The sequence below is a fragment of the Quercus lobata genome, chromosome 4 (genome assembly GCF_001633185.2).
Source record: "Quercus lobata isolate SW786 chromosome 4, ValleyOak3.0 Primary Assembly, whole genome shotgun sequence".
Taxonomy (NCBI): domain Eukaryota; kingdom Viridiplantae; phylum Streptophyta; class Magnoliopsida; order Fagales; family Fagaceae; genus Quercus; species Quercus lobata.
The window spans coordinates 44,272,378-44,416,556 of NC_044907.1; the positions used below are offsets into that span (position 1 = coordinate 44,272,378).

Genomic DNA, 144,179 nt, shown 5'->3' on the forward strand with positions numbered 1-144,179 from the left:
TTGCTTCTACCTTCTTCTCTCAAGACTTACAAACTTGGCTTGAATCCAACTGCAGAACCGGGTCTAAGGTCTGCTCCTTCTCTATTCCGTGGTATATTCTTTTTTCTTTTGGTATTTGGTCTATTTGGAATCACCGAAACAAGGTTATCTTCCAAAACCGTACTCCCTCTTCTTCCCTGCATCAGGAAGTCATCCAAAGGGCTATGGAATTTTTCTTTTGTGCCCAAGGTAGCAGCCTTCATAAGCCGAAGTTGACCAAGTTGATTAGATGGGAAAGACCCTATAGGGGTTGGTATAAGTTGAACACGGACGGTTCTGCAGTTGGGAATCCTGGGGTTGCTGGGGGAGGCGGCGTGCTTAGGGATGATGCAGGTGTGTGGGTTAAAGGCTTTGCCGATGCAGGTGTGTGGGTTAAAGGCTTTGCCAGACAAATTGGTCTTACTACCAGCTTTTTAGCAGAACTTTGGGCTCTAAGGGATGGCCTTGTCATGTGTTCAAAGCTGCATATTAATGCTCTAGAAATAGACTTGGATGCCAAAGTCATCGCTGATCTGATGAATGACTCAGGGTCTTCCTCTGCTTCCAATTCCGCTATAGTGGCTGATTGCAGGCTTTTGATCTCCCGTTTTCCTCAAGTCAAAGTGAAGCACTGCTATCGAGAATCAAACTCAGTTGCAGATGCTCTTGCCCGTCAAGGACCCAAGCTTGCCTCTGATTTTTTGTATTTCTCTTCCCCTCCCCCCTGGTTGTTTAACTGTTATGTTTCAGACCTCTATGGTCTCTTTCATTCCAGGCTTTGCCCTGGCCCAGTTGTTTCTGCTTCTCTTTTTTAGTTTATTGCATTCTCCAGTTTACCAAAAAATATATATATATATATATATATATAGTGGACTCTTTTTTCTTTTTGATTAATATATAGAAGACCCTGACTTCACGAGAAATGCATGCCTAGCGTCACATCATTTCCACGTGACAGGTGGCAATGTGAATAATTGTGCCATAGCATATCTGGACTAAGCCGATTATATATATATATATATATATATATATATATATGAGTTTTACATATTGAAAGATATTGGAGGAGTTTTAAAACTAATAAAAAAGTAATTTTATTTTGTAAGAAATTAGTGAATAGAAGTAAGAACTTAAATCAATGTAAAAGTAGTAGTTTATTAAAAGCATTAAAATATTTTAACGTAGAAGTAGAAATTTAATATTTTTGTCAATTTACTATTTTAATCCCATTTTTAAGTTTTAGGTAGGAGTATTTTTTACAGTAAAAAAATAACTAACTTTTTTTTACCAATTTACTATTTTAACCCCATTTTTAAGTTGTTGGTTAATTAATTTAGGGGTATTTTTGACCAAAAAAAATAACTAAGAGGCTGTTTGGATGAATTTTTTTATTACTCAATTTCTGTCACTCAATTTCTATTACTCATAACTCATCACTTATCACTTTAATTTTTCACACCCGTTTGGCACCATCACTCACTTTCCATTACTCAATATTTTTCACACTATTTGTGAGTCCCATAACAGTCACTCGGTGCAAATTTTTTTTTTTTTTTTTTTAAGTACCCAAACTCACCGAACCCAGTAAAAAAGAAAAAAAAGAAAAGAAAGAAAGAACTGAAGAAACCCAGAAAAAACCCAGCCAAAAAAAGAACCCTGTGAAAGAACAAAAAAAAAGATAGAAAGAATTGAACCTAAAACCAAGCCAAAAAAGAACCCAGTTAAAAAAAAAAAAAAAAAAAAAAAAAAAAAAAGAACTGAACCCAATGAAGAATGTGAAGAGGCCAATAGTGTGAAAGGAAAAAGAAAAAGAAAAACAATAACAACATGAACGCACACACCGAACCAGAAAATAAAAAATATGGTCAAAAGTTACGACTTTGGCTGACAGTAGGTCCCTCTATGTTGTGTTATTTATGGAAATGCTATTGAGTTATGAGTTATGGAAACTAAAAACAGCTAAAATGTAATTTTAGTTTCCATAACTCATAACTCAAAAATCAGAGTTTTTTTTTTGAGAAAGCAAAAATCAGAGAAATTGAGTGATGGAAACAGAGTTATCGTGTACCAAACAGATATTGAGTTATGGATCCCATCATTTTTGATTTATGAGTTATGGAAACTAAGAATTGAGTTACGGAAACAGGTCATCCAAACAGTCTCTAATTTTTTTAATTCTCTTAATATATACAAATAAAAATATATATATAATATATATATATATATATATATATATAAAAGACCTTGACTTCACGAGAAATGCATGCCGAGCGTCACATCATCCCCCACATGACAGGTGGCAATGTGAATAAATGTGTCATACCATGTCTGGACTAAGTGGATTGCCTTTTGGCCCAAAAAAATCTAAAAATAGATAGGGTGAGAGCCACAATAGAGCACTCACAGCAGTGGTGCTATATAGCTATAATGCTATTTTTTAGCTTCAAATAGCAAAAATTCTTCACGCAGCAGAGGAGCTAAATCTAAAAAATTTAGCTCCTCAGCTACAGTGCACATCTATCTTTAGATGTGCACTGTAGCTCACATCTAAAAAAAAAAATATTTTTTTATTACACTCTCTCTCCTCTCTCACCTTAAAATATTCAATGCATTTTCTCTCTGTCTATCTCTCTCCGGCTTCTCCTCTTTCTTCTTTCCTCCTCAAATTTTTTTTTCTCTCTTCACCGGTCTCTCATCTCCCTCATCCTTCAGTTCGCCGGTCTCTCCAGCTCGCCGGTCTATCCATCTCGCCGGTCTCCGTCGTCCTCAGCTCGCCGGTCAATTTCTTTTCTCTCTAGCTCGCCGGCCTTCCTCATCTCCCTCATCCCTCATCTCTCTAGCTCGACTGCCCAGCGCCGACCGAAGCCCAGCCTAGCGCCGACCACTCCTCACACTGGGCTGGGCTGAGTTTCGGTGGATTTTTGTACTCGTGCTCATTCCTTTTGCGCCGATCGAAGCCCATTCCTTTTGTGGTCATTGTGGGATTTTTTTTTTTTTTTTTTTGCTGTGGACTGCCGGTAGTGGTGGTGGTGGTGGTGGTGATGGTGTTGGTGTTGGAGTTTTCCAATCTATTGTGGGCAAGTGGGCTTGTGTTTGTGTTTGTGGCAGTGGGCTTGTGCTCGTTGTGGTTTTTTTCTTTTTCTTTTTTGCTGTGGACTGCCGGTAGTGCTGGTGGTGGTGTTGGTGTTTTCCGATCTGTTGTGGGCAAGTGGGCTTGTGTTTGTGTTTGTGGCAGTGGGCTTGTGCTCGTTGTGGGTTTTTTTTTTTTTTTTTTTGCTGTGGACTGCCGCCGGTGGTGGTGGTGGTGGTGGTGGTGGTTGTGCCTGTGGTTGACGGTACACGTTACAGGTGGTTGAGATTGGTAGTGTAATATTTTGTTGGTAGTAAAATATATTATTTTATTGTAGTGGTTATAATATTTTATTGTGATGTTTATATTATTTTATTATGTTGAAAGCTAAAATAGATCCACTGCTGCAGTATATGTGTAGGTAAAATAGATAAAGTAACTTTTAGTGGAGCTAAATTGCTAAAAATTTAGCTCCACTGCTGTGGATGCTCTAATCAAAACTCTAATATTTGCGCAAAAACTATAATGTGGACTCACAAAAAAGTTAACTTTATCCCTTGACCAAAAAGGTTATAGTGGAACCCTCAAAACTTGTTAAAGCCAGTTAAGCATTAAAAAAAAATAATAAAAAAAATAAAAAAGGTCCTCTATATATGATGAGGACAGTTATTATTATGTTGGAGAATTTAAATTAGCATACCATACTTTTATTTTTAGAAGAAAAGAAGATTATTGATTTTTTGGTTAAGAGTTAGTGATCCTTATTACACTTGTTATCTGTGAAAATGAAAAATAAGGATGGTTAATCTCTAATGAATAGAGTGACATTTATTATTTAAATTATTTCAAATTGATTAAATTTATACATGTTTCATAATTTTTCAAAATATCAGTATACTTTAACGGTGTAACTCTAATTTATTTAACAAAAAAAATTTATTCTAAAACGTTCAAAGAATATTATTTCTAATTAATATGAATTAAAAAATAGTTCACAAATTACAACTTACAAATTGACTAAATGAAAAGACAATCATAATATTTTTGCACTAATGCAAAAATAAATTTGATTTATGTTATATATAAGAAAATAAGATATTTTATATCAAATTAGCATGTTACAAACATACTATATATATATATATATAGAGAGAGAGAGAGAGAGAGATAATATAAAATAAAAAGTCAAATAGCTAAACTTATGGCTCCACCTGTTGGGAATTTCACCCAACCAAGGAGTGATAAAGAAAGGACAAAATGAACACAACATGTAAATAGAAATTATGATATAATTGACTTGGAGACACAATTAAATATTATGCTTATACAATATTTATCCACATACTCAAGTTGCTAAAGGATTTCTACAAATTTGTCCATAGTATATAACCAAGTTATTGGGTTTTAAAAATAATAATTTTAGAAAATATTCATGAAATTTCTTTTGTTTCTTAAAAACTACTTTTGGAAGGGAAAAAATAGTTATCAAGTGAATGACAACTCGAGTCTCTTCTTTTTTTCTTTTTTTCTTTTTCCACCAAACAGTGTTAATGTCAGAGAATCTCAATCCACCAAACATTGTGTTCTGTTAATTTCAAAGAGAGAGAGAGAGAGGGAGAAAGTAAACTGGCATAACTTTTGAGTAGAAAACTGTAGTTGTGGAAATTTCCAACCAATTCTTTGCCCTCACCAAACACTCTCATAGAGGGAGAGGACAAACAAGTTTGGTGTGATGTAAGAAATTTCCAACTCTTCTTTTGACGTTCGAGGAGCAAATTGCAGATCACGCGCATGTAGGAAATTTCCTAGAAACCTTCGTTACTTTTTGGCATTGTGTTTCAGTGTTCAGAACTTTGCAACATAAAAGAGGACAAACAACTTCTTATCATATTGCTTTATGACCATTTTTTTTTTTTCCTTTTTGGTAAATATTGTGACCCATTCTTCTTTTTATATTGTTTTTCACCAGCTTTTTTAAGTGTATTTTACACTCCTTTTTGATCGGCTAGAAGAGCATTAGCATTAAACAATGTAAAATCCTCCTACGCCATTTTACCTATTTTACCAATTTATTTTACAACTTACATTATAATTCAATTTTTATTTTTACACATAACCTAATAAAATAATATAAACTACTTAATAAAATAATGAAAAGTAGTCTTCTCCCACTCTCTTTTTCTCTTCACACACAACCACACAATTTTTTTTTTTTTTTTAAATTCCTTTACAACTTATGATTTATGAACAGTAAAGTTGCATTTTATTTATAAATTGCACTTTTTTTTTATGTTTACAAATCCGAATAGAATGAGTTTTGGATTATAAAATAGCAATAGGGGGTGTTTACACTCATTACTAGTGCTCTAAAGATTTTTATTTTACGTTATTTTTTGACAGCTATAACGGTTTACATCAATTTAATAAAGATTTAAATGCATCTTATCTATTTTTAACTATTTTTCTTAGGGCAGAGTCCAAGACAGAAGTGGCCTTTGACTTGCGGCCAATGACCCTCACCCAATTTTTTAAAAAAATATTATAATATATACTAGATATTAATTTTAATATTTTTATTCTATAAAATTACACTTTATCTTTTTAATAATATCATTAATTCTTTTTAAAATTACACTTTGTCTTTTTAGTAATATTATTAATTCTTTTAAAAGTTATCAGAAATTTATTATATTTCTTGAAAAATTGTGTAAATTAATTATATAAAATTGTGAAATTTTTTCAATAAATTTTGTACATTGTTTGAAATTTTTGTAAATAATTAGAAAATTTGTAAGTTATATGAACATAATTTTGTACCTTCTTTGTATATTATTTTAAGTATTATATAATGTGTGTGTGTGTGATTTTTTAATGGACTTTACTATTTTTATTTCTTCCCTAATAATTCTAAGACCACACCATTTTCCACAATTATATAATATAGCTAATCGTGAGTGATAGAAAAAAAAAAATGGATTAATATGAAAGTAACAAGTACTAAATCGTTGTTTACTACATAAAATAGTCATGAAAAAATGTGTGATAAAAGTTGTGGTGTTGTTGTGTTAGAACTTTTCTTTCTTCTCTTGAATTGTTCATGCAAGTTGTGAAATGTGACATGGATTTTTTTTTTTTTTTTTTTAAAGAGGGAAGTGAAATGAAATGTTTTGAAAATTGCTTATTTTTTGTAGTTTATTTGTATAATGTGAAACAAAAAATTAAAAATAAGTTTATATTTTTTGTAAAACTTATTGTTATACTTTATTATTTAAAATAAAATAGAGATAAAAAAAAAAAAAAAAAAAAAAAAAAAAAAAGGTACAAGAATTACAAATAGTGAATAATTTAAGCAAAAAAAAACTAGCTTATGATCGGTTACCAAACCCCCTCGAGCGTTGTGTTCCGACTAGAAAACATTAACATATGCATGGAAAAATAATAGTGGATTGCGCATAACATTAATCGTCTTACCATACACACTAACACACCCGAAATATTAATAAATAAAAACATCGGCTTCCGCGTGATTCCACATAGGGTTTGCAAAAAGGAGAGAACGTGTTTCACAGTTTGACTATAATGGTGAATTAGGCATAGGCCATCATTAATCGTCTTCCCCATACACACCAACACACCCGAAATAATAATAAAAAGACATCAGCTTCCGCGTGATTCCACATTGGGTTTGCAAAAAGGAAAGAACGTGTTTCACATATAGTCATATGGACACGATGATAGCTGTATCAAAATATTTTTCTTTTCTTTTGTCTCCATGAAAAATGGCGTCCATTTTCATTGCATTTGTTGACTTTTGCTGAATCGTGCTGAGACCCGTAATACGCTTTCTCACTGACCATTCAGTCAAGCAAGCCATTTTGGACCAAAACATTGTCCGTTGTGTTTTGAGAAATGCCGTTCTTTAAGGACAAACCTTTTTTTTTTTTTTTTTTTTTTTTTTTCTTCTGAGGTAAGAACTAAGAAGTGACGTTGAACTGGCCATACCAGAACTGGGGACGGGGAAAACTTTAGGTTTTATATTTAAATGCTTCAGTTTCATACATAAACAAATAATTAAATGATAAATCTCCTCTCAAAAAAAAAAAAAAAAAAAAAAAATTTAATGATAAATCTAAATCGCACTAGGAGGAATGGGAATGAAGTTATTTTATTGGATGTCTAGATAGCCGACATGGTGATTATCATGAATATACAAAATGTCTCAAAGATCTAGTATTAATGAGCAAGTTGCTGTAATTTCTGTATCTCCACTTTTGGTTCAATAATGCCCTTCTTCGGAAACAAAAGAAAAAAAAAATGGCAAGTTGCTGTAACATCATGATCATTATGAAAAATACTTTAGTATTTTCTGAGTATAATAAAATGGTGCTCTCTCTTTTAACATTCATAATATATCATACCATGAATTTAACAAATAAATCTCATTTTTAATGTGAGAAAATAGAGTACTATTTACGATACTTTGGTATGTCTAAGAATTATTCAGATTTTATAGATAGACAGCGTGGCTATGTAATCATTTCTTAAAGAGACACACGAACCCGCAGTCTCACAAAGGGACTTAAAGGCAGCAATTTTCGAAGATAGAACCATCGAATCCTATATATAAGTAATAAATTTGTTTTTGGATCAAATTTGTCGTTTGCATGCATGTCAAAGTGGTGAAATTGAATCTTAATTTGATAATTTTGTTTCAAGTAAAATGCTATCTTTCACTACTGTTTTTATACACCCGGGATGAAAACGATAGTGGCGGTGAGATCTCAGTATCTTACTATGAATATAAGGTTTTTAAATTTATTAGGAGAGAATGAAGAAACGAATTAAAATCCACCATTTTAATGGTTCCTTCTAGACTACTAAAATTTCAATAACATCTTTCTATCAATATTTATTATTAACCCCAATCAAACTACTAGAGTGGTGTTAATGTATCATAGAGCTAATCAACGCCTTCTAGGAGAGCATACTCAGGGATAGATAGAGCTTCAGAATATTTACAAAGCTTTTTTTTAATACAGAATTCCTTCTTTTTCCTTTTTCCTTTTTAAGTTGTTTAAGATATTAGTTGGACTACTCTAACGATGCTATACAAACAAACACACAAATGACCTATATATTGTGCTTCATACAAAACTCACAGGACTAGAGCCATCATGAAAGAACCCCAGATGCTAGATTATACCATATGGAAACTGATATAGATAAAAGATAGACCGACCCTTTATTGTTGACGGAATCTACTGAACCGTCCGCCTCCATTTAATGATTGATGGTGTGCAGGGGTTATAGGGAGTCACTAAAGGCACCCAAAGGTTGACGGATCATAAAACTGAAGGGAGACATAAGCTGATGGGATGAAGACTAAAGGTATAATATAAGCTGACGGCACTAGTCAAAGAATGCTTGTTGATCACGTTTGCGTATATAAGGAAATGACTTGCCCTTCACGTTTTGAGAAACTTAAGAGGGATTCTTATGTGGAAAAGATCCCGCAAAATACACCCAAGAAGACTCCTATAAAAAAAAGACTTCTACTCCAAGGAAAAGGGATCAACCCCTACTACTATAAAAACCCAAGCACCCTCACGAACCAAGGTACGCATGATTTACTCTCTCTAGCACTCTAGAGTTGTGAGAATAGTTTTGACTTGACTTTCGGAGGGTATTTGGCCGGCAACACACCAGTGCTCTCTGTTAGGTCTTCTTTTTTTACTGTGCAAGTGCTGTTTTAGGCGTACAGGAACTGTGTAGCTTATTGTTGATTTTTTCAGCATCATTAGTTGGCGCCGTCTGTGGGGAACGTATAGTGTCAAGTCATATTACTGCTTCCCGAACAAAAGTTGCATGGTGCTCACCCGCTCAATGGCAACCGCTAACGACATTCAAGAAGAGGAACCACCCACGACCGCCCTCGAGAAGCAAGTTAAGACTCTCGCTGTAGCCGTGGAATGCCTCACCAGGCAAAATCGTGACCTGGAAGAGCAACTACGACAGAAAAATGCAACACCGAACAACCAAGGAGCTGATCAAAAAGGAACCAGCACTGACAGAAGAAACCAAGAGGGACCCCAGGCCAGTAACGCCCCGAGCAAATCAGAGCGACAAAACATGAGCCTCCTTTCCCTCGCAGATACGGCTCCGCCGCCTATTATCGTAGAGATGTAGGCGATGAAAGAACAAATGGAGGTTATGATGAACGCTCTCAAGGGGCGAGTGTCCAGTGATCTTGACGACCTTGTCAACCGAACTGAATTAACATTCACCGCCCCTGTCAACTCCTTCCCCTTACCGAGTAAGTTCCACATGCTACAGATAGATAGTTATGACGGGATCAGGGACCCTCTGGACCACCTAGAGACCTTTAAGACCCTGATGCACCTTCAAGGGGTAGCAGACACGATCATGTGCAGGGCCTTCCCTACAACATTGTAGGGCGCAACGAGAATTTGGTTCAGTTGGCTAACACCGAACTCCATCAGCACCTTCAAAGAACTTAGCGCTGAATTTACCGCACACTTTATCGGAGGCTATTGGTACAAGAAGTCTACGGCTTGCTTGATGAGTATCAAACAGCGAGAGGATGAAACATTGAGGGCTTACATATCTCACTTCAATAAGGAGGCACTCTCGATTGACGAAGCCGACGATAAAATACTTGTCGCAGCATTCACGAATGGGCTGAAGAAGGGTAAGTTTCTGTTGTCCCCGTACAAAAACGACCCGAAGACCATGCCGAAAGTACTTTACCGAGCCATAAAGTATATGAACACCGAAGACGCGCTGTTGGCCCGAGAAGAGAGGCCAAAGAAAAGAGAGAGGCAGGAAGACACTCGGTAGGACCAAGGCTGAAAGAAAGCAAGGGCAGGAGACCAAAGGGATAAGAGGCACCCTAAGCTCCTGGGGGGAAGATTCACGAGCTTTACTCCATTGACAGCCCCGATAGATCAAGTCCTTATGCAAATTAAGGACGAGGAGGCTCTAACGTTCCCTAGAAAGCTGAAGAGTGATCCCAACAAACGTTCTAGGGATAAGTATTTCCGCTTCCACCGTGACCATGGTCACGATACAGCTGATTGCTATGACCTGAAGCAGCAGATTGAGGCCCTTATCAGACAAGGAAAACGGCAGAAGTTCGTTAGCAAGGAGAAAACGGATCCACCCTCGATGGGATAATGAGCAACCAAGGCTCCCAATAGGGGACATAAGTATGATCATAGGAGGAACGGCTGCCGCTGGGTCATCCAGAAATGCCTGCAAAACCTACCTTTAAATCGTACAAAATGTCCAGCTGATGGGGGCCGTGCTGAAGATAGCACGAAGAAAAGGCTCCATAATCGGGTTCTCAAAAGAGGATGCGCAACGCCTTCATCGTCCACATGATGATGCGCTCGTCGTCAGTTTACGGGTAGAAGACTACAACATGCATCATGTGTTGGTCGACAACGGCAGTTCAGCAAATATTTTATACTACCCGGCGTTCCAGCAGATGAGGATCGACAGGGAGCGATTGATTCCAACAAATACCCTGCTTGTAGGCTTCGGATGGAGCCGGGTATTCCCCCTGGGCGTGGTCACATTGTCCGTAATGGTAGGCGATTACCCTCAGCAGATAACCAAGGGCGTAACATTCTTGGTGGTCGATTGCTCGTCTGCCTACAACACTATCCTCGGACGACTCACGCTCAATTCATGGAAGGCAGTAACTTCAACTTACCACCTAATGATTAAGTTCCCTACCAACTACGGAGTAGGGGAGCTTCGCAGAAGTCAGGTGGCCACGCGGGAATACTACGTAGCCATGATGGAGATGGAGGATTAGGTTCAAGTCTTGAATATAGAAAAGCACCGGACAGTGACGGAGCCAGTAGAGAAGCTAGAAGAGATACTCCTTGACAATTCCGATCCTGGTCAAACGACCAAAATTGGAACACTCGCTAACCCCATAATCCGTCAAGAGCTCATAACCTTCCTCAGAGGCAATCAAGATGTATTCGCCTAGAGTCATGAAGATATGCCAAGAATACACCCTTCAGTCATCGTGCACAGGTTGAATGTATTGCCCACCTTTCCACCTGTTCGACAGAAGAAGAGAGTGTTCACCCCCAAACGAGATCGGGCTATAGCAGAAGAAGTCCGCAAACTACAAGAAGCAAGCCTCATTAGGGAAGTACACTATCTCGATTGGCTAGCAAATGTGGTGATGGTCAAAAAATCTAGCGGAAAGTAGCGGATATGTGTGGACTTCACTGACCTTAACAAAGCTTGCTCCAAAGATAGCTATCCCCTCCCAAGGGTCGACATCCTTATAGACTCTACGGCCCGACACTAGTTGCTGAGCTTCATGGATGCTTTCTCGGGGTACAACCAAATCTGAATGCACGAAACTAATCAGGAGAAAACTTTGTTCGTGACCAGTCAAGGCCTCTTTTGTTACAAAGTGATGCCCTTCAGCCTGAAGAACGTGGGCACAATGTACCAGAGACTTATGAACAAAATGTTCACGCAGCAAATTGGGAGGAATGTCCAGGTCTACGTTGACAACATGCTAGTAAAAAGCCGAAGGGAGGAAGATCATCTGGAAGATCTCAAAGAAACATTCAACACCCTTCGTTCCTATAACATGAGGCTCAATCCAGGAAAATATGCCTTCGGAGTGACGGTGGGAAAATTCCTAGGATTTATGGTTTTTCAAAGGGGAATTGAGGCAAACTCGGACAAGATCCGAGCCATTATAGAGATGACACCACTAAGAAATGTGAAGGAGGTGCAAAGCCTCAATGAGAAAATAGCAGCATTGAATAGGTTCGTGTCAAGGGTGACGGACAGATGTTTACCCTTCTTCTGCACGCTGAAGAGGTCGTTCGAGTGGACTGCTGAGTGCCAGCAAGCATTCGAGGAGTTGAAGGCCTATCTCTCCTCCCCACCATTGTTGAGCCTATCACAGCCAGGAGAAGAGCTTTTTCTCTATCTAGCCATCTCCCCCGCAGCGCTGCCTTAGTCAGAGAAGAAGAAAAAGTACAAAAGCCTGTATACTACGCAAGTCGAGTGCTTCGCGATGCCGAAGAAAGATACCTGCCAATGGAGAAACTTGCCATTGCGTTGGTTACGGCAGCCCGCAAGCTCAAACTATACTTTCAAGCCCATACGGTGAATGTTCTGACTAACAACCCCTTGCGACGGGCGATGAGTAATCCTGAGGCCGCGGGTTGATTGGTGCTACGGGCTATAGAGTATCCAGTACCACCCACGAACTACCATTAAAGGACAGATCGTCGCAGACTTCATAGCAGAATTCTCTCATGACGAAGACAAGGGGGTAGAAGAGTCCCCTTATTAGAGCATATATACGGACGGGTAATCCAACAAACAAGTTGGAGGCATCGGCATTGTGGTACTATCACCCGAAGGAGATATAGTTGAATGCATGGTCTGTCTCGACTTCCCCGCTACCAACAATGAGTCAGAATATGAAGCATTAATAGCGGGGCTTGACCTCGCCAAAGCGGCAGGAACTGCGAGGGTAGTCATATACTGCGACTTTCAGGTCATTACTAACCAAATAAATGGAGACTACGAATGCAAGGGCGAAAGGATGAAGAGGTACCTCAATTAAGTAAGGGCAAGAGTAGATGACCTAGAAGCCAAAATTGTCCAGATCCCTAAAGGAGAAAATGAGCAGGCCGATCGCCTCGCAAAGGCAGTTTCAGTAGAACATATGGACATCCCTGGTAATGTACTCTCTTTTGTTCAGCTTTCGTCACTAATAGATTCCAGCAACAAGCAGGAAATAGGCTCTGATAGTAGCTGTACCGCACCGTTAATTTCATACTTAAAAAACAGGGTCTTATCGATGGAAAGGAGGCTGCAAGAAAGCTGAAGGTCCAGGCGGCAAGGTTCGTCTTAATAAAAGACGTCCTGTACAAAAAATTCTTCTCCCGTCCATATCTGAGATGCTTGGGTACAGAAGAAGCTGACTACGTTATGAGGGAAGTACACGAAGGAATCTATGGAAACTATTCAGGGTCAAGGTCATTGGTGCATAAGCTCATGCGAGCAGGTTACTATTGGCCCACCATGCAGAAGGACGCCGAGGCTTATGTGAAAACCTGTAACAAGTGTCAAAAGTTTAGCAATATTATTAGACAACCAACCGAAGAACTAACCCCGATGACAGCCCTGTGGCTGTTCGCACAATGGGGGTTAAATATTATGGGACCATTCCCTACAGCAGTACGACAGCAGAAGTTCCTGGTAGTAGGCATTGACTACTTTACAAAATGAGTGGAAGCTGAAGCTTTAGCCACCATTACGGAGAAGAACGTATGAAGATTTGTCTGGAGATGCATCATATGTAGGTTTGGCATTCCTAGAGTCTTTGTCTTGGACAACGGGAGGCAATTTGACAACAACTCCTTCTGAGATTTTTGCTTGTAGTTAGGAATAAAGAACCACTACTCCTCCCCCGCCCATCCTCAAGCTAATGGCCAAGTCGAAGTCATAAATCGATCCTTGTTGAAGATCATCAAGACTCGGCTTGAAGGGGTAAAGGGTATATGGCCTGAAGAATTGCCAAGCGTACTATGGGCATATAGGACGACGGCAAGGACACCCACAGGAGAAATACCGTTCTAGCTAACATACGGAAGCGAAGCAGTCATCCTGGCCAAAGTTGGGCTCACAAGTTATAGGGTGCACAACCATGACAAGAACAAAAACGATGAGGCAATGCGACTATAGCTAGACCTAGTGGATGAGATCAGGGCGGTGGCAGAACAAAGGCTCGCAAGTTACCAAGACCGCATGGCCAAACACTATAACTCTCGGATTCGACACAGAGATTTTCAAGTCGGAGATCTCGTTCTTAGAAAAGTCATGGGCGCAGCTAGGGACCCTTCCCAAGGGAAGTTCGACCCTAATTAGGAAGGACCTTATCGAGTTACGGCGTGGCAGAGGAAAGACACTTACCACTTGGAGACGTTAGACGAACAGAAGCTGCCGCATCCATGGAACACCGAGCACTTACGAAAGTATTACCAGTAGAAGTGGCAACACAAAGACCAACCTTTTTTTATTTTACATTTCAGTAAATTTTAGTCTTACTCCTTAGTTTTATCATTTACTTTAGTTTTTGCAACAATACCTCTTTTTATTTTAAGCCCAAACGGCAGGATTTCATTTTGGAACTACTTTTATTTACAAATGCATGGCAATAAGAGAAGTTTATTCAAAATTGCTGAAGTATCTATTTTAGAAAGCTACAGTTTAAAGTTCACAAAAGTGGACAACTAAGTTCACAAAAGTGAAAAACAAAAGTAACCGACAAAGCCCATGACAAACTAAAAGCTAAAACTGAAAAACTGACGGTCTCACCAAACGAATTGGGCCATTATAGAACCAACAGACTTACATTAAGTCCATAAGATGACTGGAAATTAGAAAATTGACGGCCATATTAAAATAAGTAAAGTAATAAAAACGGTGCAATTAACAGGCGAAGTTACAAAGCCAACGGGCTCCAGGCGATGGAACAAGTACTTGGATAATGCAACCAAGCTGATGGACCTTGAAAAATGATGAATAAGGTCGAAAATCCAAGAGGAAACCCGTGAAACTAACGAAATAAGAAGGATATACACATTAGTCACCAAAAAGCTATACCTACGGAGTCTTCCAAGCAGTTCAAAAAACTGACGGGTTCCTAAAACAGACGGGAATGTTTACCAGGACTTCGTATGGCTCTATCACTGATTAAAAGATATGAAAGCAACGGAAATAACATAAATACAACTGTATACAACCAAAAGCCCGAGAGAACCAAATGAGCACTTAAACAATTGTTTGCAAAATAATTAAAATACATCGATTGTTTGCAAAATAATTGAAATACAAGGTTGAAGTACAAATAAAGAAAACTAAGGAGCAGGAGCGTCAGCAGGATTCCCGTCAGCTTACTGATTATCAACATCTACAAACGCAGCTGGAGTGTTGGAAGTAGGAGTAGGAGGATTTGCAACAGGCTGGGCTAGGACAACGACGCCGTCAGACTCTGGAGTAGGATTAGGTTGAGAGGAGCCGTCATCTCCATCATCCATGGTAATTCCAGACAAGTCCAACTCTGGGAAGGTTGACGTGGCCTGCTTAAGGCAATCATCAAATCCAATTCCATAATACTCGGCACAGGAGTCAATAAACGATTGCGTCACTTTAAAGTCTAGAACCGCGTCAGCCCCGGCCGTCTACACCCTTTGGCCTAGCCCCGTCACCTCCTCCTGGAGCTTATCATTCTGACAGGTAGCCTCCACCAGCTTCTCTCTGACTTCCTTCAGCTCCTAGTTCAGCGTACGGACGACATCCTTGTATTGCCCCTGTTCATTCATCAGATTTGCGTTATGCTTTCGAACCCGGGTGACGACTCCCTCCTTCGCAATGCAACGGTCTTGAAGGGCCTTGACATGCACTAATGCTTAAAAAAAAAAAAAAAAAACATAGCCATCAGTCAAAGCTTATCAAAGCAAAATAAAATCAGTTCAGCCAAATGGTAGCAAGCATACCCTGGTGAGATCAAAAAGGGCTGATGCCCCTAAATCTTCCGTCCCCAACAGATCACAAGGCTCTATATCCATCGGTTTTATGAAGGACCTAAACTCCCCGATGGCATAATCCTTGTGGGTCAAGAGATGGCAGAGGCCCTCGCTGAGGGGACCCAAGGAGGTCATTGCCCCTTTGCCCACACCATGGCTCGGCTTAAGAGGTGATTTCTCCTTTGCAGCACCGTCCCCAGGAGTGACGGTGGCCTTTTTAGAAGGATGGCCATCACTCCCGTTGGGCTTCCTCTTTGACTGCTTAGTGACGACCTTAGGGGTTGACGAGGTCTCGGCCCCGGCCTCCTTTGCCCTTTTTTCCTCCTTCTGACGGGTTGTAATAACCCTTATCCTCTGTTTAGCAGATTCTATCTCTACAATACAAAAAAAAAAAAAAAAAAAGTTAGAACAAGAGATGAAGGAGTAAATTGATGGAGCCAATAAGAAATCTACTCACGTCAACGTGAAAATTTGTCCAACTTTCGAGCTTCAGCTGACGGCTCTGGACCCCCACAGTACAAATGAATAGTGTCAAGGGTGATCAAATCCTTACACTTACGTTCTTCCAAAGGGATTTCCAGAACCCGACGGATGAACTCCTCCTGTTCGTCGGTTATGTGGGGACGAGTATGAGCTGAAAAGGAAAAAGAGAAGTGTTAGTAGCGTCACTTCAAAAACAAAAGGAACATGGTTGACGGGATTAGCCTGAATCCTTGACAAAAGCTCAAGTGTTGTCAAAATAACCACGGGGCATGGTCGCCCATTCCTCCTGACGGCAAACCTAATCCGTCCCTTCAACAAAAAAATATCTACTTTTCCAGTTCCTATTGGAATCTGGCATATCTGATACCAGCCTCAAACTTTTCTCCCGAGCATTAAAATGGTATGTCCCTTTAGACAAGGCAATATGATGGGGCCTGTAGTAGTAAAAAAATTCATTTAAGGTAAGCTGACGGTGTCCTCCACTTAGATGGCCCCACAAGATTTCAACTCCAATGAAAATCCTCCAAGCATTTGGGGCAATTTGAGTGACGGACAGGCCCAAGAAGTCAGCAAGCTGACAGTGTAGGGCCGTCAACGGTAATCTCAGGCCTGCAGCAAACATGGTATCATACATGCCAACGTCAGCGGTTCTCCCTGAGTAACAACTCTCATTCTCTCTAGGGAGACGGGTCGGGATATGGTCTGGGATTTGGTAACGAGTGCGCAGCTCCCTAAAAATCTTATCATTCATCCTAGGTAAAAATTTGTTGACGGCCCAATCCTCAGTGAGAATGAAAGGACGGTTATCTCTGAGACCCTCTGAGGTCCCTCCACTAGATCCCTCATCTCTGTTAACATTTATGTCATCCCCGTCATTTCCGTCCTTTCCTTTTTCCTCTTATACTTCATCCTTCTCTCCCTTAGAGTAACTCTCATCACCGTCAGGAGATCGGGCTGACGTCTCTCTCTTTGACGAAGGCGAGAAGTCCTCTGACTCATCACCAGAACCAAAGGCCTCGACATAGCCCGCTCCTTTGTGGACTGACGACTCTTCACATGACGCATCACTTGACATCTGACTACCTACAAGTGACGGATCGAATCTAAGTACCTAAGCTGACGTCCTCATTAATGAATTAGGCAAAAATGAAAAAGAAGAGGAGATGAAACTTACTGGTAAGATGACCTTTTGGAGAAGAACGGCTTTAAGGATAGCGACGGATAAGCTGACAGAGGTAAAGGTTGAGTTGACGAAAATAAGGGCGATGGTCTCTCTTTCAAAGATCAGCAAGAATGAAATAGATAAAAATGAGGAGAAAGTGCTGCTTATATATGGGATAGAAAGGCACGGAAGACGAAGCGACGCCCTCGTCAGAAACAAAGCCAATAAGAACATGCCACCTGTCCAAAGCATTAAGTGCACGACGGCTCGAGGAGACCCATGTAAATAATTTTCCCGCCTCTTTAAAAATATAACAATCGATAAAAACATTAACTTCATAACCCGTCAGTATAAAAAATGACAGAGATATGGAATATGAGGCAACTGATATAGATAAAAGATAGACCGACGCTTTATTGTTGACGGAATCTACTGAACCGTCAGCCTCCATTTAATGATTAACGGCGCGTAAGGATTATAGGGAGTCACCAAAGGCACCCAAAGGTTGACAGATCATAAAACTGAAGGGAGACATAGGCTAACGGGATGAAGACTGAAGGTATAATATAAGCTGACGGCACTAGTCAAAGAATGCTTGCTAACCACGTTTGCGTATATAAGGATATGATTTTCCCTCCACGTTTTGAGAAATCTAAGAGGGATTACTATATGAAAAAGATCTCGCAAAATACGCCCAAGAAGACTCCTACAAGGAAAAGACTTCTACTCCAAGGAAAATGGGTCAACCCCTACTACTATAAAAACCCAAGCACCCTCACGAACTAATGTACGCATAATTTACCCTCTCTAGCACTCTAGAGTTATGAGAATAGTTTTGACTTGACCTTCGGAGGGTATTTGGCCGGCACCACACCGGTGCTCTCTGTTAGGTCTTCTTTTTTTACTGTGCAGGTGCTGTTTTGGGCGTACGGGGACTGTGTAGGTTATTGGTGATTTTTTCAGCATCATCAGAAATTATAATTTTTTTTTCATTTTTTGAGGAATCGGTAAGAAAAGTTATAAGTTTATTTGGTGAAAGAAATTTTTTATTTTTTCTTAAGTCATAATGTTTTTAGAGCATCCGTAGTAGATGTTGCAAAAATTATGCCATTTTATCACATCAAAGACCTACTTTATTATTTTACCACATCATTTTATAACATCTCATTTATCAGATGTTTTATCATTCAATTCTATACATTAAAATAATATTTACTACATATTAAAATAATATATTATCACATTCTCATTATCATCCACAACAGCCACAACATCAAAGTTCAATAAAATAATAATTTTTGGTTTACCACATCTGTTTGTACCATTGCAAATTTGCAATGCTACAAACACAAATGGTATAATTTTACAACGTTTGCAATATCTGATGGAGAGCTGATTTTCCTGTTTGGTGTGAGATATGTGCCAAATATTTAGTATTTGGCACATATCCCACATCTACTGTGGTGCTCTTACTTTATATACTATACACGCGGTTTCTATAATGGGAAACAGCCGTAGAAGCATCACCTACTTTCATATGGGAAACAGCTGTAAAAGTGTCACCAACTTCTCTTATTGTTTTTTTTATAATAAATACATAACCTACTTTCCCCCGAGGAATTACGATATTTTCTCCTTCCCACATCACCTCCCTTTGTTAAAACTTAAAAGGAATTAAATAATCCCATGCAATAATTCAAAAAAAACAAAACACACATACACTTTTTTTTTTTTTTTATAATAATCAAAACACGCATAAACATTACACAAACAAATGTAGAAGAAAATAAACCAACTATACAAGAACATATAAATTTACTACTCGTTTGTTTTGTAGTAAAGTATTTATTGAAAAAAAATTATTTGTTTGTATGTAAAATGTGGTTAAGGTTGTAAAATACTTTTTCTTGATCCTAAAATCATTTATAAAAAGTTGTAAAATGTTTTATCTTTAAAAATTTAGTAAAAAATTACAAAAACACACAATAATTCCCTCTCCTCTCATTTGGTGGCTAGGATGTTGGTCCGGTGGTTGGAGACACTGTCTCAGTGGTAGTCATTGGAACTAGAGACACTATCCTTGTAGTAGTCATCAGAGCTACTATTTCGACTATCAGTTTTTGCAGTTTGGTCATCGAACCTCAACACCAGTGACTTCAATGGCTGAGCCATCGATTTTGATAGTTTATTTGAAAAAATTTACATGTCACACCAAACACCTAAAAAAGTTTTAGATATAAAATATTTTACATTTGAATATATTATACTTCAAAATATACGGTTAAAAACCCTTCACATTAGAGGAAAAATCATGCAAATCCAACTTCTTATCCAAAACTTAAAGGTCACAATTAATCAAGAAAATACAAGAACACATCTCACGCACCAATCTCCTTCCTTCTTCAATTCCAATTTTCCAACATAACCCATAAAATCTCTTTCTAAGAACCAACTTAAGAGCATTCAAATGGCGCCGTTGAACCACTTGCAATGAGCATTTATTTATTTATTTTTTCCTTTTTTTAGGATTAACAAAATTTAAGGCATAGCGTGGGAGGCTCAACAAATGTTCTGTCACTGCGATTGCTTACGCCAAAGCAACGGGTTACCAATTTTCACCGTGCATGTTAATGAATAAACATTATGGGTACGTTTGTAGGGATGGAGCTAGGGGGTGCCTAAGAGGACCATGGCCCCCTAGCATTTCAAAAATCCCATTAACGTTAGGTTTATTTTGGAATTTGACCCAGTCAAATTGAACTTGGCTCCCTTAAAAATATCCTTGGCCTCATGAAACAAGGAAAGGAACTCAAATAACAACAAAAATTAAACAACCTGCACATGTAGGCTCAAACTTTTTGTTAGGATCAATTGTTTTTGTTAGGATCATGTGTTTTGATATTGTCAGTTATACCAAATTATTTGTCTTTTACAGGGCCGGCTCAACAGCATATGTAAGAGATGCAACTGTCTAAGGCCCCCAAATAAAAGAAGGCCCTACTTGTAAAAAAAAATTTTATATATAATATATTTATTTATATTTTTTAGTTAAAAAAAATTTTAAGCATTTTTATTGGTCAATAAAATGCATTAAAAAGGCCCCATTATATCCTAAAATGTAAAAGATTAAAAAGGAAAAAAAAAGTCAAATTTCAACTAACACAATTAAATTTTAGGAGACAAATATATTAACTCATTCTTGAAATATGCTAAAATTAAAATTAATAGCAGACAAATTCATTAATAATATAACGTAATTGTCTTGAAATATGCTAAAATAGAGATTATAAAGGTCAAAAACAAAGGAAAAACCTCTCAACTCTCTGCCTCTTCATCTATATTTAATATTCTTACGGTTTTACCTTTCTTTTCTTCATCTTCATCTTAATTTTTGATCTTTTTTCATCAACTCAGTCAGCCCCTCTAGCTTAAAATTTTTCTTTGTTGATTCTTACATATCAGTATCACTCTATCAGGCACCAGCCGGCAGTCACAGAAGGTATTTTTTTGCTTCAGTTTTTTCTTCCCCTCTTTCTCTTTCTCTTTCTCTTTGTCTTTCCGAAAATAAAGACTCCAGAGTCATCTATTTCTTTAACTTATATTATATATATTTTTAGTTTGTTTCACCCATTCACTGCACTGCACAACTGAACTGTTTGAGGGGATGGGACACGTTTTTTTGTTCCGTCCGTCTGTGGACTTTTATCTACTTTAAAACTTAGCCATAAAAATTGGAGGAAAAAGCTGATCCGGCTGGATGGTTGATGGTTCTCAATTTTTTTTTAATAGGAGCACTGTGGTCAGTGGTATGTCACGTCACGTGACAAACCACTGACCACAGCACAGTTTTATTTTTTTGGGTTAAAGACCAAAGTTATTCACTTTGGTCCAACGGTTTCTCAACTTTTTATTTTTATTTTTTATCTTACACTTTATTTGTTATTATAAATTATTATGTCAATTAATAATTTGATGTATATTATATTAACTCATTTGTATTATAATGACACTAATTTATTAACTCATGTATTAAATTAATTTTTATTTATATAGGTTTAAACTTTCAAGTGGTCACGGTTCTAGAAAAATTGCAATAACCAGGTTCTCTTTTATTAGAAAATTTTTTTTTGAGACACATTTATTAGAAAATTTATAACTAAAGAAAAATATTTTTAAATTCGGCCAAATTTTACAATGAAATGAAAATAGTAAAGTGCATGGAAACAAAATACATACATAATATGTGTGATACTACATTAAAAAAAAAAAAAAAAAAAAACGAGTACGCGCAACAAAAGCTAAAAACAAAAGAGGAGTACACGTATCACAAAGTATCTCAAAGCCAGTTCTGGCAACCGAGACTGTCCATAATTGCTTGTAGGACCGGAGGTACCTGCCAAAATCATTAACTTTTGTAAGTAGGAGAGGATATAAAGTATTAAAGTTGAGGTGACTTTTCTTTACTGGTATCCGTCAATGTAGTAAATGCCTCTTTTATAAAGGCCTGTTCATCCAAGTCTTGGTCAATGTAGTTAGTGTCCCTTCATCCATAAGCGAGATCTACAGAATTTCAAGCAAGCCGTTCTTACATTAGGAACTACTTGTTCTAAGGCATAAGTGGTGTGGAAGTATCTAATCATTTCTTTCAAGTTACTCTGCATAGTGAAATTTACGGGCAGCTGCGTTTATTTGGAAGACAGCCAGTCTCGCTGCTTGTAAGTAATTGCATCTTTTTATTATCAAAATTTCACTTGCATCAATGGCTGCAGTGTGGTTAAGTTTTTATTTTATTGTGATCAATTTTATAAAGTAAAATGCGACTATTCTCTAAAGTTTTATACACCAATCATTGTCAAGTTTTCAATGTTCTGAAGAAGAATGTGATGCATATATTATCTCATTAAAAGATTTGTTTGTTCATCAGGTGAGTAACGATACAAGTATTCATTTGCTGATGATGATAATAATAATAATAAAAATAAAAGTATTCACAAAAATAAAAAATAACACGATTAAGTATAAAGAGTGAGAAGAAAATAATTAAAACCCACTACTTTTATGGTTCATATTTTATGAATCTTAAATTTATGAAGATGGTGAATCTTCATTTTTAAGTTTGTAACTATGAAGCCTTCAAATTTCTCACCCAAAAAAAAAAAAAAAAAAAAAATACAGAAACTATGAAGCTTTCAAATGCAAAAACGTTATAATAAATTGGGCTTGTATTCTGTTAGTTGAAAAAAAAAGGGCTCAAATATTGGCCTTTCATGGCCCAGAGTATCAGCGTAAGAAATAAACCACAAGAATATATTTCTAAGACAATATTTCTCAATCTAAAGAAGAAATATATCTCAATTGGCAAAACTAGATCGATCTTAGATACCCAGGAAGTCGTGTCTATCCTTCTTAGATTTGTGCCTTTCAAGCCTTCATTTGTTGAAACCGACTCCACAGGCCTTCATTTCTCAATTTATCTCACATGCTTTCCACCGGTTATGGTCCGATTCCATGCGCCTCTCAGATCCTCACGCGCAACATCGTGAGGATCTGGGAGTCGCATGGGGTCGGCGTCGTAAAATTAATTTATCAATTTTAACAAAATAATAAAAAAAGAACAGAAAAATCTTGGAATTCAGATGCGGGTTCATCTTCATGTAGAACAACAAGTGTACACGTTGCCCAAAAAAGACTAAAGTTGTTGTTGTTTTTTTTATTTTTATTTTTTTTATTTATTATTTATATATATGTATATATATATACACAACTAAAATTGTTGTTGTAGTAAACCCAAAAAAGACTAAAATGTTTGGAAGAAACAGACAACAATTTTAGTTCCCCCGATTTTAAGTGTGCCTCATTGAGTCATTGTTATATTTGTACTCGTTCAACCGGATTTGATTACCTCAGTGTAATCCTAATGCCATGTAGGTACACTGACAGAAAAAAGATGGAAACAAGATTTGCCTCAAGTGCAGCTGTAAGTGAAGTTCTAAACATAGACAATTACTTGGTTTGGAGCGTTCAAGTGAGAACTTATTTGATGGCTCAAGATCTTTGGGAAATTGTTGAAGCAAAGGACGGACGTCCTAAACCAGAAAATGATGAAGCTGCTTCTAAGGCTTGGACCAGGAAGAATGCCATGGCTTTGCATGTGATACAGATTTCCTCCGGGCCACGCATATGTTTGCTGATTAGTCTGATAACTTCGGCCAAAGATGCTTGGGATACTTTGGCAGCAATATGCAGAATCCCCAAAAGTATATATTATGGTATCTCTCTCTCTCTCTCTCTCTCTCTCAACTGCACATGCTCAAACATTTTATGCGTGAATTAAAATAGGCCTAGGGTCGGGAAGATATGATAAACTTGCACACAAACAAATAATTATAATAATAAAAGACTGAACAGTTGCTCTCGAGAAGGAAGAAAGAAATAAAAATGAAATACAGAATCATCGATCACGCTATTCCTCTCTCTCTGTCTTACATCTCGTTGTCACCAACTGTATAAACTTAAGACACCAGCAGGCAGCAGTACCTACGGATCCAAGGCCGAGGGTTGAACAGAAGTAGAGGCCTTATGGCAGAGGATAATGATGATGGCCAAATCTATGATTGGAGCTGTTATGATTTTAGAATCCCACATGTAAGCTTAACTGTATGTATATAAGCTTTTGGACTCCCTTGCATTGCAAGCTAGTTTTCACAAGTGAGTTTTACTCATAGGTTTGTTCAAGGAGCTCACCTTTTCCATGGTAAGGAGACTTCTCCATGAATTTTAAACCACCGTACCTCTATATTTCTTTTGATAAACCATCTTCATTATAATTTAAAAGACAACAACTCAAGGAGCAAAACCTTGAAAGTAATTAAAGCATTTAATTGAAATATTACCTATTAAACTTTAAAGAACAAAAATGCCCTTCATCCTATTATTTATGTCTCTTTAATCCTTCCAATTTTTCCCATAACTCTCCTACGAAACTAACTGTGATTGACTGCTTGTCACTTTCTCATGAACTTATCAACTCTTTTCTACCCGTTCTTCTATTTGACAAATTTTTGTTACATGGCATTCTCAAGTTGATATTGCATTAAAAATTGGTTCATGCGATTTGACCACAGAAGAGCATATCTTTCTAAAAATTATGGAATAAATTGTAATTAAGGTGGTACTAGTGATAACCTAGATCATAATCCTTTTTTGTGATGCTCCATGTCTATATTTTGAATGCAAGAGATGAATAGAAATTCTTTATTTCACTCTAGTGCTCTAATATATAACTATATCAGCTGTTGTATGGCATACGTTTGATTATGTTATTTATTTTTATTTTTTCATTTTTAAACCCTGCTTATTTTATATAAAAAAGAAAAAAAATTTAATAAATTATAATTGATAAAGCATAAAATGGAATGATCAAAATGAGATAAATATTTTTTTTGAGCAAAGACTTTCTAACACGTGGCTAGTCAATAACTAATAAACATTAACACTTCAAAACTCTTTTAAAGAATACGACTGGTTTTTCTAAAAACACCTGATCAAAATTGATTCATAGTCCTGCGTTGGTTGCACACTTAAAAATCAGCTCGAAAATATTTTTTCCATTGAGGCTGTTTTGACTTTTGAGAGCTCTCTCTCTCTCTCTCTCTAAAAAGAAAAGAAAAGAAAAGAAAACTATTGGAGCATGTGTGTCTATTAAGTTTTCCACTGATAAAATTAGCTAACTTTTTTCATTTAAAAAAAAAAAAGATTTCCTATTTGACCAAGCACCCACTTTTACATTGACCAAAATTTTCTCTTTACTAAACAAGGAGGGCCTTGAATGAGGTGCAAAGGCCCAAGCACGGGTGTAAGGTCCACAGAGGGCCCAAGCATGGGTGCGAATTAGAAGATCTTGAATAAGCTAACTATGGAGCCCGAAAAAGAGTGGGCACAAAGGTCCACAGAAGAATGGGATGGCCATGAAAGGCCAAACCTGCCTGTGAAAAAACCTGAAAGAGAAGGAGATAGAACCAAGCGGTTACATAGGAACAATCATAACTCATTACAAAGATTCTTCATATTTCTGGGTCAATATGTGTATGCGTGGAGAAGGTTGTGTACGCATTTTTGTGAGCATGCGTACGCACCTTCAACCATGCGTGCGCATTTTTACTAAGAAACACGAATCCATAATCATTCACATGTTCATATATATATATATATATATATATATCAATCCGACTATTTATTCAAAGCAAGATCAAGAACACAACAAATAAAAAATCTATTCCTAAACATGCATTGGATCTAACAAGAACAAGAAAATACAAACAAAGCATATATATTGATTCATATAACTATTAATATATTCATATTTTCAAAACAAACATAGCACAACATATCAAATCCAACTAAACCAAATCCTAATTCTACGCATGCATAAGTACTCAAATCTACATAAGAATAACAAACCATAGAGCAAAGCATGTTTAATGTTCATAGATAGGGCATAAGGAATAAAAACAAGTTTTTGCCTTAAGACTACTAGAGGGAGGTTTCGAAAAACTGATAAACGTACATAGTGTGGTGGTGTGTAGAAAATTACGAGAGAAGAGGGTTTTTCGAAGACTTATAGTGAAAATGATTCACTCTCTAGCTAGAGTTTTAGTTGTAGGCATAAGATTGTATTTATATAATAAAAACTAGCGTTTTTGGGGTTATTCAAAGGGTTGTAGGGTTTTCTAAGGGACTCGAGGTTGCCCTCTAAAGATTGGAGTGATTGGAGAGCTAAAAAAGGAAGTTTTAGTGACCTGGAAATTGAGTATGTGTGCGCATGGCCTTGGGTGCACGCGCATACTTCCGGAGTCATACGTGCATACTCACTGTCAGAGATATATTAGCCCATTAGTATAAGCCCAAGCCTAATTCTACTTTATGTGCAAGCCAAGTCTCCTACTTGTACTAGAAGTCTATTAGTTTAGGGTTTAGTCTACTATATATATATACATATATATATATATATATATGTTATAATTCATTTTAACACAGGATTTGTATTACACTATAATATATTATTGATGTAGCCCTTTAGGGTTTCCTCCGTGGATATAGGCAGTTAGGCTGAACCACGTAACCCTCGTGTGTTATTGTGTTTTATACTTTATGCTTTCGCTTTCGCATCTATACTAGCATATTCAACATGGTGTATCAATGCTAATATTTAACATGGTATCAGAGCCACCTTCTTATAGTCATGGTTTTCCGTCCTTACAGTATATTTAAGAGCAATCTTTGTCTTTCTCGGTGTTTTTTTTTTTCCGCTGCGTTCATCTTCTTTGGCTTCTCACTGCTGCCGTCAAAACTCTCCGGTATAGTCAAGCCACTGTTTGAAGTCGCATCAACACTGCAAGACCATTGCCTTCCTTAAACTACCGTTATAGAACCAAACTTCATTTAAGGAATCTTCTCATCTTTATCAAATCTCAAGATTTCATCAAGCTTCCATCTTGAGTTTGAAAGGGAGTGTCAGATATATATTAGCCCATTAGTATAAGCCCAAGCCTAATTCTACTTTGTGTGCAAGTCAAGTCTCCTACTTGTACTAGAAGTCTATTAGTTTAAGGTTTAGTTTACTATATATACATATGTTATAATTCATTTTAACACAGGATTTGTATTACACTATAATATATTATTGATGTAGCCCTTTAGGGTTTCCTCCGTGGATGTAGGCAGTTAAGCTGAACCACGTAACCCTCATGTGTTATTGTGTTTTATACTTTATGCTTTCGCTTCCGCATCTATACTAGCATATTCAACATGGTGTATCAATGCTAATATTTAACACTCACCAAGAACCCTAATTTTGATGCCCCACCTTCAAATGGCTATAACTCACTAATTTTAAATCCAAAATACACAAAATTTCCGTTCAAATTGAAGCCTAGGATGTCTACTTGCCAATGAAACGAACTTAAAAAGGTTTTGGTTTCAAAAGTTATTATCAAAATGATGAGCAAATGTCATTTTTTAGCATCGTTTTCAAAGCAATTTGCAGCACTTTTAAGTTGGGATTACAAATGAACTATCAAGATAATTTCAATTATCCTTTGTTAACATATCAAGCTCATCATTGGGGGGAGACTAAAGGTTTTTAACCGGTACAAAATGAGGTGTCTACACCTAACTAAAGAAGCATTTATACCATTTGTGAATAAATGATTTAGGACTTGTTGAGTCACTTTCACAACCCAAAAGCTTCACAGTGTCACTCTCACGATTCTACAAAGGGAGCAATACCCACTAATCTTGGCAATCGCATGATCTGTTTAAGGAAGGATCTTCTATTAAGGGAAGGGGCCAAGATACTTTCAAGGGTTGATTTACTAGGAGAACAAATCAAGAACGAAAGAAGCAAGAGATCGTGTAGTTGCAACTACCTTAAGGAAGTGAAAGGGGATGAAAAGAGAAGTCTACTGTTCCAACAGTAACTTCAGAATCTAACGGTAATAATAGACAAAATGACGACGTTTAGTTTAATGTTAAACGGCATCGTTTTGGTCCATGTGTTTCTATTTAAAAACAATTACTAAGACGACACCGTTTTGATCAAGAATAGAAACATTGATTCAATTTTCCAAGAATGACATCATTTTCGGACCAAGATCCTCTTGATTTTGTTCTTCATCTACGAAAAACTCAATCTTTCTTCTTCAGCTAGATTAGATATTTTTCCAGATATTTTGTCTTGTTTATACAACTGTACTACATTGATGTTCTTGTTAAGAGTTTGTTATAGAGTTTGTTAGGATAGAAGCTTCTAGAGTTAGTTGCTTAATCTATGTAATCTCTATAAATAGAGCTCTCTGTTTATATATTCATTTAATGTGCTTGAAATACAAGTTTAGAGAACTATTTAGATATACTCTCTCTCCTTTTTGTTCTTCCGCCATTGTTGTTTTCTTTTCAAGCTCACACTCCATGGTATCAGAGTCACAATCTATGGCTTCCACAACATCCACCAATACTACACCGCCTACAAACCACACAATTGTTCAACCACAATTACCTTTGATACTACTCTCTAATATGTCCAACTTAATGTCAATCAAGCTTGATTACACCAATTACATTCCATGGAAGCACCAGTTGACTACTATACTGGAGGCTTATTCTTTGATTGAACATATTGATGGTACTATCACAACAATGTCAATTTCTACTTGATCGAGGAAACTCAACTGCAATTGTGAATCTAGAATTTCAAGCTTGGATAATTAAAGATAAGGCTTTTCTCTCTTTGATCAATTCAACACTCTCTCCGCAGGTTTTCCCACTTGTTATTGGAATTACAAACTTAAGAGAAGTTTGAAACACTAGAGCAAAGGTTCACTTCATCTTTAGGAGCCAATATCTTGAATCTTAAACTTGAGTTACAAAGCCTTGAGAAATGAAATGAAGCTTCAAATAGTTTCCTATAAAAGATCAAGATTGCTCAAGACAAGCTTCTTGCTTTGGAGCTATTGTTGACAATGAAGAGTTACTTTGCATTGTTCTTCGAGGTTTTCCCAAAGAATTTGCACACTTATGTTTTGCAATTTGAAATAGAAGTGATCCAATCACTTATGAGCAACTTTCTATTATATTGCATAGTGATGAACAAACTATGACAGAGAACTCAGAAACATTACCTCACTCTAGCAATGTTTGCTTCCAATAGCAAACCTAATGGCAATACTCAATCTCAGACTCATACTCGTGGATTTAATAAAGGATGAGGTAGAAATGGTTTTAATAGAGGAAGAGGTGGAGAAAGATATAATAATGATGGTGAACAACATTATTTTTCTTAACCTCATTAGAACTATTCCCTTCAAAATTATCCAAATCAGACTTCATCTTAGTTTGGTGGTCAAAATTATAAGAGTGATCATCCAATTTGTCAAATATGTGGCAAATCTGGTCATCAAGCTCGACTGCTACCATAGGATAGATTTGTTTATCAAGGCAGAATTCCTCAAACAAAATTGGTTGCAATGGCAACAATATCAAATGCAGCAATCACCAACAATCAAGATCCTTGGTTAGCTGATTTAGGCACTTCTGACCATCTGACAGCAAATCTCAACAACCTTTCTATCCAATCATAGTACAAAGGACTAGATCAAGTCCCTGTAGGAAATGGCCAAACCCTTCCCATCGATCACATAAGTAATGCTTCTCTTCATACCAAATATCATAAATTCTTGCTTAGAAATGTTTTTCATGTTCCCAGGATTGCTTTAAACTTACCATCTGTGCACAAATTCTATTTTCATAATAATTGTTCTTATCATTTTGATGCCAATGAACTTAAAATCCAAGATATTCCTACAAGGAGAATCCTCTATAAGGGCTTGAGTGAAAATGGTGCCTATTCCATCTACTCAAAAATTATTCCATCTACTCAAAAATTTTCTCAAAACATCCTTTGTCCACACATGCATCATCTCCACAGCTTCACACCTTTTATGCTTTTCATGTACAAAAACAAATAAGTGGGTGCTATGACACCACAGATTAGGGCACCCTAGCGATAAAGTTCTTAACATTGCTTTTTCTTCTATTGATCATTTTGTTGTATTGAATAATTTTGATACTGTAATCCACTACAGACATTGTCTAAGTGGTAAAATGCATAACTCCCATTTAATAAATCAGAATTTCATTCTACAAAGCCTCTTAAATTGATACATAGTGATGTATATGGCCTCGCTCCTATCTCTTCTATTAATCATTTTAGATACTACCTTGTTCTCATTGATGATTACATAAAATTTACTTTGGTCTATCTCCTCAAATACAAATCTGATGTTTTTGACATCTTCAAATACTTTAAAGCCACAGTTAAAATCAACTTAATTGTACAATAAAGATCTTAAGAACTGATGGTGAAGGTGAATTCACCTTAAATGGTTTCAATCATTTATATTCTACTCATGGCATTATCCATCAGTTGTCCTGTCCTCACACACCCCAACAAAAAGGAGTAGCTGAAAGAAAGCATAGACATCTGATTGAATGCTCTCTCACTATGCTCTCACATCAAAATTAACCTTGTCCTATTGGTCATATGCTGTTTCAAAGGCCACACATATCATCAATAGACTATCTACTACTGTGTTACACAACAAGTTTCCATGGGAATTGCTATTTCACTCTAAACCTGACCTTCATCACTTTAGAACTTTTGGTTACACTTGTTTTCCCTTGCCGAGAATTTACAATATACACAAACTCCAACCTCACACTAAAACTTGCATTTTTCTTGGCTATCCTGCATACTTTAAAGGCTACATATGATTAGTGCCGATTTCTCTTCGAATTTACATTTCCAAACATGTCTTGTTTAATGAAATTGAGTTTTTTTTTTTTTTTTTTTTTACCCATTGGTTCTTCCACTGGTCCATTTGCATCTTCACCTTCTCCCATATCTCACTGGTTATCTTTTCTTTATCATCTATAATCTCCTAAAATTTCCCCATCTCAGCCACCTAACCAATCACATCCTTCAGCCTCTATATCTAACCTTACTCCTAATCCTACTACTGAACCTATACCTACATCTACAGTCACTGAACCAAGACTAGATTCTATAGAACTCTCCTCAATACCCACTACACCAAGACCAGCTTCTGTATGACCCTCAATCTCTCTTATAGAAATACCACAAGCTATCTCTCAAATTCAAATTCCTCCTTCAACCTCAAACACGCACTCTATGACAACTAGGTCTAAAGATGGGATCTTTAAGCCTAAAGCTCTTACTACCAAGATTACAAAACTTGCCAAGCTTCCGTCAACTATCAAGGTGGATTATACTCCTACTAAGCCTCCATCCTACAAGGTTGCTACTCAATATCCACAATGGTGCATAGCAATGGATGAAGAATTTGATGCTCTCAAGGGACAAGGGACTTGGTCTTTATTTCCTTCCTTTCCATTTAAAAATGTAGTTGGCTGCAAATGGGTCTTCAAATTGAAGCATAATGGTGATGGTAGCTTTAGTAGATATAAAGCCAGATTAGTTGCCAAAGGGTTTCATCAATAATATAGTGTTGATTTTGAAGAGACTTTTAGTCTTGTAATCAAGCCCCCAATTGTTAGAATCATTCTCTCCTTTGCTGTCTAATTCAACTGGCCTTTAAGACAATTGGATGTTCGAAATGCATTTCTTCATGGTTTTCTTAGGGAAGAAGTCAATATTGTCCAGGCTCCTGGATATGTTGATCCTACTTATCCACATCATGTTTGCAGACTTTGGAAGTTTCTCTATGGCCTAAAGCAAGCACCTAGAGCCTAGTTTGATAGGTTCTTTACTCAACTTCTTCACATGGGGTTTCATACTGCTCTTGCAGATTCCTTATTGTTCATCTTCAAACAAGGCAAGGTCTTGGTCTACCTCTTAATCTATGTTGATGACATTGTTCTTACCAGCAATAGTCCCACTTTTTTGAATTCTCTTATCAAGCAGCTAAGTTAGGCTTTTGAACTTAAAGATCTTGGTGAGCTTCACTATTTTCTTAGGCTTCACATTACCAGAACTTCCAAAGGCTTATTTGTTAATCAAGCCAAATATGCTCGCTTCTAAATCAGCTACAACCCCTTGTGCTCCTAATTTAAGATTGGTTCCTATGGAGGGTATTGCTCTTGCTAATCCTTGTGAATATTGAAATTTAGTGGGTTCATTGCATTATCTTACAATCACATGCCCTGATCTTTGTTTTGCTGTGCATCAAGTGTGTCAATTCATGTCCACTCCTTCTGTGCTCATCTAGTTATTGCCAAACATATTCTGAGATACATTAATGGCACCCCCAATTTTGGGATTTTTCTTCAACGTGGTCCTTTCTCCCTCTTTGCATTTTCAGACTTCGATTGGGTTGGAGACCCCTTTGACTGTCAGTCTACGATTGGGTATTTGGTTTACCTTGGTTATAACCCTACTATTGAGAGTGCTAAGAAAAAATATGTTGTCTCTAGATCGTCCAGTGAATTTGAATATGGGGTGTTGGCAATTACTGCTGCTGACCTCTATCGGCTTCATCAAATTTTGAAAGATTTGGGAATATTTCTTTCCTATCCACCAAGCTCTGGTGTGATAATGTCTCTGCTCTGGCTATTGCCTCTAATCTTGTTTTTCATGCTCGTACCAAGCATGTAGAACTGGATTATCATTTTGTTCGTGAACATGTTCTTCGGAGAGATCTTTAGGTTAAGTATATTGCCACAGTAGATCAGTTAGCTGATGTGTTTACCAAGAGCCTCTCCACCTTTCGGTTTCACTTCCTTCATTCCAAAATCATGGTTTCCATTGACCCCATGCTTTTGAGGGGGGATGAAAGAGGAAAAGCAGAGAAGTCTACTATTCCAACAGTAACTTTAGAATGTAACGATAATATTAAACAAAATGATGAGGTTTAGTTTAATGACAAATGGTGTTGTTTTGGTCTAATTGTTTCTATTTAAAAAAAATTACTGAAGATGACGCCATTTTGATCAATAATAGAAACATTGATTTAGTTTTCCAAGAACGACATCATTTTTGGTCTAAGATCCTCTTGATCAGCTTTGTTCTTCCTTTATGAAAAATTGTCTTTCTTCAGCTAGATTAGATATTTTTTCAGTTATTTTGTCTTGTTAATACTACTATACTACACTGATATTCTTGTTAAGAGTTTGTTAGGATAGAAGCTTCTAGAGTTAGTTGCTTAGTCTATGTAAGCTCTATAAATAGAGCTCTCTGTTTATGTATTTATTCAGTGTTCTTGAAATACAAATTTAGGGAACTATTTAGATACTCTCTTTTTTTGTTCTTCTGTTGTTGTTTTCTTTTCAAGCTCACATTTCTTCTGGAAGAATGGCAGAACCAAGAAAGGGACGAGATAGTAATTTCTACTCTTAAAGCACGGGTTTAAAAGGAGGTGGCCAAGCAAGAAGGGATGAGGCAATACACAAGCAAGAAAGAAGCAATTTCACTCACTCAAGTAGCAATCTTAGCTTAGAACCAACATTAGAGGATTTTTTTTTTTTTTTTTTTTTTGGTAAATATGGAAATATTATTAACTAAGAAACACTGGCAGAAGCACCAGTTATACAAAGTCTAGCATGATAAACGCCCATCATATCATCATACAGGTGCTGCAAAATAACAGGGGGAGGGGAGACAAAAACTAAAGGCAACTCTGCAAAAGCCGATCCCAGCTTGGCTAAAGCATCGGCAAAAAATTTGCTTCCCTGAAGCAATGCGATAATTTAACTTGAGGCAGACGCAGTAGTAATTCCCTGAAATCATCAACAAGACCAGACAAATCTCCATTAGCATTGACATTGCTAGAAACTAAGGAAATTACTACAGTTGCATCAAGTTCAATCTCCATAGCAGAAATTCCCTTTTCTAAAAACATTCCCAGACCTTCCCTCAAAGCCCACAACTCCGCAGCGATACTAGAGTTAACACGAATGGACTTTGTAAAACCCACAACCCACTATCCGGCTATCTCTAAGTAAACCACCACACCCTGCCAGCCCACTCGAGTTGACAACCGAACCATCCGTATTGAGCTTATGCCAACTAGCAGCTGACTTTAGCCATTGGACCTGTCTTAAAAGTCTATCCTTCCCTATGTTAGGCCCCAACACACAATACATGAGCTCACGAGTTTGCATTTCCACCATTTGTACCAGATTTGGGTTAAGGGATTGTTGCTTGAAAGCCTTTTTATTCCTTTGCAGCCACAAATTCCACAAGCCTAGCAGAAAAAAATTGCACCAATCATAATCCTTACCATTGGCCTTTGAAGAGTCTAAGGCATTCTTTTTTATCCATACCATAAGATCATTCGAAAAGGACTGTTTTAGACTATCAGGACAGCTAGAATGCTCCCAAAAGTATTTTGCTATTCGGCAATCCCTCAAAACATGAATAATACTCTCCTCCAATTCTTTGCAACTGTCATAGTCTCCCAAACTGCCAATACCACGATGAGTCAAAATGGCTTTCACCGGTAAGCTCATGTGCAAGCATTTCCACAGAAAAATTTTAATCTTGGGCAAAGTATGGATCTTCCAAATCCATTTGCCATGAAAATCCAGTATTTCAAGGTTCTCATCAATTGCCAGTAGGTAAGCATTTCTGGAGTCGAACTCCCCATTTAAGCTGGAGACCCAACTCCTGTTATCCTCCCGCATAACATATCTTCTAAGTGGGATGGCTTTTACAGCATTTAGAATGTGGTTAGGGAAGACAAAGGAGAGGTTAGTCAAATCCTAGCCATTATTTGTAGTCACCTCCCTAATGCACACCTCACTTTCTCCTTGGTTTTAAGGACCTTCAATGAGGGACCTGATTGAGCCAATATTCAACCACTTATCATTCTAGAAGCTTAGTGGGCTATTGCAACCCACTATCCAGTTAGAGCCTTTCTCACAAATGCTTCTTCCAATCTTCACTGCATTCCAAGCTCTAGTATGAGCCTTTGGCTTTCTAGCAAGCCCAGACATGTACTTTTTCCTCAACACATCAGCCCATCCTCCACCTTTTGAGTTCTCCATTCGCCAACACAGTTTAGCAACTAGTGTTAGATTTCTTCCTCTAGTTTCTTGAATGCCCAAACCCCCTCTGCACTTTGGTTTAGTAACTTTTCCCCAGCCAACCATATGCAGTTTTTTATGATCTTTCGTCGATCCCCACACAAAATTCTTGCTAACCTTATCAAGATTATTTAGAATTCGGATAGGAAGCATGCACGCTTGCATCACATAGGCACGTACCTTAACCACTATGTGAATTTCCTGTTCAATTTTTGCTAATTGCGTAACTTCAACATTATCAGACTTCCAAAGCACCCAGATACCACCAGAGTTCCCAATAGTGTCAGCATGTAATGCTCCATCAAAAGGGAGCCTATTTGTAATATCCTTTACCCTCTCTCTACCAACATGTGTTTCCATGACAATCACAATTGAGGGGGAGTGGGTGTCTATCAAATTCTTTAGAGTGATGTGAAAACGAGGGTTCAATGCCCCACTACAATTCCAAAGAATAATATTCATTGGGACAGAATCAGGGGTAGCCTGCACTACTTTATTCAGATTTTGAGCTTCCACCTTACTCAGCAATCTCCATCCCAACTCCCTTAGAGGCCTCTTGGAGAATTCCACTCCCTGTGCAAGAAGCACCATGTGTTCTAGTACTCCCATCTGAGTCTCTCTTGATGAAATTAGAAGATTTGACCCCCTTGTTGCTACTTCGGCCTGAATCAGACTCTTGGAAATTATGTTTCCCCGGTAACTCACTACTCCCAATTTGGACATCCAAATTATCCTTACCTCGTCCTCTTCCTCTATATTCATGTCTTTCAAGCTTAGCTCTAAAGATTGCGGTGACAACGCTTTCCACCTAAAAATTTGAGCTTCCCCTTTTGTCGATCTGTCTGATGGAAATATCCACTAGGGGCAAGCCCATTCCAATCACGCCGGGTCTGTCACTGGAAACAACCCTTTCATTTTTCTTTCTGGTGTTAAGAGGGAAGATGTGTTGCTAAGCTTGCATCTCGTCTAGATCGTACCATCCCCAGATCAATGTGGGACTTTCTTTTATTTGTGCCAGCATGCTTGTGTCAGCATGCTTGGAGATACCACCATGATTTTTCCCTTTCGAAAAATTGTCCATTCTTGCTTTCTTTGGCCTTCCACCCCTGCCATCTTCCTTCTCACTACTCATCGTGCCCAGAAAGGTGTTTGAACAAAAGCACCTCTATTTCCCAAATCAAAATCGACAGAAGTACTAAGCGAAATAATGTGCTTGGGGTTGAACTCAATGCCAAAAGCAAAAATATAAGGGCTATCAGAATTATGAAAAGGTGTTTCTTGAGTTGACTGGAGCTTCGGATTTGTTGGAAGAGACGTTTGCTTTTTCCTTTCTCTAATTGATGATGGGTTATGTGACACCTTATGACCCACCTCCATACTATCTACGTTAGACCCATGCCTATTACTGAAGGTTGGCTTGTCACATGACTTGTAAACCTGCCTATTAAAAGCCTCAAAATTCCTAGAATACCCCTTGCCTGGACCCACACCCACTCCTTGATTGAGTTTTCGATGCCCCTCAGACTTAGCTACTACTTTCTTCCTCTTAACAAGCAACCAAGGGCCATACACTTCCTGCCCATCACCTTTCAAATCAGAATCCACCTTTCCCGCCTCTTTTGAAATGTCACCAACCTCACCACTAGTTTCAGCTTGATCGGCAGAATCATTAGACTTCTCCATCATCGCAGCTGGAGTCCTTTCTTGAATTGTAAAAGGGCAATATTCCCGTCGGTGTCCCACCCGACCACAGGAGAAGCATAGGGTGCTAAAACCCTCCTCATATAGGACTTCTTGGACAACCCCTTCAAGGAGAATGGATGTGGTCAGCAGCTTGTCCAAGTTAACTTGGATGCAAATTCTGGCAAACCAGCCCCTCGCCTCTGATGCCGTATTAGAGTCCACCCTCAGGATCGGTCCAATGGCATTGCCAATTTCCCTTAGCACCCCAAGGTCATAATATTCAAATGGAAGCTCCGGTAGCCTAATCCACATGGCCACCATGTTATACACTGCGTTAGTTGGCTTGAAGTTCGGTTCCCACGCTCTAACCGTCAAGAAATGTCCGCCGATAAACCACGGACCTCCCTTAATAACGTTCTCATAATCCTGAACCAGCCCGAACCTCATGAGGAAGAAATCATGACCCAAGTCGACACAGTCAAGCCTCCCCGCTGGCTTCCATAAACTCACTACCTTCAAGTTAAGATAATGAAATCCCCCAGTCCGTCCAAAAACCTTAATGATCAGTGCATGGTTCCCTCTAGACCTAATGGATTTTCTCTTGTTCGGAGTTAGGTTGTTAGCCACCATGCCATTTACCAATTCACCCATTTTCACCGAAGGTGTGGACAGGTCCAACTCGTGACTATCTAGTTTGAAAGCCTGTGCAAAGGCTCCTGGCATCTCACCGACGAGCTTATCCCTGTAGGAAGGAGGAGAGCCAAACTCTGAGGATCCCTATGCATCCTTAGCCTTCTTGGTGCTCTGTTGGAGCTCAGCTTCTTCTTCCTTGGACTTTCCTGCTTGAGAGAACTCACTCCATGTCTCTGTCTTGGCAAGACAACATTAGAGGCATTAACACTTTAGCATAAAAGAGGAGGGATACTTTTTGTAATCTAGATATTTGGAAGCCACATTAATACGGCGTCCCAAATCTCACAAGTTTTATGGAGCTCTAAGTCCAATATATAGGACTGTGAGAGATGGAGCACAAGGCTTTGTGGTTCAACCCTCTTTTAGGAAACCTGTAACAATTTTATGGCTAGAAATAATCTGACGTTGCCCTATGTTCCTTCATATATTTTTTGGTTGTTGGATTTAATTTGCTTGTACAAAGGTTGGTTCAGTAAAACGGCCTCACTTGATAACGGTGGGACCAGGCCCAGCTCTTTATTCTCCTAGCATCTCTGTATTGACTCTAGTAGGCCCTCGATTCGATATTGGACCTGGGCTTGGCTGAGCCATAAAAAAAAGTGCACTACAAACAATAGCGATACTCTACAAATGTACTCCCAACATGGCTTTCATCTACACACACGCATGAATACATGATCAACCACCCAATTACTCATGTTGTAAAGTGGAAGTGCTGATACCAAATTTGTTGCAATAGTGGAAGCTCAATTACCAATTTTTATTGAAAAAAGCCATTACATAGCGCTACCACACAAGATTGATGATGGAACATGGACTTCATAGAAAAATCTCCGAATAAAAAAATCGAAAAGACAGTTTCAAAGAAAAATATAAACAAACACAGGAAAATAGAGGATTTATATTGTTTTTGGCTTAAATCCACGAGTACTGACAAGAAGAAATTCATTGGCAAATTTAAAGAATATAAAATGGTGTAGAGACACTTAGGGGCGTAGCCAGAAATTTTAGTTTAGAGGGGTTGGATTACATATTCATACATAAATACATTTACATAGCTACATTTTACTAACATTAAATTATCCTCTATTTTTTTTTTCATTCAACATTTTTGGTCTAAATCAAGCACTGAAAAACAATTGGAAACTTAACAAGAGAAAATTGCTTTTTAAGTATTGTTACTCCCTAACATCACATATTCTTAGAGTAGTTTTTATTTTATTTTTTATCACTTAATGTTTTGTGACTAACTAATTAAGTATTGACAAACAATTTGAAACTTAACAAAAACAACAAAAAGACCTAGTCCCAAATAAAATAAGATAACTCTAAGAGAAATTTTTTTATTATTAAAAACTTACTTTTTGAACTCAACAACCAAAACTACCAATTAAGAGAGGAAAAAAGTAAAAATTTGAAATTAACAACTATTTTTGTTACAAGGTGGATAGTTTGTTGTTCTTATCAACTATTTTTTGGAACCCAAAAATTAGTTGCTCAATTTTTTTTTTGCAGGGGCTAGCTCTTATTTTTTGGAGGAGCCAAATATTAATTTTTTAAGGTCTAATATTTTAAACAATTGCAAACTATGCATACATTATTATGAAGTTTTAAAAAAATTTTGGGTGGGGGGGGGGGGGGCATGGCTACTCCCATTGCTAAGTGTAGCTCCACCCCTGGAGACACTTTCACAAAACCCAAATCCCAATACAAAATCGTGCATGGACACTCATACCCATTTACATCGTCTCCCTTTTTTCACTCCCATATTTTTGTTGTTTACACCACATCGTCGTTGTTTTCACAGCTTGTAGCGAATAAAGTTTCTCTTTTCACAACTTGCTTCGTCATTGGGTTTAATGTGTTTCCACTTTTGGGATGTTAATTGGATTAAGCATCAATGCTGGTAGTCCCCTTGTTTTGTTGGCCAAAACAAAAGACAAACTTAATAGATCCACAAAGTGGTCAGCAGATGGGTTGGGGGATGAAGTGAATCTTGGTCTAAAGAGTGTTTGGGGTTCAAATGATTTTTTGTTTGGATTCTGAGAAAGTGATGACAATATTCTAGAATGATTTTACTTTATTTTAAAATTTTAATATTTAAAGCAAATTTTGATTTAAATATATTTGATATTTTAACAAATTCTTTAATTTAATTTAATTTTTTTATTTTTTATTCCATGTGGCAATATGCAGGTCATCTAAAGTGGCATAAAAATAATTTTTTATTTGGGTTGTTAGTCACGTTAACATTTTTCATTCATTATTTAATAGTGGGGATCATTTTGATACAATACTAAAAAAATTAGGGGCCAAATTAACATATTTGAAAGGTCAAGGATTAAAAGGACGTGCAGCCTAAAGATTAGGGACATATACGTAATTTACCTATAATAATAATAAATTGTAAATAGGTGTTGTGGGGGATGGATATAACGATAAGAAGATACTATCAAACTAATACATCCTAGTTAATAAACATGCAATAGTAGGGGCATTATCTTCCACCCAATCACCCATTACATGGCTTGTTCATACAACTCAGCATCTTGGGCTAAACCTCTTTCTGGTCTATTGGCACGATTAGAATAGGGAACATAATATATATTGCGAAAAGCATTGGATGGCACTTAAAGGTCACATTTCTATTGTTTATAGAAAGAAGAATGCTAATCATGAACTAATAAGTTTTAAATTACCAATTGTCTCAAAAACTCAAATTGTTAGGAAATTGTGAGTTTAATCACTTAATTATAATTTTAACACTCCCTTTTATGTTAGGGTTTTATGCCTTAAAATCCAATTTATTGGCATGTTATAAGTAATTAATTTGTTTAATTATATGAGACTATTTGTAAATGAACTAATTAGACATTATCATAATTCTTGAGATGCATTAAATGTAATTTAGTTACGAAAGATATAAATCACAAGTTTTTTATAAACTCAAAATATATTTTGTAGTCGATGATAAAAATTGAGCATTTATTTATAAAGACTATAACACATCAACTAATTTTAATTATATGTCTTCTTTCTGGTACAGAGGACTTGGTTTCATCAAAACCAAGATGACTACCTCTTTTATTATTTTTTTATTTTTTATTTTTTAAACTCAATTTTGTCTGGATTGAGTTGGCAACCACTAATGTTTAATAAAAAGCACATCAGACTTCAATTTTTTAGATATACAAATAAATAATAAAATAATATATAAGTACTTGGACCTTCCAGCCACTAAAACAGTTGTCCAACAGTACCCTCTCTCACCAGGTTTTATTTCTACTTTTAAGTTTTATAACATTATTTTATTCCTATTTCCTACATATAATTTTAATTTAAAAAGGTCTCTTTTTGACTCTTACTTCATATTCTCCGAACCTCTTTTCTCTCTTTTCTTTTTTGTTTTTGTCTTTCTTCTTTTTTTCTACTCCTTTCTTACTTAGAGCAGCTCTCCTCGTTCTTTTCTTTCCCTTGCAGCTCCCTTTATACGTTTTTCCCCTCTACTCTCTAATAGCAACTCTCCTCTTTTTATTTTTATTCCTATACCCTTTCTCTTCTCTCTCTCTCTCTCTCTCTTTTTTTTTTTTTTTTTGGGGCTCTATTGGATTCAACACAAAAACTGGTTTTATAGACTAAATCCTATGCATTAGGAACAAAGTAAGAGAGGCTTGATTATAATTTTTAGTACATTAATATATATGATTTAAGCTCTATATATGTAAAAAAAAAAACTATATTTAATATTTAGCGTCTTGCTTCACTTGGGCTAGTGCCTTTTTGGCGCCTTGTCGCCTTGGGCGATACAATGCCTTAGCACCTCAAGGTCCTAACGCCTTTGACTACCTTGGGGTAACCACACGTATTGTTGAATGAACATACATTCTTCAGATGGAATCTATAATCTCTTTCTATAGAGACACAAAATATCTTTTGAAATAAGTTTAATAAGAATTGGTTATTTAGGGGCTGTCACTTTGGTGAAGAGTTACTAATGTTCATATTTTATGAAATTAGATTTTATAAATATGAATAGCTAAAAGATTAAACTGAATACTCAATGAACAAAATAGTTGTTTACAAAGTTACAGTTTATTGTGACTTTGTTCACTATGAATATTTCATGGAGAGGTCAAATGATATCATATTAGAGTATTGAGATATAATTTATTAATAAGGTTTAGAGTGCAATTATATTTCTATAGTGGTACTTGTTATATAATTAATAGTAATTTTAGGCTTGTCAAGAGTTGACAAATAAGTTTGAGGTCCATTGGAGTTAGAGCCTTATTAGTCCCTTTGCTCTTATCCCAAGCCACACATTTAAGCTCAATTGGGTTGGCCCAAAAGGCTAACCCAATTAGATAATCATTTTTTTATTTAATAAAAGTTATTAAATAAAGTAACTACCAAGGTAGTTAAAAACGTACATATGATTGAAAGAAGATAAAATAGTTTTTCTCTATAGGATTTTGGAATACACTTTTCCAAAGGAAAATTAATGTACGTAAGAATTGATTGAAAGGCCACTCATCTTGGGTACCATGTGGAATTGGGATGAAGATTGAAAGTATTCTCAAGTCCTGCTTTTGGATTTTACTGTACCAAGATACACTTTCTCTTGTTTGTTCTAGAATTCAAGGTTACATATTATTTCTCATGACTGAAGTAGATACTTATGTTGCTTTCGTTGTGGGTTTTGTATGAGATGTAAAACCAGTTTTTCCAACATCTTACTTGTGGGCTCAAACTCCCTTATAATAGGTGAGGCCTAATATATCAAATTTTTAACATTTTAAATGACAGGTAGAGTAAAGATAGTGATCGAACTTAGAATCTCCTATTTTGATACTATATTAAATTACCGATTATTCTAAAAGTTTAAGCTATTAGGAAATTGTGAGTTCAATCACTTCATCATAATTTTAATAATAAGAACCCCATCAAAATAAAGATTGATGCAACAATAAATAAATCAATGATATAAAAACAAGTGAAACAAGGGTTGACATTGAAGGGGTATTTTAGGAGTTTTAATAAAAGTTTCATTAAACCAAAATTTATTCCCTCTAATACCTCCCAATTTGAGGGAACAAGAATTTGAGATTATGAGGGAAATGGGAGGAATGAACTTTTCATAGTTTCCATTAAAGCTTCCAAATAAGGGAAGAAAATGAATATTCTAAAACTATTTTTTTCATTCATTTCCACTTTATTATATTCCATATTTCCATTCACTGTTTCCAAATGAGATATTAAATGTTTTTGACACATCTTATCTCTCAATTATTGAACTAAAAAAAATATGTATCATATGTGAAAATTATTTATTTAATTGCTACTGTTCTTTCAGCTTCCGATGAAGAAAGTTATATGACTTGGACCATTCGGATGAAAAGATATTTTATGAATAACAATCTTTGGGAGATTGTTGAAGCAACCACCGAACCTCCTATGCCTGAAGGTGATGAAATTGCTTTTAAGGCTTGGAGCCAGAAGAATGCATTGGCTTTGTTTTTGATCAGAGAATCGTGCGGCTCGAACATATTTCCTCGGATAGGGAATATTAGTGAGGCCAAAAAGGCTTGGGATACTTTGGCAGAAGAATTCAGCTGTTATAATTATACGGACTCTTACTCAGGTAGCTGTCTTCATTCTCTGGAAAATTAACATGCTCATTGCTCAAACATTCTAAAATAAGGTTAAAGTCTACAAGACGCGGTTAAAATTATTATTTTTTAGTTAAAAAAAAAAATTGAGAGTACCAAAAAACAAAAAATTGACGTTCTTGGTGGCCCAAATTGCTTCAAGGAGAGAGCGCTAGGCCGACCTATGCGGCTACGTGTAGTCCTCGTGTGCACCACTTTGCCGCCATGTTGTTTGTCTAAAATTTCTTTTTGTTTTAAATTTATTTCTAAATGTAAGGAAGAAAAAGATTATAAATATCCTAAGAGCATTCACCTGAAGAATGCTAAAAAAAAAAAAAAAATAGCATTTAACAACTTAAAATACTATATTTATTTTAACACCCCACTTTATGTTACACTCATTCGAATTTATTTTTTTACCACTTCATTAAAATATTCATTCTTTATTCATTTTTTTAATTAATGATCTATTTTTTTTCCCTTCTTTCTTACTCATCCTTTCTGTCTCTCTCTATTCTTGGAAGCAATATGAACAACCGGACAAAATTGACAAATGCCCTTTTCGGGCAAAAAAAGCAGCATTTTGCCTCATTTTCCAAACTAATTAGGGAAATGTCTCTCTTTTAAAACTCAATCTTCTCAAAATCGAGTTAAAAAAAAAATTCTGGAATCATATAGTGTCGTTTTAAGGACCTATAGTGGCGTTTTGGAACTCGAGCACCATGAACTCGAGTTCCATGCAAGTTTTTTTATTTATTTTTACCTATAACTTGAGTTCATGGAGCTCGAGTTTCAATACGCCACTAGAGGCTCCTTAAAATGTCACTATAGGCTCTTTAAAATGCTACTATAGGGCTTAACTCGATTTTGAGAAAATCGAATTTCAAAAGAGGGGTATTTCTCTAATTAGTTTGGAAAAGAGGACAAAATGCTACTTTTTTGGCCTGAAAAGGGCAAAGGCCATCTTTGTCCATGAACAAACATTTACACCACCACCCACCAAAAACTCACCACAACCCACCACACAAATCCAAACCCCCCACCAAAAATACACCATCCATACCACAATTACCACAAACCCACCACCCACAAACCTCAATTACCCACCAAAGACCCACCACTCATACCAGAACCACCACAAACCACCACATAAACCCAACCACCCACCAAAAGCCCACCACCCATACCACAACCACCATAAATCCCACCACCCACCAACTGAACCACCGCATATCCCACCAAAAACTATTGTTGCCACCTACTCTCACAACCCAGCCACTTCCTCTTCCACCACCATCACAAAACCCAGTTCCTTTCTCTTCCACCGCCATTAAAAAAAAAAGAAAAAAAAAAAAAAGCCAACCTTCCTCTTCCACCATGAGTGACGGCGGTGGCGATGGAGCCATGAAGAAGAGATGGCGATGAAGCTTGGGCTTGGGTTTAGGTTTAGACGGAGAAGGAAGGGATTGGGCGAGAGGGAGATGGGGAGGGACTAGAGCCACTATACATGGCCTTAGAATCAAAGAAATAAATCAATTAAATAAAAGAAATAGTGGTTAGTTAATGTGAGAAAGTAATAAAATAATATTTTTTATGTATAACTTCTGGCTATAGTGAGGTGTTAGAAATGGCAACTTACTATAGTTGGATGTTAAAAATAAATAGCTTTAGCAACTTTGTTGCAGTGAAATTTTTAGTGTGTGAGGTGTTAAAAATGTTAAAAATAGTTTTTAACACTTTTATTGTGAATGCTCTAAGCACACTCACATTAATGAATGCAAAATTGCAAGAGGTCATTTTTGCATATTTAACCCAAAAAATCACTCACATCAATTTAGTTAAATTTGTGTAAAATAGGATTAGAGCTACAGTAACCATGTAAATGTATGTGGTTACTGTTGTTGTATAAATTGATGAAGAAATAATAATAAATAAAAGAGAGAAATATGATTTGGGTAAATAATAATAAAATTGACAAAAAATAATATTTTTAATAAAATGTAATGTAAAATATATTATCTAATGTTAGGTTTTTTGAATAGTAATTATGTAAAATAGAAAATGTATGTTTTTATACTAAAATAAACATGAATTTTGGCACGAGCTGACGCAAATGCTTTAATATCATTAAGAGCAAAGGATTTGAGAGTGTAAATTCATGAAGAAGTGTCCCTTGTCGTGTGCATTGCACATAGCTCACTTAGTCCCACTTAACTTAAGTAATCAAGTGAGTCATATACATCACACGTGACGAGACATGTCATCTTCTTATTGAAGGTTGAAAGCTAAACTTTAAACATGTTTGAAGCCAAATATTTTTCATAAAATTTAGGGTATACAAATAATCAAAATACGAAAAAAAGATATTAGAGAGTTTGTTAAAGTTGGTTTTTTTTTTTCTTTTTCAACTTTGCTATTGATACAACTTTATTTATAACTTACTAAGGTGGTAATTTGTGAGTGGTAAGAAATCACTTTCACATGGATCAACGAAATTTATTTTTTACTACTCACAACTTGTCATTTCAACAAGTTATATATAAAAAATTTTTCATACAAATTGTATCACCAGATTTATTCTTTATTATCTATATAAAGAAAAAAAAATTATTCTTTATTTTTTTTATGTGAAAAATGAAGAATAAGTTTGTAACCCACACTCGAATTTGCTTAACTTGAACTATTTGTCTGCTCTACTTTTCAACATAGAAATTACAAATTTTCAAAATATTTAAATTCTCATTATTTATGAAGCCATTTTTATTTAAGTTGTCAAAGTTATGTAGTGAATGGATTGTAATTGAGAGTGAAAAAAATTATCTAAATATAAGACATTAATAACTATTGCATAATAAAATCTTCAAATTTCAAGATTTTTTTTTTTTAACTTAAAAAAAAAAAAACGCAAGTTTCTAGATTAGATAATAAATAATATTCGATTAATTCAAATTTGGCATTCATTTTTTTTTTTTGAGAGAGTTTCAACTTATGGTGTCCACTCTTGATGATGCCTTTTTATCATTAAATCAAGACACTAGTTAATTTTTGGTGTAGATGGAGATTGAATCCCAGATATCTTTTAATGTCTCAAAATTGCCTTATCTCTCTCTCTCTCTCTCTTCATCCATTATTTTTATTTTTGAGAAACAAAAACACATACACATAAGGGAGAGGAATGGATTCTAACACAAAGGTATACTACAAACTCCACTCAAAAGTTATGGTAAATTTAAAGTGAAAGTTCAAATATGTGTATAAACACCCTTGAACGTTTAGACTCCAAAATTACAACTTAACCAATTCAAGCATTATGTCAAACAACTAGTGTGCAGAAAATTAACATAATCTATAATATGGAATTGGTAAAACTATCTGAGCTAAATTAAAATCACAACCCACAGCAGATAATAAAAAGGCAAAGATAGAGAGGAAGGAAGATGCAAACACAAAGACAACACGTGATGTGTTATCGAAGAGGAAACCGAAGCCCTCGGCGTAAAACCTCTCCGCCGCCCTCTAAGCGGTAAACAATCCACTAGAAAATATAGTTGGGATACATGGACAGCAATAAACCCTCCAATCCTAATCTACCCAGTGCACCTAAGCCCTCCAAGCTTCTTCCTCCAACGAGGTTGCGCCGAACCTTTTTTCTTTTCTAACTTCCCGGATTCTGCTACTAGACCGTAGCATCAACCAATGAAGATTGGTCTCTTCCTAACTACTTCCCAGAAATCCAAACAGCTCTCTCATAGTGATGATAATGGTGAGAATAAGGTTTGGTAAAATGCCTCTCAAGGATTTGACAATGGAGAGGAAGAGAGTTGAGGAATTTGAAGAGACTCTAATGTATAGATTGTTGGTGAATTAATCTTGTTTTTCTTTAGAGTTTCTCTCTCAAAATTCTCTCTGGAAGCTCTCTTACATTTGTGGGTAAAAGGGGTATTTATATTGGAGTGGGAGAGGAATGTGAAACGTCAGGATTTACAAAACAGGGGTGGTTCGCGGCTTGACTAAGTCGCGAGATCCAGTTGTGAGATAACCGTATGGCTAGTTGTCATGTTTTGTCTTGTAGTGCTCCAGCTAGCATGACTGTTCACCTTCCAGCATGCTTGGCACGTGTGCTGCGTCTGGCGGCTTGCAGCCGCGAGTCACCCGCGAGGCCAAGCCGCAAGTCTCTGTTTTCTTGCACACTATTGAGCAAACTTTACTCTATCTCACTCACTACTCTTACAACAAACCCACCTAAATACAGGATAACTAAATGCTGAAATACAAGCAAATCTGGTACGGAATAAAGCCAATTAGATAGTTGAATAAATTCAACCTTACATAAAGGGAGTTTCCTCCACTCTTTAAACTCCTGTTAATATAATATTTCAACTTTCAATGCCTCATCAATTATTATGAACTTGACAAACCATAATTGATGAGGCATTGAAAGCTTAAAAAAAAAAAAAAAAAATCAAAGTCACCTTAATATCAAGTTTTTCAGTTGGTTATATTTGCCAAGCTACATACCTGCGACAGTGCTACTCAGCCTAAAATTTTTGATTGAAAAGATAAAATGAACTTTATTTTGATATTGGCAAATAATTACAGAAATTCTCATTTTTGTGCAATCACGTTTTTAATATCCTGTGAAAGACTTTGTAGCTGAATTGACACTTTTTCACGCACAAAGTGCTTGGAGGTTTAAGGAGGGGAGGTGAAGGGTTTGAGCTGCAGGGTTTACAGAATATTGTAATTATCTCGATAAAAAAAAACACCTCTTCAATATCCTAAGAGCATTAACATTAGTTGTTGCCCAAAAAAGGAAAAATATATATATATATATATATATTTTCACACACCAAAACTTACTTTTGTTACTTTAATATAGCATTTGACAAAACATTCTACATTACATGTTCTAATTTCATGTTTTATTCCTTTATTTATTCATTTCTCTCTCTCTCTCTCTCTCTTTTCCTCTTTGTCGGTTTGTTTGAAACTCACCACCCCCCCCCCCCAAAAAAAAAAAAAAAGCTCACCACCACTGAAGGGGAAATGAAAACCCCCAAAACACGATCTGAAACTCACCATCATTGAAGGATAAAGAAAATCAATTGACCCACTTATTAAAACGAATAGAAAACTCCATGTACTTCCTTGTAGAGTAGAACCCATGAGATGGCAAGGTGGCGTGTCGAGGCATGATGGACAATGGCAGCTAGAGGTTGAAGGTTGGCTTGAGAGAGAGAGAAGGAATAAGAAAAATGATTTTAGTTTTAGCATTTGGGTCTGTATAGTTCTACTAATAGAATTGTATGGTCACAAATGCTAAAAAGTTTTGTCATTTGAAACATCTCATAAAACTTGCTTTTTGGTTTTTGGTGTGCTAAATGCTAAAAGCAATCCTGATACTAGTGCTCTAATTAACCCTCTTTATGGCATCTTTGTGGCCCTAGGAATCGGGCCTCAATCTAATTACTCAAGAATTTTGATTTTTTCCCCCTTTGGGTGGTGTTTGACCGTGTCTCTTCTTTTTTTGTTAGAACATGTTTATTTTCAAATGGATTTTTATTTTTTCTAATTCTACTAGTTCACTCAATTAAAACATTAAAACGTGAAGAGATACTTAGGTCATATTAAAATTGAGATAAAGTTTGGCTACAAACTTAGCTGTAACCTAACTGTACAACTCCCATTAAAAATATTAACATGATTTTACATATTTTGAAAATTTAACTGTTATATTGTACATTATTTCTATTAACACATATCAAATTTTGTGCCAATTGGATATTATTTACAATTCGATCTATAAATTTATTTTATGCATACTTTTAAACTACCAAAAAAAAAGAGAAAAAAAATTGAGATTTAGATATTTGATTGATAACATAGCTATTGATCTTTGATTTTATAAAAAATTTGCAAGTATAGAGGATATTAGAAGAAAACGTAATTTAGTGGTGAATTTGTTAAAATTCACATATAAAAAAACGATATTAAATGAAGTTGTATCCTAATAAAGTTTGTTGTCAAAATTTGTCTTAAGAATTGGTTATATTCATATATATATGTGTGTGTGTGCGCGCACACACTCTGTGTGTGTGCCTGCTTATGCGTGTGCAATGTGTGTGCGCCTGTGCGTGAGAGTATTGAAAACAAGACAAAAAAGAGGAAGGGCAAAACATAGAAAGCTAAACAAAGGGGGCTAGAGATAAATCAAATGAGAGAATTTTGAGGCATTAAATTAAATGACATGGATAGTAGTGTTTGATTATCGTTGGATGTAGTGGAGTCTGGTTCAAAAATGGTGAAAAACTTAAGAAGTTACAGTAGCTATAACTTGAAGCAAACAAACATACACATAAAAACATTTACATGTCATTTTTTAATATATATTTTTTAGTCAAACTTAGTTTATATTCTATATTTAAACTCTACATTAGAATCATGGTACATTGCCAAGGGCTTTGTAGCATAATTTACATATTTTAGTATTTCTAATGGAGACATTTCAAATCTCTCTTCCTCAACTATTGATGTATAACAATAATAGTTTTGGTACAACATATTTCTTTAAATAATAAAATTTATTATTCCTTAAACATACACAATCAAAATAAAATGCCTAATGTTAAAATATATAGTTATACATTAAAACTCAATCATGATAAATGTTTATTAATAACTACCATAATTATTAAGTTCCATATTTTGATAGAAAAAAATAAAAATAAAAGAGAAAAAAATTATATTATGTTAAGTTTCATGTGCATTGTACAAGTTACCAAATATTGTGTGTGTATATATATACATATTCTTATGTATATATAGTTTGTTCTTTAAAATTGTTACAGATAATTTGTTCTCTTTATAAATTTAAGAATTTTTAAAAGTATTTGTCATCTCTCTATCTCTACAAATATATCATCCTATTATTTTGAGTGTGTTTGAATGATATTATTATTTTTTGTGGTGGTTCACATTCTTCTATTTTATGTCACACGATATTCTATTTTCCTAATATTTTTGCATGTATAACTAAAATTTTTTAGTTTAAAATTTATTATTCTTTTAAGAAGATTATTATGATAATCAAAACTTACCATAAAATTATAATTGTTTCACTCAAATAATTGATAGACACATTGAAATAAATAATAGATATTGTGTTTTGATATCAACTCAAAGTCTCATATCCAAAATAACTATGTATTAATTCAAACAAAAATCAAATCAAAACTATAAGAGGGAGATAGAGAACTTGTGATAGGGAAGTCAAAAAATATAAACACCAAAAATATCAACCCAAATTAGAGTGGTATAAAACACAAGCATATATTGATTAACCTAAAATTGAGTTGAAAGAAAGAATAAAAAAATGAAGAGAGAGAAAGTATAATCACCTTTTTTGGGAACAATTTTGAGAAAGAATGACAAATTTATAAAAAAGAAGATAAGAATAAGAAGAGTCAAAATAAAAGATATAGTCTTAAACACCAAATATTCCAAGGCATGCTATGTAATAGAATAACATTATATCATTATACACTCTCTTTATAATGTAATAAGGTAACATCTAATGATCAAGGAAAAAAAATGGAAACAACTTAAAAATACAAAACCAAGTTGCATCAACCCAAAGAAGGGTTCTAAAGAATATAAAAATTCATCATCCTCAAAAGAGGGGGGGGGGGGGGGAGAGAGAGAGTCATTTCTTTGTGTGGGAAAAACATAGATTAAATGAGAGAGAGAGAGTAAAAAATTTATAGTTAGAAGATGGGGAGAAAATGAGCCAAAATAAAAGAAAGAGAAAGTCATGGAAGAAAAGTAATAGTAAGGAAGAGATAAGTAAGAAGACAAAAAGATAAAATGAAGGGGGAAATATTGGAGAAAATGTAATACTAATTAAAGAAATTTTTTTTTGATAGATAATTACAATAACTGTTAACCCTACAACTTGAACCATTTCTCTCCTAGATCCCCAAGATCTGTGTGCATGGAAAGATGCTAATTTAGTTACAAGGTCATTCATAGTAATTTGAAAAATTAATAAAGAGAAGAAATAGTAAAACAAGAGAGAGAAATGGTTGGAATTTGGAAATATGTTTATAACATAGCACAATGACACTATAGCAAAATTAATTGCCATGCTTCTACTCTTTTATATTATATAAATGCATTATGGACATTTGTTAATGAATTCAGATGACATAAGTTAAGGTCATTTAATATTCTATTAAATAATTTTTTATACATTTTTTTTAAATAATGCTAAATTGAAGATAAATATTAAAAAAATCACATACAACTACAATAAATTTGTATGTGTAAACCAATAAGCTCTATATATATATATATATACTCCCTCCGTCTCACTTTATTTGTTCTATTTGAAAAGTCAAATATTTTAAGGGAACATTATTTATTGTCTTGTCTGTCGTATAAAAATGTATAAGTTCACAAAACTACCCTTAAATAAATTTATCAGCTTTTTTTAAAATGAGTTATTCTTAATGAGGCTTAGGGGTATAATAGGAACATTAGTAAACTGCTAACTTTTATTTTTAGAAACATGATAATATTGTGGAACATCTCAAAATGGAATAGAGGACAAATAAAGTGAGACAGAGGAAGTATTTTTTTTTTTTTTTTGAGAAGCAAAAACCAAAGAGCCATTGACAATTATGTTTTCTTTTTTTCCCAATGAATATGCATTACAGTTTATAATTGAGTATTTATTATTTTTTAACTTGTGTGCTATCTAGAGGTAAAGATCATCTTGTTGTTGTTATTAGATTACTCTAATTTTTATTTATTTATTTATTTTTTAAATTTCTATAGTGAAAGTGAATAAAGAATTTAAAAAAAAAAAAAAACGTTGGCGCTTGGCAGGGTCGGAGAACAGTGACTCAGAGAACAATGACTTGGAGAACGGTGGCTTGAGTCTTGAACAATATAAAAACTTTGAAGAGCTTGTCAGCAAAGGAAAATGGTACGCTGTTAGGCAGTTCGTAAATGACCATAACGAGGCAGTGAATATAAGACTCTCAGATACGGGAGGTACGGCTCTACACGCTGCTGTCCTAGCTGGACGAATGAACATTGTGAAGGAGTTCATAGAGCTAATGCATGAAGAAAGCTTGGAAATACAAGATTATGAACGTCTCACGGTTCTTGGTTGTAGTGTTGTTGTTGGAAACATCGAGATGGCAAAATGCATAATTAACAAGAACAAGAAATTACTTAGCATTGGAAATGGAAGGCACCAATTCATTCCGGCCGTGTTGGCTATTACAAATAACAGTATAGCTATGGCTCGCTCTCTCTATGATGACACACCTCCGGAAGATCTAAGGCCAGAGAAGGGCTTCGATGGTGCTACGTTTGTTACCCGGTGTATTTATACCGGAGCCTTTGGTAAGAACTCAAGATTTGGTTGTACCTTTATTGCTATTTTTATGATTTAAAATCTTCGGTATAATTTTCTATAAATTAATTGCTTCCGTTTGCGACTCAATAGATTTGGCATTGCATTTGCTCAATAGAACCCCTACTTTGGCTACTGCTCTGGATACAAACGGGGAGTCTCCTTTGTTGGCATTAGCGTGCATGTCTTATGCATATCCGAGTGGGAATCGGCTCATATTTTGGAAACAATGGATCTACCAAAGTGAGTATTACTCCCTTTTCTCGTACTTCCGATTAAATTATTCTCCTATTTTGCACACACCGTGGATGGATCTAATTTGTAAAATGATTACCGGTTGCCCTAGCACCATATAAATAGAATAAAATAAAATAAGTAACGGAAACATTGATCAGATTTCTTTTTTAATGTGTGTGGGGGGAGGGGGGTTGTTTAAATAAATGTAATCATATATTAAACAGATAATTTAGAGATGGGACAAAACTTCTCATGGTACAAATTCACATTATCATAATAAAGCAAAATACAAATGTCCACCGAGACTATTAAAAACAACTAATTATTGTTGTAGATTTGCTTCCTTTCTAGCAAGAGCATCCACACATTAATCAGTCTCACGGAAGTAATACTTCATTTACACCCAAGGAATCTACCTGAGAAGGTCTATGCTGTCCATTATAAGGAGTGTATGGTGCAAATTTTTACTATAAGACTCCTCATCCATTCAAAGACAACGTTTGCAAGTTCAATCTCTACAACTTGTAAATTTAGATTAATGCACATTCTACGTCCATCTTCTAGAGCACACGGCTCCACATCAACACTAATAGCAACACCTATCGATTAGGTAATTCCCATAATCCAAAGGCCTCTATGGTCTCGAATGACGACTAGCTATGCTTGGGTTGCCTAACAAATAGCCATCAATGTTGAATTTGCACTAACCTTCCTCAGGTTTGGTGCATCTCACCCTTAATTCCCTTGCTTGCTCTTGTTCATGCAAACCGAGCAACACATTAGGACTATTCAGTAGCAAGGTGTTTCGCTTCTTTCACAAGATCTTGGTTCATAGGTAAGGTTTTAAAGATCACATTGTTTCAGTAAAGCCTAAGGCTCAAAATAGCAAATGTGAAAATATATTCCAAGGAGTGGAAGATCCTTAGACAAAGCAACAACTCAGAAGGCTGTTTTGCTTCAGCCTGCCAAGTTTCATGCAATTCCAACTTTGAGGCCTATGATTTCTACTAGTGTCTTTTTGCGTTGCACGTTAATTTCAAGTGCATTTGTGAGAGTCTAGAGAGGCCATGGCGATCTTTTTTTCATCAATTTCAAGCACGCATTCCTAAATATGGCATATATATGAAGCAAAATGCAAATATAATGCAATGCATGAAAATACTAAGAATAATAGATAAAACTCATTGCCCAATTTGAACAAAACCAAAAAAAAACCTAGGTCTAAATGCAATGAATGATGAAGATGCTTAAAGAAAAAGAGATTAGAGACACATACTGAGGTTTTGGGAGAGAGAGTGGGCCAAAAATGAGAGAGAGACATTATTTTGAGATTTGGTTTGAGAGAAATCGAGAGGAGGCGAAGACAAAAAGAAAAGAAATGTTTGAAATGAGCTGCAAAATTGGACTAGGTATTTATAAAATGTGTGTCTTGATTAGTCGAGAGGGTATAGAGGAGGTGTCAAGAGACAAATCTTGTTAGATCAAAGAGAAATCGAAGAGGTATTAGGCAAAGCAGAAGCTTTGGAAAGTAGTCTCGATATGTGGGGCGGCAAATGTTAATGAGTATCGAGATGCCTCGATGAATCGGATGAGGAATCCAAAAATCTTGATAGATTGGAGTAGGTTTCGAAAAGCTATCGAGAAGGTAGTGGCTTAGGAAAGCAAGCTCGGTAGATCGGCTAGGAGTCAAAACATATCGAGATAAGCTTGATAGATTGAGGAAGGTATCGAGTAGCAAAGAAAGATGCAATATGAAAGATGCTAAAGCAACCCTAGCCAAATATTTAGAACCCTCAACCATGCTTTCTACGGCTAAATCACTTTTAAGCTGAACCAATAAAATTAGCCCAAGTATAAGTGATTAACTAGTTTCCATATAACAAGAACTAAGCTACACAAAGCAAACCAATTGTAAAGCAATATGGAAAGAGGATAAAAGCATGCAAACCATAGCTAAACACCATGACATGTTTAGGAAGATGAAAACCTTAAACATCAGGCAGAAATACCTTTCCCCTAAGCGCCTATCGGAAATCTCTACTAGACAAGATAGTTGCAATACAAAAGATCACTATGAACCCTCCAAGCTCATATGCCTAAGTGTACTTGAACCCTCCAAGCTCCAGCAAGCAACCGACTTCACCGAGCCATTTCTCTTTCTAGCTTACTAGAGAACCTTCATTGTAGCACCAATGGAAACTTCCAAAATGAATTAGATTTTGAAAGTGGTTTCTCAAGTTTTCAAGAACCTTCACTCAACTCACAGGGTCTATGTATGGGTGAGATGAAGGAATACAAAATCTCAATCAAAGATTGAAAAAGATGTAAAAGAGATGATAAAGTTGTTTTTGCTCAAAACCAAAAGCCCTCTCCTTTCTTACAAAGGTTGACCTCTTGGATATTCAACTTATGTTCTAGGGTTTGGTAAGATCCTTATCTGAAGGCCTAGCCATGTACAACAACTGTGAGGATGTATGTTGACAGAATTACAGTGGCTAGAATATATACAGAGAGCATGGTACAATGATTGTGCAACTTGCAACCTTGTTGTGGCCTAGTTGGTTGCGACTTGCCTAGTCATCACTCTTATCCTAACATTTTGCCATGTGTCACTTGTGGGCAGAGCTGGTCCCTTGAGGTTGCCTGAGATCTTGAGATGACTCTGAACGCAGCTTTCCAAACTGCAGATGAGGCTCAAGTACTACCCTAAATACAATTAAGTTTCAGAAAGATAAATTAAAATGAAAATAAATACATACTAATTTGTCACTGAATAAAGCCAATTAACAGAGTTCTTATAATATAAGACATGTAATACTAAAAACTCACTCAATAAAAAGAGAATTATACATATGAATGAAAAACTCAAAACTTCAAGACAATTTCAAACATCAAATTTTGAACTTTTTATCAAGATCTCTCAAGCATACAACACTAAACCAGCTATCCAGTTTTAATTTGAGAAATTAAGTTTAGACAGTTTCGCATGCTTACACCAATACATGAGTCACTTTAAATGGCCAACTACACAACTTATAGTCATTTAACTTGAGTAACAAGGACTATGCGTGAAGTGTGTGAAAAAAAATTTGCAAGTGAGCACATGCGATTCATGATGTGAATTAATTGAATGAGAGAACCGTATACATTCGCATCTTATTCATAATAGTTTGATGGAGACTATCATCTTTAAGGCTCATCATATAATTGCCACATCTCCTACACTGTTTGTAATCATGTTTAATTTAAGCATATTTTGACACTACTTAGCTCAAAGCACATGAAAGAGAGAGAATAAACAACTCTTCAAATGTACCAGTACATATACACCCCTTTTTTTTTTTTGTATTTTTTAATTTTACAATTTTTTTTTTTTTTTGAAAATTTTCTGAAAAGCAATAAAAGATAAACGAGCATGCAAAAACCATAAAAACAAACATGAAAGATAAAACAACAATAATAAGCTAGACAACCAAAAATGAAAGCAAAGTAAAGCATATCTTAACATGCAAATGAGCACACAGTATGAAGATATGCAATAATAGAGTTTGATGAGATATAGAAATAATTCAACCACGGACCAAAAGATGAAGATCAGTTGGAACTATCCTTTTCCATCCACACAGCCTTGGGATTAGACTGTGTTGAGGTCGAGGCTTTCTTCTTTTATGATCGACGTCAAGTACGTCGAGCATTGTTCATATTCCCTTGGAACTAAGATATGAGGGTCAAAGCTTTGATCAGCTCACCAAGTATAGGGTCTTGCACCTTATTCTGACTTCTCATGTTAGGCACGCCATTCTTCTTTTGGCTAGCAAGAAGCAATTGGGACGGGTGTATCCAGTAGTACCATAGTGTTGGAAAATATGAAGGACGAGTATTTTCTCTAGAAGAATTTCCTATTGGAGGATTTACTTTAAGAGGGTTTCCTTTAGGAGGAGCTCCAAGAACAGACTTACCCTTACCACCCTTAAGTGCAACACTCTCAATTTTTATATTATCAGTTTGAGAAACAAAACCTACATTAATGCTGAATGGCTTAGAAGCAGTAGGAGTAAGAGTTAGAACCAACGTACCCTAAAAGTGACTTGTCTGAATAAGATTTCTGAACACTTTGCATCTGATCAAGCTTGGTACTAGATGTTTTCATATCTAAGGGCATCAATGATTTGGTTTCTCTCATCAATTTTAGTGGATAAGTTCTCTTTATCAATCTCCACTTCACCCAGCTTCTTCAAGGGGAACCTATAGAGCTTCTCATACTTTTTAAAATTTCTGTAAAGATTCTCATAGGCCTTTTTAATGTCATCTTGTTCATCGGGATTTTCAAATTGATTTTCATCAAGAACTCCTTCCCGATTCTCTACAATACATTCAACCTTGATACCATCTTCAACATTGGCAGAAAAAGCCATATTCTTCCTTTCTTGATCATTATCAGAATCACTTTTTGGCTTAGTATAACTGAAGGTCGCAGCTAAGGCTCTACTCTTCCCTATGGACTTGGGATAGGTAGGACACTCTTGCTTCATATGACCATATCTCCTTGACATCCAAAGCACTTGGGTCCGGAGGGTAAATTCGAGTTCTAACTAGCATCCTTATACTCCTTCCTAGGTCTATCACTTGATTCTTAGGAGCAAAACTAGATTTTCTAGTATCTTTGTCTTTGGTTTTAACTTTGACATTCTTCATAAACTTCTTAAATTGCATAGTTAATAATTCTTTAGCCCTTGACAACTCATCATTAAAAAACTCTATCATCAACTTCCTCTATGGATTTGAGAGACATGGTACTACTCTTCACCATTCCTTATTTTATATAGACCCATCTCATAGGATTGAAGTTTCCAACTAATTCAGTCAAAGGAATTGTATCAATATCCTTGCTACTTCAATGACAGTGATCTTAGTATGGAATCTTTTAGGTAGGGACCTAAGGTTTTTCCTAGCAATTTTGGGTTCAGTTATAGTTTCACTGGATTGAAGGCAGAATTCACAATATCTTTGAGTTTAGCATATAATTCACCAGAGGTCTCATCCTCTTCTATCCTTATTTCTTCAAAGCTACTTGTGAGTCTTTAAAACTTAGTAGTCTTTACTGTCATAGTTCCTTTATAGCTAATCTCAAGAATAGACCATGCATCCTTAGTAATTGCAGTGATGAATATTTCTTGAACTCTTCATTGTTCACACCAATATAGAGAGCATTCAAAGCCCTACTATTAAAAAACTGGCATCTATGATCTTCTCATCATCTCAAGTAGTAGCAGGTTCACTTGGTTTCTTCCAATAGACTTCAACAACCAACCATACTTTCTCATCAAGAGACTGCAAAAAAGCTTTCATGTGAACTTTTCAATATGCATAGTTAATACTATCAAACAAAGGAGTAATAATAAGAGATTTTTTGTGATCCATGACAAAAAACAAATTAAAACCTTATAAAATTGTGCTTCCCTAATTCCACTTGTTAGGTTATAAATTGACTCTAGTTAATTAATCAATTACCAAAGTTGATAAATTAGTCCAAATTACACATAAATCCAATTAAGGCACAATCAAATCACCTAACTAAATTAAGTGTAACAGAAAATAAGTTTGACAGCGTGATTTGATCACGATAGGAAAATCCCTCATAGGGAAAAACACACTGATTGAATTCAAGTCACCACTCCCAAAGGACCCACTAACAAGAATTGAAGTTACAAATACGTTTAATATTACCTATCTTAAAGTACTTATCTGTAGTAGAATCTATTGATCTATATGGAAGCTCAAATCCAATCCCCAATTGGACTACTTCTTGTAGAAAGACTACTCCTTTGCACGAATCTTCTATTCGTGACTATCACCATAATAACATCTTCATTGTTGTAGTTTTTGCAATGTTCTTCAAATCACGGTTTGATTAACTGGTAGTAGCTTAGTACAAAATCCCAGGAATATAAAACGTCTCAGCAATGATAATCCTGGTATGCGTGTGTCTCTCTATGTGTATAATGATGGTTATAAATATCTCTTTTATATGTTCTGGAACCCTAGTGCATAAATTCCAAGATGGGCCAAGTCTTTGTTGGCTAAAACCTCGATAGATCAAAAGGTATCGAGCTAGGTATTGAAATTCATTTATTTTCGATAGATCGAGAGGTATCAATGTCCTATTTCTCAACTTTTCTTGAGCATTTTTGTGTCTTTAATTCATACCACTTGTTGACTACTTGTTGTTGTTGAATAATTTTAACTAAGACTCAAGATACATCAAAAATGCGTTTTGACTAGAATATGTCCATAAAAATATGACCCTTACCAAGCTCAAACTTCAACTTAATACTAAGTTTTCGAGCATAAAATCCAACACAAGTACATTATCAAGTCCATATTTAGCCAATTATTAAGCCTATTTGGTTTTGAAGAGTGGTCCCAACTCTCAATTACTTAAAGTCTTAGTAACTTATGGGTTTAATTGTCAAGCTTGTATCAAGCTTATTACGCAGCTCATAAATGAGCCTAGGGTCAACTTGTTTTTGTTTTTCTTCTCAAAATAGAAGGTTCATAAGATTCAATTGGCAGCTTAGGGAGTCTAGCCCACATTGCATCATGAGAAACTAGCAGAAGATGGCCTACAATTGGGATCCCAAATTCTAATGGCGAGGAAGAGCTCACCAATAAATCAAGGGCCTCCTCTAAGAATTTGGTCGAAGTCATCCTTGGATTCAAACCTAAATAAGAAATAATCCTTTCCTTGGTTCACAAAATCCATTCTCCATAAAGCTTTCAAAAGGTTCAACACTCTGGTATGAAGGGATTGAACATCAACCTTTCTTGCAAATAGTTTGAAAATGAGTTTCACGACCCAGCCTCCTATTCTGGATTTGCAACCATGACCGGCATGTTAACATGAAGCAAACTAAACCTGTAAACAAAAACTTTGCTACTTGATAAATTGAGCATCTTATATTCTTCTCCAAGTCATTACAAAAACCATCAATTACAAATATGCGGCAATGTTACATAATAAAATATCTAATTACATCAAATGTTCCAACTTTCAACTATTGATTTTTAAACACAAACTCTCTTTGGAAATAAGATTAAACCTACTAACATAGAAAGTGAGAATTAAATACACCTACGTCTGGCTCATGTAAATCTCATAAGAATGAAGAAAAGAAAAAGAAAAAAAAAAAAAAAAAGAGTACTGTATTCAAAACTGCAGTAAAAAATTGTTACTAAGAAGTTCATATAAATGATTTAAAAATGTTGACAAGAACAATGGAAAAAAAGAATTGATTAGAATAAATAAGTTGTAAAACTATAATTCAAAGCAGTAGGCGTGACAATTAAGTTGGATATCAATTTGGCACAATCACAACTTGTTGAGACTTAATTTTTATAATATAACTAGTTACTAACCCATGCAATGCATGGAAGCGTTCATCAAAAAGTTCAATAAATAAAAAAAGCCATATCAAATCATTTGTGGAAAAGATCCACATAGGAAAAACAAATTTATGTAGAAAACGTAAAACATATTTTAATCAATTTTTTTGGGGTTTACTTAGTCATTAACCCGTGCAATATACGTGAAGTTTGAAAAAATTATATTTATATATGAAAACTTCCCTACAATTTAAAAGAGTCAAACCTCCCAAATGGAGTAGGAAGAGAGGAAAAATGCACGGAATTGGTTTGATTTATACATTTTTGAATCAAACCTTCCGAACTCTAATTTGTCCAAAAATCTCTCATAAAACTCTTTGGTCCTTTTGAACTCACCCTCTAATATTTCAAAACCAACGTATGCCTGTCATTAAATAAATAATTATTTTGTTGTCAATTATCTCAAAATCAACATAGTCAACATGCTTTAAAAAAAGAGAAATGTTATGTCTACAAAATATTCACAACATTTTTAAAACAAATTTTAAGGGACAGGTTGTTACTGGTTCAAATTTAAACCCATTAGTAAAATAACTTTTTTGTCCACTAATAAAAGCTTCATTACAATCAAATCAAATTGCAATATTAGTAACAAAAAAAAGTGGTCATCACATTTAGAGAATTTTGAGATATCAAGTGGCAATATAAATTATATTATAAAAAAAATTGCCCCTATATATGCTACAGAAAGAAATGAATGATGAAATATATGTTGCGCTTATAAGTTCTTTTTTAGGTTTCATCTCTTGTCTACTATATAAGTCCCTCTCATTCACAAAACTTGAAAAGTGTAAGTACCTTCGCTAAGAATAATTCCTAGTTCAATATCAATCCTACCACTAAATAGTGTACCAAATTATTGAAGAATCCAATGTAAAAGATCCCCTAAACTTTCAAATACACAATCTCAAAGACCATTGTGATTCAATTCATCTCCTTTCTACTATCAAAACCTATGTCATTCATAAAACCTGAACTTGTCTTCAAAAATTAAATACCAAAACAGTAAAAGTAAGTCTAAGTTCGGTACCAATCCCACTATCAATAGACTACCAAGTCAATCAAAATTTTTATTGTATGACCTCATATTCACAAATCAAAAATTCTTTTCTGAATATACATTCAAAAACACCAAGCCACCTCTCAATAACATCAAGCCACCTTTAAATTAGACCCAAATTCACTGAACTCACAATTCATTCTCAATTATAAATTTCGAATTTGCAAAGAAAATCCTAAACTCTAATTTCAATGCACAAACAACCACAAAATAAATCATTAAAAAAAAAAAAATCAAACCTACTCTCAATATCCCCTAAAAGTTCAAATACACAATCTCAGAGACCATTGTGATTCAATCCATCTTCTTTTTACCTTATAAATCTATCTCATTCACAAAACCTAAAATTATCTTCAAAAGTTAAATACCAAAATGCTAAGTCCAAGTCCAAGTTCATTACAAATTCCCTCTCTCAAGAAGATGATTTTATATAATCCTGAAATTTCACCAGGAAGCTAATTTATAGCATTATAGCATCTTCATATCAGAAAATCATATCAACAAATAAACATATAATGGAAATAACATGGGTTCAAATGCACCCCTATACATACTATCAAATACTTACCCCAAGCAAGTCGTGAAAAATTAAATCAAAAGTTCCATTACACATCTTTCCAATTTCCATTGGTCTGCAAACTGTTGTATATATAGGTATATACAATGATAGGTTGTAAAAATGATGGTTGAGTTTGGAGAATATGGTTTCATAAAGTAAAAATTTGAAAATCTGAATTTTCTGAAATTTTTTGCCGAAATTTCTGGTGACCATTCAGAAAGATTGAAGAGGTTTCAATTTTTGTTAACCGTTTTATTAAAAAAAAAAAACTAACTGTCCATATGTGTCTTTTTGTGAAACATACGTGCTTTTTCATGAATAGAAGGTTATGTTCACTTGAAAAAATAACTAACTCTCCATACGTGCCTTTTCATGAATAGAGGCTCATGATCACTTGAAAAATAACTAACTCTCCATATGCGCCTTTTCATGAAATATAACCTTATGGGTATAAATAGAGGCTTATGTTCTCTTGGAAAACTAATTTCGCAAAAGAGAAAGTTTGAGAGAAACATAAGAAATCTTGTGATTATTCTCTAAAATTGCTATCTGTAGAACCCAACATCTTGGTTGTATCCTGGGGACAAATTTGCGATAACTCTTTAGTAACAAAAGTGTGGGGGGGGCAAATATTGTCTAAGAAAAATGATATAGTGCTTCAAAGTTATCTATTTTCTGTTTGTCTTTTATGATAATATTGTTCTTTCATTATTACTGTGTAATATCCTCAACACAAACCAAAGCAACACAAAGACGGCCACAAATGAGTAAGCAAAGAAAGAAGAGAGTGGATAGATGATGATGGCAAGCCACAGGAGGACTCATAGGCAAACAAATATTTTAGAAGCCATCACACACACTCAACCTTATCATTAACTTCCCAAAGAAGCCTCATGCCTTACCTTTCCTTCTCTTATGTGGCTCTCTCGCTTAACTCACTGGCGGCCCTATGTTGAAGGCAGACCACCCTGACCTGAAAAAAAAAAATTATCATATGTAAAGTTTAAAAATTTTATGATTTTTTACCCTTAAGAAAAATTTGTGACCATCCTAAATTTTTTTTTTTTTTTATACCCAACATAATTAAAGTCTGAACAAAATTTGACAACAAACTAGGTTGTAAACTAAGACTTAACTCCAACATAATTCAATTCTCTTCTAGTTATCTTGATATATTCTGAAATTTAAAGATGAAAAACATATTAGATCAAATTAAACTCAAGCCTTAACAAACTACAATTCAGACACAAACAAAAACCATTAGCAACTTAAAGCCAAGTCTTAGACAGTGTTTACAGAAGCGAAGCATAGAGACACAGACTGTGGTGAGAGAGAAGGAAGAAGCTGAAGCGTTAAATTTTCAGTATATGAGTCAAAGGTTTTCATTTTTGGGGTTTCCTCTGCGTATGGTTGCATAGTTTTTTGCTGAGTATTGTTGTTGCATAGTTTTTTGCTGAGAGATCGTTGTATAGTTTAAAAAACAAAGAAAAAACAAAGAAATAAATAAATGAAGAATAAAATTGTGAGAGTATTAAAGCTAATGTGGCAAATTCTTACGAGGTCAAGAAAAAGTCATAGACTTTGTTTTTATAGTATTTTATTTATTGATATATGATTTAACTATTTAAGTATAGACGGAGATTTTCTGTATATATGAATTCCTAAATTTGACTCGAGATTGATTCGCCAGTTCTGCTGTCAGCTACGCGCTTTCAATCGGCTGAAGACATCAATGGAGTTAGAATTATCAAATCAGGTGCGTTGCTGTGTAAACTCTCTTCCTTCAGATTTTTCGCTTTTTTGGGTCAAAATGAAAATTATATTTTGGGCAACTTTAGTTGTGTTTACATGATAAATAATAATAGCGTGATAAATTTTTTTCAATGAATATTAGAGAATTTCACTCCAAAACCAAAATAAGAGTTCTAAGTACATCCTCAACTCTACCGAGAACAACAAACTATACAACACCAATCAGAGCTAATATATCTGATCCAGTAATGGAAGAGATTATTTTGTGGGGGTCCACGTGAAGTTCAATTGAAATAATATATATATTTTTTTTTTTTAAAGGTCTAACCATCTAAGTTTGAGCGTTTTAGGGTTAAAACAATTTTTTATTTGAATTTTTATTTGATTTGGGATTGTGTCATCAATTGCACTGAACATGTTAAGATGCAATGCACTGGGCACAAGTTATGTCTTTTTTATTATTTTAGGTGAAAATAAAATTTATTTTATTATTTAATAAATATTTAAAAATATTATTTCAGCAAAAATAAAACAAAAAAAAAAAATCTTAATTTTAAAAATAGAGAAAAATGTAAGAATAACATTCACAAATTTTTCTTGCATTTTATTGGCAACCAAACATAAAAATACTTTCTTGATTTTACATTGACAAAAAAATCAATACACATAATATTGACATCAACATGGAGACCCATTTAATAATCGTGGCTGAACGGAATTGGCTTTTATAGATCTCTAGAGAAAATACGTTGGATGTCAGCTGTGTTCTTGGAGATCTAGGATGATGTTAGCAGTGGAGCTTAGCAATGCCACCTGGTCACCGATCGTCTCTCTCTATTTGTCTCTCTTATTTTCTCTTTGTTTCCTTTCCTATTTTATGATTGAGTTGTGGCTGTTGTCCTTTTGTACAAGCAGTGTGGGTGGGTGTGATTTGATTTCAGATTTTGGGAGTTTTGTGTAGATTGTGATTGAATAGGTTACTAGGTTACAAGTTAGCTCCACAAAGAGTTTAGATAAGGGTTGTCAATGGGCTGGGTTAGGCCAACTCAGCCTAGTTTTACTTGATCCATGGGTGCAATTTGTTGGGCATAGTGGGATATTAACTTGTTAATGGGCTGGGTCGGGTCAGGCTGAGCCTAAAGAGAAAACTCTAGCCTACAACCTTGCCCATGGGCAATGCCCATTTTGTCTTTAGCAAACATGACTACTGGATTGGGCCTAATGGGCTACCCATGGGCTTGTGTTAGTATCTTATTAAAAAAAAATTTTTATAAGAAAAAAATCAATTTTTTTTATAAGGGAATAATTAATCTATTTTTTTAAAGGTAAGATTCAAAGAATTTAATGCTTAATTATTATTATTATTCTTTTATAGTTAAATCTATTTAATTTTTTTTTTTTTTTTTGTTAATGGAAACCTATACAACAGAAACAACAGCTAGCAACGACTACACCTTGAAACTACCACCACTAAACTCCACAATACCAACACCACTTCACAATTACAACTAGCCAAATTATGACTCCAATCCCCACAACCAAGCACCCAATATTACCCACTTACCTAAGCTACACGATCAACACAAGTGCATTAAATGCCAAAACTCCCAGTATGCCATTATTGACATTCAAAACATGACAAGGAGCCAGGCCCATAAAAGCAAGGAAGACTGAGCCCATGGAAATGAGAAAAGGAAGAAGGTTTGGGCCTTACGATGGAGAAGGAAAGCCAGGCCTGTAAGAAAAAGAAAAATAAGTCTTAGACCCTAGAGAAGGAGGGATAAGAAAGGCTTGGCCCAAGGGTGTAAGGAAACCATGACACCTAAGAAAGTCCAAAGGAGCAAGTAGGATATGGGCCGAAGTTGCATAGGATCCGCCAACCTTAGGGAGTAGATCCTTGATGAAGGTTGGAAAATGCCAACCAGGATGAGGATGGTTTAGGATGGCATGCTCATATAAAAAGGGGCACGAAGGGCGATGGAGGTCCTGTCAAGATCAATTACCTATGAACCAAACGATAGTAACGGGGACAGATGTTGGTTTTGGGACCAACACCTATTGGGGGAAAGAAACAAGTTATAAGGAGTCAACATCAAAACTTCAAAACTTTGAGATGTCCCTTTTTAGACCTTGGGGAAAGAATAAGAAGCCTTGACCTTGGAGAAGAATTTGGACTTACTCAGAAAGGATCTCTTCTAAGAGGAAAGTCAGCAAGTGGGCTTTTTAGCTGCCAGTTCCTAGGAAAATGAAATTAGAGAAAAAAGGGAAAAGGACTAGCCACCAATGTTTTGGGCATAGCCTTGGTTCTAGTACCCAGAGCATAAAAGGAATGGATTGTTAACAAGTAAGAACCCTAAAAACAGTACTATAAAAGGGGCAGAGCCCCAGCTAAGATGGGTAAGCAAGAAGTATTCAGTGCTAGGGATCCTAAAGTGAATGTTTGAGGAATTCAAACTTCACAAGTCTTGGAAGCCTAAAGAAAGCTATCTAAGTCTGTGATTTTTTAACTTTATTGAGTGTTATGATATATCCTGGCAAAACGGGACTCAATGTACTTAGAAACTTAATATAATGAAGCATAATCTCACTCTATCTAAGGATCTTTGATGTTCTACTTGCATTTCTTTTATTTTGTTTGCCATTCCTTAGTTATTCATTCAACCAATATATATATATATATGTGTGTGTGTGTGTGTGTGTTTGTGTGTGTATTTGCGTTGTGAGGTTCATGTCTTGTGCACAGATTGTCTCGTACAACAGCCTAACAAGATCGCGGTGAGTCAAGCACAGTCCAACTAACAATTAAACACCTATCTATGGAGTCCCAAGATCCTTCATCATTATTGAGCTTGGGTACCATCCAAAACAGGAACCCACAGCCATAAATGTTAAAAGCTCAAATATTAGAACACAACCGAGCCTGTCCATGTCTTCTACGAGTTGATATTAAGGGCTAAGAGACTTAAACTTATTGTAAGCTCTAGTACTTGAAAACAAGTAAACTAACTTTAGGGTTAACCTAGAGTTTTTTACAATATAAACTTTATCGATGTGTGAGACCCGACCTAACCTAACCTACCCTTGGGAGAAAGCCAACTGATGAGGTGAGTTGATAGGCTCTCTCAATGTGTGAGAATGTATCACTTACACTACCTTACTTGTGCAAGGGATGTTATGACCATGTGTGGTATAGTGTATGAAGTTGTCACCAACCGTAAAAATTGGATTTTTGGGCATTACTTCTAACAATTTTTACTAAAGACAAGGGAATAGTGAGCAATTACGCTTTATCCATGATAGTAGGAGTTAATGATCACACTTAGAAAATTAATCTCTTACAAGGTGTGCCTACTCACTGATACCAATTGTTAATTTTGAAATGAAGTGGAAAACCAATAACTTATCATTTTTTTAAAGGTAAAATCACTCTAAAAAATCCAAACATGTAGAAAATTAGCTATAGAAGAAAGAATTACATTAGTCTACTAACAAAACCTTTCAAGCTAGACTTTATGTAACATCAGCAAGCATCCTCGTTTGCCTTCCTACCGCAGTGTCCCCAGCACGCTGTAATTCTTCTGCGCAAACTTTCTCCACGAGAAAATCTTGTCCACAACGACCCGAAACTTTGTTGCTTTAAAAAACTCTCCGGAGGTTTTCTACCAATGAACTCACGGGCATTAGTTGAGGTTTTTGTGGTTTGGATTAACAATATTTACAATGTTTTAATCTCACAATTAATGATCAACGTGAGAAACTCTCAATGAGTAACTCTGAAAGAGATCTCGAAGGGAGATACACTCAAAGTAGATGAATTGAAACTCTTAGGCTTGAGGAAGTTGGCCTCTTAAGATTTTCTCTTGTATGGCAGTCTCTCTCTCACTCCGTGTGTGTGTGTGTGTGTTAAATAGGCAACACAACAAGTCGATTCACTAGTCACACAAACTCGAGCAAGTGTGTTAAATAGGTAACACAAGAAGTCAATTCACTTTTCACGCAAAATTTGCTGGAGCGAGTGTCAAGTGAAGGTCAAGCGAAAATTTCAAGTGAGTGTGTGTGTTAAATAGGCGGCACAAGAAGTCAATTCACTGTTCACACAATTTTTCGCTCGAGCAAGTGGCAAACGAAGGTCGAGCAAAAATTCTATTCAAGTTTCAGTCAAGTGTGTGTGAGAGAGAGACAAGGGTTTGTTTGTATAGAAAAAACTAAGTTAAATAGGCAACACACCAAGCCAATTCATTGTTCACGCAATATTATCTCGAGCGAGTGTCAAGCAAAGGTTGAGCGTCAATTCTGTTTTAAGTTTCAGTCAACGTTCACTCAAGCGAGAATGATTTCGCTTGAATGAGTCTTTTGAAACTTGAATTTTCAATCTGCTATTGGACTGGACTTGATTCAATTCAAACTTGAATATATTATAACCCTTACAACACTTTGTTTTGGGCAAAGAATTTCATGCTTAGGAATTCTAGAAATCCTAGAAGGGTGTATCTCCCGGCTGATTTGAGACTAATGGTGCTAGTGAATCTAATCAACCTGTATACAGGGCTAATAATACACTTTATTATTTGTCTCCTTTTATAATTTCTCTATGTTGACTTTAAAGAACGGGTTTGAGTTTTTTTCCTCCACTCTGCAGATCGTCTTTCAAATCTCCTTAAACCCTTAGGTATGCTACATGCACTCAATGAATTTCACTTGTTAGTGATTAATTGTGTTCAATTATTTTTTGTTTTCTTCATTTAACATTGTTATGATTATTAACTTAGGAATCAAACAAATTTGTGAATTGAAATTGCTTCATCTCCAATCCTACGCACTCCTACGTCTCGTGTGCCAACAGTTACAAGATTTAAGTAAAGAACAAAAAGAAAATGTTCGTGCTGCCATCCTGAGAGCTGTCAAGAATGGGATATTTGAGTTTGTTACTGTTATACAGCGTGAAAGACCTGGACTTTTGAAGACCCTGGAAACTTCCTCATCGAGAAGTATTTTAAAGTCTGCTGTTCAACATCGTCAGAATAAAGTATTTTCCGTCTTATACGGATTACATACAAAGAACAAAAAACTATCAACTGAATTAGATCGCGAAGGAAATAGCATACTACATGTTGCAGCGATATTAGACTCTTCCACTGCATTAAAAAACGTCCCAGGAGCAGCTTTACAGATGCAAAAAGAATTACAATGGTTTAAGGTAATACATCTCACTTTTTACTGTTTCGGTTTACTTCCAGCACATATACTAAGTGTTTGTTTGGCATTAGTTGTAGCTTCTAACTTTTAGTTTTTATCTCTTATATACAACTTTTTAAAATTTCATGATTTTTCACTTTTTTTAAGGTACAAGTATACTTAAGTACATTTTTAGCTAAAAGTTATATAAGTTGTTCTTAAACGGACACCAAATATATTTAGACCTTTAGGGTTCATTTGGTTGGGAGTGAAATAGGGAAAATAGAAAATAGAGATGAGAAAAATTGAGAGAAAACTGTTTTTATGGGTGTTTGGTTACAGAGATGAGGAGAATGGAAAATTTGTGGGGTCTAAGTATTTTCTCCCCTGACCACCAAAATTGTATATCCCCAATTGGGAGAAAACAGAGGGCAGAAGAATAGATGCAGTCATTGACAGAACTACCTCCCCCCCCCCCCTCTCGGCCCCCTCCCTTTACGTGCTAGACTTGCTGGTTCCTCTTCTTCTCTCTCTCTCTCTTTTTTTTTTTTTTTTTTTTTTTTTGGGCATGATTTTTCTTTTCTAATAAATTTGGGTGATTGCCTTTTTTTTTTGGTTGTTTACCACTTTTTTGTTTTAATTGGGCATCAATTTTTAATAAGGACATATGAGTAAATTTATACAAACTCATTTTTTCATTCTTCCATTTTTCTACTCCCAACCAAAGACAAAGGAGGAAAATTAAAATATCTTATATCCTCCTACTTTTTCATCCCTTTCACATTTTCTATTTTCTCACTTTTTCATCTTTCCAACCAAATGGACTCTTATGCAACATATTGCGAAATTATCAAAATTGATTGATTAATCACACCAGCTGTAAAATAAATCAAACATAAAATTATATTTTACAAGTAGGCAAAGATTTCAATTAGTTTTATTGGGGCCAAGACCTCCAAGAAAAAATCATGTTTAGACCCCTAAGAATGGGTTAAACAATTAAATACATGAGACGAGAAATTGTCTACAAAATGAAAATCCCATCGAAAAAAACTCTGGAACCTAGCCTAGCTCAACAAATCCACTATGAAGAAGTTGTGATAGAAGCTAACATACAAGCCATCCAATACATGCAATCAAACAATTGTATCTAAGCTCTCTTCTAGGGCCGACTCAACCAATTTTGGGGTTTAAGTCGAAAACTTTAAGTGGAATTTTTTATTTTATTTTTTTATATTTAATTAAATTAAATAATATTTATTTAATTAAGACTATTTTCATTATTGTCTTCAATATCTTTTTAATGGATTATTTGTTGATTTTTTATTTTTCACCCAAAGTTTTTGTTGTGTTTTGTTTAATATTACTAACAAATTTATCTATAGATTCATTTTGAGATTCAATTTATTTTTCTAGTTTTTCCTTTTAAAAAAAAAAAATTAAAGTTATTTTATTTTATTTCTATTTTTTTTATATCTAGGTAGATATTTTCTAGTAAAAATTATTAATTTTAAAATATATTTATAAATAAATGAAACAAGGTTTATAATAGAAAATTACAATTTAACTAAAATAAATTTATAGAACAATAGACCTAATTTATCAAAACTAAGATTGCAACTTTCTAATGATGTGGTTACTTTATACTCCAAACTTGCACAAATAACTGAATAAATCAGTACTAACACAAAAATTAGATTATTCTTAAAGGATAACTATAGAAAATATATATAAAAAATACAAATTAAATAAATTACTAGAAATATTAAAAATAAACCGGAATAATAAAAATGGGAAAAATCAACTAACTAAAATATAAAAAAAAACTTTAAATAAAGTGACAAATGGGTTGATAGTGTCTAGATTGACAGTCTATAGTATAGACTCTTTATCTATTATTTTAAAAAGAATGTACATATATACTAGTTTATGTGTTTTGAATTACTGTGGAGTCTTTTTAATATACAATGCATTCTATTAACTAATAAAAGGGGCCTTAAGATATTTTTCAAAATCTAGGTAAAAGGGTAAATAAGTCTTAATTAAAATATAATATAACATTTTTTTATTTATTTAGAGGCCTTAGGCAACTGTCTTAGTCGCCTATATGCTGGAGTCGAACCTGCTCTCTTCTCTTGCTGCAACTATTAATCTAGCTTACATCTTCAAGGTAATCCAACACCGTAGTTCATTACCAACTACAAAATTGATCTTTTAGTCACTCCAAGGCCGCTTGAAGAATTTTGTCGTCTTTGTGGATTCACAAAGCACTCCAACTCACATAACAAGTGATCTTAGAGTTTGGGTAGAAATCAGACAATTTGGCTTTAATGAGGTTTTCTCAATGTGATCTGTGGCCGTCTCTCCCCTCTTTGGGTTATTGGGGTTTTATTTTCGTTCTTATTGCAAATTCAAATTGTTGTGCAAATAGCACTCAGGACTCAAATCAATAACAACAAATAAGCGGAAATTAAATAACAGGCTCACACAAAGAACATAAGAATTTACACCTCAGTACTCCCTCACAAAAATAATAAAAATATGAGTTGACTGCCTCTCTTTTTCTCTATTTTCTTATGTGGCTACACTTACTAGGTTATTAGGAATTCTCTCTTATTAATCAACTTTGCCGCACCTAAACATGTATATATGGATACATATGTTAAGTTGGCTAGATGAGATTCCTATTTCAATTGGAATTCTATCAACTTATGTTGACTTGGGCTTGGCAATACAAGCCACATGGGGCCCAACATCAACAAATCTCCACATTGGCTTGAATTGATCAAGAAACATGAGCAAACTTCTCCATTGCCTCCACCTTAGCCCTTTAGGGCTCACAAGCTGCAAAAATCAACCAAGTCCAAGTAGCCCTTGAGCTTGTCTGTTGGAACTGGCTTTGTCAACATATTAGGGGATTCCCAAGTCTTATTCTTCTATAGTGACTCCATCTCTTCTACATCTCTGTAAGACAATGGATCTCCATTGTTAGTTATGAGAGCAAAGCTAACCATGTCTTCAAAGCCATATCTCTGTGGTGCTTTGTGAACCCGCTTCTCTCTACCTTTACCAATTGAATAAGGCTCTTCTTGTTGCTATTGTGGATCAATCTTAGCATCACCTTCATCACTGGGTGAACTATTTTTGCCAAACTCCACCTCAGCAGTTAATTTCTCCTATGAACTATTATCACATGTCTCTGTTTCATTCTATTTCAACATGAAGGCTACATCAAATATGACATCTCTACTAGTCACCATTTTCTTTGTGATTGGATCTCAAAGCTTGTAGCCTTTAACACCTTTTTCAAAACCAAGAAATATGCATTTTATTGACTTTGAATCTAATTTGGAACGCTTTCCACTTTGCACATGCACATAAGCTGGACAACCAAAGATTTTTAGTCTCGAATAATCAACTGGTCTACTTGACCAAACCTCTTCTGGAATCTTGAAATCTAAGGCTGATGATGGAGATTTATTAATAATAAAGCTTGCTTTGTTAATTGTCTTTACACAAAACACCTTAGGCAACCCTATATTCAATCTCATGCATTTGGCTCTTTTTGCTAAGGTTTTGTTCATTCTCTCTACAACCCTATTCTACTGTGGAGTTCCTTTAACTATGAAGTGACGAATAATGCCTTTTAATTCACAAAATCTTATGAATTCTTTATCTCTATACTCTAGTCCATTATCATTTCTAAGGTATTTTATTTTCCTAGTAGTTTAATTCTCAACCTGTGCTTTCCATTTTTAAAATATGTCAAACACATTAGACTTATGCTTCATAAAGTAAATCCATACCTTTTTAGAGTAGTCATCAATGAAACTGACAAAATACTGAGCACCACTATGAGAAGAAACTGATACTGGATCCCAAATATCTGAATGAATGTAGTTAAGAACACCCTTACTTGTATGAGAGCCTGTCTTAAAACTGACTTTATGCTGCTTCCCATACACACAATACTTGCAGAAGTCTAGCTTGCATGTCTTCACCCCCTTCAATAAATTTCTCTTGTGCAACTCTAACATAACACGTTCACCAATATGGCCAAGTAACATATGCCATAATTTTGTGTTGTTAGCTATGTTGCACGGACACGGACACGGGGATACGATAATTTTAAAAAATAAGGACACGACACGGCGGTTAAATAATTAATTAAATTTTATATTTAGACATATTTTTTAGTACTTTTAGACATAAAATACATTTATGTCTAGAATTTAAATTATGTAAGAACTACGAATAAGTAAACTAACACCCAAAGGAATACAATAATACACATAAAATGTTTGGAGTACATATCAAAAGTTTACATAGGCTACATTCAAATACTAATACTGATACTAAAAATAATAGTCAAAATAATAATATAAATTATTCTCTTTTGGACCAATGGCATATCAAAGACATCATGGCATTGACATATGGTATTCAATAGTTAAAATTTGAAATTGAATGTTCGAAAGTGACTTTCACGTGGGGTTGGCAGAAGACACACAAAATAAAGAGGAAATATACAAAAGTAGTAGAAAAGTTAAAATGAACTAGACTAGAAGACAGAAGGCATCTGGGTGAGACAGCGAAGAAGAAGAAGAAGAAGGAGGAGGAGAGAGAAGGAGCTCGCCAATCGGAAAGGACAGGGCACGGCGTGACGTCTATGGAGCTCACCGATCGGCTTGATCTAGCTCCGACGATGGACAGAGGGCAGCAGCAGCAGCAATGGGCAGAGGCTAGAGAGAAGGTGGGTTGAGAACTTGAGATGTGGGTTTTAACTTAGGCTTCTTAGACTTTAAGAATTTTTGTTTTAGGGTGTATCTCAAAATCAATGTTATTGGTAAGTCCATTTGTCAAAATCTATGATTTTTTTTTTTTTTTTTAATTTATTTACTACTAGCATGTTGGAGCCGTGTCAGAGAAGTGAAAAAAAAGGAAAAAAAAAGAAAAAGAGAGGCACTCACCGGACATCGGAATCTAGTGAGTTGTACTCGTTCAGGTGTCCGATACCGTCACGACGCCAAAAATGGCGTGTCTGTGCAACCTAGGTTGTCAGTGCTAGACTCCATCGGAGTGGTGACCGCAACTCTTCCTACAACTGTGTTCCCAATCAATCAGTAAAGTGTGCTTACTTTTTGTCCCTTCATCACCATCAAAGTACCTTTGGTAATCTTCATGATTCTACCCTTTGAAGAGTATGAATAGCCCAAATCATCTAATACTGTTGAAGAAATTAAATTCTTTTTAAGATCTGGAACATGTCTGACATTACTAAGAACTCTCATAACTCCATCAAACATCTTGATCTTCACGGTACCAATCCCAATAATTGGGCATGTAGCATTATTACCTATTTGGGCCATACCACCATTGTAAGGCTTAAAAGTGTTAAACCAATCTTTCTTTGGAGTCATATGATATGAGTATGCTTAATCTAAAACCCAGTATTCCAATAGAACATTGTTACCTAACGAAACTGAAAGTAAATCTGCACTAACTTTACTATCATTTGATGTTTCTTTAGTAACACTAGCTGATTCTAGGGGTTTCTTTCCATTCTTCTTCTCTTCTAAATGGTCTTTCAACTCTTTATACTGATTCTTGTAGTGCCCTTTCTTGTGACAATAAAAGTACTCTACATTTTTCTTTGCACATTATTTAGACTATGATTTGTTCCTCCTGGAGTTCCATTCTCTTGATCTACTTCTACCCCTATTACTTGACTTAGACTTTACAATAAGTCCATTAGCCTGTGAACCATCACCATCTTGCTTCATCTTCATGTGTGACAAGACAGCACTATTAACCTCCTCGAGTACTATAGTCTTTTTCCTTTACATCAACGTAGTCACTAGATGATCAAAAAAAGTAGGAAGCGATGCTAATAAGGATAATGCTTTATCTTCATCCTCATAGTTCACCCTAAAACTTGACAGTTGGGTATTCAATATGTTAAACGTGTTGGGATGCTCCCATAGATCTGAACCCTCCTTCATGTGCAAACTATATAGTTGCTTCTTCACGTACAACTTGCTTGTTAGATTCTTTCTCATATAAAAATCTTCTAGTTTTTCCTAAATCTCCTTTGAGGTCTTTACTTCTAGGATGTTGTGAATGATCTCATCCTTTGAGGTCTCATCCATCGCTACCCATTTTACATCTTTTGAGGTCTCATCCATTGCTACCCATTTTACATCCTTCATTGTTTCCAGTTTCTTTTCCTTCCCAAGCAAGGCCTTATGAACTCCTTGTTGAATTTGGAGATCCTTCATCCACCTTTGCCAAAGAGAAAAATTTCTTTTACCACAAAACTTCTTTACATCATACTTTGTGTTTGACATCTTTACTGTATTCAAAGGATTGAATCCTAACCTGGCTCTACTACCATTTGTTGTACAAATAGCATCCCAGGACTCAAATCAATAACAGTAAATAAGCGGAAATTAAATAACAAGCACACACAAAGAACACAAGAATCTACGTGGTTCAACAAATTGCCTACCTCCATGGCGACGAAAGAAAATTTTACGATAAAAATAAGGAGATACAATAATGCACAAGAATACTCTTAAGAAACCTAAATCTCAATTACACCCTAATACTTTCTCACAGAAACAATAAGAATAGAAACACTGCTGCTCTTTTTCTCTATATTCTTATGCGGCTACACTTACTAAGTTATTGGAATTCTTTCTTATTAATCAACTTTGCCACCTAATCACATATATATGGATACATATGTTAAGTTGGCTAGATGAGATTCCTATTTGAATTGGAATTCTATCAACTTATGTTGACTTGGGCTTGGCAATACAAGCCACACGGGGCCCAACATCAACACAAATGAAGGGTTAAATCAGTTGCTTTCTTTAACAACTTCGCTTAACCGAAAAAATCAGTTGCTTTCATCTAATTTGATCCTTGATTACACTGAAAAATCACACATGACATTGATAATGAACAAGTTGAAACTTTGTCATTACATTTGATATTTTGGCATGAAATTTAGCCAAACAATATGAGTGCTTGGTGAAAAAAATCTCATGACAGACGTGCGAGAGGCAGACCAATCAAGAACAAGTTTGTCCCTTAAGACCATATGCCAAAGAACTCAAAGCATCAAGATTTGAGGGCTTGTAACTTAAAACATTTCGAGCATGAATGACCCATGGCATCACAATGGTGACAAAAGCGATGGGTCTTAGGACATTGTTTCCTCTTGGGCAACGATTTTAATTTGGTCTTGATCTGGGGTCTGGGAAGGGGCTTAGGAGTGGTAGTCTCACCAATCTCACCAGATAAAGGAACAAATTGGTTCGTCCCTTTGGAACTAGTGGATTGAGATGGAGATGTGCTGAAACGTTCTAAACCGGTGTATACAAAGCTAGTCTTATTATAATTAGGCTTTGGGCACTCAATGCTTGTTCAAGCTTATCACTGGCTATCTTATCCATCTAGTCCTGGACTATATTACCTCTTGCTCAAAAATCTTAATCTTATGAAGTGCACTAGTAAGATTACTCTTTAGTTGCTCTATCTCTTTCCTAGCAACCTCTTATTTCTATAAAGTTAACGTCTTCTTAGTTTCAACCTTATTAAACTTCTGAAGGGCAACCTTAGCGGTCTTGATTAGCATACTTGGAACAATCCTTAATCAACTCATTATTAGCTATTTGAAGATCCTTCTTAGACGGATTCATCTTATGATCCCTTACTAGCCTCAACCTCAGTGTCTTCCTCATCATTTACATCAAATGGTTGTACAGAAATCTCACCACAATCTTCAACTAAAGCAATAAAAGTGGCGAAGTTTTCTTCACTGTCATTGTCGTCCTTAGAACTATAACTGTCATTTATATCTATATATATCTAAAAACTAAAACTTAGTATTTAATATTTATTATTGCTACTCTCTCATTTTGCCACATCATCCACTTATTTTCTACCCTCTCTCTCTTACTTTAAACTATTTTTCTTCTTATTAATTTTCTAACTTATTGTTACACTTTCTCTAAACCTTCCCCTTCCCTTTTATCTTTTCATATCCCCATTACTTTTTACCTTAATGTCACAATTTTATTTTAGCTCTTCCTATTCTCATCCTCTTTTTATAGATTAGCTATTATCTTTCTCATTCTATGCATATTTTTCCCACAAAATTTTTTTTTTCTCTCTCTCACTCTGTCTCTCTCTCTCACACAATTTTTTTCGTGTGGATTTTTTTCTTTGAAGCTCTTTTTTAGGTTGATGAATTTTTGTGTTCTTTAGAACTATACTTTGGGTTGATGCAATTTGGTTTTGTTATGTTTTTTTTTTCTTTTTCTTTGATTGTTAGATGTTATCCTATTGCATTATAAAATATAGTGTATAAGAATATAATGTTATTCTATTACAAAATATGACATGGATAATTTGGTGTTTATTACTATATTTTTTATTTTTACTTTTTATTTCTTCTCATCTTATTTCTATATGCTAAATTGCAAAGTTGCAATTTAGAGGTGTAGTTTGCAATTTAGCATTTTCTATAGATTTGCTATTCTCTCTCACATAGTCACATTCTCTCGTTTCTTTCAATTTTTTTTATTCTTTCTTGCAATTCTACTTTAGGTTGATAAATCATTGTGTTTTTAATAACATTATTTTGAGTTAATACGTTTTGGTGTTGTGTTTTTGAGTTCCCTATCACAAATAGTCTATCTTGATCCCCTTATAGCTTTGGTTTGATTTTTGTTTTAGTTATTACTTAATTATTTTGAAAGTGAAAATTTGACATTTTTTATTTTATTTTATCAAAAAATTAGAATGTGCCTATTAATTATTTGAGTAATATTAAGCGTAATTTTCTTATAAATTTTGATTATCATGATAATTTTAATGAAGAAAATGAGGAAATTGAATAATTTTTTTGAAACTTAAAAAGTTTAGTTGTACAAAAAAAATTAGGAAAACATAGAACACTAAAACATAATTTCAAAGAATATAAACCACCTAAAAAATGAATAGTATCAATTAAACACATCCAAAATAATAGAATGATATACTGATAGAAATTAAAAGATGGAAAATAATTTTATAAATTTTTTAATTTTTAGGGAGAACAAATTGTCTTTAACAGAATTTAGATAACAAAGTATACATTATACCACAATTTTCAAAATAATTATCGATTTTCATGCATCACATGGATTAGGAACAAGTATAGCTGATTACAGGTAGGGTCGAGCCATGCGCCCCCTACCTCTGGGTCTCTTAGTTATGGACCAACTACACACACTTCAAATATCGTATCAATAAGAGGTTATTTATTATTTGATCCATAAAATCGCGTTTTATAAATAATTTCAAAGTTAAAAAAAATTAAAATTTAAAGATTTTATAAATAGATAATTATTAATATTGTATCATATCAAAAATTTGCCAGCATTTAAAGTATAGGGTAGCTTTATAATCCAACAGTGGATTTGTAAACAAGAGTTCCACCCATTTTCGAATGTCTTTGTGATATTGCTTTAAAGATCCAAAATGCCAACACTTAAAATTTGACATCTGATATGCTTTATTCAAATTCTTCTAGCCAATTGGCTATAAGAATTTGAATAAAGCATTTGCAAATGCATTACTCAAAAAAGCATTTGCAAATGCTTTTTTGGATACTTATATTTAGACAGTGAAAACTGTTACTTATATGATTAAAAGCATTGTGTCTAATTTGTAGGGGGGGGAAAAAATTAATGCACGTGCTTCAATTTGAACATTCACATTTAGACTCTAGATTGGCTTTCTACCAATTTTAATAATTTATCACCGTTAAGGTCAACTAGTTACGTAGCCAATTTCGATTGCAATATAAATAAAACACTAAAACCAATCACAATAAGAACAATCACAGAGTGTAGATAAGGAATTGTTCACAAAGTGAGATTCCAACATGGAAAAACATTTCGGGATGTAGCTCAACTCTTCAAATCCACCATAAAGAAGTTGCGCGCAATACAAACAAACTTACAAGACCTCCATTACATGTAATTTGCCTTGCATCTAAGGTTGTCAAAGTTGGAATCCTTTGAAGGATTGTGGGAGATCAAATGAGATGGTGGATTGTAGAATTAGATCGTGGATCGTAAGAAACATTAGTAGTGACTTTGAATATACTAATGAAACAAATACACTTCAAATTTTACACAATGTATCCAAAAAGTTCACTAAATGTTTAACTAGTAACTAAGTGCCAAAATAACTATAAAGTGTCAACACAGTTGGAAATGTTTCTATAGTTTCAAGTTCCAAGTTCAAAATCTAAAATAAGTTTACAAATTGCAACTAGCTAATTATAATATAAAATCCAAAAGAAATATGGAAATAAGGGTGGAGTGAAGATTTAATCATCCTTTCTAAGATTCTTATCATTTCTGTCGTCGAAATCATTGTTGCTGTCATCTATTTCGTGAATTTCACTGGACCGAATGAATCTTTGATGCACAGTGAACTAAATCTCTAACTAGAAATCTTAATAATTTGTTGTCTAGAAAACTTAAAAAACATTTAACCTATTAGATGCCCTGTTTTTTTTTTTTTTTTTTTTTTTTTTTTTAAGGTAAAAGATAGAAATATTTATTGACATAACCAAACACAGATACAAAGTATATGCCCAGTTTAAGCAGTCCAGAAGCAGGGGAATAAAAGGAAAACTAGTACAAGCTTAAAAACTCCAGTTTTTGTTGAAAGGCTTCCCATACACTGTGTTCCCGATCCACCCAAAGCTCCAAGTAGCCAACCCCATGGCTTAGGTGTGTTGTTGTGCTGCCATAAGCGTCTGGTACTTCTGCAGGAAGCCGAGAGCCCCACTCAAAATTGCTTTTGGATGGGTTTGGGTTTTTTCAAAGTAGTACTTATTCCTCACATTCCAGATTGCCCAAGTCATCATTGCCAACCTTTCCAATTCCACCACAGGGAGCTTTTCCACCAACGCCCGAAAAAAGTAGGAAGAAATCTCCGCAGCTGTTTGGGCATTTTGGAGTCCACCCTAGCAGAGTGCCCACGTGTTTCTTGCAAGAGGACATTCCCACAACAAGTGGCCTACTGATTCGGGTTGCTGGCAGCAGATTGCACAATGGGGATCCACTTGCACTCTTCACTTATGAAGAATTTTTCCTGGTTGGAAATACATTTGAACATGCATGCGAGAGAAACATGCGTACTTTGGGGAGTACATTTAGTCGCCATAGCTTACTCCATAGGGGCCATTTTGTACTTGTTGTGGAGTGTTCAGTTTGTGTGGTTGCCTTCATCCTAAGGGCCACCCGATAGTTAGATTTCACAGTGAATGATAACGACTTTTTTCCTTCCAAATCAGCACATCCCGAGTGGTAGTTCGTCACAGCGGAATACCATGCGTGTCATGTATGCAAAGAGATAAAAAAAAATCTTCTCTCTATCCCACTACCCCGTATCACTATCTATTAAGTCCTTCACCATCAAGTCTGGTTGCAGTTCTCCCAAAAAAAATTTGCTTATGAGAGAGCCACTTATGTGTGGTCACGCCAATGGTTCTGCCATCACCCACACCCCACTTCGATCCTTCATAAATAGTCTCCCTGGCTGCCAATAAACTCCTCCATACATATGATGGATTACTCCCCAATTCAGCATCCATAAAAGAACAGTTTGGAAAATACCTTCATTTTTATATCCAGAAAAATAATGAATGAGTGTTGTGAAGGAGTCTCTATGCTTGCTTTGCCAACAAAGCCAAGTTAAAAGCTTGGATATCCCTAAAACCCATACCTCCTCTTCCCTTTGGGCTGCAAAGTTTCTTCTAGTTGATCCAATGAATTTTCTTCTCATCCTTTGTCTAGCCCTACCAGTACTTGGCTAGTGTAGAGTTTAGTGTGTCACATCAGGCCTTTGGGATTTTAAAAATCCCCATAATGTACATAGGGATGGCTTGCGCAATTGTTTTAATAAGTATCTCCCTCCCCACCTTTGGGATAAAGTTTTCCTTCCAACCTATCACTTTCTATGTTATTCTCTCTTGTAGGTCTTTAAATGTATTTACCTTTGATTTTCCACCAACCATACCAACCATAGAATGGAATTAAACCCAACCAATATAAATTAAAATAGGTTAAGTCTCATTGGTGTTTTTTACAGTGGCGTTTTGTTATAGATTATCCTTATATATTTTACAAGCCATATTTGAATTTTTAATCCGGTTTGAGAATAGATTCAACCGTAGATCTCAGTCTTTTAAAATGAGGGGGAAATACGCAAAGTTACAAGGTGTTTAATATTTTATAAATATCTTAAACTATTTCTCTGATGTTTTGCTTATACATATCTTAAACTATTTCACTGATGTTTTGCTTTATAAATGCAGGAGATGCAGAACATTGTCGATCCTCTCATGTTAGATACTATGAACAAAAAGGGTCAAAAACCCCAAGAATTGTTTACGGAGAGCCATAAAGATATGGTGAAAGCGGGAGAAAAATGGATGCAAAAGACAGCAACTTCTTGTACGGTAGTAGGTGCTCTAATTGTTACCATTATGTTTGCAGCAATAATTACTGTTCCAGGTGGTAACAATCAAAGTATAGGTTGGCCAATGTTCTTAAACAAGAAGCTATTTATGCTCTTTATAATATGCGATGCACTGTCTCTCCTTTCTTCATCAACTTCAGTATTGATGTTTCTCGGAATTCTCACATCACGTTATGCAGAAGAAGATTTTCTTGAATCCTTACCCAGAAAGATGATTATAGGCCTTTCCACCCTTATCTTCTCCATAGCAACCATGATGATAACCTTCTGTGCTTCTCTTTTCATTATACTACATGGAAAATCATGGGTAGTCATTCCTATCATTTGTCTCGCTAGTGTTCCAGTCACCCTATTTACATTCACACAATTTCGCCTTCTTATTGACATGTTCAACTCAACTTATGGATCTGGAATCTTTGACAGGAATGTGGACTCTTGGTAGTAAGTTTTTCATTGTGTTGTAGTAGTATGAGTGTTACTTAAACAATTGGCATATGGCAGGATTTTTTTTTTTTTTTTTTTGGTTTTGGGGGGCGGGGGAGGGGGGGGAACAGTGGCATATGCTTTTTTTTTGGTTCTTTTGATGAACTGTCAGCTTGGGATGCATTACGTGTGTTTTCCTTTCTAGACCTAATTATCTGTAAAATATTTGTTCACTAGTACTATGCACAATTTAATCAAAATTCATATGTAAACAATTTTTTATTTTTATTAGTTTACTTAAAATTAAATAATAAAATAGATAACAAAAATAAATAAATATTTTACTTTTAATTTGTATAACTAGTCGTAGACCTACGTATTGTGTGTGATAATATTATTTTTTCAGTTATTATTGGTTAATAGTTGGTTTTTCATTTCTTTCAAGTTAATATATTGATTTTTAAAAAATATACAATCTAATATATTAATTCAATAATAATAATAATAATAATGTTGAATAAAATAATATGAGAAGAAAAAATAAAAATAAAAGATATAATAATAAACGATAGATTAATTATCTCTAAATAAATACCAAATTATTTAAATCATATTATTTAATATTAAAATATTACATTCTTATATACTATTGACTTTTAAAAAATATACAATCTAATATATTAATTCAACAACAATAATAATGTGGAATAAAATAATATGAGAAGAAAAAAATAAAAATTAAAGATATAACAATAAATGCCAAATTAATTATCTCTAAATAAATACCAAATTATTTAAATCATATTATGTAATATTAAAATATTACATTCTTATAAACTATCTTTAATTCTTTACAATGCAATATGATAAAATTTAACCAAAAAAAAAAAAAACTTAAAACATAATTAAATTGGATCAACCTAAAGTAGAGTTCTAAAAAATACAGAAATTTCTCATCCTAAAGTAGAGATGCAAATTATATATATATCACCAAAAATTGAGAGAGAAAGCGAGAGAAATAAATTTTTTTGTGAAGAAAAATTATGCATATAATAGAAAAGAGAAAGCCAAATTTATACTAAAAGGATAACAATAAGAAGAAACAAAATAAAGGGAAAGATGAAGAGTGATATTAAGAGAGAGGGTGGTGAGGAGATGAAAATGTGAAGAGAAAGAGAAAGGTTGGAGAAAGTGTAAATGTTAAAAGAAGTGAGTACAATTTAATTTATTTAAATTTAAATAAAATATTATATGTTTAATTAAAAAAATATAAATAATTTAATTATATGGAGGATGTGACTGAGTTTAAATATTGAATAAAATAAGATGAAAAGATTAAAAAAGTAAAAATAATATATATATATATATATAAAACAATAAATAACAAATTACCCAAATTATGTTATGTAATAGAATAATATATATTATATTCTTATATATTATCTTTTTTAATTTTTTTATAACGCAATAGTATAATATTTAACAATCAAAAAAAGTAAAAAAAAAAAACTTAAAACACAAAACTAAATTGTACCAACCCAGCATAAAGTTATAACAAACTCAAAAATTTATCAACTTAAGTAGAGATGCAAGGAAAAAAAAAAAAAAAAAACTCCAAAAATAATTTTGTGTGTGTGTGAGAGAGAGAGAGAGAGAGAAACAACCTTTCTGTAATGGAAAACTATGCAAAAAAGGAAAGAAAGAATAACAAATTTATAGAAGATGGTGTGAATATGAAGAGACAAAATAAAAGAAAATGAATGAAAAGATGAATAGTGATATTAACGTAGAGGGTAGTGAGGAGATGAAAAGGTAAGGGAGGGAAAGACAAAGAGACAAAATAAAGAAAGATGAAAAGTGATATTAAGGTTGAAGGTAATAGAGAGATGAAAAGGTAAAGGCTTGAGAAAGGTTGGAGAAAGTAAAATTATTAAAAAAAAAAGTAAGTGTTAAAAAACAATTATAGGAAAATTGAAAAGAAAAAAGGATAATGACGTGGATGCTGATGTGGCTCAATGTGAGCATAATAACATTAAACACTATGCTTCAACTTTTAGTAATATATAGATATAGATTAATTTTTTTATTATGCAATAGTATAATATTTAATATTGATTGTTAATAAGTACCTTAAGGACACTCGTTAGCATGACCTTTATTAATATAATATGACAATTAAAACAAATAAAGGTTCTTTCCCGTTAACAATATGGGCAATACTATCTAGGTGTTGTGAATACTGTGCAAGTGCAAGAGTGTGTGCTGTCGCATTCGCTTTCCATTTTACATCTTTCCATCTTCAAAGATGCGCTCCACCGGTGATATGTTTTCCAAAGGACCTCCAAGTGCAGATATAAAAAGGTTGACAAAGCATTAGGATAAAGTTTTAGAACTGATTTAACGGCTGGAAAAAAAATAAAAAAGTTGATAATGACAATTAAGTTTGTTGTTTCTATTTAAAAAATAGTAGTAGAGGATTACAGTAAGAATGTTTTTGTATTTTGATACTACACTTCTTCTTTGCATTTTTGTTTTTGTTTTTTAATACACCACTTCTTCCTTATTTCCTTCTAATTAGAGCTAAGACCCCCTTTAACAAAAAAAATATTAGAGCTAACGGCCCCTTACAAAAAATAAAAATAAAAATTTATAATAAATAAAGTATGAGAAAGGTTGGGCTGTGGTAGGTTTCGGTTAACTCAATTAATAAAGTCTCTGATAGTTGAATAAGAGATGTTGGATTACATCAAAAACTGATTGATGTTAATTATCAGAAGTGGAAATCATAGATTAAAACTTAAAAAAAAAAAAAAAAAAATGATTGGACTATGTAAGCCAGAAATAAATCTCTTGAACACTTATGTGAAATTCCTAGAAACGAATTTCTATAAATTAATTATCATTTATCAAGTTACTATACCGCTGCCAAGTCTCCCAGAAATTCCGATTTTTACTTGAGCATATCCAAACAAAAAGTGGATTAGTAATTGGGTTTTAGTTAAACTCTATAAAATAAAAAGAAATATTTTGGCACAATTACTATTTCTAAACCCATCTTTTATTCTTATCTAAAATATTGCAATTTTTTATAATTAAAAAAAAATTACAATTTGGAGAGCCATTTGGCACAAGTACGAGGTGTCAATGTTTGACACAACCCATGAACACGACATGAAAATGACACAGATTTTTACGAATTAGGGTTGGACTTTAGCGAGTTTAGATCATAAACAGGTCAACCTAAAAGTGACATGAAAAAAGTGGGTCAACTCACGTGACCCACAATTGACACATTTGACATTCCAGTTTATTTTTGTTAAACCGAAATGATCCATTTAACACAATCCGTTTTACTCATATAACAAATAAATATTCATTTTATTTTAGATTTGTCAATTACATTTTCTATCCAACTTATATTTTAAACGTAAAAAGAAACTAAGAGAGACATAAATTATGTTATATTTTTTATACTCAACATTTGACAAGTTTTGTGGATGTTATATTTTTGTTAAACTATGTTATTTTGAATTTGAGTTGAAGTGTATGCATTTTTTTGGGGATGTAAAGAACTTATTTCTAGATAGATGTTATATTTTTGTTTGACAATCGTATTTTGAATTTGGGTTGAAGTATATGCACTTTTTTTTTTTTTTTTGGGATATAAAGAATGGTATTACATTGTGAATTTAATATTTATTAGTTCTTTGATGTTATTTTGAATTTTTGGATGATATATTTTAAGTATTTGATGTTACTATTAACATTCAAATTGTATGTTGTGGTTGCAAGTGCCTATGAACGAGTGATTTCCTCTACGGGAAGTATGCCTCGGCTTGGAGTGGGCTGAGTGGAGGGTGAAAAATAGAGTCGCCACCTAAATTAGGTCTACGAACCAAATTGGGCATTTTGGGCCACTCACTTACATGCATAGGTCTGCATATCAGATTATGGGTCTGGAGTTTGGGTATGACTTGGGAAGGTGCTAGGCCATATTTAATTAAAGAGTTCATTAAGAGAGCCCTAATCATTTATCTAAACATACATTGTGCACTTAAATAAAATAACACACACAACTTGTTAAAGATCACACAATAATTGAAAAGGAAACACATAAAAAGCAAATTACAAATATTATTAAACATGGAAAGTTAATAATTAAGTAAAACATAAAAGGAAAAAACATCAAATAAACCAAACATGGAAAAATACTAAAATAAACATGGAAAACAATTAAACAAAATAATTAACCTAAAACGAAGTCAAGCATAATTAAAAAAAATGAAAAAATGATTAAAATAATAAAAGCAAGATTTTTGTCAAATCTGGGTTCCGTGGCGTGCTCATGGTCAAAACTGTGCGCACGCATACTCAACGATATGCACGCATCCTCTAGCACAGAACCGAAAAAATTACATTTTGCAAGTTGTAATAAATAAATATATAGCATGTGAGATCAAATAAGCATGTTAGAACCATAAATACTAAACTAACATAAAACAAATAACACAAAGCATTAACATAAAGAAATAAACATGAAGCAATTCAAATAATTAAACTAAACTAACATAAAAGAAATAAACATGTACATAAAACTAAAACAGTAAAACAAGGAGAACTAAAATAGATTATAATCAGTCTAAAATCATATTAATACATATCAAAATAATTATAAACAACAAACCAATCAAATATAACAAGTTAGAGAAACAATATTAAGAAACTCATGTAAATCACATTAAGCAAAGGAGGAGTTCATGGGAAGAACACTCACCTTGCTGGATAAGATTTCTCTTCAAACTAGTTTAGAGAGAAACCCTTCAAACTCCTCTTATATCTTTTTATATGATGTGAATTTTGAAAATTTAACCATTAGATTGCATGTTACTTATGCTCTTAATACGCATGTGAAATTTCGCTCAAATTGGATGTTATTTAATATTTGATCAATATACTTATTTTTTAGCCATAAATTTATACTATCAAAACTAGAAATTTAAACATTTGATTGATGATATAGCTATTCATTTTTAGTATTCTTGAAAATTTGCAAGAATAGAAGATATAATAAGAATATGCAACTTAACGGTTAGATTTTCAAAATTCACATCCAATAAAAAGATATTGGAAGAATTTAAAAGGCTTTTCACCACTCTAGTTTGGAGAGACATTTTCCTTTCCTTCATGTAGTGTACCCACATAAATTATGCGCGGCTAACCAAAGCTCGGTTCTTTTTACAACATTCTATCGCCTTTAGAAATTTTTCCTAGCGTTGAAGACATGTTACTGTGATAACATGAAGAGTAAGAGGAACTAAAGTCTAAACTAGCTAATTAGTCAAGCAAAAGGGCTTTGATGTGTAGATTAATCTTTGGAGCTAGATGTTAAGTTTTTATTTTTCCATGTTCTTTTTTTGACTTTATTTTATAGCAATTTGATTATAATTATTTCAATCATTTACCTCTATTTTTGTGGGATTTATTGTATATGAGTTTAGCCTTAAGTTAGTGAAGAATTGCTCAAAATAGCGGATTTTGCGACTGGCTCATGAGTAGGTGGGATTGCAACACTTGCAAGAGCTCATGTGAGGAGCACATGTTGAAGTTCAAAAGTTTGTTATACCAAGGTGTCTCATGAGTAGCTTGCGGGTATGCCAACCAACGAGTGACTCGCAAGCCACTCTGGCAACTCAATTTTTGTGTGCCTCTTTCTCCCTTTTCACCCACACTATATATATTCTTATTACCCATGAAATTACAAGAATTGTTTCTGAGATAAAACCTAGAAATACCATTTGAGAGTTAGTGATTGTGAGCTAACAATTTACTACACAAATGTCTTATATTTTCTCTAGTCTTTTCCCTTTCCAATTTCCATATCATGAGAAGAGTTGAACCCAAACACAACCCAGAAACAATCTGAGTGTGGAGTGTGATTTGGATCATTGTGAAGCATTGGGTCTTTGCCAAATCTTGGTGGTGCAGCTGTTCATTGTTGCGTGATCTGGAAAGCTTGAGAAGAAACAACTCGACATAGTCTGTTGGTAAGTACAGTCGGTAGATTAGGCTTGGAAAGTATTTTTGTTCATTCTTTTACTTGAACTTATTCTCATAGTGGATTGATTTGGTTGTCGGGCTTTGGAGAGGTTTTTCTGCTGAGTTCTTTGGTTTTTCATTTCAATAACACATTCGGTGGTATCTTTGGTTTGCATCCCTTTACAAATTGCCCTTAGTTTTATTGCGTTGTTCAATAATGCTTATTCATATTTTATCTTATAGTTTTAGTTGATTAATTTTTTTAATTACGTAAATTTCACATTAAATGTAATTAGCTTAAAATTAATCAAGCCATAATTAAAATTTAGGGGGTCTAATTAGCATATTGTAATTAGACTGGTGCACTTTCACTAGAAATTTATATAATAGTGGTGTTGATACTGTATTTTGTCCGCCCTCGTTTTGTGTGTTGGACCTGAAATTCTAAAAAAATTAGTTTCTCAACAGGGGAATGTGGGAACATCCAGATCATTATGGTTTACCCATTCGGGCATAAGTGCACTTAAATTGCCATTTTCAGGTGACCAAAATGCTCCTAGTAAACCGAGAGTTGACTAAAGGTTAAAATCGGTCAAAACTCCGCAAAATGACATTTTCCATTTTTTTTTACATCAAATCTAAGGTCATTAGAACTTTTTATCAACCTAGACCAAATTTGACTTAGGGTTGACTTTTTGAGTCAACCGAAAGTTGACATTTGATCTGATTGTCGAATTGGGATAGAACCAACATCATTATGAAGAATATTGAATTCCTTTTAAAACAACTGCTCACTAGTTGAAATCAGAGTTAAGACGGTCGTGATATCATGAAAATAGTGCCTTTCTGGGCTCATAACTTTTGATTTAATCGTTCAATTTTCAAAAAGTCAGATGATTTGGAAATGATACATCTGTGTCTTTTCAATTCCACTAGAATCCATTCAATCAGAGTTTAGGAAGGCCTTCAAAATAGTCACCGAATTTAGAATTGGAAAACACTAGGAAAATGACTAGATTGTTAACATCAGCATAAGACCGGCACACATATAGTGCATGCCCAAGTTTCCCGACACAAACTTACTGCATGCCAGAAGCTGAAATGTCATTAAAAAAATACATAAATAGCATCCCAACTCCCAAATTGAAAAAAAAAAAAAAAGGAATTTTGGCATCTTGGAGCAATTTTCTAGAGCAATTCTCTCTCTTTTTTTCACATAAATTTTCTCCCAAGTACACACACAAAAATCCTTGATTCTCTCATCCTCCATACATCAAGAGGTAGTATTCTTGCTTCCATTTCCTCTATCTTGAGGTTTGAAGGGTGTAGATATAGCTTTTTAGCTACAATCTACACCCATTTAATTTATAGCACCTTTATTGCTTTATTATAATTTCCTGGCATGTCTTTTGCTTTATTTATCTCTCTCTCATGTTTTTATTGCTTTAATGATGTTGGCTTAGCCTTTGTTGGGTTAGAGTTGCCTAAATTTTTTATTTATGCTCTTTATGCCATATTTGCATGTTTGGATGATATGCTTGAGTGCCTTTTGCTTTCACTAATTTGTTTATGCCTTGATTAGGGTGTAGATCTTGATTCCTTAGTCAAGTTTACATCCAAACACCCAAGTTCAGTAGAGGGTTTGGATTAGAGTCTTATTTTCATGTTTATGCATGTTGGTTTGCTTTTTACTTGCTTTTATGTGTTTAATTGCTAGATCCTTCATATTGTGATGCCATGTTTGGATGCTCCATGCTCATCTTTAGATCCTTGCTTGCATGCTTAGATCTAACTTCTTGCATCTTTACTATTCTTCACATGCTATTTATTCTCCCTTTAGTATGTGTTTGTTTGCACCTTTGTGCTTTTTCTTGCCTATGTTTGGTTGCATTGTCTCCCATTGTTGTTTGTGTGGGTGCAACCGCTTGTGTGAGATCATGTCTTGATGATGTTGGCATGCTTTACCTTGCCTATCTATCTTGCTTAGCCTTGCATCTTTACCATGCTTCACATGCTATTTATTCTCCCTTTGGTATGTGTTTGTTCGTACCTTTATGCTTTTTCATGCCTATGTTTGGTTGCATCTTCTCCTATTGTTGATTGTATGGGTGCAACCACTTGTGTTATATCATATCTTGACGATGTTAGCATGCTTTACCTTGCCTTTCTATCTTGCTTAGCCTTGCATGTTAGGGCTTCTCATGTTAGCCTTGTGTATGCGCTATGAAATAATTAGCTTCTATCCTTGTGTGTGATAATATTCTTTGCCTCTTTTGTGCTTTTTTCTTGCTTGCTTTATGCTATCATATGTGATCTCTATGTGTTGGCTGCACCTTTGTGTACTTGTTTGTCTCATTCATACATGTTTTCTTGCTTGCTTGTTTGTGTGTGAGAGATCGGACTAGATGCTCTCAAAAAGAGATAAGTATCGGCACCTCTCTTTTGGGTTTTTATGGAGTTGCCACTTATGTTTTATATTACCAAAAATAAGAAAAACTATAAAAATACAAGATTACATATCTGAAAAACCTCAAGTTTCATTAATTGAATAAATGAATACAATTTGGTAGAATAAAATATTAAATTGCTTTGGTCCTAGTACAATCTAAGTAAAAAAGATACAACGCTTTGGTCCTAATACAATTGTTAGGACATATGTGATTCAATGTTAGGAACATATGTCACTATTTTATGTAATTGGCTTATCTTTTGACAAAATACACTTTACTTGTAATTGGGTAGATTTAGGATGTGTTTGATACTTCAAGGAACAAGGTTTCAAGTTTAAGTGTTAAAGTCATGCAAGTCTGTCTAAGAATCAAGTGAGAAAGTGCTGGATTTTAAAGCTCGACAGCTAGCATCTATCGAGGTTTAAAAGCTGCTGAAGCCCATGGCTCGACAGCTAGCTCGATAGATGGCTATCTATCAAGGTTTATGAAACTCAGTTTTTCAGAGTTGTTTTTCACCCAATCCATGAGTATATGTTTAGGCTTTCTTTTCTCACAACCCTTAACATATATAAGGATTATTTTGAGGGCCGCCAAGGTTGCATAGTTGCACAAGTGTAGAGCAAAGTCTTTTTCATACAAATTGTGACCGAAGACAAAATTTGCTCTAGTTCATCTTTCTCTTGAAGAAGCTGTTATGTTTGTACACTGTAGGGTTTTGTAACCAATAAACTTCTTGATTTTCATTATTTGGATGGACTAAAGAACTTTGCAGCCAACATCCTTCTCAAGTTGGTGATCAAGTCGCGTACTGGGATCCGCACATGTATTGGTTAGTCACATACTGGGAGTCATGCATTGAAAAGGAGAGATTGTCACTATAGAACAAGTCCAATTGGGTATTAGGGTAGGGTTCAACTGTAAGTTGGTATAAGGTATTGAGATTCCTTTACTTATAACCGCTTGTTTTGATAAAAATGGATTCTCAGGAGTAGTGTCCTTAAAATCACTCGGTGGGGTTTTTGCCATGTAAGTTTTCCCCATTCATAAACAAAGCACTTTGTCAATTTAATTTCCGCTGCATACGTAGTTATTTGATGATTTGTTTGTGCTGCCATGTACATTGCATGTTAATTTGATTAATTAATAAACTTGGCTAATTATTCAATTAATTTATCACAAGGGGTCAATAAATTCTTGGCCTATCAACAATCTACCAAAAAATGATAAAACACTACTCTTAAGAACCAAGACCTAAGGTTCAAGGGCCCAGTTAAAGGATGGAAAGGTGTTAGGCACACCCTGCCCAGACAAAGTCCAGTCTTATAGATTCTAAATGATCATTAAGCACCCATATGCAAGTTGTTAATGGGATGTAACAAATGCCATGTCAAATTCTAGATCTAGGGTTAAAATGCTATTTTAGAATCCTAGATCTGCAATCCTATTTTGTATAAAAAGGTTTGATGAAATTTCTTGATTAAAACTTTAAATTTGACTCTTTTTTGATGAGAAAGAATGAATTTTTTAATGAAAATTCAGATCTTATTTTTTAGAGATGTGGAAGAATAGATTTTTCAATGAAAATTGAGATCTGGTTTTTTTTTTTATAGAAAATGATAAATGAATTCTCTAATGAAAATTCAGATTTGGTTTCTTATAGATAGAAAATTCTTGCAGGTCTAGGATCTAAAATGGAGATTTAACCCTAGACTTATGCATGTTAATTGATCAACACATTGAATCCTAAACTAATCATGTGAATTTTCTTGAAAGAAAAGCATGGAATAAACATATCATGAACATGCTTATATAAACATATGAAAGAAAGAAATACATGTTTATGAAAGAGACAGAAGAAAAAAAAAAACATGTTTATGAAAAACAAAATAAAATATACATGCATGAATGGACTCTGCAAGAAGGGATTGCTTTAGAAGTCAAAGAAGAATTGACCTCTTTGAGATCTAAAGTATGGTCACTTAACAGAAAAGAAAATCCTAAAGCCAGACTTCTAGAATTTCTTTAATGTTAAGGGCAAGAGGGGTCTGAATTTTGGGTTTTCTCTTTCATTTTTAGGGGTGTATTCTGCTTAAAAAATAAGCTAGAATTTCTTTGGAAGTTAGTAGGCATGAGTTGGGTCAAATTTTATCTCGAAAAAATTGAATTTGATGAGTTTTGAGCTGAAAAAACCGTATATGTGCCACATTTGTGATTTGTGCCCATTGGCACTGTGGAAGTGCCGATCAGAACTTTTCAACCATCGATTAGCACTTTAAAAGTGCCGATCGGCACTTTTCAACTGCCCATCGGCACTATAAAAGTGACGATTGGCACTTTTGACAGCTTTGTCCAAAATTCATTTTCTTGCACGTTTTGGACAATTTTTTGGTATTTTTCTGAGTTGAGAATTGTATTTGGACGTGTTTTGGACTTGTATAACTAATAAAATTCATCTTAACTTAATAATTACAATTTTAAAATAATTACCTCAATGATAATTATGCTAAAAACTTAATTATTAGTTCAATTTTGACATTATCAGGTTATTTCTTTTATTCCCAGGCAACCAAACTTATTTTAACAAAATAAACTACCAATCATAGAAATTTATTTAATTAATTTTAATTTCTAACCAATCAAAGCTAATTTCAATTAATCACATGCGATTGGTTCGACCCAAATAAATACATGTAGACCATTAAAAATTGATCTTGTGATATCTTTTGATCCGACCGTCGGATTTGGAAACCGAATGTATCATTATGATCGTTAGAATCTTAAGATCATTTTTATGATATGTGATGAATGATATAATGAGTGCAATACAATAACGAATAATTATTTTGATCATCTCCCAAGGTTAAATTCTAGGTGCAAAATTGTGTGTCTACAGAATGCCCCTTAGTGACTGAGCTTAAAAAGTGAATGTCAAGGTTAGAAAAAGACACTAATTTTAGCTATCATGATTTAATCGAGGTTGAATTTTTTTTTTTTAAGAAGATTTCCTAGCCTTAGAATCTAAAACCTTGGGACGTAGCATTAGTGTTTTATTGTCTTACATAGAATGAGGAATGTTGACATCTAGTCTGCTTGATGAATGAAGAACTTGTATAAAGGCTTGAATGCTAACAAACTGATTTGTGATTCTGGTGATGTTGATTGGCATGTAGGTCTAGATAGTGATCGGCACGTAGGTTGTGGATGCAAGGGGTCATTTTTAGGAGTTGCCACCTAGTTTTTGCAATGGCCTAGGAACCGTATACATAGCGTCCTTTCGAGAAAGGACCTTTTGATCTTACTACCAGAGATATGGGTTCAGAGTTAAGGTACAGTCTTAGGAAGGTGTTAGGCACCCAAAATTTCCCAACCCTAAGGTTGGCTTCCCATCATTGTGTCTTATGTCTCAACCCTATTAAAGGCATGCTCAATACTTGTATCTAACTCACACACACACACACACACACATACTTATCATGCATCTAACAATCATCATGGCATTAGACATCCTAAACATACATCTATCATTGAAATCAACCAAAGCCTACCATACATCTAATCCTACATCTCAAACAACCTATCATTCATCTAGCATACTTCATCACAACATCCTAGTATTCATCTAATCATGGCATCAAAGCTTTCATCACCTTATAAACCATAATCATATATCTAAGCATGCTTCATCACTAACACCATGTTATTCATCCAAGGTAACAAGCAAATCATGGCAAAAACATAAGCATAGAAAGATCAAAGCAATATGTGATTGCATCTACACATTGGAAATACTCATCCGAACAAGCATGTTCATACGCATTATCAAAGTAAGATCCTATGTTCATTACAAATACATGACTTACCTTTACTTACCTTGCAGCTCAACAGCTATGGCATTATGCATGAGCATAAAAATGCACAATCATGCCATTGAAACAATAAAACACTAAATAAACCCTAATTCTAACATGTGATAGGAAACAAACAAACAAACATGTGAAATAGAAAATTTTAAAGCATAAAAATGAAAAAAATAGGCTATATAGAAACATACATGTGAAAATAGAAGCAAAAGTAGAAAAACAAAAATTAGGGTTTTTAGGCAAGTTCATGCGTATGCATGAACTCCTCTACATGTGCAGGCTTCTGCCCAAAAACCCTAGAAACACAACAGAGCCTAAAACACTAAATCTAACATCCTAACATGCATTTTAAACATACAAAAACATAAACCTAGACTATGCAAATATATTATAACAAAAAAGAAAAAAAAAAAGGCAAACAGCAAGATTAAGAGTAGAAAATAAAAGAAAAGAAAAAGAAAAGTTAAAAAGTAATACCTCAAATAAAAGCTCTTCAAGCTTGATTTTTGATCATTCCCCTTAGTCAAATATATTCATAATTAAGAAAAAGATTGATTAGTAATCTTAAACTCAAAGATCAAGGCCAGAAAAGGACCTAATCAAAAGAAAATTGACTTGAGGATGTTTTGTGAAAAAATCCCTCTTTGATTCACTGTTTCTAGTGAATCTTAGTGTTTTTCCATGGGATTTATGTCTCCTTTGAAAATATACTATGTAAAGTTACTTATAATGTGAAACTAGGGGTTTGGAACGACTTTCAGATGATGTAGGACCTGTTCCAAAGCTCAGTAAAAATGCAAAAAAATTGTCTTATTTAGTTTCTAAAATTCACAATACGTGCACAAGATCGGGCCTGCGTATGCATGCAGAAAGCTGTGTACACAGGCTGATTCTTGCTTGAACATAGTGAGGGTTTCCTTGGTCTCATTTTTCCAAAAATAGATTTATTTACTTATTAAGAAGTTATATTTTTCATTTTAACATTTCTCAAGTCAATTTAACATTTGATTGGGTCCTAAACTAGCCTTGGGTCTTAGAATTTAGCATCATTGGGGAATGGGGGCCTAAGTCGTAAGGGGTAAAAAATGTAGTGTCTATAGATGCCCCTTTTTTGATTCGTGAGCTTTGCTAACGGAATTAAAATAATAAGAGACAAAAAATTTTCTTTCAATGTACGGTTTGAGCCTAATCCACGCATACGACACACATCACGCATACATCGGGCAGGGTGCAACTCTGAAGGGTTGCATGGGATTCGTATGTTCGATTCCCACCTTTGTTGCTCAGGAAACAAGCGACGATAAGTTCATTGTCCCAAAACTTGTTTTGCCAATTTCAAGCACAAGGCAAGTGACTCACTATCCTAGAGTCATTAAAAAGAAAAACAAAGATGCTCTTACGAGCTCAAATAACAAATAAAGGTGGTCTTACAAGCTCAAACAAACAAACAAAGGTGCTCTTACGAGCTTAAAATGATATATATCTGTGGTGTCCATCTGGGGCTCTTGCCTAAGACTTCTTTGGGTGGTACTTGTCTTCCATCTCTATCTCTACCTGTTTTGGTAAGGCTCTTGCCTCAGGGTGACCTTGGTCTCCATCTCCATCTCTACGTCTTCTACCATGTTTGCATGTTCAATTCCCGTAGGAAATATGATGAAATTTGTATGATGTGCTTGCATGTTCAACTCCCAAAAGATATGTGCACGAATTCTGACTTGTATGGGATCCGTACTTGCATATTCAATTCCCGAAGGATATGTGCACGAATTCTGTTTGTATGGGATCTGTGCCTGTATATTCAATTCATGGAGGATATGTCCATAAGTTCTATGTTCTTCCTTTCTGAATTGTAGGGGGTTTTGTGCATGCATGTTCAATTCCTGGAGGATATGTGCATGAATTTTGTGTTGTATGGGATCAGTGCCTGCATATTCAATTCCTGGAAAATATGTGCACAAGTTTTGTGTTCTTCCTTTCTAACTTGTAGGGAGTTTCATGCCTGCATGTTCAATTCTCAAAGGATATGTACATAAATTCTGTGTTCTGACTTACTTGACTATTTTTGGATGAAAGATTCACTGGGGATGCTGGAGGACTTACTAGGAAGTGAAATTCAGTTGGTGAGAATTCTGACCTACCATGAAGTCTTGATGATGTATGGCCTACTGAGGAAGGGGGTAGCTTACTAGGGATTTTCCGATTGTGTGTCATCCACTGGGGAACTTCCTTTTGCTAAGGTATGGTTGTCTTCTTTCTCATAAATCACTGAGGATTGATGTTGACTCCACCCTTAAAGGGGTTTTACCAAACTCTACTGGGGAAATTTTGTTTTGCAACTCTCGAGCTACTTTTGTACCTTGGACTCACGAGGGAGTCTGTCTATGATACTGGATTTACTTAAGATTTAGTTGATGATCTTGACTTATTAAGGAGTTTTCATAATGATTTCTAGTTCATTGAGGGATGTTTGATGCTTTCAATTTGTTGGGGATATTTTTGATGGTTTTGATCAGCTGGGGAATGATTTTGATGCTTTTGATCCACTAGGGATACTTTTGATTCACTAGGGATGCTTTTGATCCACTTACGGATACTTTTCCTATTTTTGGATGTATTTTTGAATTTGCCTTTGCACTTCCAGACTCCTGGGAACTCCGTGGGGATTTTCAATTTTTTTTTTTTTTTTACTAAACTACATATAGTTTAACGAGGAGGCTTAAACTACACATAGTTTAGCCATCATGTGTAAGGCTTTTGATCATCAGGCTGGGCTGACGAGGTAAGCGACAGTCCTAAGTTGGGTTATGTGAGGGTGCCAGTCAAGGTACTGAGGCAAGAACGCAAAGGGTACGAGATCGCATTTAAGTAGCTTTTCGGAAGCATGCTCAAGTCTTCGCCTTTCCACTTCAAGAAATGTCCTTGGTTCCCTCCTTTTCATTTTTCTCTAATGGTTGCCAACCATTTCTTTTCCTTTTCATTCTCTTCATCTCCCATATCTCTTCACATTCTCTAACTCTCGCTACAAAAGCCTCTCATTCCCTCTCAATCTGACTCTCATCTCCTTCTTTAATCACAACTTCTCTCTTAATATTCTCTCATCCTCTTCAATGGTACCCAAGTCCAGGAAAAGTTATTATGTCCTTTCCACCGTTGCTTTCCATCTCGCCCACTAGAATGGAGTGGTGAGGCTAACAGTAGCTCCTTCCTTGACCTACAGATGACAACAACACCTTTCAGAGGGTGCAAGGACTGAATCAGTAAGTTTCAACCTTTTCTCATTTTTTGAGTTTTCCTTTGATCTTTTGTTTTAATCCTTTTTTAGGCTTGCAAATGCTTAGGTTTTGCTTTGGGATGGGTTTAGATGAAAACTTGACACTCTAGGAGGGGTAGTGTGGACACAATGGAGATGGTGTCACCACCTAGTTTTTGCAATGGCCTAGGAACCATAGATATGAGTTTGGAGTTAAGGTATGGTCTTGGAAAGGTGTTAGGCACCCAAAACCACCCAACCCTAAGGTTGGCTTCCCATCATTGTATCTTATGTCTTAACCCTTTTAAAGGCACACTCAATACTTGTATCTAACTCACACACACACATTAACATTCATCTAACAAACAACATGGCATCAAACATCCCTACCCATACATCTATCATGCTTGCAAGCAAAACCTACCATACATCTAATCATGCATATTGCTTCATCAAAGACCCTAGCATTCATCTAATCATGGCATCAAAGCATTAACGTAAGCCCTAGTATCGTACATCTAAACATGCTTCATCATAGCATACCCTTACATACATCTCATCACATCATCCTAGCATGACATTACATATCGTATCGAACAAGGCAGCAACATATGAATCATCAAATCATAGCAAGGATATAGGTGGCAAGCACATTATATCATCATTAAAAGCATTGCATGTACACTTTGAAAATACTCAATTGAACAAGCATGTTCATCTCTATCATCAATGCAAGATTGTACAACAAATGCATGAACATTACAAATGCATGACTTACCTTTTACTTAACTTGTAGAAACTTAGCATCTATGGCATCATGCATGAGCATGTGAATGAATAATCATGGCATTGAATCAAGGAAGATACAAAATAAACCCTAATTCTACACGTGATAGTAAACCAAACAATTAAACATGGGAAAGGAAGCTAAACAAAACAAACATGTGAAAGTAGAAACAAAACAAACAAATAAAAATTAGAGTTTTTGGGCAGCGGCCTGCACACACAAGGACAAGCCTACATGCGCAGGCAAGATTATGCGTACGCAAGTTCTTGCCTAGAAAACCATAAAAACACAACCAAGCCTAAAGCACTAAATCTAACACCATAACATGCATTTTAAACATAAAAAATTTAAACCTAATTTAGATAGACATTAAAACAAATTATAACAAATAAACAAAGCAAATAGAAAGATTTAAAGCATAAAAAGAAAAATTCTAAGTAACATGTTATTGCATCTACACATTGAAAATACTCATCCAAACAAGCATGTTCATATGCATTATGAAAGTAAGATCCTACCACAAATGCATGTTCATTACAAATGCATGACTTACCTTTACTTACCTTGCAACAACTCATCACCTATGGCATTATGCATGAGTATATGAATGCATGATCATGGCATTGAAACAATAAAACACTAAATAAACCCTAATTCTAACATGTGATAGGAAACAAGCAAACAAACATGTGTAATAGAAACTTTTAAAGCATAAAAATATAAAAAAGAGGTTATACATAAACATACATGTGAAAGAAGAAGCAAAAGTAAAAAAACAAAAATTAAGGTTTTTGGGCAAGTTCATGCACAGGCATGAACTCCCCTGCGTGCGCATAATCAAGTCTGTGTGTGTTGGCAAGATTATGTGTGCAGAGGTTTTTGCCTAGAAACCCTAGAAACACAACAGAGCCTAAAACACTAAATCTAACATCCTAACATGCATTTTAAACATGCAAAAACATAAACCTAGACTATGTAAACATATTATAGCAAAAAAACAAAGCAAACAGCAAGATTAAAGAATAGAAAAGAAAAGAAAAGAAAAAGAAAGGTTTAAAACTATTACCTCAAACAAAAGCTCTTTAAGCTTGATTTTTGACTATTCCCCTCAATCAAATCTATTCATAATTAACAAAAAGAATGATTAGTAATCTTAAACTCAAAGATCAAGGCCAGAAAAGGCTTTAATCGAAAGAAAATTGACTTGAGGATGTTTTGTGAAAAATTCCCTCTTTGATTCACTATTTTTAGTAAATCTTAGTGTTTTTCCATGGGATTTCTATCTCCTTTGAAAATATAACATGCAAGGCTACTTATAGTGTGAAAATAACGGTTTTGAACGACTCCCAGATGAGGGGGATTCATTCCAAATCTCAGCATAAATGCTAAAAACTTGCCTTATTTAGTTTCTGGAATTCGCTATGCATGCCCAAGATCAGGCCTGTGTATGCAAGCCAATACTTGTGTGCATATAGCGAGGGTTTTCTTGGTCTCATTTTTCCAAAAATAGATTTATTTGCTCATTTAAAAGTTTTATTTTTCATTTTAACATTTCTCAAGTCAATTTAACATTTGATTAGGCCCTAAACCAATCTTAGGTCTTAGAAATCATCATCATTGGTGTAGACATCGTATTTTGTCCACCCTCAATTTGTGTGCTGGACCCTAAAAATTCCAAAAATATTACCTTTCCTCCATAGAGCCACAGAAACATCTAGATTGACATGGCACAACCTGTTCGGGTATCGAAGCACTTGAAATGCCATTTCTAGTCAAATTGGCCAAAATGTCCTTGGTTAGCCCTAGGTTGACCAAAATTCAAAGTTAGTCAAAATCATCCCAAAATGACATTTTTCTTGTTTTTACATCAAACTCGAGCAACTCAGTGATTTTTGTCCACTTTGACCAACTTTGACTAAGTTGACCTAAGATTGACTTTCGGGGGCACTAAAACCCTAATTTTGATCTGACCATCAAAATGGATTGGGACTAGCAACATTGGGAAGATTATCAAACTCCCTTTCAAACGACTATTCATGGGTCAAAATCGAAGTTAAAATAGTTGAGCTATTCAGAAAACTATGAAAAGCTCGTCAGCATGCTTCCCGAGGCCATAACTTTTGATTTGACCATTGGATTTTCTATGTCTTTAGTGTTATGAAAACTAGATATCCAGATATTTCCAAGGAAACTGAGATCAGCTTAATCTGAGTCTGGGAAAGCCTTTAAATACGCGTTCGAAGGTGAATCGAGAAAAGGCCAAAATTGCTGACATTAGCAGGGTGACCGGCAGCCCTTCAAGGTGCCCCAGAAGCCAAATGGTTAATTTTTCACTATAAATGACCCCAAAGTCCTCATTTTGCAAAGAAAGATGAATTCTGGGTAGTTTTGGGCAAATTCTCTCTCTCTCTCTCTCTACTCTCTCTAATTTCTATCCCAAACATATCCAAACACATTCAAACACCTTAAACACCTTAGATTCTCATATTTCCTCTACAATCCTCAAGGTAGTGTTCTTGCACTCAATCTTTCTCTCCTTGGTTCCACACCTTGGATTTGAGGTTTAAAGGGTGTAAATGTAGCTATTAGCTACAATCTACACCTTATGCTATATCTTTGTTCATAGAATGTCTATTTTCTTTCCATAAAATTCTTTATTTCTTTTTCTAGCATGTTCTTGCGTCTTAGCATGTTTTTTTTTTTTTTTTTTTTTTTTTTTAAATAGTTTTTCTAGCATGTTTCCTTGCTTATGCTATGATTTGTCACTTTGATTTTGTTGGCCTAACCTTCTTGGGCTAAGATATGTCTAAATTTCATGTTTGTGCTTAGATCCACATGTTTTTAGGCTCCTTGCCATGTTTATGCTTAGATCTACATGCCTATGTGTTCTTTGCCATGTTTTTGCTTAGATCTACATGTTTGTGCTTAAATCTACATCCTTATTTTTAGATCTCTGTGTTTACGTGCTTTGTGTCATGTCCATGTTGGTTGCTATGCCCTGTGCTACTTTAGCCCTTTTTGTCCCTTGATATCTCTCTTTCTTTTGTATTGGCCCTTTCGATAGGGTATGGATATAGATCCTTTGGTCTAGGCCTATATCCGTGCATCTAGGCCTATATTAAAAGGTTTGGATAATTTCCTTTGCATGTCTATGTTCGCTTGCTTGCTCTTGTGCTTTATATCCATGTTAGTCTCTCTAGATCTAGGTTTTGCCATGCTTTGTGCCCTTCGTGGGCTTGGTGTTGTGTGGTTGCATCCACCCCTCTTTGGGATTGATTAGATGTAGCCATTTGTGAGATACACCTCCGTGGTGTCGGTGTGATTGATACACACCTTTCTCCACTCCGTGCAATGTTGATATGCTTGCCTTGCTTGCTTTTTGCCACCCGTTTGGCTTTCTTTGCTTTTATGTATTCTTTGTGCATGCTTGCCTACATATTCATGCATGAGTCTATGTGTCATTCATAATCCTATCCAATGGAGCTATGGACACTCGATCCAAACCTACATTTCTCCTCCCAGGACACCCCTTTTTGTTTGATAATATGCTTGTTTGCCTCTTCATGTGCTTCACATGTTTGTCTACCCCCTTTTAGCATCTTTTACTAACTTGTCTTTAGCATGCTCCTCCTTCCATTTGTTTCTTTGCTTGTCTACTGGCTTGTTTCTTTTGTATTTGCATGTACATGCATAGAGCAAGAACACTTGGGGCAAGGGTGTGACCTCCTAGGTGCAAGCAAAAAGGACAAGGATACAAGCAAGTTGATGTAAGTCAACAAAGGGCAATGTTCAATAGATTAAGGGGCCTAGCCCTTCCAGATAGGTTTTCTTGTTCTCTCTCTCTCTCTCTTTAAGCCTCTTCTTTAGATTATGTATTAGGGCCTCCTTCCATGTACCCCCTTTTATTTTCCTGCTTCTTGCTTGGGTTGCGTTCCTTGGGTGTTGCAATGTTTGTTTTACATTTCTTGTACCTTGTTGGGCTATACCTTTGGGATGTTGGCAATTTTTGGTTTACTTTCCCACTCTGTGTGGTTGCATTGTCCATGATGTATGTATATCTATATCTGCCTACTTGTGTGTGAGTGATTGTGTACTTTGTATGATGGACTCTCATGGCAACGTGAGTGACCCTCTTTGGTCATGAGAGCTCTTGACCCTATAGTATGGGTATGCGCTCAAGGCGATTGCCGTAGGTGCATATTCATGCTATATTGTGTGTACAATCATTGTGGTGTGATCGTCTTAATCCATGTCACCAAGTGACATTGGTTTCCTTTGTATGTGATATGTATCAACATGTTTAACACTTTGGAGGGCTTCAGCTCGTCATGGTGCAAGCATATCGATGCGCATTGTATACACATACATAAAACCCTGCCGATGCGCCATAGTGCACCAAATGCGAAACACTACTGGATTTTTGCCGTGAAAATGTGGCATCTCCATTGCCGTATTCTCATGTTAAAAGCTTGGTGAGAATGGTATTTTGCATGCTATGATGAATCTAAGGCAAAGCGCTGTCGGATTTTTGCTACGAAGATAAGGCAAAATGCTATCGGATTTTTGTCGTGGAAATTGGGCAACGAATTTCAACACACTTGGAAAGCATTGATCGAGACCACACCCACTCCAAAACCAACCCTTAAAGCCTAACACATTTAAAGCCCTAAAAGCTAATGCCAATAGCTTGTTTTCAATTACCAATGTCCTTAAATTATGATTTTATGAAAACAAAGGACTATCTATGGACAGGCGTTGTGGGGTGCCTAACACCTTCCCCACACGTAACTAGACCTATGAACTTAAGAATCAAGATTTTTTTATCCATCCACATTAGATTAGGAAAAATGCCCTTTTTCTTAACCTAGGATTGGTAATAAAATCAAATAGAGTTAGGTGACCAATCACACCTTAGAATAAACCCAATGATTAGTGGCAACTTCACTTACCCTTGGTAATATCCTTAAAATTGACTCAGATTCTAGTCACACACCTGAGGTATGACACACCTTCGTATATGGCATGCTAGCGTCACCATGATGGGTGGTCGAGCAATTGTGAGGCATCAACAATTAGGGAACGGGGGCCTCGAGTCATTAGGGGTACAAAATGTGGTGTCTACACAAGTCCATGGCACAAATCTCTATTTTGATGATGATCGACATCCTCAATGATGTTTGAATTCTAAAGCCCAAGGTTGGTTAGGTCCCGATAAAATTGAAATTGACTTGAGGAAAGTGTTTTCGGAAACATATAACTCTTATATGAACTAAATAAACTATTTTTGGAAAAGAAAGTCTATGAAAACCCTAGGGCATGCATACGTATACATGAGTATATGCATGCATGCTTAAGCTCTACGTGTGCATGCTTTATGCATGGGTATGCTTACATGGGCATGTGTGCATATGCTACGGTTCTAGAAACTATGAAAGACAAGTTTTTTTGTATTTAAAACTTGGTTTAGAATGAATCCCACATCATTTGGAAGCCATTCCAAACCCCTATTTTGGTTCACTATTTCTAGTGAACTTTGTGTTTTCCCTTAGGGTTTTCTGTGTGTTTTCTATTGTGTTTTGAAAAGCTACTATGTATGGCTTTATATAATAAAAGAATAGGGGTTTGGAACGGCTCCTAGATGATATAGGATTCTTTTTAAAATCCATCTTTAATGCAGAAAAAGTTTGCCTTTCCTATTTTCTGAAACCCTAACATGTAAACACATGTTGATATATATGTACTCATGCATGAAGCATGTGTATGCAAAGCTTGAGCATGCATGACATAGGTGTGTATGTGTACGCATGCCCTAGGGTTTCCTTAGTCTTTATTTTCCAAAAATAGCTTATTTTATTCATAAAAAGAGATATATTTTTCAAAAATTCTTTCCTCAAGTCAATTTCAATTTGTTTGGGCCCTAAACTAACCCTGGGCTTTAGATTTCAACATCATTGGGGAATGGGGGCCGAGTTGTAAGGGGTACAAAATGTAGTGTCTATAGATGCCCCTCTTTTGATTTATGAACTCCGCTAACAGAATCAAAAGAATAAGAATCAAAAAATTTTGTTTCGACATATAGCTTAGCCCCAACCCATGCACACGACAAATAACACGCATATATGGGGTGGGGTGCAACTTCATAGAGTTGCATGTGATTCGTATGTCTGAAGTCTCACCTTTGTTACTCGAGAAACAAGCAACGACAGGTTCACTATCATAGAGCCCATTTTGCTAATTGTACACAAAAGGCGAGTGACTCACTATCCTATAGTCACTAAAAAAAGAAAAACAAACATGGTTAGCAGTTGCAACTATCAACCAAACAAACAAGGTGCTCTTATGAACTTAAAAGGATATATATTTGTGGTGCCTAGCTAGACCTCTTGTCTCAAACTTCACCAGGTGGCTTATGCCTCTGGGTAACATTTGTCTTTCACCTCCTTCTCTACCTACTCTTATTAGTCTCTTGCCTCTTGGTGACCTTGGTTTCCATCTCTATCTCTACCTCTTCTATTATGCCTGCTGTAGACACTCCGGTCCCTAATGATGCCAAAATTCTAAGACCCAAGGTTTTGGACCCAATTAGATTGCAAATTGACTTGAGAGGTGTTAAAATGGAAAATATAACTTTTTAATGAGGAAAAAAAATCTATTTTTGGAAAATAAAGGCCAAAGAAAACCTTCGGCCTACGTATGTAGGCATGAACCTATGTACGTAGCCTTATTGCCTGCATACACAGGCATGAGCCTATGCACGTAGGTAAGGTTTCAAACACCTATGAAAGACAATTTTTCTACATTAAAGACTAAGGTTTGGAATGAATTTCACATTGTCTGGGAGTCATTCCAAACCTCCATTTTCACAATATAAATAACTATACATGGTACCTTTTTAAAACACACAAAGAATCTGAAGGGAAAACCTAAGAGGGAGTTTTTCACAAAACATCCTTAACTCAATTTTGTTTAACGGGGGCCTTTTCTGGCCTTGATCTTTGAATTTTAAGATTACTAATTGCATTTTTATTAATTTGTGAATAGATTTGACAGAGAGGAATGGTCAAAAATAAAGCCTAGGAGCTTTTCGCTTTGAGGTACTCTTTTTAAGCCTTTTCTTTCATTTTTGCTTTTAATTTTGCTTTTATCTTGTTTATTTGCTTTGTTTATGTTACTACATGTTTGTTTAGTTTAGATTTACGTTTTCCTTATGTTTTCAACATGTTAGGATGTTAGGTTTAAGCCATTAAGTATTTTTCTATTTTTCTATTTTTTGGTGAAGGTTTAGGGCGTATCTGCTTGCGCATGCAATGAGGATGTTAGATTTAAGCCTTTAAGTCTTTTTCTATTTTTTTTGTTTCTAGGTTAGGGTTTAGGGTGTGTCTGCATGTGCATGGTTCATGCACATTAAGTATTTTTCTATGTTTCTGTTTTTGGGTTAAGGTTTAGGGTGTATCTGTGTGCACATGCAATTAGGATGTTAGATTTAGGCCTTTAAGTCTTTTTCTATTTTTTTGTTTCTAGGTTAGGGTTTAGGGTGTGTCTGCATGTGCATGCTTCATGCATGCGTATGCAGGCTCAAAGTATGCGTACGCATACAACTAGCCTGCATACATAGGACTAAGTTCAGGTAGAAGCAGGAGAATTTGAAGGATCCTTCCACCCGAACACAGTCAGGACCCTCCAGAAGAATCCTAAGTTCAGGTCACTATTCAATCAATTAGGATTCGGACCAGAAGCAAGAAGAGTGGCCACAGAGTCTCTCATGAGCATAACAGCAGATTCAGGGATGGAATGCTTTACAGCTGAGTCACATGCTAGTCGAGCTTTCCTGGAGACAACCAATGCAATAACCTTCACTGATGAAGACATGGAGATTGAGCACCCAGACCTCCGTAGACCCCTTTATCTAATGGCCACCATAAACGGCGTTCAAGTTAGAAGAGCACTGGTGGATACGGGGGCATCACTCAATCTCATAGCCTTGAGTACCCTGGAAGCTGTTGGCTTAGATGACAGAAGGATCCTGGGGGCTCCCATGGAAATAACAGGATTTGGAGGATCGATGGAATCAACAGAAGGATACGTGTAGCTAGCGTTAAGGGTGGGGCCAATAGTAGCTTTGACAAGGTTTCATGTGATTAACGCAGAAGTTTCTTATCACGTGCTGCTGGGACGCCCATGGCTTCATAAACATCGCCTTATTCCATCCTCGTTCCATCAATGCATTAAAGGGAGATTGAATGGGAGGCCCATAAGGATCCCTGCCAACAATAATCCTTTCAGCCAGGGAGAAGTGAACTTTGCAGAAACGATGTTTTATGATGAGTTAGAGCCAGATGATGAGAACCACGCCCCAGGGACCCCAGGGGCACCTATCCTAGAAGAAGAAGAAGGAGGGAGGGGCACCCGTGACCTGAAGAACCTTCTAGAAAGAAAAAGACAAAAGAGGGAGCCCAGCTCTTCAGGATCCTGAGAATGTGTGGTGGTGCGGGAACCTGGGGGAAGGCTAATCTATCGTTTGTGAAGGTGTGCGAGACTCAAATGCATTATGCAGGAAGGTCCCGGACCACCAAGATATATGATGGCCCAAGAAGAAATCCCAGAAGAACCAGTTAAGAAGGCCTAGATTCATCCTGAGGAAGAATTAAAGGAAACAGATTTGGGGACAGAACCAGGATCCCAAAACCTGTCTTCATTAGTAGTCAATTGGTGGCGCAAGAAAGAGAACAACTAGTAACCTTGCTTCAAAAATACAGAGATGTGTTTGCATGGACCTATAATGAGATGCCTGGTCTAGACCCAAGGTTGGTAGTCCATTCTTTTAATGTAGACCCAGGGATGAGGCCAGTAGTCCAACCAGCTAGGGTCTTCCACACTGAAGTAGAAGCTCAAATAGTTCAAGAGGTCAAGAAATTGCTGGCAGCTGGTTTTATCAAACCCATCCAACACCCAAAATGGCTTTCCAACATTGTACCTGTGAAGAAGACAAATGGTCAGATCCGTTGCTATGTAGACTTTCGCAACTTGAACAAGGCATGTCCTAAAGATGAATTCCCCTTGCCCAATATCGACCTCCTTGTAGATTCAGCTGCAGAAAACTCAATGTTCTCATTTATCGATAGGTATAGTGGGTACAACCAAATCCGCATGGCAGCCAAAGATGCAGAGAAGACGGCATTCAGAACTCTGATTGGGAACTTTTACTACACTGTAATGCCTTTTGGCCTAAAAAATGCGGGGGCTACGTATCAGCAGACCATGACAGCTATTTTCCATGACATGATGCATAAGGAGATGGAAGATTATGTAGATGATATTGTGGTTAAGTCAAAAACCAGAACAGGACATTTCCAAGTACTTGAGCAAGTCTTTGAAAGATGCAGGAAGTACAAGTTACGTATGAACCCCATGAAGTGCACCTTTGGAGTGTCTGCTGGAAAGTTCCTTGGGTTCTTGGTACATCACAAAGGCATAAGCGTGGTTCCAGCCAAGGCCATAACTATCGCCACGATAAGAAGACCAACTACTGTTAGGGAACTCAAAAGCTTCCTAGGAAGGGTCTCCTATATTAGGAGATTTGTGCCTGGTTTAGCCTCAGCTACAGCAGGCCTATCCAAACTGTTGAAAAAGGGGAATGAATTTACCTGGGGGACAGAGCAGCAGGAAGCTTTTCAAAGGATTCAGGGCATCATGAATCATCTGCCCACCCTCCAGGCACCAGGACGTAGGCGATCTCTGTTGCTATACTTAGCATCAAACTCTCAGGCAATAGGAGCTTTGCTGGCACAAGAAGATGACCAAGGAAATGAGCAGTCTATATATTATGTAAGCAGAACACTCAAGGATACCGAGACCAGGTACCCCAGAATAGAGAAAGCCTACCTAGTGATCATTTATGCATCCTAAAGGTTGAAGAGGTACTTCTCAGCTCACCAAATCCTCTTGGTAACCAAGTCCCACCCCATAAAAGTACCCCTGTACCAGCCCCTTCTCACAGGAAGGATAGCACAATGGCTAGTGTTGCTCTCACAATATGATATAGGTATAAGAACTCCCAAGGCTGTCAAGAGCCAGGCCATAGCAGATTTGCTAGCTCAATTCCCAGGAAAGGAGGAAGGCCCATTGAGCGAAGAAATCCCTGGTGAGGTAGCAGTGATGGAGATCCCAGGGAAGAAATGGACCATGAGGTTTGACGGGTTGGCTATAGCAACTTCAAATGGGGTAAGAATTGTACTAAGTTGTGAAAATGGGGATATCATGCCCCTGTCTTTCAAGCTTGGTTTCTCATGCTCTAATAATGCAGCTGAATATGAGGCATACTTAACTGGGTTGACTATAGCACTCAGCATAGGAGTGAAACATATGAGAGCATTGGGAGATTCCAATCTTGTAGTCTCCCAAGTGAAAGGTGACTTTGCATTATGAGAACAAAGCTTAGCAGCCTACAGGACTTGGGCACAAAGGCTGGAGATGGAATTTCAAACCTTCAGCATAGAGTACACTCAAAGAAGTGAAAACAGGTTTGCTGATGCGCTCGCCACCCTGGGATCCCAAATACCGTTTAATGGGAGGGATACGCTGATAAAAATAGGAAGGCAGGAACATTCTATTGTAAGGATCCTCTAAGGGATGTATCCCGGAGAGTCCAAACAGTGGGACTGGAGGGATGAAGTCAAAGAGAAGATGAAAGAAGTAGGCCCTAGAGGGGACATTAAAGAACTAATGGATTACACTCAGATAGAAGGAGAATTATATGGAAGGCTGCCAGGAGGAATATTGTCCAGATGTATCGCCAAGAAGGAAGGAAAGTCGAAGCTAGAAGAATTGCATGCCCAAGCATGTGGAGTTGCAGAAAAGGTCAGCCTATATAGAAGGATGCAACGCATGGGGTATTACTGGCCAGATATGGACAAGGAAGCAGCGATCATACAGGGGAAATGCCAGGAATGTCATCTGGTAATTGATAAAGAAGAAAGCCATGCGGTGTTTATTGCAGAAGATTGGCGAGTTCCTTTCATAGGATCCCTGGCTCAGTGGATCCTGCCAATCGACAGGAAATTGGCCCACAAGCTCAAAAAGCTAGCGTACAGGTATTTCCTACAAAACGACATTTTATTCAAAAAGGGATACCATGGGGATTCCCTCAGGTGCCTGGGACCAAAGGAAGCTAGAGAAGTAGTCAAAGAGGTGCACTCTGGAGATTGTGGAAGTCACCCAGGGAAAAGAAGGTTGTACAAGCAGTTACTGTTGTTGGGATATTACTGGCCAACGATGAAGAGAGACTCTGAGGAGCTGGTCAAAACATGTCATGCTTGCCAAGTCCTGGGAGATGCAATTCACACTCACCCAAATGTCCTACAGGATATGACGACGCCATGGCCTTTTCATACTTGGGGGCTTGATCTCATAGGGCCTATAAACCCTCCATCCAACGATTATATATGGATCCTAGCAGCCACGGAGTACTTTACAAAATGGGTAGAGGCCATCCCTTTGAAAAAAGCTACCGGAGCAGCTGTGGTAAATTTCATTCGAGACCACATCATTACAAGATTCGGGATCCCCAGAAGATTGATCAGTGATAATGGAACCCCATTCATAAACAAAGATATGAAGGAGTTAACTGAAGCATACCATATCAAGCATGGAAGATCTACCCCATACTACCCACAAGGAAACGGCCAAGCTGAAGCTACTAATAGGGTAATGTTGAAGATCCTTAAGAAAATGAAGCATAAGTATGGAGGGAAATGGAGTGACCATCTGGCAGATGTACTTTGGGCATGTAGAAGCTCTATAAAGACAGCCACAGGATTCTCCCCATTCTCCCTGGTCTATGGAACATAAGCCATCAGCCCTGTGGAGTTAGTCATTCCTACACCAAGGGTAGTTCTGGAGGAAAATCAAGGAGAAAGTGAAGAAGCAAACAATGAAAAGAGGCTAGCAAATCTAGAAGGGGTAGAAGAAGAAAGAGAGCTGGCCAAGAAAAGGAGCCAGAGATACTAGCAAAGAATGACCAGAGCATATGCACAAGCAGTATGCTCAAGAGTGTTCACTGAAGGGCAATTAGTACTAAGGATGGCGGAGCACGTGAGGAGGAACTTGCCAGGGCCTTCCAAGTTCACCTCAAAATGGGAAGGACCCTACATCATCAATGCAGCTCATGAGAGTGGGTATTATTACCTTGCCAAAGAAGATGGGGCAGTCCTGACAGAACCCATAAACGGGAAATGGCTGAAGCAATACTATGCATAAGGACAAGGGGATCCCGGTACCTCAGGGTCCTTTTACCAGCTTCATTATCTGCTATGTTCTTTTTTATTTTTATCTTTTTTATTTTTCAACCTTCATCATGAATTTTGGTCTAAGATGATTTTTGTTCAGGAACATGTGATAGATTGACACTTTGTGGTCAATACTGCACCAAATGATTTTTTCTTTCTTTGTTCCTTAAAAATGACCATGTTTTAATGAAGTTCCTGTTCAAATACTGCAAAGACCAAATTTGGATAGATTTAAGGAAGGATACCTGAGTAAAAAAAAAAAAGAGAGTATGTAATACCCTTTTACATATGGCCCAGGATCCATCTCCCAAATAACTTTAGATATCCCACAAACAGTTCCAAGTGCATAGGTCTAGGATTGCAGAATAAAAGTAAAATATCTAGAATACCCAGCCTAGCACTTGGCAAAAGGGGAACCTATCAAAGTTCATGAACTGGGACTATATCTCAAATATATATATATATATATATATATACATGGGAAAGGATACTAGTATACCCAGTTCAGTACTTGCATAATAGATTACCGGGTACCTGGACCAGAACTTACAGTAAAGCCTGTGGAAACCATGGTCCAGGACTCAGGAAAGAAAAGAGTCATAAAAAAAAAAGGCAATATATCAAAGAAAAAGGCAGATTCACATACTAAGAAATGAGAAGCAGTTTTGAAACACAAAAAAAAAAAAAAGAGAAAGCAAAGAGTAGAGCAATGTTCAAAAAAAAAACTTATACAACCCCAAATTGTTTATCTAAGCTAAGGAATGAGGCCGGCCAACAGGGAGGCATCTGGAGAAATAACAGGCACAGTCAAAGTAGAAAGGATCCTCTGCCGCTTGACCTTCAAGTCTTGTAAAACCTTGTGAGCATGAGCCAAAGCTTCCTCAGCAGCAGCTATCTCAGTGTCTATACTCTTGAATGATTGCCTCTGAAACAGCATATGAGCCAGCAGACGCAAGTGATCCAGTAGAAAAGACAAACTGAACTTGGCCTCCAGAAGGTCTTGCACCACCCCTCTCCACTCCAGAAGCTTTTCTTCAGACAAAGAATCTACAGAGGAATTCCTCAGGGAAACCAGCACAGCACACAACAACTCCATTATAGATTATCGGGTGCAAGACCTTCTGGAAGCCAAGTTCAGTTTGTCTTTTCTGCTAGATCACTTGCGTCTGCTGGCTCATATGCTGTTTTAGAGGCAATCATTCAAGAGTATAGACACTGAGATAGCTGCTGCTGAGGAAGCTTTGGCTCATGCTCACAAGGTTTTAGAAGACTTGAAGGTCAAGTGGCAGAGGGTCCTTTCTACTTTGACTGTGCCTCTTATTTCTCCGGATGCCTCCTTGTTGGCCGGCCTCATTCCTTAGCTTAGATAAACAATTTGGGGTTGCATAAGTTTTTTTTTTTTTTTTTTTAAACATTGCTCTACTCTTTACTTTTTTTTTTTTTTTTTTTTTTTTTTTTTTTTTTTTGTGTTTCAAAACTGCTTCTCATTTCTTAGTATGTGAATCTGCCTTTTTCTTTGATATATTGCATTTTTTTTTCTATGAATCTTTTTTTTTTCCTGAGTCCTGGACCATGGTTTCCACAGGCTTCACTGTAAGTTCTGGTCCAGGTACCCGGTAATCTATTATGCAAGTATTGAACTGCGTACACTGGTATCCTTTCCTATGTATATATATATATATATATATATTTTTTTTTTTTTTTTTTGAGATACGATCCCAGTTCATGAACTTTGACAGGTTCCCCTTTTGCCAAGTGCTAGGTTGGGTATCCTAGATATTTTACTTTTATTCTGCGATCCTAGACCTATGCACTTGGAATTGTTTGTGGGATATCTGAAATTATTTGTGAGATGGATCCTGGGCTATATGTAAAAGGGTATTACATACTCTCTTTTTTTTTTACTCAGGTATCCTTCCTTAAATCTATCCAAATTTGGTTTTTGCAGTATTTGAATAGGAACTTCATTAAAACATGGTCATTTTTAAGGAACAAAGAAAGAAAAAATCATTTGGTGCAGCATTGACCACAAAGTGTCAATCTATCACATGTTCCTGAACTAAAATCATCTTAGACCAAAATTCATGATGAAAGCTGAAAAATAAAAAGATAAAAATAAAAAAGAACTTAGCAGATAGTGAAGCTGGTAAAAGGACCCTGAGGTACCGGGATCCCCTTGTCCTTATGCATAGTATTGCTTTAGCCATTTCCCGTTTATGGGTTCTGTCAGGACTATCCCATCTTCTTTGGCAAGGTAATAATACCCACTCTTATGAGCTGCATTGATAATGTAGGGTCCTTCCCATTTTGGGGTGAACTTGGAAGGCCCTGGCAGGTTCCTCCTCATGTGCTCCGCCATCCTTAGTACTAATTACCCTTCAGTGAATACTCTTGGGCGTACTGCTTGTGCATATGCTCTGGTCATTCTTTGCTGGTATCTCTGGCTCCTTTTCTTGGCCAGCTCTCTTTCTTCTTCTACCCCTTCCAGATCTGCTAGCCTCTTTTCATTGTTTACTTCTTCACTTTCTCCTTGATTTTCCTCCAGAACTACCCTTGGTGTAGGAATGACTAACTCCACAGGGCTGATGGCTTCTGTTCCATAGACCAGGGAGAATGGGGAGAATCCTATGGCTGTCTTTACAGAGCTTCTACATGCCCAAAATACATCCACCAGATGGTCACTCCATTTCCCTCTATACTCATGCTTCATTTTCTTAAGGATCTTCAACATTACCCTATTAGTAGCTTCAGCTTGGCTGTTTCCTTGTGGGTAGTATGGGGTAGATCTTCCATGCTTGATTTGGTATGCTTCAGTTAACCTCTTCATATCTTTGTTTATGAATGGGGTTCCATTATCACTGATCAATCTTCTGGGGATCCCGAATCTTGTAATGATGTGGTCTCGAATGAAATTTGCCACAGCTGCTCCGGTAGCTTTTTTCAAAGGGATGGCCTCTACCCATTTTGTAAAGTACTCCGTGGCTGCCAGGATCCATATATAACCGTTGGATGGAGGGTTTATAGGCCCTATGAGATCAAGCCCCCAAGTATGAAAAGGCCATGGCGTCGTCATATCCTGTAGGACATTTGGGTGAGTGTGAATTGCATCTCCCAGGACTTGGCAAGCATGACATGTTTTGAGCAGCTCCTCAGAGTCTCTCTCCATCGTTGGCCAGTAATATCCCAACAACAGTAACTGCTTGCACAGCCTTCTTTTCCCTGGGTGACTTCCACAATCTCCAGAGTGCACCTCTCTGACTACTTCTCTAACTTCCTTTGGTCCCAGGCACCTGAGGGGATCCCCATGGTATCCCTTTTTGAATAAAATGTCGTTTTGCAGGAAATACCTGTACGCTAGCTTTTTGAGCTTGTGGGCCAGTTTCCTGTCGGTTGGCAGGATCCCCTCAGCCAAGTATCCTATGAAAGGAACCTGCCAATCTTCTGCAATAAACACCACGTACCTTTCTTCTTTATCAATTGCCAGACGACATTCCTGGCATTTCCCCTGTATGATCGCTGCTTCCTTGTCCATATCTGGCCAGTAATACCCCATGCGTTGCATCCTTCTGTATAGGCTGACCTTTTCTGCAACTCCACATGCTTGGGCATGCAATTCTTCTAGTTTCGACTTTCTTGCCTTCTTGGCGATACATCTGGACAATATTTCTCCTGGCAGCCTTCCATATAATTCTCCTTCTATCTGAGTGTAATCCATTAGTTCTTTGATGTCCCCTCTAGGGCCTACTTCTTTCACCTTCTCTTTGACTTCATCCCTCCAGTCCCACTGTTTGGACTCTCCGGGGTACATCCCTTGGAGGATCCTTACAATAGAATGTTCCTGCCTTCCTATTTTTATTAGTGTATCCCTCCCATTAAACAGTATTTGGGATCCCAGGGTGGCGAGCGCATCAGCAAACCTGTTTTCACTTCTTTGAGTGTACTCTATGCTGAAGGTTTGAAATTCCATCTCCAGCCTTTGTGCCCAAGTCCTGTAGGCTGCTAAGCTTTGTTCCAGTAATGCAAAGTCACCTTTCACTTGGGAGACTACAAGATTGGAATCTCCCAACACTCTCATATGTTTCACTCCTATGCTAAGTGCTATAGTCAACCCAGTTAAATATGCCTCATATTCAGCTGCATTATTAGAGCATGAGAAACCAAGCTTGAAAGATAGGGGCATGATATCCCCATTTTCACAGCTTAGTACAATTCCTACCCCATTTGAAGTTGCTGTAGCCGACCCGTCAAACCTCATGGTCCGTTTCTTCCCTGAGATCTCCATCACTGCTACCTCACCAGGGATTTCTTCGCTCAGCGGGCCTTCCTTCTTTCTTGGGAATTGACTTAGCAAATCTGCTATGGCCTGGCTCTTGACAGCCTTGGGAGTTCTTATACCTATATTATATTGTAAGAGCAATATTAGCCATTGTGCTATCCTTCCTGTGAGAAGGGGCTGGTGTAGGGGTACTTTTATGGGGTGGGACTTGGTTACCAAGAGGATTTGGTGAGCTGAGAAGTACCTCTTCAACCTTTAGGATGCATAAATGATCACTAGGCAGGCTTTCTCTATTCTGGGGTACCTGGTCTCGGTATCCTTGAGTGTTCTGCTTACATAATATACAGGCTGCTCATTTCCTTGGTCATCTTCTTGTGCCAGCAAAGCTCCTATTGCCTGAGAGTTTGATGCTAAGTATAGCAATAGAGGTCGCTCATGTACTGGTGCCTGGAGGGTGGGTAGATGATTCATGATGCCCTGAATTCTTTGAAAAGCTTCCCGCTGCTCTATCTCCTAGGTAAATTCATTCCCCTTTTTCAACAGTTTGGATAGGCCTGCTGTAGCTGAGGCTAAACCAGGCACAAATCTCCTAATATAGGAGACCATTCCTAGGAAGCTTTTGAGTTCCCTAACAGTAGTTGGTCTTCTCATCGTGGCGATAGCTGTGGCCTTGGCTGGATCCACGCTTATGCCTTTGTGATGTACCAGGAACCCAAGGAACTTTCCAGTAGACACTCCAAAGGCGCACTTCATGGGTTCATATGTAACTTGTACTTCCTGCATCTTTCAAAGACTTGCTCAAGTACTTGGAAATGTCCTGTTCTGGTTTTTGACTTGACCACAATATCATCTACATAATCTTCCATCTCCTCATGCATCATGTCATGGAAAATGGCTGTCATGGTCCGCTGATACGTAGGCCCCGCATTTTTGAGGCCAAAGGGCATTACAGTGTAGTAAAAGTTCCCAATCGGAGTTCTGAATGCCGTCTTCTCTGCATCTTTGGCTGCCATGCGGATTTGGTTGTACCCACTATACCCATCCATAAATGAGAACATTGAGTTTCCTGCAGCTGAATCTACAAGGAGGTCGATATTGGGCAAGGGGAATTCATCTTTAGGACATGCCTTGTTCAAGTTGCGAAAGTCTACACAGCAACGGATCTGACCATTTTTCTTCTTCACATGTACAATGTTGGAAAGCCATTTTGAGTGTTGGATGGGTTTGATAAAACCAGCTGCCAACAATTTCTTGACCTCTTGAACTATTTGAGCTTCTATTTCAGTGTGGAAGACCATAGCTGGTTGGACTACTGGCCTCATCCCTAGGTCTACATTAAGAGAATGGACTACCAACCCTGGGACTAGACCAGACATCTCATTATAGTTCCATGCAAACACATCTTTGTATTTTTGAAGCAAGGTTACTAGTTGTTCTCTTTCTTGTGCCACCAATTGACTGCCAATGAAGACAGATTTTCGGGATCCTGGTTCTGTCCCCAAATCTATTTCCTTTAATTCTTCCTCAGGCTAAATTTGGGCCTCCTTAACTGGTTCTTCTGGGATTTCTTCTTGGGCCATCATGCAGCTTGGTGATCCGGGACCTTCCTGCACAATGCATTCGGGTCCCGCGCACCTTCACGAACGATAGATTAGCCTTCCCCCAGGTTCCCGCACCACCACACATTCTCGGGATCCTGAAGAGCTGGGCTCCCTCTTTTGTCTTTTTCTTTCTAAAAGGTTCCTCAGGTCACGGGTGCCCCTCCCTCCTTCTTCTTCTTCTAGGATAGGTGCCCCTGGGGTCCCCGGGGTGGGGTTCTCATCATCTGGCTCCAACTCATCATAAAACATCGTTTCTGCAAAGTTCACTTCTCCCTGGCTGAAAGGATTATGGTTGGCAGGGATCCTTATGGGCCTCCCATTCAGTCTCCCTTTAATGCATTGATGGAACGTGGATGGAATAAGGCGATGTTTATGAAGTCACGGGCGTCCCAGCAGCATGTGATAAGAAACTTCTGTGTTACTCACATGAAACTTTGTCAAAGCTACTATTGGCCCCACCCTTAAGGCTAGCTGCACGTATCCTTCTGTTGATTCCACCGATCCTTCAAATCCTGTTATTTCCATGGGAGCCCCTAGGATCCTTCTGTCAACTAAGCCAACAGCTTCCAGGGTACTCAAGGTTATGAGATTGAGTGATGCCCCCGTATCCACCAGTGCTCTTTTGACTTGAACGCCGTTTATGGTGGCCATTAGATAAAGGGGTCTACGGTGGTCTAGGTGCTCAATCTCCATGTCTTCATCAGTGAAGATTATTACATTGGTTGTCTCCAGGAAAGCTCGACTAGCATGTGACTCAGCTGTAAAGCATTCCATCCCTGAATCTACTGCTATGCTCATGAGAGACTCTGTGGCCACTCTTCTTGCTTCTGGTCCGAATCCTAATTGATTGAATAGCGACCTGAACTTAGGATTCTTCTGGAGCGTCCTGACTGTGCTCGGGTGGAGGCATCCTTCAGATTCTCCTGCTTCTGCCGGGCTCCTATGTATTACTACTACTACCATCTCTTTTCCTTTGTGGTTAGGCAAGGGGTTCCTCTGCACTTTTGGCTCCTTCTGAGTGAGCTCCAAGGTTCCTTCTCTTAACTTTTATGGAAGAGTCTGCGAAGGGTCCAACAATCCTTGGTGGAGTGTTTGACATAATTATGGATTCTGCAAAATAAAGGATTCTTCCTTTTTTCTTCAGTTGGTGGCCTGGACACAGTGAATGGCCTAACAACCCCATCTCCAATCCATTTTTCTAGGACATGGTTTAACTCCTCAGCTGTACATGGGATCACTGGTGGTTCCTCGAACACCTTCCCATCTGGTCTCTTCCTTTTCTCTCCTACTATGCTGTCATAGCTTGGGACGTGGGCAGCCTTTTTGTCCTCATGGTTTGCGCCGTCCTTCTAGTTCTCTGTAGCAGGTCAGCAAACTGTATGAAACATAGATTTTCAAGGTTGAGCTTATAATCAAAAAGCATGTTGGCTATACAGGTTTCCACGAGCTCCTTTTCTTCATGGTCCTCGTAGCAGTCTAGGGACACATCTTCAAATCTTTTAATGAATTGAACAGGATCTTCTCCAGTTCTCTGCCTCACCATTTGTAGATTCTGGAAAGTGATTTTGTCTTCACCAGGATAATATTTGGCGCAGAATTTTTCCATCATCTAATCCTAGGTTTTGATGGACCCGGGTCTCAGTGTGGTGTACCAAGTGTATGCCCTATCCACTAAGGATTTGGCAAATTCCCTCAGACATAATTCTCTGTCTCCTGCATAGGGGCCCATAGTGTGGACAAACCTACTCACATGTTCCACGGCACTTCCGTTCCTCCCATCGAAAGGATGGAACTTTGGGGGTTCATACCCCTTAGGGTATGGTTTGCCAAGAAGTTCTGGAGGGAACGGGGGATCCCGAGAGAATTGCTTGGGGATCCCTGAGAGTTTTTCCCTTTCTTGCTCCAGGAGGGCATTGACATCTGCCAGTGTCAAGTACTGAGGGTTGGCTCTTCCTCCCACTGCTGACCCTCCTTCTGGCTACGTCCCATCTTGGTGGCCAGTAGGGGGAACATTATCTCTGGAGGCCAAGTTCAATTTATCTTTTTTGTTGGATCACTTGCGCCTGTTGGCTCATATGCTATTTCAGAGGCAATCCTCCAAGAGCATAGACGTTGAGATAGCTGCCACTGAGGAAACTTTGGCTCGTGCTCACAAAATTTTACAAGATTTGAAGGTTAAGTGGCAGAGGATTCTTTCTGCTGCAACTGTGCCTGTCATTCCTCCGGATGGCTCCTTGTTGGCCGGCCTCATTCCTTAGCTTATTTTAGATCTATATAAACAATTTGGGGTTGTATAAGTTTTTTTTTTTGAACACTGCTCTCCCCTTTTCTTTTCCTTTTTTTTCTTTTTGTTTGTGTTTCAAAACTGCTTCTAATTTCTTAGTATGTGAATCTGCCTTTCTCTTTGATATATTGCCTTTTTTTTTTTTTTTTGATATATGACTTTTTCTTTTCTTTCCTGAGTCCTGGACCATGGTTCCTACAGGCTTTACTGTAAATTCTGGTCTAGGTACCCGGTGTCTATTGTGCAAGTACTGAACTGGGTACACTGGTATCTTTTCCCTTGTATATATGTTTTTTTTTTTTTTTTGAGATACGGTCCCAGTTCATGAACTTTGACAGGTTCCCCTCTTTTGCCAAGTGCTAGGCTAGGTATCTTGGATATTTTACTTTTGCCTATGATCCTAGACCTATGCACTTGGAACTATCTATGGGGTACTTGAAATCCTCTGTGAGGTGAATCCTGGGTCATATGTAAAAGGGTATTACATACCTTTTTCTCTTTTTTTTTTTTTTTTTGACTCAGGTATCCTTCCTTAAATCTATACAAACTTAGACTTTGCAGTGTTAAAAGGAAGACTTAAATATTGAAGAAAAAGGAACTTCATTAAAATATGGTCATCTTTTAAGGAACAAAGAAAATCATTTAGTGTAGTATTGACCACAGAGTGTCAATCTATCATAGGTTCCTGAACAAAATCATTTAGACCAGAATTCATGACAAAAGCTAAAGGAAATAAAAGATTAAAAAAAAAAAAAAAAAAAAAACACTTAGCGGGTTGTGAAGCTGGTAAAAGGATCCTGATGTGCTGGGATCCCTTCATCCTAATGCATAGTATTGTTTATGCCATTTCCCATTTATGGGTTCTGTTAGGACTGTCTTTCTTCCTTGGTAAGGTAATACCCATTCTCATGGGCTGCATTAATGATGTAGGGTCCTTCCCACTTTGGGGTGAACTTGGAGGGCCCTGGTAGGTTCCTCCTTACGTGCTCCGCCATCCTTAGTACCAATTGCCCTTCAGTGAACATTCTTGGGTGTACTGCTTGTGCATATGCTCTAGTCATTCTTTGCTGGTACCTCTGGTTTCTTTTCTTGGCTAGCTCTCTTTCTTCTTCTACCCCTTCCAAATCTGCCAGCCTCCTTTCATTGTTTGTGTTCTCACTCCCTTCTTGGCTTTCTTCCAGAACAACCCTTGGTGTAGGAATGACTAACTCCACGAGGCTGATAGCTTCTGTTCCATAGACTAGGGAAAATGGGGGGAATCCTGTGGCTGTCTTTATAGAGCTCCTACATGCCTAGAGTACATCTGCCAGATGATCACTCCATTTCCCTCCATACTCATGCTTCATCTTCTTAAGGATCTTCAACATTACCCTGTTGGTAGCTTCAGCTTGGCTGTTTCCTTGTGGGTAGTATAGGGTAGACCTCCTATGCTTGATGTAATATGCTTCAGTTAACCCCTTCATGTCTTTGTTTATGAATGGGGTTTCATTGTCACTGATCAATCTTCTGGGGATCCCAAACCTTGTAATGATGTGGTTTCGAATGAAATTTGCTACGGCTGCTCTAGTGGCTTTTTTCAAAGGGATAGCCTCTACCCATTTTGTAAAGTACTTGGTGGCTGCCAGGATCCATATGTAACCGTTGGATGGAGGGTTTATAGGCCTTATGAGATCAAGCCCCCAAGTGTGAAAAGGCCATGGTGTTGTCATATCATGTAGAACATTTGGGTGAGTGTGAATTGCATCTCCCAGGACTTGGCAGGCATGGCATGTTTTGACTAGCTCCTTAGAGTCTCTTTTCATCATTGGCCAATAATATCCCAACAATAGTAATTGCCTATATGGCCTTCTTTTCCCCGGGTGACTTCTACAATCTCCGGAATGAACTTCCCTACCTACTTCTCTGGCTTCCTTTGGCCCTACGCACCTAAGGGGATCCCCTCTGTATCCCTTTTTGAATAAGATGTCGTTCTGTAGGAAATATCTGTCCACTAGTTTCTTGAGTTTTTGGGCTAGTGTTCTGTCAGTTGGCAGGATCCCCTAAGCCAAGTATTTTATGAAAGGAACCCGCCAATCTTCTGCAATAAACATAGCGTAGCTTTCTTCTTTATCTATTGCCAAACGACACTCCTGTCATTTTTCCTGTATAATTGCTGCCTCCTTGTCCATATTTGGCCAGTAATACCCTATGTGTTGCATCCTTCTATATAGGCTGACCTTTTCTGCAACTCCACAAGTTTGGGTATATAATTCTTCTAGCTTCAACTTTTCTTCCTTCTCGGTGATACATCTAGACAATATTCCACCTGGCAGCCTCCTATACAATTCCCTTTCTATCTGAGTATAATCCATTTGTTCTTTGATGTTCCCTCTGGGCCCTGCCTCTTTCATTTTTTCGTTGATTTCGCTCCTCCAATCCCACTATTTGGACTCTTCAGGGGTACATCCCTTGGAGGATCCTTACAATAGAATGTTCCTGCCTTCCAATTTTTATTAGCATGTCTCTTCCATTAAATGGTATTTAGGATCCCAAAGTGGCCCTGTTTTCACTTCTTTAAGTGTACTCTATGCTAAAGGTCTGAATTTCTAGCTCCAGCCTTTGTGCCCAAGTTCTGTAGGCTGCTAAGCTTTGTTCTTGTAACACGAAGTCACCTTTCACTTGGGAGACTACAAGATTGGAATCTCCCAACACTCCCATATGTTTCACTCCTATGCTGAGTGCTATAGTCAGCCCGATTAAGTATGCCTCATATTCAGCTGCATTATTAGAGCATGAGAAACCAAGCTTGAAAGACAAGGGTATGATGTCCCCATTTTCACAACTTAGTACAATTCTTACCCTATTTGAAGTTGCTGTAGCCGACCCATCAAACCTCATGGTCCATTTCTTTCCTGGAATCTCTGTTACTGCTACCTAACCAGGGATTTCTTCGCTCAGCGGGCCTTTCTCCTTTCCTAGGAACTAAGCTAGCAAATCTGCTATGACCTGACTTTTAACAGCCTTGGGAGTTTTGATGCCTATATCATATTGAGAGAGTAATACTAGCCATTGTGCTATTCTTCCCATGAGAAGGGGCTGGTGCAGGAGTGCTTTTATGGGATGGGACTTGGTCACCAAAAGGATTTGATGAGCTGAGAAGTACCTCTTTAGCCTTTGGGATGCGTAGATGATTACTAGGCAGGCTTTCTCTATTTTGGGGTACCTGGTCTCAGTATCCTTGAGTGTTCTGCTTACATAGTAAATAGGCTTCTCATTTCCCTGGTCATCTTCTTGTGCCAGCAAAGCTCCTATTGCCTGGGAATTTGATGCTAAGTATAACAGCAAAGGTCACCCATGTACTGGTGCCTGGAGTGTGGGCAAATAATTCATGATGCCCTGAATTCTTTGGAAAGCCTCCTGCTGCTTCACTCCCTAGGTAAATTCAGTCTCCTTTTTCAATAGTTTGGATAGACCTGTCGTAGCTGAGGCCAAACCAGGCACAAATCTCCTAATATAGGAGACCCTTCCCAGGAAGCTTTTGAGTTCCCTAATAGTAGTTGGTCTTCTTATTGTGGCGATAGCTGTGGCCTTGGCCGGATCCACACTTATGCCTTTGTGATGTACCAGAAACCCAAGGAACTTTCCAGCAAACACTCCGAAGGCGCATTTCATGGGGTTCATACGTAACTTGTACTTCCTGCATCTTTCAAAGACTTGCTCAAGTACTTGGAAATGTCCTGTTCTGGTCTTTGACTTGACCACAATGTCATCTACATAATCTTCCATCTCCTCATGTATCATGTCATGGAAAATGATTGTCATGGTTCACTGATATGTAGCCCCCGCATTTTTGGGGCCAAAGGGCATTACAGTGTAGTAGAAGTTCCCAATTGGAGTTCTGAATGCCATCTTCTCTACATCTTTGGTAGCCATGTGGATTTGGTTGTACCCACTGTACCCATCCATAAATGAGAAGATTGAGCTTCTTGCAGCTGAATCTACAAGGAGGTTGATATTGGGCAAGGGGAATTCATCTTTAGGGCACGCCTTATTCAAGTTACGAAAGTCCATACAACAATGGGTGTTGGATGGGTTTGATAAAACCAGCTGTTAGCAACTTTTTGACCTCTTGAACTATTTGAGCTTCTACCTTAGTGTGGAAGACCCTAGCTGGTTGAACTACTGGCCTCATTCCTAGGTCCACATTAAGAGAATGGACTACCAATCCTGGGTCTAAACCAGGCATCTCATCATAGGTCCATGCGAACACATCTCTGTATTTTTGAAGTAAGGTTACCAGTTGTTCCCTTTCATGTGCCACCAGTTGACTGCTAATGAAGACAGGCTTTCAGGATCCCGGTTCGGTTCCCAAATCTATTTCCTTTAATTCTTCCTCAGGCTGAATTTGGGCTTCCTTAACTGGTTCTTCTGGAATTTCTTCTTGGGCCATCATGTAGCTTGGTGGTCCGAGACATTTCTGCATAATGTATTTAGGTCCCGTGTACCTTCACAAACGGTAGATTAGCCTCCCTCCGGGTTCCCAAACCACCACACATTTTCGGGATCCTAAAGAGCTGGGCTCCCTTTTTGTCTTTTTCTTTCCAGAAGGTCCCTTAACTCACGGGTCCCTCTCCCTCCTCCTTCTTCTTCTAGGATGGATGGCCCTAGGGTCCTCGGGGCGGGGCTTTCATCATCTGGCTCCAATTTATCATAGAACATTGTTTTTGCAAAGTTCACTTCTCCCTAACTGAAAGGATTACGGTTGGCAGGGATCCTTATGGGCCTCCCATTCAGTCTCCCCTTAATGCATTGATGGAATGTAGATGGAATAAGGCAATGTTTATGAAGCCATGGGCGTCCCAGCAACACATGGTAAGAAATTCTTGCATTAATCACATGAAACCTTGTCAGGGCTACTATTGGCCCTACCTTTAAGGCTAGTTGCACGTATCCTTCTGTTGATTCAACTGATTCTCCAAATCCTGTTATTTCCATGGGAGCCCCCAGGATCCTTTTGTCAATTAAGCCTACAGCTTCCAGGGTACTCAAAGCTATGAGATTAAGTGACGCCCCTATGTGCACCAGTGCTCTTCTAATTTAGACGCCGTTTATGGTGGCCATTAGATAAAGGGGTCTACGGTGGTCTGGGTGCTTAATCTCCATGTCTTCATCGGTGAAGGTTATTGCATTAGTTGTCTCCAGGAAAGCTCGACTAGCATATGACTCTACTGTAAAGCATTCCATTCCTGAATTTGCTGCTATGCTCATGAGAGAATCTGTGGCCACCCTTCTTGCTTCTAGTCCAAATCCCAATTAGTTGAATAGTAACCTAAACTTAGAATTCTTTTGGAGGGTCCTGACTGTGCTCGGGTGGAAGGATCCTTCGGATTCTCCTGCTTCTGCCAGGTTCCCATGTATTACTACTGCTACCACCTCTTTCCCTTTGTGGTTAGGCAAAGGGTTTCTCTGCACCTCAGGCTCCTTCTGAGTGAGTTCCAGAGTTCCTTCCCTTAACTTTTTGTGGAAGAGCATGCGAAGGGTCCAACAATCCTTAGTGGAATGCTTGACATAATTATGGATTTTGCAAAATAAAGGGTTCTTCCTTTCTTCTTCGGTTGGTGGCCTGCACACAGTGAATGGCCTAACAACCCCATCTTCGATCCATTTGTCTAAGACATGGCATAACTCTTCAGCTATACATGGGATTACCGGTGGTTCCTCGAACACCTTCCCATCTGGTCTCTTCTTTTTTTCTCCTACTGCTATGGGGACCACGAAGAAAAGGAGCTCGTGGAAACCTGTGTAGCCAACATGCTTTTTGATTATAGGCCCAACCTTGAAAATTTGTGTATCACGCAGTTTGCGCCATCCTTCTGGTTCTCTGTAATAGGTCAGCAAGCTGCGTGATACACAGATTTTCAAGGTTGAGGCTGTAATCAAAAAGCATGTTGGCTACATAGGTTTCCACGAGCTCCTTTTCTTCGTGGTCCCCATAGCAGTCTAGGGACACATCTTCAAATCGTTTAATGAATTGGACAATATCCTTTCCAGGTCTCTGCCTTACCATTTGAAGGTTCTGGAAAGTGATCTTGTCTTCATCGAGATAATATTTGGCGCATAATTTTTCCATCACCTCATCCCAAGTTTTGATGGACCCGGGTCTCAGCGTGGTGTACCAAGTGTATGCCCTATCTACTAAGGATTTGGCAAATTCCCTTAGACACAATTCTCTGTCTCCTACATAGGGGCCCATAGTGTGAATGAATCTATTCACATGTTCCACAACACTTCCACTTCCACTTCTTCCATCAAAAGGATAAAACTTTGGGGGTTTGTACCCTTTAGATATGGTTTGCCAAGAAGTTCTGGAGGGAACGGGGGATCCCGAGAGAATTGCTTGGGGATCCCCGAGAGTTTTTCCCTTTCTTGCTCCAAGAGGGCATTGACATTTGCCAGTGTTAAGTACTGAGGGTTGGCTCTTCCTCTCGCTGCTGACCCTCCTTCTGGCTGCGTCCCATCTTGGTGACCAGTAGGGGGAACATTGTCCCTGATTTCCTGTGTTCCGCCTTCTTTGAGAAGACGAACTTCTTGCTCCAGATCCTTCAACATTGCTGTCATGTTGGCCATGAGGTCTGGTTCCTACCTTATGTGTCTTTATCCTGACAAAACCTCCTGTTCTACCTGGGGTATCTCGCCTCCTTGCTTGGAAGCTACCTCGTTCTCTCCCACGGGCTCAAAGGCCGTAGGTGGCATATTAGTTCCTTTGCTATTTCTTTGTCTTGGAGGAATACTCTGTGAAGGGATTGCTTCTTCCCTCTTCTTTGCCCAGTCCCCAGTGAAGTCGCCAAAATGTGAGAATGCATTTTTTTGTGACAGTTAGGCCCAAGGATCCCGGGCCTAAAAAGAGGTTTGGTGAACTGGGCCTTAACTCACCATAGCTAACAAGCCATTTAAGAGTCAAGTGATGCACAGGGGATGCTTTCTACAATATAAGTAAAATGACAAGTAAGGATATTCATATAGAGAGACAAAACAAACAAGGTAAATTATGAAAAGAAAAATAGGATCAACAAAGAGTTGCAAAATAATGTTAAAGGGATCCTTGAATTACTGAGACATATTTCATTAATATGTTCTCTGTTATGGTTACAGAAGGCTCACTAGGACATGATACAAGGTTCAATCAAGCTCAAAAGTTACAGTCTTGAATGGCTATTTCAGCCTTCAAAACTTGCAAAGTTGGATTCTCTTTGAATCCGAGTATGTGCAATAGTGGCTTTTACAGGATACCGGGAAGTAATATTCACTTTCCCCTTAGTGTTTTCTTTCTCTTCACCACAACTTTACTGATAGTTCTTTTCTTTTAAAAAAAAAAAAAAAAAATCTCTTTCTTCTCTCTTTTTCGCTGCCCTTTTCTTTGCGACCTACCCCTTCCTTTTATAATGAAGTTCTGGTCTTCCCGGGGAACCGTTGGTTCCCCTGTTTTGCCTTCTTGTGAATAGAGCCTGTTCCGTGCCTATCACTCGGTAAGTCTCATTTCCCGTTTTTCTCATTCTTTCCTTCTTTCAGCTTTGATTATTTTGAAAGTCCTTGGTTGGCTACCTTCTTTGGGATGTGCTGATGTATGCCCTTCTCGGCCTCACCGTTTGGCAATTCCACTTTTCCCTTTTTTTCCCGTCTAGGCGAAATCCTATTTTGCCAACTTGAAAGCTGCCTGTTACCATTCTCTTTTTCGTGTTTCTCTGTTTTGGTTCCTTAAGACTATTTCTGCTTGTGCCATGAGAGGTCGTTGGGTTTTTTTTGGTGCTTATGTTCTTCTGCTTTGTTTCTTATTTTCTTTTTCTGTCCTTTTCTTTTGAGCTGTCCTAGTCTTCTTTTAACTGTGTGCTTGGAAGGATCCACGCTTCTTGATGGTTGCTGAGGATCCTAACTACTTAACCTCTTGCCGTGGTTTTCTTTTTCTTCTCGATGCTTCTTCATCTGGACTTCAAGCCTCCTAGGCCTCTTTATTCCTTCGTGTTCCCCTTGCACCTGCTTCTTTGGACTCAGCTTGTTCTTTTTCTTTAGGGCCTGGCTCACTCTTTTAGGCCTCCCTTACTATGATCCTTTTTAGACCTCAACAACTGTGAATTGAATAATAAATCTCACGACTTATATTTGCATGAACTCTTAATCCTGAGAGAATAATAGACTTGATCATGAAGTGTAGTTTGCTTTGATATATCAAGAGTGAGATCTTAATTAACGGTCAAAATCTTAGTATGTTGGGCAGCCACATTTAGTGTTGATGGAACATATATTCTCAAGATGGAATTCATAGTCTCTTAACGGAGATACAAAATATCCCCTTGAGATAAGTTTAATGGTTTTGTTATTCAAAACGTTAGGCCTAACTACTTTAGTAAATAGTTACTATAGTATATATTTTTGAAATTGGATTTCGTAAATATATGATGAATAACTTAAAGGATTGAACTGGGTACTCAAGGATTAAGATGTAGTAATTTACAAAGTGGTAGTCTACATTCATAACTTTGTATTACTACGAATATTCTATGAAGACGTTGCATGTATAATAAAGTCTTATGATATAATTTATTAATAAGGCCTAGAGTGCAATTATATTTATATAGTAGTATTAAATATAATTAATGGTCACTTTGGACTTATCAAGAGTTGACAGAAAAGCCCAAGGCCCTTTGGAGCTAGTGTGTTATTTGTTCTCTTTTGGTCCTACTCCAAGCCACATACTAAAGCCCAATTGGAAAGGCCTAAAAGGCTAGCCCAAATAGTTTATCGGTTATACGAAGAGAAACATACATAATTTTGTAAGTTAATGAATGATTAGTATGTGAGTGTTGGACACTCATATTCATTATCTCTAGAATATATACATATAACTGATTGAGAGACCACACTTCTTGGGCAACAAGTGGAATTAGAGTGAAGATTAAAAGTGTTCCCAACTGCTTCTAATTTTTGTTTTTGAATTTCACCACTTCAAGGTACACTATCTTGATCTTATATTCTGAATCTTATATAGCACATGTTATCAATTGCGAAAGAAGTAGATCCGTTAATTTTCCGCTATGCACATGCATATAAGCATCATTGATATGCCTTAACTATTGAGGAAGAGTCTTCGGCTTGCTCTATGGGGGTGATATTTGTTACATTTGGGAAGAATCTTTTGCTTCCTTCACTAGGGATAGTGCTTGAGATACTTGAAATATTTTGGAAGAGTCTTTTCCTTCCTTTATGGAGATGATGGTTGACAAGTTTGATCACTAGAGGAAGAATCTTCTGCTTCCTTCGCTAGGGATACTTTTCTTGAGATGCTTGAAATGTTAGGGAAAAGTTTTCTACTTCTTTACTTAGAATGATGTTTGATAGGTTTGACCCACTTGAGGAAGAATCTTCTGTTTCCTTCTCGGGGTACTTTGCTTGACATGTTAGAAGGGAGGAGGAAGGGTCCTCTACTTCCTTACTAGAGATAGTGTTTGACATGCTTGACTCACTTGTGGAAGAATCTCCTTTTTTCCTTTGTGGTTCATGGAGGATTTTGAGGAAGAATCTTCTGCTTCCATGCTGGGGATTTTTGTATGGGGACTCATTGGGGAAGAATCTTATGCTTCCTTACTGAGGATACTTCGGAAAAGAATCTTCTGCTTCCTTACGAGGGACTTGCTTGGGTTTGTTAGGGGGGAATCTTCTATCTCCTGCATAGGTATGGTGCTTGATATGCCTGAATTGTTGAGGAAAAGTCTTCTGCTTCCATTATGAGGGTGATATTTGATACATTTTTGTAGAATCTTTGTTTCTTTTACTAGGTATAGTGCTTGAGATGCTTGAAATATTGAGGAAGCATCTTCTCCTTCCTCTATGGAGATGATATTTGATAGGTTTGATCACTTGAGGAAGAATCTTCTCCTTCTTTCAATAGGGACACTTTGCTTGAGATGCTTGAAATGTTGGGGAAATGTTTTCTACTTCCTTACTTAGAATCATGTGTGATAGGTTTGACCCACTTAAGGAAGAATGTTTTGCTTCCTTCACGGGGATACTTTGCTTGAGACGTTAGAAGGGTGGAGGAAGAGTCCTTTATTTCCCTACTAGAGATAGTGTTTAACATGCTTGAGTCACTTATGGAGGAATCTTCTGCTTCTTTCATGGTTCATGGAGGATTTTGAGGAAGAATCTTCTGATTCCTTGCTAGAGATTTTTGTATGGGGACTCACTAGGGAAGAATCTTTTGCTTCCTTCCTGAGGATACATTGGGAAAGAATCTTCTACTTCCTTACGAGGGACTTGCATTAGTACACTTGGGTTTGGTTGGAAGGAATCTTCTGTCTCCTCTGTAGGGACAGTGCTTGATATGCCTGAACTGTTAAGGAAAAGTCTTCTACTTCCTCTCTGGGGATGATATTTGATACATATCTGAAGAATATTTTGCCTCTGTCATTAGAGATAGTGCTTGAGATGCTTGAAATACTGAGGAAAAGTCTTTCTTTAGTGCAGATGATGTTTGATAGGTTTGATCACTTGAGGAAGAATCTTTTGCTTCCTTCACTTAGGATACTTTACTGGAGATGCTTGAAGTGTTGGGGAAAAGTTTTCTACTTCCTTATTGAGAATGATGTTTGATAGGTTTGACCCATTTGAGGAAGAATCTTCAACATTCTTCACGGAGATACTTTGCTTAAGATGTTAGAAGGGTGGAGGAAGAGTCTTTTACTTCCCTACCGGAGATAACGTTCGACATGCTTGATGCACTTGTGGAAGAATCTTCTGCTTCCTTCGTGGTTCGCGGAGGATTTTGAGGAAGAATCTTCTACTTCCTTACAGAGGATACTTTGGGAAAAAATCTTCTGCATCCTTACTAGGGACTTGCCTTAGTGCACTTGGGTCCGTTGTAAAGGATTCCACTATCTCCTCCGAAGGTATGGTGCTTCATACACCTAAACTATTGAGGAAGAGTCATCTACTTCCTCTATAGGGGGTGGTATTTGATGCACTTGGGTTCGTTGGGGTGGAATCTTCTATCTCCTCTGTGGGTATGGTGCTTGATATGCCTGAACTGTTGAGGAAGAGTCTTCTTCTTCATCTATGGGGGTGATATTTGATGCATTTTTGTAGAATCATTGTTTCCTTTAGTAGGGATATTGCTTAAGATGCTTGAAATATTGAGGAAGCATCTTCTCCTTCCACTATGGAAATGATATTTGATAGGTTTGATCACTTGAGGAAGAATCTTTTCCTTCCTTCACTAGGGATACTTTGCTTAAGATGCTTGAAATGTTGGGGAAAAGTTTTCTACTTCCTTACTTAGAATGATGCTTGATAGGTTTGACCCACTTGAGGAAGAATGTTCTGCTTCCTTTCACGGGGATACTTTGCTTGAGATGTTAGAATGGTGGAGGTAAAGTCCTCTACTTCCCTACCAGAGGTAGTGTTTCACATGCTTGACTCACTTGTCACTATAGAACAAGTCCAATTGGATATTGGAGTAAGGGTTCAACTATTGGTTGGTATAAGGTACTGGGATTCCTTTACTTATAACCGCTTGTTATGATAATAGTGGAATTTCGGGAGTGTTGACCTTAAAATCACCCGGTGGGGTTTTTGCTGTATTGGTTTTCCCCATTTGTAAACAAATCACCGTGGTAATTTATTTTCCGTTGCACATTTAGTTAATTGGTGATTTGTTTGTGTTACCACGTGCTTTGTATGTTAATTTGATTAATTAATAAACTTGGCTAATTAATCAATTAATTAATCATAAGGGGTCAATATGTTTTTGGCCTATCAAGTGGTATCAGAGCAGGCACACTCTGATTAGGGTTAATCTTTTCTATGTTGATCCATTGACCCCTGTTTGTCATGGATAGAGGACATTCATTAATTATTCCTCTTTTATTTGATGGCACTAACTATGCATACTGGAAAGTACGCATGAGAGCTTTCTTGCAGTCTTTAGATGAGAAAGTGTGGCAAGCTGTAGAGATTTGCTGGACCAAGCCAAAGGAAGCGCCGGTAGATTGGGATGAAGCCAAGATCAAGGTGGTAAACTTCAACAGCAGGGCATTGAATGCTTTATTCAGTGCGGTCACTAATGAGGAGTTTAAGAAGATATCCTTTACTGAATTTGCTAAGCAGAGATGGACCATTCTCCAGACAACCTATGAGGGAACCAAGGCTATCAAAGATTTAAAACTTCAGAGGCTCACTACAAGCTTTGAAGAAATCAATATGGAGGAGGATGATTCGTTCGATGAGTTCAATGCCAAGATTAAAGACATAGTGAACTCAGCCTTCAATTTTAGGGAAACCATTCCTGAACCCAAGATTGTAAGAAAGGTGCTCAGATCTCTACCCAAGAGTTTTCTTACCAAGATTATGGTAATCAAGGAATCAAAGGACATCAACAAAATTCCTCTCAAAAAGTTGGTTAGTAACTTGCAAACCTACGAACTAGGGTTAACAAGTGGCAAGACAGGTAAGGGCAAGAGCATGGCATTAAAGACCATGAGCAGTGACACTGATGATTCTTCAGATGATGAGGAATCTAAGATGAAGTCCTAAATTACAAGGCAATTCAAGAAGTTCATGAAGAATGCAAATGGGAAGGGCCTCGACAAGGACCATAGGCAATCTAGTTCTTCTCAGTTCAAGTGCCAAGACAAAGGGAAGAACAATGCTAAGGATGGCGGTTAGTACACTGTTCCCGCAGGACCTAAGTGCTTTAGGTGTCAAGGCTTCGGTCACATGAAACAGGAGTGTCCTACATATCTCAAAAGCATTGGGAAGAGTAAGGCATTTATTGCTATTTTGAGCGACACCGAGCCTAAAGATAATTCCGACAACAAAGCAACGGCATGATTGCATTTGGAAGTTAGAATTAGCTGCAATCCTTTCTTACTCCCCTTGGAGATCTTCTCAAAGCTCTCATGTTCCTATCGAACTTGAATGGTTTCAATTCTTCCCCCTCACTGCCGATTCAAGGGTTTAATCAAAGGAAAGGTTCTTCCAAGGTGTGGAAGGAAAAGGGCTCCAACTGATTTTATCACTTTCTTTTCTCTTCATGTTTTTATTTTTGTATAACTTGTGTGTTCTGCTTTAGTCAGTCTAGTTTTAGGCTTTGCTTTGTTTAACATGTTTTTGTTTGTTTGTTTTCTGTTTTGTTTATTTTGTTTTTGATATAAAAATAAATAAATAAATTGAAAAATCAGAAAAATACAAAAATAGTGTGTGTTTTGTGTACATTGGTACTTGTGTACCTTGGATGGCCATTGAAATAAAGTTTTCTAAACTTTGTATCTTTTGTAGCTTAGATGAGCATCTCTATGCACAACTAAGTAAGTGAGCTTTGTGGCTCTTGTTTGTGATGAGTAAGATTAAGTTATCTCTTGTACTTAACACTCCTATAACTCTTTTTGATGGGAAGGACTAGAAAATCCTAAGAGAAAGGCATAAATAACCATCTCACCACTGTTGCACGCCAATCATGAATGACATTTGTGTACTTCGGCAGAGCAAAATTAGAATGTCAAATGCTTAACATAATTGGGTATTTCTTTTCTATCTCTTATATGCCCATGCATGATTTGCTCAAAAGAAAAATAAGCAAAGAAAATCAAAAGCAAAAAGATCAAAATGCTTTTAAATATGATTGCAAGCGTGTATTCTAGGAGATGTGGGAGTTATAGGATGTACCTCGAAAATGATAGTCTCCATCAAATAGCTATGATTGTGTGTGAGTTAAAGTGATTTTCTCATAACTCAAATAGTCATAACATGTATACGCTCATGCAATCTTACGATATTTTTCACACACAACACACAATATTCTTTGCTACTCTTGATACTTGTGCAGGTACAATGTGATTTTGCTGTCACAAGGTTTACATGTATTAATATATGCTCAATAAACTGTCTTAATTTGTTTTTGAAATATAAAATTGGTTAGACTTATTTAGTGTGTGTGTGTTTTTGGGATCTATGTGCTTCAAATTGTTGTTGAGAGATGATTTTGAGAACTTAAAATCTTGATTTGATCCTTGGTTGAGTTGCATGCTTGATTGCATTAATATTTGTGTTTTTCCCTGCTTGAAAAATTGGTTTTTAGCAATCTTTACAGCTTCTTGGCACCATCTTAACTCTTGGCTATCTATTGAGATCATAAACGGGTTCTTATCGCAATCTCAACACCTTCTTGACAGCTAGGTGGATCGATTGAGAAAGTTCCTGGCTCCTCGATAGCTTCTTGACAGCTTATGGATCGACCGAGCTTCTTTTAGTCTTTTGTTGATTTATCCCTCGACAAATACTCGATAGCTTTATTTGTCAACATTTTGTTTTCTCGACACCTGGCTCAACAGATGGCTCGACACCTCTTCACACCTCTATCTGTCAAGATTTACTAAACCACTATATATAGGTTTTGTGCCATCCGATTCTCATTTGTCTTGATCTCTCTCTCGATAGCTTTGTCTTCTTACCTCCCAAATCACTCTTTCTCACTCCAAACCTCTTTCCCAAGTGATTTTCAAGCTTTTTCAAGGTTTTCTCTTCACTTGGTATGTCTCTTTTCTCTCATTTACATGCATTTCATGTTTTGAAACCTAGGTTTTCTGGTTTTTGAAAAATTTTAGAGTTTTTCAAAATTGATGAGTTATTGTTCAAATTTTGGGATGGGTTTTTGCTTAAATGATTTTAAAATCTCATGCATTGCATCACATGAGCATTATAACAGTATTATCATTCATTTAGATGTGTGCAAATTGATTGTCTCTCTCTCTCCCTTTCCTTTCTGTTTATGTTAGTCATGTCTATGGCACCTAAACGTAAGTCTACTCCATCCCGGAACCCTCTTCGTTCCAAGGCATCTTTGTCTTCTAATTCTACACCTTCTTCTATTCCGTTCCATGATGAGGATTCCAGAAAGGACTTCTTGGAGAACTTTTCTCGACAAGGTGTTCATTTGGAACACCGAGTCATTCTGGTGTACTTCACCGACACTGACCTACCCAATGTCATTCATAGTTGGGGTTGGGAGTCACTGTGTGACGTCCTGGTCACTTGTCCTGCCGTGTTAATCCAGGAATTCTACTCTAACATGCATGGACTCGATTCATTAGTACCTTTCTTTATACTCGCATTCGAGGTATGCGCATTGTTGTCACACCGGAGTTAGTATCCAATGTGCTCCGTGTCCCGAGGGTAGAGCATCCTGACTACCCTGGTTGTGAACGTCTAAGGACTGTGTCCAAAGACAAGATGATTTCCGCTTTCTGTGAATGCCCTTCTAATTGGGACGATCGTCAGTTTACACCATGTAAGGCCTTTGCTAAGGGTCCTAGATTCATAAATATGGTGATGACTTTTGTTTTACACCCACTCTCTCACTATAACTCTATCACAGGGCCTTGTTCTCGATTTTTGCTTTCTTTGTTAAAGCACCTCATTATAGACTTTTCTTCACATTTTATTCTTTCTATTATAGATGTGTATAGGGATACGGTTACCTATGATAAGCTCATTTTCCCTTTCATCTATCACGTGGATTTTATGCCATTTTTCTATTCCTTTTCCCTTTTCCGATCACTTCTTTGTCATATGTGCCATAAACACCGCTACCATTAAATGTAGCGAGGCACAACTTAGGTCACGACAGTCTGATTCAGCAACTCTTTCCTTCCGTTCAGCTTCATCTTGATTTGCTCCATCCACATCCCCTCCCTCTTCTTCTACGAGCGATGTGTCACTCGGAGATATTATGGCGCAGCTGCAGTGCATGGATGCTCGCCTTGATACACTCTCTACTGAGTTGTATTAGGTGAACACTCGTGTAGGCTGTATTGTTCGAAGGCAGGCGGTCATAGGTGGCTTTGCTCCTGAGGCTTCTCCTCCACCTCCTTCAGTGGCTTCTGATTCTGAGGCTAAGGATGATGATGATGGTGATGACAATAATACTTCTAATGATGATGATGGAGATGCTAGCTCTACCGATAAGATGTCTACTTGACACTCTTACCCTTTATCACTCATGACAAAAAGGGGGAGTAGTTTTGGATATAAGAGTACTCATTCTTAGGGTGAGAGTTCGTATAGGACATTTTTGTTAGGGTAAGTGTTGATATTTTAAGGGATGTAGTGAGGATTATTTGTATCTTTTTCTTTTCTCTTCTTTAGGTACATTTATTCTTGTACCTTGGGTCTTATGACCATTATTGACATACATTACACTTATCTTCTTTATATGTTGATGTATGTTTCTTTCACCTACCCTTACATGTGTTGTTTCTTTTCTCTCTTATGCACATGCTTCTTATTACTTATACATAATCTATTATTTCTGTTTCACACAAAGATGTCTTGATGAGTTTTGTTTAAAGTGTTTTAGAAATACAGGTTGTCAAAGTCTACTTGCCATAAATTCTCTTCTTGCAAAGTTTTTCAAGAGTTTGTGTTAGGATAGATTTTATTGTATTCGACAAGTGAATATGAGTTGAGTGATTTATGACTTCTCTCATATGTTCATTTGTTTGTTGTGGTTTTGTCACGGATTGCCAAAAGGGGAGATTGTTAGGACATATGTGATTCACTTGTTAGGAACATATGTCACTATTTTATGTAATTGGCTAATCGTTTGACAAAATGCGCTTTACTTGATGTGTTTAATACTTCAAGAAACCTTGTTTTAAGTTCAAGTATTAAAGCCATGCAAGTCTGTCTAAGAATCAAGGTATAGAAGTGCCTATCATTAAAGCTTGATAGCTTGCCATCCATCGAGCTTTAAGAGCTATTCCAGCCCCGTGGCTCGACAACTGCTCGATAGCTTCTCGACAAATGGCTATTTGTCAAGATTTATGAAAAACAGTATTTCAGTTCTGTTTTGACTCTAAACAGTGATTATATGTTTGGGCTTTCTTTTCTCACAACCCTAGACATATAAAAGGATTATTTTAAGAGCCGTCAAAGTGAACATAAGTTGCACAAGTATTGAGCAAAGTTTGTTCAAGCAAATGTGACCATAGAAAGAATTTTCCCTAGTTCATCTCTTGTGAAGAAGTTGCTGTGTTTTGTACACTATAGGGTTTTGTGACCGAGCATCTTCTTGATCTTCATTGCCTAGATGAACTAAAGAACTTTGTAGCTAACAATCTTCTCTAGTTGGTGATTGAAGTCGCATACTGGGATCTGCGCAATTGGTTAGTCACATACTAGAAGTAGTGCATCAAAAAGAGAAATTGTCATTACAGAACAAGTCCAATTGGGTATTGGGGTAAGGGTTCAACTGTAGGTTGGTATAAGGTACTGGGATTCCTTTACTTGTAACCGCTTGTTGTGATAATAGTAGAATTTCGGGAGTGGTGACCTTAAAATCACTCAGTGGGGTTTTTGCAATGTTGGTTTTCCCCATTCGTAAACAAATCACCATGCCAATTTATTTTTCGCTACACATCTAATTAATTGGCGATTTGTTTGTGCTACTATGCGCTTTGCATGTTAATTTGATTAATTAATAAACTTGGCTAATTAATCAATTAATTAATCACAAGGGGTCAATACGTTTGTGGCCTATCAGTTTGACATGCTTGACTCACTTGTGGAAGCATTTTTTGTTTCCTCCATGGTTCATGGAGGATTTTAAGGAAGAATCTTATGATTCCTCACTGGGAATTTTTATATAGGGACTCAGAGGATACATTGGGAAAGAATCTTCAGCTTCCTTATGAGGGATTTGCCATAGTGCACTTGGGTTCGTTGGGGAGGAATCTTCTATCTCCTCCTTAGGCATGGTGCTTAATAAATATGAACTATTAAGGAAGAGTCTTTTGCTTCCTCTATGGGGGTGATATTTGATACATTTTTTAAGAATCTTTAGCTTCATTCAGTTGGGATAGTGCTTGATATGCTTGAAATATTGAGGAACAATCTTCGCCTTCCTCTATGGAGATGATGTTTGATAGCTTTTATCACTTAAGGAAGAATCTTCTGCTTTCTTCACTAAGGATACTTTGCTTGAGATGCTTGACATGTTGGGGAAAAGTTTTCTACTTACTTACTTAGAATGATGTTTGATAGGTTTGACCCACTTGAGGAAGAATCTTATACTTCCTTCACAGATATACTTTGCTTGAGATGTTAGAAGGGTGGAGGAAGAGTCCTCTACTTCCCTACTAGAAATAGTGTTTGACATGCTTGACTCACTTGTGGAAGAATCTTCTTCTTCCTTCATGGTTTATGAAGGATTTTGAGGAGGAATCTTCTGCTTCCTTGCATAGGATTTTTGTATGGGGACTTACTGGAGAAGAATCTTCTGCATCCTTACTAGGGACTTGCCTAAATGTAGTTTGGTCCATTGGAGAGGAATCTTCTTTCTCCTTCAAAGGTATGTGCTTGATATGCTTGAACTACTGAGAAATAGTCTTCTGCTTCCTCTATAGGGGTAATATTTGTTACATTTAGAAAGAATCTTTTGCTTCCTTCATTAGGGATAGTGCCTGAGATGCTTGAAATATTGAGGAAGAGTCTTCTCCTTCCTCTTTGGAGATGATGTTTGATAGCTTTGATCACTTGAGGAAGAATCTTTTGCTTTCTCCACTAAGGATACTTTGCTTAAGATGCTTGACATGTTAAGGAAAAGTTTTTTACTTACTTACTTAGAATGATGTTTGATATGTTTGACCCACTTAAGGAAGAGTCTTCTCCTTCCCTTGCAGGGATACTTTGCTTGAGATGTTAGAATGGTGGAGGAAGAGTCCTCTACTTCCCCACCAGAGACAATGTTTGACATGCTTGACTCATTTGTGGAAGAATCTTCTTCTTCATTCATTGTTCAAGAAGGATTTTGAGGAAGAATCTTCTGCTTCCTTGTTGAGGATTTTTGTATGGGGACTTACCAGAGAAGAATCTTCAGCTTTCTTATTGAGGATACTTCAGGAAAGAATCTTTTGCATCCTTACTGGGGACTTGCCTAAATGCAGTTGGGTCTGTTAAAGAGGAATCTTCTTTCTCCATCAAAGGTATGGTGCTTGATATGCCTGAACTACTGAGAAAGAGTCTTCTGCTTCCTTTATAGGGGTGATATTTTTTACATTTGGGAAGGATCTTTTGCTTCCTTCAATAGGGATAGTGCCTGAGACGCTTGAAATATTGAGGAAGAGTCTGGAGATGATGTTTGATAGGTTTAATCATTTGAGGAAGAATCTTCTGCTTCCTTCACTGGGGATACTTTGCTTGAGATGCTTGAAATGTTAGGGAAAAGTATTCTACTTCCTTACTGAGAATGATGTTTGCTAGGTTTGACCCACTTGAGGAAGAACCTTCTGCTTCTGTGGCGGGGATACTTTGCTTGAGATGTTAGAAGGGTGGAGGAAGAGTCCTCCACTTCCCTACAAAAGATAGTGTTTGACATGCTTGATTCACTTATGGAAGAATCTTCTGCTTCCTTCATGGTTCATGGAGTATTTTGAGGAAGAATCTTCCACTTCCTTCATAGTTCCTAGAGGATATTGAGGAAGAATCTTCTACTTCCTTTTTGGGGATTTTTTTATGGGGACTCACAGACGAAGAATCTTCTGCTTCCTTATTGACAATACTTAGGGAAAGAATCATTTGCTTCCTTATGAAGGACTTGCCTTAGTGCACTTTCGTTAGGGAGGAATCTTCTGTCTCCCCTTTAGGTATGGTGCTTGATATGCCTGAACTATTAAGGAAGAGTCTTTTGCTTCCTCTATGGGGGTGATATTTGATACATTTTTGAAGAATCTTTAACGTCCTTCATTAGGGATAGTGCTTGAGATGCTTGAAATACTAAGGAAGAGTCTTCTCCTTCCTCTGTGGAGCTGATATTTGATAGGTTTGATCACTTGAGGAAGAATCTTCTGCATCCTTCACTAGGGATACTTTGCTTGAGATGCTAGAAATGTTGGGGAATAGTTTTCTACTTCCTTACTGAAATGATGTTTGATAGGTTTGACCCACTTGAGGAAGAATCCCCTGCTTTCTAAACAAGGATACCTTACTAGAGATTTTAGATGGGTGGAGGAAGAGTCTTCTACTTCCCCACTAAAGATAGTGTTAGACATGCTTGACTCACTTGTGGAAGAATCTATTGCTTCCTTTGTGGTTCGTGGAGGATTTTGAGGAAGAATCTTCTACTTCCTTGGTAGGGATTTTTGTTTGGGGACTCACTGGGGAAGAATATTCTACTTCCTTACGAAGGATACTTCTAGAAAGAATCTTTGGCTTCCTTACTGGGGACTGGCCTTAGTGCACTTGGGCCCATTAGGGAGGAAACCTCTATCTCCTCCGAAGGTATGGTGCATGATATGCCTGAACTATTAATGAAGATTTTTCCTCTTCCACTATAACGGTGATATCTAATACATTTGGGAAGAAACTTTTGCTTCCTTCACTAGGGATAGTGTTTGAGATGCTTGAAATAATGAGGAAGAGTTTTCTCCTCCTTCAATGGAGATGATGTTTGATAGGTTTCATCACTTGAGGAAGAATTTTCTGCTTCCTTCACTTAGGATACTTTACTTGAGATGCTTGAAATGTTAGGGCAAAGTCTTCTATTTCCTTACCAAGAATAATGATTGATTGGTTTGACCCACTTGAGGAAGAAGCTTTTGCTTTGTTCACGGGGATGCTTTGCTTAAGATGATAGAAGGGTGGAGGAAGAGTCTTCTACTTCTCTACCTGAGATAGTGTTCGACATGCTTAACTCACTTGTGTAAGAATCTTCTGCTTCCTTCAAGGTTCGTGGAGGATTTTGAGGAAGAATCTTCTACTTCCATGCTGGTGATTTTTGTATGAGGACTTACTGGGGAAGAATCTTCTGCTTCCTTACTGAGGATACTTTGGGAAAGAATCATCTGCTTCCTTTCTGGGGACTTGCCTTAGTGCACTTGCGTCCGCAAGGGAGGAATCTTCTGTCTCCTCTGAAGGTATGGTGCTTGATATGCCTGAACTATTGAGAAAGAGTCATCTTCTTCCTCTATGGGGTTGATATTTGTTACATTTGGGAAGAATCTTTTGCTTTCTTCGCTAGGGATAGTGCTTGATATGATTGAAATATTGAGGAAAAGTCTTCTCCTTCCTCTATGGACACGTTTGATCACTGGAGGAAGAATCTTCTACATATTTTACAGGGTGGAAACCTCTGTCTCCTCCAAAGGTATGGTGCATGATATGCCTGAACTATTAATGAAGATTTTTCTACTTCCTCTATGAGGGTGATATGTAATACATTTAGGAATAAACTTTTGCTTCCTTCACTAGGGATAGTGCTTGAGATGCTTGAAATAATGAGGAAGAGTTTTCTCCTCCCTCTATGGAGATGATGTTTGATAGGTTTGATCAGTTGAGGAAGAATTTTCTACTTCCTTTATTTGGGATACTTTGCTTGTGATGCTTGAAATGTTGGGGAAAAGTTTTCAACTTCCTTATTGAGAATGATGTTTGATAGGTTTAACCCAATTGAGGAAGACTCCAATGCTTTGCTTGAGATGTTAGAAGGACGGAGGAAGAGTCTTCTACTTCCTTACCTGAGATAGTGTATACATGCTTGACTCACTTATGGAAGAATCTTCTGCTTTCTTCAAGGTTCATGGAGGATTTTGAGAAAGAATCTTCTGCTTTCTTCAAGGTTCATGGAGGATTTTGAGAAAGAATCTTCTACTTCCATGCTGGTGATTTTTGTATGAGGACTCACTAGGGAAGAATCTTTCGCTTCCTTACTGAGGATACTTTGGGCAAGAATCATCTGCTTCCTTACTGGGGACTTGCCTTATTGCACTTGGGTCTGCTTGGGAGGAATCTTCTGTCTCCTCTGAAGGTATGGTTCTTGATAAGCCTGAACTATTGAGAAAGAGTCATCTTCTTCCTCTATGGGGGTGATATTTATTACACTTGGGAAAAATCTTTTGCTTCCTTCACTAAGGATAGTGCTTGATATGTTTGAAATATTGAGGAAGAGTCTTCTCCTTCCTCTATGGAGATGATGGTTAATGGGTTTGATCACTTGAGGAAGAATCTTCTATATCTTTTACAGGGGATACTTTGCTTGAGATGCTTGAAATGTCAGGGAAACATTTTCTACTTCCCTATTGAGAATGATGTTTGATAGGTTTGACCCACTTGAGGAAGAATCTTCTGCTTTCTTCACGGGGATACTTTGCTTGAGACGTTAGAAAGTTGGAGGAAGATTCTTCTACTTCCCTACTAGAGATAGTGTTTGACATGCTTGACTCACTTGTGGAATAATCTTTTGCTTCTTCATGGTTTGTTCGACATTCTTGACTTACTTGTAGAAGAATCTTCTGCTTCCCTCATGGTTTGTTCGACATTCTTCACTCACTTATGGAAGAATCTTCTGCTTCCTTCTTGGTTCATGGAGGATTCTGAGGAAGAAACTTCTGCTTCCTTGCTGGGGATTTTTGTATGGGGACTCACTGAGGAAGAATCTTCTACTTCCTTACTGAGGATACTTTGGGAAAGAATCTTTTGCTTCCTTACTAGGGACTTGCCTTAGTGCACTTAGGTCTGCTGGGGAGGAATCTTCTATCTCCTCCGAAGGTATGGTGCTTAATATGACTGAACAATTGAGAAAGAGTCGTCTTCTTCCTCTATGGGGGTCATATTTGTTACATTTGGGAAGAATCTTTTGCTTCCTTTACTAGGGATAGAGCTTGATATGTTTGAAATATTGAGGAAAAGTTTTCTCCTTCCTCTATGGAGATGATGGTTAATAGGTTTGATCACTTAAGGAAGAATCTTCTACATCTTTTACAAGGGATACTTTGCTTGAGATGCTTGAAATGTTGGGGAAAAGTTTTCTACTTCCTTACTGAGAATGATGTTTGATAGGTTTGACCCACTTGAGGAAGAATCTTTTGCTTTCTTCACGAGGATACTCTGCTTGAGATGTTAGAAAGGTGGAGGAAGAGTCTTCTACTTCCTTACTAGAGACAGTGTTTAACATGCTTGACATACTTGTGGAATAATCTTTTGCTTCTTCATGGTTTGTTTGACATGCTTGTAGAAGAATTTTCTGCTTCCTTCATGGTTTGTTCGACATTCTTGACTCACTTGTGGAAGAATATTCTGCTTCCTTCTTGGTTCGTGGAGGATTTTGAGGAAGAATATTCTGCTTCCTTGCTGGGGATTTTTGTATGAGGACTCATTGGGGAAGAATCTTCTACTTCCTTACTGAGGATACTTTGGGAAAGAATCTTCTGCTTCCTTACTGGGGACTTGCCTTAGTGCACTTGGGTCCCTTAGGGAGGAATCTTCCATCTCCTTAAATGGTATGGTGCTGGAAATGCATAAACTATTAGGGAAGAGTCTTCTACATCCTCTATAGGGGTGATGTTTTTTACATTTCAGAAGAATCTTTTGCTTCCTTCACTAGGGATAGTGCTTGAGAAGCTTGAAATATTGAGGAAGAGTCTTCTTCATCCTCTATGGAGATGGTGTTTGGCAAGTTTGATCACTTGAGGAAGAATCTTCTGCATCCTTTACTAGGGATGCTTTGCTTGAGATGCTTGAAATGTTGGGGAAAAGTTTCCTACTTCCTTATTGAGAATGATGTTTGATAGGTTTGACCCACTTGAGGAAGAATCTTCTACATTCTTCACAAGGATATTTTGCTTGCGTTGTTAGAAAGGTTAAGGAAGAGTTTTGTTCGTCCCAACTGGAGATAGTGTTCGACATGCTTGACACACTTGTGGAAGAACCCTTTTCTTCCTTCGTGGTTCGTGGAGGATTTTAAGGAAGAATCTACTACATTGTTGCTAGGGATTTTTGTACAGGGACAAATTAGGGAAGAATATTCTTCTTCCTTACTGAGGATACTTCGAGAAAGAATCTTCTGCTTCTTTACTAGGGACTTGCCTTAGTGCACTTAGGTCCGTTATGGAGGAATCTTTTGTCTCTTCTAAATGTATGGAGCTCGATATGCCTGAACTATTGAGGGGCAGTCTTCTACTTCCTTTATGGGGGTGATATTTGTTACATTTGAGATGAATCTTTTCTTCCTTCACCAGGGATAATGCTTGACGTGCTTGAAACATTGAGGAAGAGTCATCTCCTTCCTCTATAGAGATGATGGTTGATAGGTTTGATTAATTGAGGAAGAATCTTCTGCGTCCTTCACTAGGGATACTTTGCTTGAGATGCTTGAAATGTTAGGGAAACGTTTTCTACTTCCCTACTGAGAATGATGTTTGATAGGTTTGACCCACTTGAGGAAGAATCTTCTGCTTTCTTCACGGGGATACTTTGCTTGAGATGTTAGAAAGTTAGAGGAAGATTCTTCTACTTCCCTACCAGAGATAGTGTTTGACATGCTTTACTCACTTGTGGAATAATCTTTTGCTTCTTTATGGTTTGTTCGACATTCTTGACTTACTTATAGAAGAATCTTCTGCTTCCTTCATGGTTTGTTCGTCATTCTTGACTCACTTGTGGAAGAATCTTCTGCTTCTTTCTTGGTTCATGGAGGATTTTGAGGAAGAAACTTCTACTTCCTTGCTGGGGATTTTTGTATGGGGATTCACTGTGGAAGAATATTCTACTTCCTTACTGAGGTTACTTTGGGAAAGAATCTTTTGCTTCCTTACTGGGGACTTGCCTTAGTGCGCTTAGGCCTGCCGGGGAGGAATCTTCTGTCTCTTCCGAAGGTATGGTGCTTAATATGACTGAACAATTGAGAAAGAGTCGTCTTCTTCCTCTATTGGGGTCATATTTGTTACATTTGGGAAGAATCTTTTGCTTCCTTTACTAGGGATAGAGCTTGATATGTTTGAAATATTGAGGAAAAGTCTTCTCCTTCCTCTATGGAGATGATGGTTAGTAGGTTTGATCACTTGAGGAAGAATCTTCTACATCTTTTACAGGGGATACTTTGCTTGAGATGCTTGAAATGTTGGGGAAAATTTTTCTACTTCCTTACTGAGAATGATGTTTGATAGGTTTGACCCACTTGAGGAAGAATCTTTTGCTTTTTGCACGAGGATACTTTGCTTGAGATGTTAGAAAGGTGGAGGAAGAGTCTTCTACTTCCCTACTAGAGACAGTGTTTGACATGCTTGACTCATTTATGGAATAATCTTTTGCTTCTTCATGGTTTGTTTGACATGCTTGTAGAATAATTTTCTGCTTCCTTCATGGTTTGTTCGACATTCTTGACTCGTGGAAGAATATTCTGCTTCTTTCTTGGTTCGTGGAGGATTTTAAGGAAGAATCTTCTGCTTCCTTGCTGGGGATTTTTGTATGAGGACTCATTGAGGGAGAATCTTCTACTTCCTTACTGAGGATGCTTTGGGAAAGAACCTTCTGCTTCCTTACTGGGGACTTGCCTTAGTGCACTTAGGTCCCTTAGGGAGGAATCTTCTATCTCCTTAAATGGTATGGTGCTGGAAATGCATAAACTATTATGGAAGAGTCTTCTACATCCTCTATAGGGGTGATGTTTTTTACATTTCGGAAGAATCTTTTGCTTCCTTCACTAGGGATAGTGCTTGAGAAGCTTGAAATATTGAGGAAGAGTCTTCTTCATCCTCTATGGAAATGGTGTTTGGCAAGTTTGATCACTTGAGGAAGAATCTTCTGCATCCTTTACTAGGGATGCTTTGCTTGAGATGCTTGAAATGTTGGGGAAACGTTTCCTACTTCCTTACTGAGAATGATGTTTGATAGGTTTGACCCACTTGAGGAAGAATCTTCTACATTCTTGACAAGGATACTTAGCTTGCGTTGTTAGA

At 36.8% G+C, this 144,179-nt stretch overlaps 1 protein-coding gene across 3 annotated transcripts; it reads left to right on the forward strand.

Moving 5' to 3' along the window:
* Window positions 1–21,872: 21,872 nt before the first annotated feature.
* LOC115987625 (protein ACCELERATED CELL DEATH 6-like) lies at window positions 21,873–81,690 on the forward strand. Of its 3 annotated transcripts, none has more exons than XM_031111210.1 (9): window positions 21,873–22,050; window positions 23,264–23,604; window positions 42,684–42,971; window positions 51,865–52,389; window positions 52,493–52,642; window positions 63,389–63,454; window positions 68,090–68,119; window positions 68,220–68,647; window positions 81,011–81,690. In XM_031111210.1, the coding sequence occupies exons 2-9, from the start codon at window positions 23,283–23,285 to the stop codon at window positions 81,614–81,616; spliced, it is 2,415 nt and encodes an 804-aa protein (XP_030967070.1). In that variant the 5' UTR covers window positions 21,873–22,050; window positions 23,264–23,282; the 3' UTR covers window positions 81,617–81,690. The 3 variants fall into 3 exon arrangements, with proteins under 3 accessions (XP_030967070.1, XP_030967071.1, XP_030967072.1); XM_031111211.1 differs by having other exon boundaries at window positions 23,276–23,604; XM_031111212.1 differs by lacking the exon at window positions 63,389–63,454.
* Window positions 81,691–144,179: the final 62,489 nt, after the last annotated feature.

What these genes read in the sequence shown, in the direction of transcription:
- LOC115987625 (XM_031111210.1), top strand. Translation starts at nt 23,283, where the DNA reads ATGGAAACAAGATTTGCCTCAAGTGCAGCTGTAAGTGAAGTTCTAAAC. An exon ending in TTATACGGACTCTTACTCAG is followed by an intron (nt 42,972 to 51,864) that starts GTAGCTGTCTTC and finishes GGCGCTTGGCAG; the next exon opens with GGTCGGAGAACAGTGACTCA. An exon ending in AAATCTCCTTAAACCCTTAG is followed by an intron (nt 68,120 to 68,219) that starts GTATGCTACATG and finishes TTATTAACTTAG; the next exon opens with GAATCAAACAAATTTGTGAA.